Below are 115,000 nucleotides of genomic sequence, written 5' to 3' on the forward strand. Positions count from 1 at the left end.
CAGAGAGAGGGAGTGCGGCAGAGAGAGAGGTAGAGAGAAAGAACCCTCTCTTCAGTGAGGTCAGATGAAGTCCAGCCAGACTGTCTTTCTCTAGATCTCCACTTCATCCCCCTCTTTTACCTCTACCCTGCTTCTATCTTCCTGTTTCAGCTCCCATTTATCATCCACGTAGGAACCACACAGATAATATCTCACAATTGTTTCTGCCAGATATCTTATATAATTTCCTCAAGTTTAGAAAGTCAACTGAATGCCGTAGCCTAGCCCTGCCTCAGGTGTGTATGTTGTTAAAGGCCTCTCACTCTCTTTCATCTCTCTGTCTGTAATCCAGCAACAGTAACAAGACCCCAATCACTAGCCTGTACATCTCCAACCTGCCTGTGTCTATGGACGAGCAGATTTAACCCTGTACCTCCCTCCCTCTCTCTCTCCCTCTCCCCACAGCAACAGGAGCAGGACCCCACTAACCTGTACATCTCCAACCTGCCTGTGTCTATGGACGAGCAGATTTAACCCTGTACCTCCCTCCCTCTCTCTCTCCCTCTCCCCACAGCAACAGGAGCAGGACCCCACTAACCTGTACATCTCCAACCTGCCTGTGTCTTTGGATGAGCAGGAGCTGGAGAATATGCTGAAGCCCTTCAGTCAGGTCATCTCTACACGCATCCTCAGAGACGCCAACGGCACCAGCAGAGGAGTGGGCTTTGCCAGGTAAACCATTTCTACACCTCTCACCTGAAAACAAAGTCTAAGTTCACAGCTATGTAGGAGAAGCATAAACAGACTCCCTCATGCTGAGTAATGCGTACCTCGATATTTAAACAGTGACAAATGCAATGTTATGGGTACATATATCTTTGTCAACGCGTGGCCACCATCAGCAGGGTCGTCCGCAACCGGAAGTACCCGGTTTAGGGCAAACATAGAGGAAGAGGCGGAGCCTGAAAACCTAATGCTTCCGGTTTCTGTAGTCCTCGCTCAGATGTTTCTTTACGCCTGCTACGTCAGGTTAAGGCATAGCTGGCTTGCCAGGTGAACTCAACTATCTGCCTAACCCTCTGCTGGTCATTGGCGATAGTACATCACATCCTCCTTTAAATCACACTTTCTTTTCAGGATGGAGTCAACAGAGAAATGTGAGACTATCATTCAACATTTCAACGGCAAATATATCAAGACTCCACCTGGAGTTCCAGGTGAGACATGTCTATCTGAACAGGTGTTATTTGTATCAGACAGTTCTGTATGAAGCGAAGGATCAGGTCAGGAGTAACAGAAAGGCTCGTCCACAGTACCTGGAGTCACTGTCCTATTTTAATAAACAATATACACACAGAATACGCCCCTTCAGTGTTCCACAGTCACTCAACCCTCTTCCTCTCCTCCCCTCCACAGTGCCCTCGGAACCCCTGTTATGTAAGTTTGCAGACGGAGGACAGAAGAAGAGACAGAGCCAGGGAAAGTACCTGCAGCATGGCCGTCCCTGGACAAGAGATGGAGAAACGGTGAGTTCTCATTGAGACAGTAAACAGTCTGCTATCGTCCCCGTAGCCTCTCATTTTATCAAGGCTGTTCAGGTCATTTTATCAAGGCTGTTCAGGTCTTTTTATCAAGGCTGTTCAGGTCATTTTTATCAAGGCTGTTCAGGTCATTTTATCAAGGCTGTTCAGGTCATTTTATCAAGGCTGTTCAGGTCATTTTATCAAGGCTGTTCAGGTCTTTTTATCAAGGCTGTTCAGGTCATTTTTATCAAGGCTGTTCAGGTCATTTTATCAAGGCTGTTCAGGTCATTTTATCAAGGCTGTTCAGGTCATTTTATCAAGGCTGTTCAGATCATTTTATCAAGGCTGTTCAGGTCATTTTATCAAGGCTGTTCAGGTCATTTTATCAAGGCTGTTCAGGTCATTTTATCAAGGCTGTTCAGGTCATTTTATCAAGGCTGTTCAGGTCATTTTTATCAAGGCTGTTCAGGTCATTTTTATCAAGGCTGTTCAGGTCATTTTATCAAGGCTGTTCAGGTCATTTTATCAAGGCTATTCAGGTCATTTTATCAAGGCTGTTCAGGTCATTTTATCAAGGCTGTTCAGGTCATTTTATCAAGGCTGTTCAGGTCATTTTATCAAGGCTGTTCAGGTCATTTTATCAAGGCTGTTCAGGTCATTTTATCAAGGCTGTTCAGGTCATTTTATCAAGGCTGTTCAGGTCATTTTCTACTCTATCAAGTACAATAATGTTAAAGCTAATATGTCTGTCTTGTTCCAACTTCTATCTGGTGAGGTATTTCTCAGTCAAATGCAGGGGCTCCCAAGTGGCACAGCAGTCTAAGGCACTGCATTGCAGTGCTAGAAGTGTCACTACAGACCCTGATTTGATCCCGAGTCCCATAGGGTGGCGCACAATTGGACCATCGTCGTCCGGGTTAGGGGAGGGTTTGGCCTGGGTAGGCTATCATTGTAATTAAGAATTTGTTCTTAACTAACTTGCCTAGTTAAATAAAGGTTAAAGAAAATAAAAAATCGAATGTAATACTGTATGTGTGCTTACTGCATGTATCTGTTTGACCACAGGGAGGAATGACACTGACCTATGACCCCACCACAGCCTTACAGAACGGGTGAGTTCAGATACTCCACTAAACCTCACAGAGATAATCCTAGACATATGTACTGCAGGGGAAGCAGTATGTGTTGGATACTGATGGGTTTCTTCTCTCTGTCTGTCTCTGTCTCTCTCTGTGTGTGTGTCTCCAGGTTCTACTCAGCTCCCTACAGTATGGCCCCTAACAGAATGATCGCTCAGACCTCCCTCTCCCCCTACATGCATTCTCCTGTTAATACCTACCAGGTCAGGACAGTCTGTTGTATCTCTCCTGTTAATACCTACCAGGTCAGGACAGTCTGTTGTATCTCTCCTGTTAATACCTACCAGGTCAGGACAGTCTGTTGTATCTCTCCTGTTAATACCTACCAGGTCAGGACAGTCTGTTGTATCTCTCCTGTTAATACCTACCAGGTCAGGACAGTCTGTTGTATCTCTCCTGTAAATACTGTACCTACCAGATCAGGACAGTCTGTTGTATCTCTCCTGTAAATACTGTACCTACCAGGTCAGGACAGTCTGTTGTATCTCTCCTGTTAATACCTACCAGGTCAGGACAGTCTGTTGTATCTCTCCTGTTAATACCTACCAGGTCAGGACAGTCTGTTGTATCTCTCCTGTTAATACCTACCAGGTCAGGACAGTCTGTTGTATCTCTCCTGTTAATACCTACCAGGTCAGGACAGTCTGTTGTATCTCTCCTGTTAATACCTACCAGGTCAGGACAGTCTGTTGTATCTCTCCTGTTAATACCTACCAGGTCAGGACAGTCTGTTGTATCTCTCCTGTTAATACCTACCAGGTCAGGACAGTCTGTTGTATCTCTCCTGTTAATACCTACCAGGTCAGGACAGTCTGTTGTATCTCTCCTGTAAATACCTACCAGGCCAGTACACTGTCAGTTGTCCCATGTGTCTCAGTTGGTAGAGCATGGTGCTTTCAATGCCAGGGTAGTGGCTTTAATTCCCACAGGGGACCAGTACAAAAAAGTATGAAAATGTATGCACTCACTACTGTAAGTTGCTCTGGATAAGAGTGCCTGCTAAATTAATAAAAATGTGTATGTATTTCTCCTACAAATACCTAAAAGCTCAGTACACCGTCTGTTTTGGGGGAGGGAAGCAGCTAACTTCATGTAATCTTACACATTTGTCCATGGGTCTGGGTCAAAGAGAAAAATGTGCTGTTTTATAGCAAATCTCATGCTATTCTACACTTTTTGCAATGAGGCAGAGAGAAAATGTAATTTTAAGCTAATTTCCTGCTATTCTACACATTTTTACATGAGACTGAGAGAAAATGTTGCATTTTTAAAGCTAATTAAAGCTTAAATATAGGTATGTTGACTGTGATAAAGGCACTGGATCATGAGCTGTCTTGTTTGCTAAATGAACAAATAACGTAGGCGGTGGCATGGTGCATATAGCCATAGAAGCACAGTGACATATGCCTCAATGTGGTCATATTGGTGGCTTATTGGGGGTGTGGCTTTCAGTTAGTTATTTTTGGCAACCAATTCCGTGAGCGTGAATGTCATTCCAGTTCAACTGTTCTGTTATATTTAATCATATCTGACCAACCCAGTGCCCTGCTTGCTAGGAATCGGTCTGATGGTGTTTGCATGTTTAGGTAAAACACTGACAAATAAAAAGCATAAAAAATGCTCAATCTGATTGGGTGGGCCTGGCTCCGCCCCTGACAGTCTATTGTATTTCTCCTGTAAATACCCACCTGGTCAGTACATGGTCTATTGTATTTATCCTGTAAATACCTACCTGGTCAGTACATGGTCTATTGTATTTATCCTGTAAATACCTACCTGGTCAGTACATGGTCTATTGTATTTATCCTGTAAATACCTACCTGGTCAGTACATGGTCTATTGTATTTATCCTGTAAATACCTACCTGGTCAGTACATGATCTATTGTATTTCTCCTGTAAATACCTACCTGGTCAGTACATGGTCTATTGTATTTCTCCTGTAAATACCTACTTGGTCAGTACACAGTCTGTTGTATTGCTATGGATGTATTACTCTGTAAAGAGGATGTATTTCTTATTTTGAAAATCTGCAAAAATCAATCTTATGTTGTGTCTTCCCTCTGCTGCAGATCCACAGTCCACAGTCCTGGATGCATCATCAGTCGTACCTCATGTCGACCTCAGTAAGTTGTACCCACCAAAACTGTTATTCTGTGTCTGTTACTGCCTATTAGTGAATCAGTGTGATCCGTCTCCGTGTATCTCTCTCTGTTTGTGAGAGACACACCTGCTAAGGATAAACAAATACTCTCTGTGATGTTTGAGCTGAGACACCTGTGTGTATGTGCATACATGCATTTCTGTTTGTCTGTGTGTATGATAACTATCTGTGTGTGTCCTTAGGGCCAACTCCTGACGCCGGGCATGGACCACACCATGTCCATCCAGCCCACCTCTATGATGGGGCCTCCCACACAGCAGCTCAGCCACCTCTCTATGGGCAGCAGTGGCACGGTCAGTCCCCACAGAACACAACTATAGACACCTAGATACATACATTGGACAAAGACATTGTGTTCGCAGTGCAATTCCTAATGCCACTTTCCATCCCCCCATAAAGACAGTTTTATTCAGACACATGAATAGATTCTAAAATGATTCCTTTCTAATATGTTTCTCCTCTCTATTTTAGTACATGCCGGCAAACACATCAATGCAAGGGACCTACATCCCTCAGTACACCCAAGTGCCCCAAACCAACGTTTCAGTCGAGGTAAGAAACGTCCTCCTACACAGTCACTTCACTGACGGTTCAATGATCAGTTGATCCTCCTCACCTCTTCAATATGTTAACAGAAACTTCCCGTCCTACAACAGGTTGCCCTGGAGACGCCCACAGAACACCCAGACTACTCCTACCAGCACAGCAAGTGAAGAGGAGACACTGGTGGGTTTACTAGAGTCTGTCTCCTGGGCAACCTGCCGTCCGTACAGCTCAGCTCATAGTGACTCTGGGCAGTACACACCAGACAGACGGAGGAATACGGACCAGACTGTCACACTAAAGACAAAAGGATATTTTCAAATCAGAGGTTATGGTAAACTGTTGGACACGTGGAACATCTATTTTGATAACAGAACATGACTCTATAGTCGAAGAAAGAGAAAAACACACCACACACACATTATTTTCTGTGCACGTATTAACAAATTATTTTTCACATTAGTCTGGGGAGAATGAAAACCAGCAATATAAGTTACACCACCATGTGTCATTTTAGAGTCGTCCTTTAGTTTTACTTTTACATTTTTTATATGCAGATTTTTTTGGGTCATGTTATTTTTAAGCTTTTCGTCAGTTAGTTTTTGTTGCACAGATTCAAAAAGTAAATGATCATTGATTTGTTTCTTAATTTCACAATGCCATTGTTGTTTTTGTTCACTTCACGCTGCTTGTTTTAATTGTGTAATTGTTTGAAGAGAGAAGGCTGAACAAACTGCTCAAGTTACTTAGATGTGTGTCATCTGGTGGTATCAACTGTTTTCTCTCTAAAGGGACAAGTATTGCAGGAGAATGAAACATTATTGGAAGTGGTCTTACTGTTTCAGCACTTGGGTCCCTAGTTCAAATTGTCACAATTTAAATAGATATTTAGAAAGAACGCTTAAGACAATAAAATATATTGAAATTAATATTTCCAGATTCTGGCCAATTATAATACAACTATACAGGGAAAATGAAAAATATACACACAATAAAATTTGACAGAGTAAATGACTTTTTGGTTATATTTTGTGAATGTATTGCTAAATTGCTCCAATGCTACCCAACAACATAAATAAGTCTTTCAATTTGGTTTTAGTGGGTTAAGCTGCTACCGTTTAAACAGACCCAAAGTTGTTCTTATGAGTTCATATCATTGAGTGTTGAGCTAGTAGTTTAAAGAAGTAAATTAGAGATCCAAAAAGTATGTCTTTTTGATTCCAGCTTTCTTTCTGTCTGTTTGTTGATTCCTCTGTTTTTGTTTGTTTGTTTTGATTATGAGTGAAAATGTTGTTTATTTAAAGAAAGTTTTCTTGATTTAAAAAAAAATTCAGTTTAGTACTTTTAAGATTGATCAATGTTATTTTTGGTAGTATGCATTGAGTAGGTATATGTTTCCTTGGACAGTAGATTCAAGTGAAAAAATGTGTTGGCTTTTTCTTTTGAAATAGTGTCTGCCATTATTGTCATTTGTGTTTTGGGTTGTGACTACAAGGAATACAGCTACGACCGGAAGTTAATTTTCGTAGCAACTTAGAACATTTTAGCTAACCCTAACCCTTTTCCTAACCTTAACCTAAGTCTCCTAACCTGCCACGATAATTCTCCTAACTTGCTTCGTAAATTCTCCTAACCTGATAGGAAGAAGGCACTTCCAGTCATAGCAGTATTCCTGCTAGTGAGAACTGTGTTTTTGTTTTTCTCCATCTCTGCTTTTATTTTCAATCACATGGAAAAGGCTTTAAATGTTTGAGATTTCCAATACGTCTGTGTCAACAGGTTTTGGCACTTTCACACTGATGTGCTTACTGCTCATCAGTCCAAGATAATTATGTGTTATACCTCTTACAAATCATTTCTGAAATGTGTCCCAAATTGTAAATCAGTCAGTCAGCGGTTAGGGAATAGTGTCTGAAAAGTTATATTACCTCCTTGAGCAATGTAGAACCTTGCACAATGTTAATGTGCAAGCTTCTGAGATGTTTGAGGTCACAACTTCCATGGTTCTCAAGGCGGCTCTCACAGTCACAGCAGGTACTGTGTCCATATCCTCACTCTTCTGTCCTATGTTCAGAAACTAGGCCACCATCCGAGGTCAAACCTCTAATCCGACTGTTATTTCTCAAAATGGCCAGTGATCTATGCAATTAATTTATTGTCTACAATAATGCAATACTTATATTTCAGGTGACAACAATGGACTGTTTGTCAATAGTGACTTTTGAAACACAAATGTATCATTCTGCTATCAGTGGCTTTCATTTGAGTTTAACTTAATCCAAAACCTCTAGTTGTAAGACTATCATTGTTGTCATAGTGACAGTGAGATGGCTGCATAAAAGGGAATGCTTCATGAGATTGGAGCAAATCCCTCAGCTATCTTGCAAAAGGCCTCACACCATCTCCTAACAATGGTATACAGACTACCTTGTCCATCCAGATAGGGTCCTTATAGTTTGTTAACCAAATATTGGTAGATTTTTTTGTTTGTTACCAAAGACAACTTCCGGTAGGCATTTGAACATTTCTTCTAAGTGATCAATGCTGTAGAATAAATCTGTAATTTGTTTTTCCTTGTTCCTTTCCATTGATTTGTTGACACTAGTAATAATCTCTATGAATTATGCCATTAATTCATTTGTGGTAGGAAGTAAGAATCACAGAAATGCCTTAGATTTCATCAAGAGGGGATTTAAAGGGAGCTACACACTACATTGCTATCTGGAAACATTCATCCATTGTCTGCAAATGTTTGATAAACAGGAATACTTCTCTTAGATATGTAGTATGTCTTAGGAAACCACAAGTCAATGTTTGATACTACATATCTAAAAGAAGTATTCCTGTGTATCAGTCTTAGGAAACCACAAGTCAATGTTTGATACACAGGAATACTTCTCTTAGATATGTAGTATCAGTCTTAGGAAACCACAAGTCAATGTTTGATACACAGGAATACTTCTCTTAGATATGTAGTATCAAACATTGTGGTTTCCTATCTAAGAGAAGTATTCCTGTGTATCAAACATTGACTTGTGGTTTCCTAAGACTGATACTACATATCTAAGAGAAGTATTCCTGTGTATCAAACATTGACTTGTGGTTTCCTAAGACTGATACACAGGAATACTTCTTTTAGATATGTAGTATCAAACATTGACTTGTGGTTTCCTAAGACTGATACTACATATCTAAAAGAAGTATTCCTGTGTATCAGTCTTAGGAAACCACAAGTCAATGTTTGATACACAGGAATACTTCTCTTAGATATGTAGTATCAAACATTGTGGTTTCCTATCTAAGAGAAGTATTCCTGTGTATCAAACATTGACTTGTGGTGTCCTAAGACTGATACACAGGAATAATTCTCTTAGATATGTAGTATCAGTCTTAGGAAACCACAATTCAATGTTTGATACACAGGAATACTTCTCTTAGATTTGTAGTAGTCTTTGGAAACCACAATGTTTGATACACTATCCGTCATCATTCCAGATTGTTGTTTCACTCAAATAAAATGTTCCGCCTTAGTTTGAAATGTCAAAATGCTCTTGTCCTTTTCCATAGTTCAGATATTAATTCAGGGGTGTCATTCCATGGAGGGCCTAGTAGTGTCTGCTGGTTTTCCCTTTCAATTAAGACCTACAGTGCATTTGGAAAGTATTCAGACCGCTTCACTTTTCAACATTGTTACATTACAGCCTTATTATAAAATGGATAAATACAATGTTTTCCTTATCTACACACAATACCCCATAATGAAAGTGAAAACAGATTTGTATTAGAAATGTATTTACATAAGTATTCAGACACTTTGCTATGAGACTCAAAATTGGGCTCAGGTGCATTGTTTCCATTGATTATCCTTGACGTTTCTACAACTGGATTGGAGTCCACCTGTGGTAAATTCAATTGATTAGACATGATTTGGAAAGGCACATACCTGTCTATATAAGTCCAACAGTTGACAGTGCATGATAGAGCAATAACCAAGACATGAGGTCGAAAGAATTGTCTGTAGAGCTCCAAGACAGGATTATGTCGAGGCACAGATCTGGGGAAGGGTACCAAAACATTTCAGTAGCATTGAAGGTCCCAAAGAACACAGTGGCCTCCATCATTCTTAAAATGGAAGAAGTTTGAAAACCTCAACTCTTCCTAGAGATGGCCGCCCGGCAAAACTGAACAATTGAGGGAGAAGGGCCTTGGTCAGGGAGGTGACCAAGAACCCGATGGTGACTCGGACAGAGCTCCAGAGTTGCTCTGTGGAGATGGGAGAACCTTCCAGAAGGACAACCATGTCTGCAGCACTCCACCAATCAGGCCTTTATGGTAGAATGGCCAGACGGAAGCCACTCCTCATTAAAAGGTACATGACAGCCCGCTTGAAGTTTGCCAAAAGGCACCTAAAGGACTCTAACCATGAGAAACAAGATTCTCTGGTCTGATGAAACCAAGATTGCATACAGGCCAAAGAGATCAAAGGCTCACGACTGGAGCAAACCTGACACCATCTCTATGGTGAAGCGTGGTGGAGGCAGCATCATGCTTTGGGGATGTTTTTCAGCACCAGGGACTGGGAGACTAGTCAGGTTCGAGGGAAAGATGAACGGAGCAAAGTACAGAGAGATCCTTGACAAAAACATGCTCCTGAGCGCTCAGGACCTCAGACTGGGGCAAATGTTCACCTTCCTAGAGGACAACGACCCTAAGCACACAGCCAAGACAACGCAGGAGTGGCTTTGGGACAAGTCTCTGAATGTCCTTGAGTGGCCCAGCCAGAGCCTGGACTTGAACACAATTGAACATCTGGAGACCTGAAAATAGCTGTGCAGCAATGCTCCCCATCCAACCCTACAGAGCTTGAGAGGATCTGCAAAGAATGGGAAAAACTCACCACATACAGGTATGCCAAGCTTGTAGCGTCATACCCAAGAAGACGAGGCTGTAATCGCTGCCAAAGGTGCTTTAACAAAGTAAAGGGTTTGAATACTTTTGTAAATACATTTTCAAAAATGTCAAAAAATCTGTCATTATGGGGTATTGTGTGTAGATTAACAAGGAAAACATATATTTCAGAATAAGGCTGAAACATAAAATGTGGAAGAGTAGGGGTCTGAATACTTCCCAAATGACAACCAGGTGAGGGGAGTTACTTACTAATCAGTGACCTTAATTCATCAATCAAGTTGGAAGAGCGAAAAACCAGCAGATTCTCTGCCCTCTGTGGAATGAGTGACATGTGATGTACATGAAGAGTCCACTTGAAAAATCTTGCTGCAATTTAGGATTTGAAGGTTTGCAGAGAAGTGGGTTCTAGTGATTGTACTTTTATTCACTTCTCATGTGCCACACTAGCAGGTCTTAATTCTCCTGTTCTAGACAAACACAGCTTTAAGAGGTTTTTTGGTTTGAGGTTTTTGAACTTGGTGCTTTTTTTTTAATAAAAAAATGTTTTTGTCCATGTGCTTTTTATTACTTTGTGTATGTACAATACACCTTCCCAAACAGAGGCATATACACAATACTTGATTTATTTCTAAAAAAGATTGATCAAGGAACAAAAGGTACAAAATGTATATTAAATACATTATCCAAGAAACTGTATGTACAATGTTGAAAATATCCTGACAAAAGCCCTAAACTGTTTTTTTTTGCTTTGCATATTTAAACAAAATAGACTAAACGTCAAGTTACAATTTAGTCTTGGAACTATAGGACTCTTGATCAAGGAAGCATCACTGCAGCTTATCTGTTTTGGGGTCCAATTACCAATGAAGATATTAGTGTCACCTCAAGTATGGGGCTCCCGAGTGGCACAAGGCACTACATCTCAGTGCTAGAGTCGTCACTAGACACCCTGGTTCGAATCCAGGCTGTATCACATCCAGCCGTGATCGAGAGTCCCATAGGGCGGCGCACAATTTGGCCCAGCATCGTAAATACGAATTTATTCTTAAATAAAGGTAAAATAAAAAAGTACAATACAATAGCAACTTTATAAATTATACTCTGAGGTAATGGTACACATACCGTAATCAGTTGCATATTTTCAATTTAGCTCAAAACAATCAAATGTGTGTGTCCAGATATAAATAAAAAATTGCCACTGCGTCAGATCAGAACACCAAACTTTCTTTAAGCTGTACTTAAGTAGTTTACAAAATACTGGTTGGTCCATCTTCACTAGACAGAAGTTCTGATGAGTATGATTTGTTATTGAAAAGACCAATTCAAACTTTGCTGGATGATAGAAAATGACCCCAGACTTCCCAACTTGTGACAGTGGACCACAACATAAAACACTGAGATGAGGTAGTGCTTTGCTTTTCTATTCCATTCCTCCTTTCAAGCTCAAGACCAAATAAGCAAACCCTTAGAGATGGCAGAGTCAGATCCTCCACTGGATTGGACTTGTGTGGGGGGGGCCTCAGAGCTCCACCTGACTAAGGTCATAGGTCCCTGTTCTGAGTCTCTTTCCCATCCAGGAGCCGACCAGCTGAATCCTCCTCCAGTTTAACAGCCACAGCGTCTTAGGCACCATCATCATTGCAGGCACCTCCCCTTGAGCGAACTGTAGCTATCAGTTCAAATCTCTCCACGATTTCATCACAACAGTTTCCGATTCAATACCTCCCAGATCATGCGTCTCCTGAAGTAGGGCATGTGTTTCTGTCAATTGGAGGGAAGGGAAATATTGAGTTAGTTACTCATAGTCAAGTCATTTGATTGTAGGACATTTCCTGTACTGGCAGGACTGCTCATGCTTACCGTAACACTTCCATTACACCCAGAGTCTACAACAAGTCTCATATAGTGACCGGCCATCGCTTCACATTTGAGCAAATAAACGTCAGTCTCTTACAAGTGCCGGGTGTAAAATGATGCGTGCCCGCTTTACGCCAGTCTGCTCCAGTAGAATCTACCTCACGCTAAATTATTGATCCGTGCTTGTCAAAACGCAAGTCTGTTCATGTAACCAGTGAAAAATACTAATCAATTGATCCCGTTTGAAACAGATGCAGTGCATTCCATATGCAACCAGTGTTCTGAATATCAAACAGGGCTATTGGTGATAGAACATTAAATGAGTCAGAAAACTGAATCATAACAGGGTGACCCGGGCTTTGCACACAGACTGTATTAAACACTGGCCTCCAATACAAGCCTGTCTCCAACAGACACAGGGGCAGCTTGGCGGTTGAATCAGAAACTCCCAGGATATTTATTGAAGTTTTACAGTACTTACTTGTGTGAATGTGATTGGCTTGTCTTTGGTGACGTACTCTGCATATTTACATGTGAACATTCCACAGTCATTTCCGTTCATCTGCTGAGGAATCTCCTAATGGGAGAAATATTTTGGAGATAAATGTTAAAAGATGGCAACATCAGTCAGTGATGTGTTAATGAATGTTGAGTTGACAGCGATCCCTGTTCGATATATAACACTCACATGGCGTTTCTTGCTCTGCACAGTCCATTCTGCGGTATCCAGGTCTTTGCCCTTCTTGTCCTTGCTTTCCTGCTGCAGGTATTGCAGCAGTATCCTGCAGGCTTCGTCATTGTTCCCTCCCATTGAATCAAAGTATGTGATACTCTTCTTACGGAGATCCACCACCTGAGAAGAAGGATGTTAGTGTGATTCATACTACAGGGCCGAACTGAACCGCACTGTCCTGGCTCTGATATTTTGTTTTGACACAGTCCTTTCCTGAAAGGTTCCAGGCCAGCCCAGTACAGCTCGGCTCTTTAGATGGAATCAGGCATTGCTGAATGGAGGAGAGTTGCAGTATAATAGTTAGTTATAACAGGGCTGCTGTTCAGTACTCACAGAGAGGCACCAATGCACCCCCAGGTGGACAGGCACCAGTATGACGTCCATTGAGAAGATGTCCATCTTTTTGGTCCAGCGGCGTACGGCAGAGTAGCCTGCACTGCGTAGCTTGGGGAAGAAGAAGGTGTTGAAGGTGTGGACCGTCGGCAGGCTGGGGTCCTTACTGCGCTCCACCAGCAGGTTCATGTAGAAGTTGATCACCTGCAGAGTAAAAGGAGAGGCAACGGATGAAGAAAATACAACATAGGTAGACCACTACTGCGTACACATCCCGTCCAGTACACTACTGCGTACACATCCCGTCCAGTACACTACTGCGTACACATCCCGTCCAGTACACTACTGCGTACACATCCCGTCCAGTACACTACTGCGTACACATCCCGTCCAGTACACTACTGCGTACACATCCCGTCCAGTACACTACTGCGTACACATCCCGTCCAGTACACTACTGCGTACACATCCTGTCCAGTACACTACTGCGTACACATCCTGTCCAGTACACGACTGTAAATATCCTGTCCAGTACACGACTGTGTACACTACTGTAAATATCCTGTCCAGTACACTACTGTAAATATCCTGTCCAGTACACTACTGTGTACACTACTGTAAATATCCTGTCCAGTACACTACTGTGTACACTACTGTAAATATCCTGTCCAGTACACTACTGCAGTGGTTCTCAACTGTTTTTTTCTCGGGACCCAAATTGAACCAGGGCCTCTCAGTCACGACCCAACTCACATTTCGAAAAAGAATCACCAAAATACAATCTGGAAAACAATTTAATGCTTTATTGATAGTAAATGTATAAATGATATGACAAGGGAACTTTTTCATTGTCAATAATACAATTTTGCCCATATACTTGATGAAGTATGTTAAACTCACTGGCTTGAGACCACAAAATCACCATACATAGTGCTGCTAATCTCTCTATATTGAAAATATTAAATACATCAGGAGGTTCAAATATTTTAAATGTAAGTTCATTATCATTTCTACACACTTTCTACCTGGTTTAAGTCGTTTTCATAAAAACAAAAAACAACATTTTTTACGCAGACACTTGTGACCCACTGGTTGAGATTGGCTGCTCTACACACTATAGACTAGACCGATTAATCAGGGCCGATTTCAAGTTTTCATAACAAATCGGTAATCGGCATTTTTGGAGGCCGATTACATTGCATTCCACGAGGAGACTGCGTGGCAGGCTGACTACCTGTTACGCGAGTGCAGCAAGGAGTCAATGTAAGTTGCTAGCTAGCATTAAATGTATCTTATAAAAAACTATCAATCTTCACATAATCATTAGTTAACCTAGTAATATCAACCATATGTAGTTAACTAGCTTGTCCTGCGTTGCATATAATCAATGCGGTGCCTGTTAATTTATCATCGAATCACAGCCTACTTCGCCAAACGGGTGATGATTTAACAAAAGCGCATTTGCAAAAAAAAGCACTGTCGTTGCACCAATGTACCTAACCATAAACATGAATGCCTTTCTTAAAATCAATACACAGAACTATATATTTTTTAACCTGGCTCGTTGCTAACTAATTTGCAGGAATTTTGCATAAATATGACATAACATTGAAGGCTGTGCAATGTAACAGGAATATTTAGACTTATGGTTGCCACCCGTTTGATAAAATACGGAAAGATTCTGTATTTCACTGAAAGAATAAACGTTTTGTTTTCAAAATGATAGTTTCCGGATTTGACCATATTAATGACCAAAGGCTTGTATTTCTGTGTTTATTATATTATAATGAAGTCTATGATTTGACATTTGATAGAGCAGTCTGACTGAGCGGTGGTAGGCAGCAGCAGGCTCGTAAACATTCATTCAAACTTTACTTTGTTTGCCAGCAGCTCTTAGCAATGCTTGATTTACTGCACTGTTTATGACTTCAAGCCTATCAACTCCCAAGATTAGGCTGCCAACACTAAAGTGCCTATTAGAACATCCAACAGTCAAAGGAATACGGAATACAAATGGTAGAGAGAGAAATAGTCGACAAGTCATAATTCCTATAATAACTACAACCTAAAACTTCTTAACTGGGAATATTGAACCACCAGCTTTCATATGTTCTGAGCAAGGATCTTAAACGGTAGCTTTATTACATGGCACATATTGCACTTTTACTTTCTTCTCCAACACTGTGTTTTTACATTATTTAAACCAAATTGAGCATGTTTCATTATTTATTTGAGACTAAATAGATTTTATGTATTATATTAAGTTAAAATAAAGTGTACATTGTTTATTCAGTATTGTTGTAATTGTCATTATTACACATACATACATACATACAGTTGAAGTTGGAAGTTTATATACACTTAGGTTGGAGTCATTAAAACTCGCTTTTCAACCACTCCACAGATTTCTTGTTAACAAACTCTAGTTTTGGCAAGTCGGATAGGACATCTACTTTGTGCATGACAAGTAATTTTTCCAACAATTGTTTACAAATAGATTATTTCACTTATAAAATCACTGTATCACAATTCCAGTGGGTCAGAAGTTTACATACACTAAGTTGACTGTGCCTTTAAACAGCTTGGAAAAAGCTTCTGATAGGCTAATTGACATAATTTGAGTCAATTGGAGGTGTACCTGTGGCTGTATTACAAGGCCTACCTTCAAACTCAGTGCCTCTTTGCTTGACATCATGGGAAAATCAAAAGAAATCAGCCAAGACCTCAGAAATCATTTTGTAGACCTCCACAAGTCTGGTTCATCCTTGGGCGCAATTTCCAAACACCTGAAGGTACCACATTCATCTGTACAAACAATACTGCGCAAGCATAAACACCATGGGACCACGCAGCCATCATACCGCTCAGGAAGGAGACGAGTTCTGTTTCCTAGAGATGAACGTACTTTGGTGCAAAAAGCGCAAATCAATCTCAGAGCAACAGCAAAGGACCTTGTGAAGATGCTGGAGGAAACAGGTACAAAATTATCTATATCCACAGTAAAACAAGTCCTATATCGACATAACCTGAAATGCCGCTCAGCAAGGATGAAGCCACTGCTCCAAAACCAACATAAAAAAGCCAGACTACGGTTTGCAACTGCACATAGGGACAAAGATTGTACTTTTTGGAGAAATGTCCTCTGGTCTGATGAAACAAAAATAGAACTGTTTGGCCATAATGACCATTGTGAGGTTTGGAGGAAAAAGGGAGAGGCTTTCAAGCTGAAAAACACCATCCCAACCGTGGCAGCAGAATGTTGTGGTGGTGCTTTGCTGCAGGAGGAACTGGTGCACTTCACAAAATAGATGGCATCATGAGGGAGAAATTATGCGGATATATTGAAGCAACATCTCAAGACATCAGTCAGGAAGTGAAAGCTTGGTCGCAAATGGGTCTTCCAAATGGACAATTACCCCTAGCATATGTCCAAAGTTGTGGCAAAATGGCTTAAGGACAACAAAGTCAAGGTATTGGAGTGGCCATCACAAAGCCCTGACCTCAATCCCTTAGAAAATTTGTGGGCAGAACTGAAAAAGCGTGTGCGAGTAAGGAGGCCTACAAACCTGACTCAGTTACACCAGCTCTGTCAGGAGGAACGGGCCAAAATTCACCCAAATTATTGTGGGAGGCTTCCGAAACATTTGACCCAAGTTAACCTCTTTGGGCTCAAGGGGCAGTATTGAGTAGCCAGATAAAAGGTGCCCATTTCAAAAAGGCCTCGTACTCAATTCTTGCTCGTACAATATGCATATTATTATTACTATTGGATAGAAAACACTCTCTAGTTTCTAAAACCGTTTGAATGATATCTGTGGGTGAAACAGAACTGGACTTAGAGCAATTTTCCTATGTGTATGTCAGAATGCAGAATTTTGCTGGCTGTTCTGAGACCTGTGTATTAATTTGCCTGTCCTCTATTGGTTGAGATGCACTGCATACGCCTTCCACTGGGTGTCAGCGAATAGGGAGAGTTGAAATGGAGTTTCTACGTAGGTCCCAAAGGTTAGAAATTGCTTGGAACCGAAGTGTCCCATCTTTCCACTCTTCGCTCTGACGCAGGAAGGGTCTTGGCATGTCATTTTAGAAGCTCCCGTATTAGCTCCTAGATATATCCGGCTCTGTTTTTATTCGATATAGGTGTTGAAGACATCGTAATGTTGTTATTTTAAACCGAAATATATCAGTTTATGCCAGTATATTGCGATTTTCGGGTATTTATTTTCGTGACGTTTTAGGAAGTTGGGTATCTCTGGCCCACATGGCTATTGTTTACTGCTAATTGCAACGTTGAAGACGACGTTCTCCAACCTAGTAACGATTCTTTTGGACAAAGGACACATTTCCCAAGATTCTGATGGGAGTTCATCGAAAAGTAAGAACTATTTATGCTGATAATTCATTGTTCTGTTGAAAAATGTCAAATGCATAAGACGCCATTTCCTGCAGTGTAGCCTTGCGTTATCGCAGCCTGTATTGCGCACTAAGGTTAATTTTAAAAATGTAATTCAGCGATTGCATTAAGAACTAATTTGTCTTTCAATTGCTGTCCAACCTGTATTTTTTTAGTCAAGTTTATGAATAGTTTTCGATAAGAAAAGGTGCCTTTACAAGATGGCGCGGGACAGATTGCTTGACGTTATGGACACTATTCTCATTGTATAAGCACGATTTGTGCCGCTAAATATGCACATTTTCGAACAAACTCTATATGCATTGTGTAATATGATGTTACAGGACTGTCATCTGACGAATTCTGAGAAGGTTAGTGAAACAATTAATATATTTTGGTGGTTTATACGTTATAGCTATTTTTGCCTTGAATCAATGCTGTTCTTATGTTTGCTATTGTGCTAAGCTAATATAACGCTATATTGTGTTTTCGCTGTAAAACACTTGATAAATCGGAAATATTGTCTGGAATCACAAGATGCCTGTCTTTCAATTGCTGTACACTATGGATTTTTCAGAAATGTTTTATGATGAGTATTTAGTTATTTGGCGTTGGTGTCTGTAATTTTTCTGTCTGCTTTCGGTGCAATTTCTGACTGTAGCTGCAATGTACACTATGATTTATACCTGAAATATGCACATTTTTTTAACAAAACATATGCTATACAATAAATATGTTATCAGACTGTCATCTGATGAAGTTGTTTCTTGGTTAGTGGCTATTTATATCTTTATTTGGTCGAATTTGTGATAGCTACTGATGTAGTAAAAAACTGATGGAGTAAAAATAGTGGTGTCTTTTGCTAACGTGGTTAGCTAATAGATTTACATAGTGTCTTCTCTGTAAAACATTTTAAAAATCGCACATGTTGGCTTGATTCACAAGATGTGTACCTTTCATCTGGTGTCTTGGACTTGTTAATGTGTTAAAGTTAAATATTTAAAAAAATATATCTTTTGAATTTCGCGCCCTGCACTGAGCTGGCTGTTGTCATACGTGTACCGACGTCGGGCTTGCACGCCAAACAGGTTAATCTCCTGGGTAGGGGGCAGTATTTTCACCTCCGGATGAGGATATGCATATAATTGGTAGATTTGGATAGAAAACACTCTAAAGTTTCTAAAACTGTTAAAATAATGTCTGTGAGGATAACAGAACTGATATGGCAGGCGAAACCCAGAGGACAATCCATCCAGGGGAATTTTTTTCCATTTGTTTCTATGGGATACCCTTATTATTAGGAACCTGGTTCGAGTTCCTATGGCTTCCACTAGATGTCAACAGTCATTAGAAATTGTTCGATGTTTTTCTTTTGAGAAATTAAGAAGTAGTGCTATTCATTGTAAGTGTCACTCCAGGTGGACTCTACTGTTTTGATGCACGTCAACTGGAGCACGCTTCACGCTGTTTTTATCCGATATTGGAAACAGTTGATTGCGTCTTAAATTTTATCGATTATTTACGTTTTAGGGTACCTGAGGTTGGATTAGGAATGTTATTTGAAATGTTTGGACCGAGTTTACAGGTGACTTATTAGATACTTTGTAGGCATGTTGGGTGAGTTGAAACCGGTGTATTTCTGAATCAAACACGCCAAATAAATTGACATTTTGGGTATAAAGAAGGACATTATCGAACTAAAATGACCATTTGTGATGTTTCTGGGACATTTTGGAGTGCCAACAGAAGAAGATCTTCAAAGGTAAGGCATGAATTATATTGCTATTTCTGACTTTTGTGGCGCACCTGCCTGGTTGAAATATGATTTTCATGTGTTTGTATGTGGGCGCTGTCCTCAGATAATCGCATGGTTTGCTTTCTCCATAAAGCCTTTTTGAAATCTGACACAGCGGCTGGAATAACAAGAAGTTAAGCTTTATTTTGATGTATAACACATATTTTCAAGAATGTTAAATATTTGAATTTGGTATTTTGAATTTCCTGCTCTGCAATTTCACCGGATGTTGGCCAGGTGGCCTTCACTCAGCACCTCGTCCTGGCTGCCCATCGCTACCGTCCCACCTGCCCATAAGAAGTTAAACAATTTAAAAGACAATGCTACCAAATACTAATTGAGTGTATGTAAACTTCTGACCCACTGGGGATGTGATGAAAGAAATAAAAGCTGAAATAAACCATTCTCTGCTATTATTCTGACATTTCACATTCTTAAAATAAAGTGGTGATCCTAACTGACCTAAGACAGGGAATTTTTACCAGGATTAAATGTCAGGAATTGTGAAAAACTAAACCTCCGACTTCAACTGTATGCATACATACACAAAAAACTAAAAAATTGGCAGATTAATCGGTATTGGCTTTTTTTTGTCTTTCAAAAATCGGTATCGGAGTTGAAAAATCCGAAATCGGTCGATCCTCTACTATAGACACCTGTCCAGTACACTCAGTTGTCACTCACACCCACACTAAATAAAAACAACTCAGATTAGGCACAGAAAAATGAGCAGGCAGCAGCATGACAAACAGAAACAGTGTGATGAGCTCTCACCTCATCGTTGAGCCAGTTGAGGTGGCTGAGGGTCTGGAGGTCTTTGCGTGTGATGGTGAGTCTGAAGCCTTCACTCAGCACCTCGTCCTGGCTGCCTACCGTCAGCGCCCGGCCCACCTCCCCCTCCATATCCTGGATGGCACGGACACACAAACAAGACGGCCCAGCTAAAGGCTAAATGGCATATATCACTCCTCACTTCTCCACCTGATAGCTGGTGTGGTGAGCGTTCTGGCACAGAAATGGTCACTGTGGTGGATGAGGTGAGTTTTCCCCTGCTATGTAAAGAGCTTTGAGTACCAGTATCCAGGCTGTATCAATTGGCCCAGTGTCGTCCGTGTTTGAACATCATTGTAAATAAGAATTTGTTCTTAACTGACTTGCCTAGTTAAATTAAATAAAAAGTGCTATATAAATCCAATCTATTATTATTATTATTATTATTATTATATACATTCCTGATGCGCACAGTGATCAAATCAATTTGATTTATTTAAACTGCATTTAAAACACCTCAATGTACTTAACAATAATGCATTTTACTGGCAATCCTTTTTCTCACAATAGACAAAACTAAAAGACAGTGAATGTACCTCAGTGAGCTCGGGGAACTCTGGTTTCTCCTCTGTGGATTTGGGTTCCTCTATGAAGGGAGCCAGAGGAACCTCCTTCTCCAGAGGGACTCTAACATGCAGCTCCACAGCCCTGTGGCCCAGCTGGCTGTCATCTGTTATACGCTGGACCACCAGACCACAGCAGAAGAGGGTTAGGTTAAGAGCTACCGCCTCAGAGGGGAATGTTTATTTCAGAGTGGTAAAAAAGCATCTCATTTCATATTTTTATGCAATGATGAATAAAGCCTAGAGGAAGAACTTATTTATGTGGACCTGTGGTATGTGTAGGACTATGTATTGAAATGACAGCTGACATCACACCAATGAGGAGGACAGAGAAAGTACCTGTCGCAGCAGCTGAGCAGCTAGGGCCTCCTGCCCCTCTATCTGCCTCCGTCTCTCCCGGGCACGGAAGTCGTACATGCTAGTCCTGGGAAACAGACACACAAATTGACTCGAGGAAAGGACTTCTGTAATGTGTAAGAAGGCTTCATTTTTATTTCTGCGTAGCATCTAGTATGCACATGGCGATATACAGCTAACTATGAATCTACCAAGAAACAAAAACAGTACCAATCATTAATGTAAGGAATCAGGGGACTTACAATTCTTTGATCCAGAGCTCAGCTTGGAAGCATGGTACACTGCAGAGACAAAGATAGAAAGTAACCAGGTTAGATGGGGACAACAAAGAACATAACAAAACACCCACAACAGAACCAAAAACAACCTATTCAAAATGCTTACCTTGAACTGTTCGGCTTTTTGCCCTTCTGCTCTTTCACAATGATTACGGAGTCCCCATCATGAGCTGTACAGAAGAAGACAAGAGGTGACCACAACTGCATGATGGTGAGGAGAGACAAACAGGTAGGCTTTAATGGAAACATGACGCATAACACTAATTGGTTCTACAGCATCCAGCCATCAATTCAATAAACGTTATTCATTCCCTACGAGCAATTGAAAGGAATGAATTAAGTTTATATCAATTGAATTGAATCACCTTGGAGGAATTGAAAAATTGTTGTCTCATGCATTACCTGATGATTGTGAGTCCTGAGAAGAGGTGTCCAGTATGGTAACTGGGGAAGGGGCAGATTGTACTGGCTCTGGTCCCCTGGGGCTAAGATCTGAGTCAGAGGCCCATGGCTGGTTCCCTGCCCCACTGGAAGAGCCCTCCCCTGGGCTGGGGACGTTGCTGTACCCCTGGCTGGACTCTGGACGGGGGCTTGGGGGTCCATTGGGGCCTCGTGAGGCATCTCCTGACCCGGCAGGGGACGAACACTGGAGCAGACGTCTGTTGGTATTCAGGAAGCTGGTGCTGAGAGTGAGTGAGGGCGAGAGACGGACGCAGGTCAGAACTAAGGGAAAGGGGAGGAGAATACTAGAATGGAGCACCGGTACGCAAAAATGTATGGACTAAATGTAGGATTATAAACCCCAAGGAGAAGTAGAAAACATGTGCACTTGCATCAACTTGCCAGTACATGTCATTGAGCATGACTAAAGAAACTCAAACAGGAAAAAACCATGCTAAGGTCTATTCAACGCTGGTCTGACCAATCGGAAGCCATGCTTCAAGATTGTTTTGATCACGCGGACTGGGATACGTTCCGGGTAGCCTCGGATAATAACATTGATGTATACACGGACACGGTGACTGAGTTCATCAGGAAGTTGATCCCACTGGGACTATTAAAACCTGCCCAAACCAGAAACAGTCGATAGATGGCAGCATTTGCGCAAAACTGGAAGCTCGAACCACCTCATTTAACCTTGGCAAGTTGACTGGGAATATGGTTGAATACAAACAATGGCAAACAAAGAGGCAAAACTTCAGTACAGAGACAAAGTGGAGTCGCAATTCAACAGTTCAGTCACAAGACATGTGGCAGGGTCTATAGACAATCACAGACTACAAAGGGAAAACCAGCCATGTCACGGACACCAATGTCTTGCTCCCAGACAAGCTAAACACCTTCCTCACCCACTTTGAGCATAACACAACACCATTGACGCGGCCCGGAGAACAAGAGCCCCAGAGGACTGTGGACGCTTGTTCTCCGTGGCTGACGTGAGTAAGACAGTTTAGCGTTTTAACCCTCGCAAGGTTGCCGGCCCAGACGGTATTGCTAGCCGGGTCCTCAGAGCATGCGCAGACCAGCAGGCTGGTGTGTTTACGGACCTATTCAATCTCTCCCTATACCAGTCTGCTGTCCCCACTTGCTTCAAGATGTCCACCATTGTTCCTGTACCCAAGAAAGCCAATATAACTGAACTAAATGACTATCGCCCCATAGCACTCACTTCTGTCATCATGAAGTGCTTTGAGAGGCTTGTTAAGGATCAAATCACCTTTACCCTACCTTACACCCTAGACCCACTTAAATTTGCTAGCTAAAAGAAATCCAGGTTAGCAGACAATATTAACCAGGTGAAATTGTGTCATTTCTCTTGCGTTCATTGCACGCAGAGTCAGGGTATATGCAACAGTTTGGGCCGCCTGGCTCTTTGCAAACTAATTTGCCAGAACTTTACGTAATTATGACAACATTGAAGGTTGTGCAATGTAACAGGAATATTTAGACTCATGGATGCCACCCGTTAGATAAAATACGGAACGGAATAAACGTTTTGTTTTCGAGGTGATAGTTTCCGGATTAGTCAAAGGTATATGGTTTAGAGAGAAATAGTCAACGCATTATAATTCCTGTAATAACTTGCGGCTGAATTTCAAAAGGGTTCCTTCGTTATTTTACCGTTCATGTCTTCCATAGAGAATGTCTTGATCTACTTCAAATAAGGTCTGTGTTTCGTGCAGGCTTAAACCGCCTCGACGTTTTGATACCCGTGTAAATCTCACTAGGATAAGGTAACGTTTGTCAACATATTTTCATAAATCCACTCTACAATTTTTTTTTTTATCTTCGCTTATATTTAGCCAATATTGATCAGAGTTACCTTGTCCTATGGATATTTACGCAGTTATAAAATTGGCACGGTGATGTAAGCCTACACGAAACACAGACCTCATTTTAAGTGAATCTAAAAATATCCTATGGAATAAATGAAGGAACCGCTTTTCAGATTTTGCTAAAAGGTGTCATGGGAATTATGACTCGCACTTTGGTTGTCAATTCTTACCATGCCCATTATTAAAATAGGATTTCCTGCATATAGAAATTAAAGTTTTTGTTTTAAACATTCATCACAGGTAACTCTATTTTTATTCAAACAGTTGAGAGTATTTGTCTCCTAAGCAGACTCTTCAGTATCATTGTCACTTCAGAGCCGTGTGTGTATTTATGTATTATATTAAGTTAAAATAAAAGTGTTCATTGTTTATTCAGTATTGTTGCAATTGTCATTATTAAAAAAAATGTGTGTGTGTGTATGATATATATATATTTTACTTTTTTTATTTTATTATAAAAATAGGCCGATTAATCGGTATCGGGGTTTTTGTCCTCCAATAATCGGTATCAGTATCGGCATTGAAAAATCATAATCGGCCGACCTCTACAGTCGAAAAATCATAATCGGCCGACCTACTACAGTGGTAGGCTTGATTACCAACAACGACGAGACGGCCTACAGGGAGGAGGTGAGGGCCCTTGGAGTGTGGTGTCAGGAAAATAATCTCACACTCAGCGTCAACTAAACAAAGGACATGATAGTGAACTTCAGGAAAGAGCAGCGGGAGCACCCCCCTATCCACATCGACAGGACAGTAGTGGAGAAGGTGGAAAGTTAAGTTCCTCGGCGTACACATCACAGACAAACCGAAATGGTCCACCCACACAGACAGCATGGTGAAGAAGGCGCAACAGCACCTCTTCAACCTCAGGAGGCTGAAGAAATTTAGCTCGTCACCAAAAACACTCAAACTTTTACAGATGCACAATCAAGAGCATCCTGTTGGGCTGTATCACCGCCTGGTACGGCAACTGCTCCGCCCACAACCGTAATGGCTCTCCAGAGGGACAACGCATTACCGGGGGCAAACTACCTGCCCTCCAGGACACCTACACCACCCGATGTCACAGAAAGGCCAAAAAGATCATCAAGGACAACAACCACCGGAGCCACTGTCTGTTCACATCGCTACCATCCAGAAGGTAAGGTCAGTACAGGTGTATCCTTCCGTCGTCCAGCTGGCTTAGTACGGAGCGTCACCCCTTCTCTATTGGCGCTGTGATTTTGTCACCTGTCAATCTGGAGATGTCGTTATAGTAACAATCCTATTATACATAGCAGTCCGAATCTGGAAGCAAATTAAAGTCCCCATTGATCTTAGACCAATATCATTCATGCTCCCTGTTGCGAGGAACCCCTCCTTTGCCACCGCTAACCTTGATAACACCTTTGAGCGACGGGGAGAGCTAGGGATGAATACCATAGAGGAACTATATATAGAAGGGACCTTTGCCTCCTTTCAGTTGCTGAAGGAAACTTAGAATCTTACCAGAAGTAACTTATTCAGATACCTACAAATTAGAGACTGTTAGAAAACACCTCCCAACATTTGGGAATGCTAAACCTTCCATGTTTGACGGACGCATAAAAATATGCCCCACCTCAGACAAACTGACATCTCGTCTATATCACGCTCTTCAATCTGTTAGCACACCTTCTACAGATGCCATTAAGGCAAAATGGGAGGAAGAACAAGGGACTTACATTTCTGTGGCAGACTGGGAAGATAGCTTGGAGTATATCCACACCTGTTCCATTAACTCCAGACATCGTCTCATACAATTCAAGCTATTACACAGATTACACTATTACAAAACTGCATAGGATATTTCCTGATACATCCCCTATGTGTGATACATGTCAGGCTGCGCAGGGTACACTACTCCACTGCTTTGCCCAATGCTCAAGCTTGTATGGTTATTGGTGTGGAATTTTTAGGATCCTCTCTGAAGTTCTGGAGACTTCAATTGACCCAGACCCGCTTCTGATAATCCTCGTAGTGTCCGATTCCCTAAACGGAATAACCAACCCCCAAAAACAACTCATTTCTTAGTCTCATTTCGGCAATTTTTTTTCAATCTTGACCTCTACCAAATTATGACTCAGCTAATTGGCAAACACTGTACACTTAGAAAGAATTAGATATATTCTGAACAATAAATGATCAACATTTGATCAAATCTGGCAACCTTTCCTCTATTACTTGGACCAGTCAGCGCTGTGAATTTGTACATTATAACGCACTCTCAATTGTAATATTTTAATCTACCTTTGGGCAGCATGTGCTTGCCCCGGCACCCGAGCAGTTGGGGGGGGGGGGGTGACATCTAGCCTCTTTCTTTCTACCTGTCCTTGTTCTGTATGTCTTGTATTATTTGTTTTGTACCCAGGACTCTGGGTCTTGTTGTTTCTGCCCACTCTTTCATGTTGAGATAAGAATTGCATACTTGTCTTTTATACCTATACACCATTCTTGTGTGTGTTCAATAACAAAATATTTGAACAAAGTACATGTGCATCAAAGCTGGGACTGAGAGACTGAAAAACAGCATCTATCTCAAGGCCTCAGATTGTTAAATAGCCATCACTAGCTGGCTACCACCCAGTTACTCAACCCTGCACCTTAGAGGCTGGTGCCACATATACATGGAATCACTGGCCACTTTAATAATGCTTTACTTATCACATACTGCTTTACTCATCTCGTATGTATATACTGTATTCTATTTCTACTGTATTTTAGAATATGCCACTTCGACATTGCTCGTCCAAATATTTATACATTTATTAATTATATTATTTTACTTTTAGATTTGTATATCGTTGTGAGTTGTTAGATATTACTGCACCGTTGGAGCTAGGAACACAAGCATTTCACTACACCCACAACATCTGTTAAAAAATTGTATAGGTGACCAATAAACATTGGATTTGAATTGTCTGTGTAGACTGGGGAAGTGAGAGGACTGTAGTATTGGCTTTGTGGTTGTTGTACTCACAAGTCTCTGTGTGAGCGCGGAAAGCCATGGGAGCTGCCGTTGTGACACGAGGAGGACTGTCCACCTGAGACCATGGCCAGTAGCTGTCTGTACACCTCCTTTTCCTCCTCACGGACAGACTGGAGACACCCAGAGGACCCAACACTATATTATAAATGAGGCTTTTATATGGAAAAGATGCAACATTACATCTTAACCAAACTTCCCTCTGGGTGAAAGTTATTATATTGTATCTATCCAGGTTTATCTTGGCTGACAAAGCAGAATAATAGTAATATAACAAAGTTCATCCAAAACAGCCCAATATCAAAAGTTCAGCAAACGGTGCAGCGAGTGGGATCCATAAAAATACTGGTAGGTGGTAACTGACCTCTTGTGCAGTGCAGCGAGCCCTTGCTCTGAGGAGGCGGTAAGAGGAGCTGCCGTGTGAAGGACTCTGCACCACGCGGATAGGGAAGGTCTTCTCCTTCATGCTGGTGATCGAGCCACTTCCTGTACCTAACCCTGCTGAGGTAAACCGCCTGCGGACAGACGGAGATACAGAGAATTAAATTAGATTATTGTGAATGGAGCACTATCACACACAGAAAATAAAGCACTTTTTGAAAATCAAACACTTTCAAAACCTTGAAATGGTACGGTTCAAAATCAATCTTATTTGAGGTTTTCAAGCACCTGTACAATGCTTGATTAATTAATAGCAGAATTACTTTTTTCATCAGTGAGAAATGAAGGCCTATATCTATTGACAATATGAGCATACCTATTTGATGTAGGTGTTCTGAAGTGGGTCCTTCCCAGGTGGGGAGAGGGACATGGCTTAGAGGTGCTGCTGGAGGAAGGAGGCTGACTGACAGAGTGCCCATTTGTTTTGGGTGCTTCACGATGTGTAATAGCCATGCAAACTTGCCGTCTGCAGACCGTCGATCCCATCATCGACTTCTCAATTCTAAAGGACTCTGCAGTAAAGGAGGAAAGAGAGTGTCAAACAACTGTTCCATTTCCATAGTGACATTTCCAGCCGGCAAAGACATTCTTAGAATACAGTTTAGAAAATGTACAATAGTCTTGCCTGATTTAGAGCTTTTACAATTCAGAGTTGAGGGAGCAACAACCGTCCCATCCAGAGGAGTAGAGTTCCTCACCTCGAGGACCTGAAAACACCACCATAAAAACACAGGATATTAATGTTCAATAAACTGGAGTAATGAATGCGAAGAATACTACTACTTGGCCCATAATAAAAAAGTATCTTAAGAGAAGGAGTGCTGATCTAGGATCAGGTCCCCCCTCGTAATTATTATGATTTAAAAGTCAAAGCCAATCCAAGATCAGCATCCCCTATTCCGAGATGCTTTGCAAATTATGGGCCCTGAAACAGAACTCCAATACCTCAGTTTCTTCCCAGACATGGGAGGGAGGGGGTGCAAAGGTTGAGGGCTCCAGTTGGGGCTTTTCTGGAGGCTCTTCCCCTGGGTGTTCTTCTAGAGGCCCAGGGGAAGCAGGCAGTATGTTCCTCAAGGTAGGGGTCACACTGTTCCTTACCCACAAAGCCACATTGGCGCTATGGCTCTTCACCCCTTCAGCCGTAGTCTTTATAGTATCAACAAGATTCCCTGTAATAGACATAAATGCAGTCTAAGTCAGGGAGCCATGGTTTGTTAATAGATTACAGTATACACAGTGCCAAGAACAGGTTAGACAACACAATATATATGCCTATGACTGCATGGCCAAGGCTGAAGCAAAACTTACCCATCCGGAATTTCTTCACTGCTAGGGCTTGGTCATCATGGTCAACGGCTTCTCCGTCCTCCAAACTTTGAGAAAAAGGGGAAAACACTCAAAATGAGAATAAGCCAGAGACCTAGTCAGTGATGGCGGGTATTGTCATTAGAACTCTCATAGCTAGTTAACTACATTCACTTTAGACAGCGACCTGTTACAATCCACTCCATAGATAGGGGTTGTTGAGTATGCAAGTTAGATTGTTCAACAACCCACTTAAACATGTGAGACAATGTGTGCCATACCTGCTAGCATCTCACCACAATTTCTAATGAACTAGACAGCAAATGTACAACTCACACATAACTAACAGACAACTAGTTATGTCAAAAAACAAACTGACTGGTCATCCCTTGTCACCGCCAACTGAAACTAAGCTAAATTATCTAACTTACTACACAACAAATATAATAACAGATAGTTAGCTATTGTAGCTAATATTAACCTTAACTTACCAGTTGATAGGTCTTTTTCTCCTGATCGGACGCCGTTGTTGTATTCCGTGTGTATCAACGTTATCCTGTTGGTCGGGAGCTGGCACTCCGTAGCGGAGATTAGCGAAACCCGTTCCAATCCATTCGTAAAATTTATTGAACATGTTTACCTAGAGAAGTTAAAAACCTCCCGCCCGCGAAAAAAGGTATCGCTATGGTTGCTTCCAACCTGCCTGCCAGCGCAGCCAAAAGTACATAAAGCCACCCAACGTCATTCGGCCGGGGAAAGTAAATCGTAGGTAGTTAGCTAGCTGACCAACACTACTAATCAGGTTACCTTCCCCCTTCCTTCCCTTGAAATTAGTTAGTTATTTAGCTCGCACAGCTAACAAGCTTGAAAGCTGGTTAGCTAAACTAGCTAGCTAACAAGCTGGTTGTATGTGGCTTTAGCTACTAGGATTTTAATCAGCACTTGACTGAGTTTAATCACTAGTACCACATTCTACAATGCAATTGATGTTTCTTAAATAACCCAATGTAATACTTCAAATACAAAAATACGGTGTATACACTCACTAAATGATAACCTCTCCCGCTTCTTCCTCATTCAAAACCACAACATGGCTGAGCTCGAAGTTCAACCATGAAACCTTTTCATTGGATGAGTAACTCGAGTAGATTAAAGTATTCTGAAACGTGATTGGCTGATTGGAGTGCTTTTTTTCTGGCGCTACTTTGATGATGTTCACAGATTTCGACACGCATATTATATTCTACACGGATTTTTCTGTTGTGTTCTATTTAGTGTCTGAGATACAACAAAAAAACTAGAAGATCGGTGAGTCCATTTTTTAAATTTTATTTTAGAGGTAAATGCAATAAACATTCACATTCCCGTTCTAATAAATAAATATGTATTATGTACAGCAAGAATTGTAAATACAAATTATTTTCCTAACACATTCATATTGAATAACACTCAATGCATTTAGCCAAGAGGCGCATATTTACACCTGCAAATTCATTACAATTTGTTCAGATAATACTATTCCAAGGCCACAAATTTCATACACATATGAACCATTCAGGGTGTTATGTAAGAAAATACAGTACCTGTCAAAGTTTGGACACACCTACTAATTCCAGGGTTTTTCTTAATTTTTTACTATTTTCTATATTGTAGCATAATAGTGAAGACATCAAAACTATGAAATAACACATATGGAATCATGTAGTAACCAAAAAAGTGTTAAACAAATCAAAATATATGTTATATTTGAGATTCTTCAAAGTAGCCACCCTTCACCTTGATGACAGCTTTGCACACGCTTGGCATTCTCTCAACCAGCTTCATGAGGTAGTCACCTCATACATTTCAATTAACAGGTGTGCCTTGTAAAAAGTTAATTTGTGGAATTTCTTTCCTTCTTAATGCGTTTGAGCCAATCAGTTGTGTTGTGACAAGGTAGGGGTGGTATACAAAAGATAGCCCTATTTGGTAAAAGTTAACTGCACCTCAGATTGCAGCTCAAATAAATGCTTAACAGAGTTCAAGTAACAGACACATCTCAACATCGACTGTTCAGAGGAGACTGCGTGAATCAGGCCTTCATGGTCGAATTGCTGCAAAACCAACCATTCTGCAGCGATACACCATCCCATCTGGTTTGCCCTTAGGGGGTATATAATTTGTTTTTTAACAGGACAATGACCCAACACAGCTCCAGGCTGTGTAAGGGCTATTTTAACAAGAAGGAGAGTGATGGAGTACTGCATCAGATGACCTGGCCTCCACAATCACCCGACCTCAACCCAATTGAGATGGTTTGGAATGAGTTGGACCGCAGTGGAGGAAAAGCAGCCAACAAGTGCTCAGCACATGTGGGAACTCCTTCTATAATGTTGAAAAATCATTCCAGGTGAAGCTGGTTGAGATAATGCCAAGAGTGTGCAAAGTTGTCATCAAGGCAAAGGGTGGCTACTTTGAAGAATCTAAAATCAAAAATATATTTTGATTTGTTGAACACTTTTTTGGGTTCTACATGATTCCATATGTGTTATTTCAGAGTTTTGATGTCTTCACAATTATTCTACAGTGTAGAAAAGAGTAAAATAAAGAACAACTCTTGAATGTGTAGGTGTGTCCAAACTTTTGACTGGTACTGTATGTTTCCTATTTTTCAGGTCGAATAGAATGTGCTATTATTTTTGTCATGTACACATCAGGCATGTTGCAAGCATGATTAACTATTTTTAGTTACAATATTCAAAACTATTAACTTTTACAATAATTAACATTTTTTGATTTTACAAAATATATCAACTCTTTTGGTCTCTATAAAAACAGTAACAACCACAAAGTTCAGTCATGAACTTATAACATCTGGAGCAAATACATTTACCACAACCCTACATTTTAAAAGTTGTCCAGATTGACCCCCAAAACATGCTCAGCAAAGAATGGGTATGAAGTCATTGGTTTAGACCATGTATAAATAAATTAGAACTTCATAGCAGCCAACCAGGGTTGAGTGGTGAAACCCCTACTGACATCATTGGACATCATTGGACTATGGCTCATCATATAGACAGGATTGCATCTCCAGTTTAAGTGCAACTTGATTTAAAGCAGCCATGGAAAGCCAAGCAATTAGCCCACATGCACATTTATTCAGAATTGGATTCAATTGCCTGCATACTCTGGATCTTATGTTCGTTTGAGATTTCAACCAGTAGGCTCAGAGCTGACAGACCGGAGGACAGGCATTAGAGAAACAACAAACCACAGACACACTGTGCACAGGTGCCATTTATAGATGTAGGATCTTAATTTGAGCCAGTTTGCTGCAGCAGGAAAAGAATCCTGCAGCAACAGGAAATGTGAATTATTATGTGGATTATAATTAATGGACATTTCTGTAGGGGTTGATCCATTTTCAAAGGACAAACTCCCAAATACATTTTAAAACTCAAACACACTACAAGTTTTACATTTTCTGCATTGCCGGAAAGTTCTCCTGCAACAAGGTGATCAAATTAAGATCCTACATCTGTACTCGAGGGGCTCCCAACTGGCGCACAGGTATAAGGCAATGGATCTCAGTGTAAGAGGTGTCACGACAGTCCCTGGTTCCTCTCTACTATGTAAAGAGCTTTGAGTACCAGTATCCAGGCTGTATGACATCTGGCCGTGATTGGGAGTCCCATTGGGCGGCGCACAATTGGCTCAGCGTTGTCTGGGTTTGGCCAGGGTATGCCGTCATTGTAAATAAGAATTTCTTCTTAACTAACTTGCTTAGTTAAATAAAGGTTAAATGTAAATTTAAAAACACGGATGTAGGGTGCGTTTGTAAATTCACTCTGGAGTATGGAACGCCGTTTGGGTCTTTATGTGTCAAAAAATATACACGTTCAAATAAGCTTTTAATTTGATACGTCAAATAACACAATTCCATTATGGAATGTTGTGTGTGCTGAATTTGCACGTGCAAGCCAAGCACCACCATTACGATCACTGTCAAAGCTGTACAATACTGTGTTGGTAATAAGTCATTATTTGTTCGACCGAATGGGAAAACGTCTCTGTGAGCATTTGAAATTAGATCAGGATCAAAAGAGCAGGATCAAAAATGTTTGCAAATATCTTTGATGCAGCTGTTATTAGCAACTTCTGGGGTAGCTAGCTAGCTTTAGCTTGGTACCTAGCTAACACCAATGCAATAGTATTATTTGACACATCAAATAGTGTTATTTGACGTGTATCTTTTTTGACACACAAAGACTCAAACTGCTTTCCATCCTGGAGTGCCAGAGAACGCTCAAACCATTAGTACTAGTTATTATGAAAATCAAATAAAAAAATAGCAATACTGTTTTCATTTCGACTTTTGCTTTAAAAAGCAGCTCAAACAAAACATGTAAAATGAAATATAGCCATTGAATTCTACCATGCAAATATACTGAGCATTATCGGGAAATAATGCACACTCCAGAATGCCCTTCAAGCCAATCGGAAAGGAGCCTTTTCACCACCATTTTACTGAATCAAATCCCGGGTGTAGTTAAATGTAGTTGGCGAAATAAAGGTGATTCTGATATTCATGTGTTCAGGAGTGGTAAGAGGGGATCTCCTTTAGAGCAGTGTCATAGATGACTGTTGTTGTTAAAAGATAGGAGAACACAAGGACTTCACATCTGCATGACACAAACACCTATGGTCAGATATAGATTTTAGACTCAGTATTTTTGCGTGTTATTTTTTCTTTCACATCTGTCTACTGTGAACAATGTAAATCTATTGATATGTGACCCTATGGGTGAAAACTGCTGTACATTAGTGCTGAGATCAACAGCTTAACAGACAAGCTAAAAAACTCAATACTGGTACAGTACTATAGGTCCATATAATGCTAGAGGTTCAGAGACTGTGGGAGGAGGTGGTGGATCAAGGATCAATGGGTTGTGTACAGTACATAATGATGGTGAGATCAGAGCCTGCATTTATAGCTGATAGTGCTGATCTAGGATCAGATCCCCCTGTATATAATACTATGATCTAAATGGCAAATCCTAGATCAACACTACTACTCTGAGGCTGCAGCCCAATTAAGATATTTTCTCCACTAATTGGTATTTTGACCAATCACATCTAATCTTTTCACATCAGACATTTTTTTAGAGCTGATCTGATTGGTCAAAATAGCAATTAGTGAAAAAATTCTCTGAATTTGTCTACATGTGTAAATGCAGTTTGAGACTATGAATACAGATCCTGTGTAGATGGTGATCTGCGATGCTGGCCTGGATGTGGATTCAGTTTGTCCTCTCTGTTCCGAACAGGGACAGGAAGAAGGAGAAGATGTAGATAATATCTAGGTAGATGTTGAGAGTGGCAAAGACGTATTCCTCTGGACTTATTGTGTAGCGCTTGTTCCCCATCAGTAGCTGTGTGTCAAACGCCAAAAACTAAACAGAGAAGCAAACAATTGAAGCGTTAGTACAGTCGTGGCCAAAAGTTTTGAGAATGAAATAAATATTAATTTCCACAAAGTTTGCTGCTTCAGTGTCTTTAGATATTTTTGTCAGATGTTACTATAGAATACTGAAGTATAATTACAAGCATGTCTTAAGTGTCAAAGGCTTTTATTGACAATTACATGAAGTTGATGCAAAGAGTCAATATTTGCAGTGTTGACCCTTCTTTTTCAAGACCTCTGCAATCCGCCCTGGCATGCTGTCAAATTAACTTCTGGGTCACAACCTGACTGATGGCAGCCCATTCTTGCATAATCAATGCTTGGAGTTTTTCAGAATTTGTGGGGTTTTGTTTGTCCACCCGCCTCTTGAGGACTGACCTCAAGTTCTCAATGGGATTAAGGTCTGGGGAGTTTCCTGGCCATGAACCCAAAATATCAATGTTTTGTTCCCCGAGCCACTTAGTTATCACTTTTGCCTTATGGTAAGGTGCTCCAACATGCTGGAAAAGGCCTTGTTCATCACCAAACTGTTCCTGGATGGTTGGGAGAAGTTGCTCTCGGAGGATGTGTTGTTACCATTCTTTATTCATGGCTGTGTTCTTAGGCAAAATTATGAGTGAGCCCACTCCCTTGGCTGAGAAGCAACCCCACACATGAATGGTCTCAGGATGCTTTACTGTTGGCATGGCACAGGACTGATTGTAGCGCTCACCTTGTCTTCGCCGGACAAGCTTTTTTCCGGATGCCCCAAACAATCGGAAAAATGGGATTCATCAGAGAAAATGACTTTACCTCAGTCCTCAGCAGTCCAATCCCTGTACCTTTTGCAGAATATCAGTCTGTCCCTGATGTTTTTCCTGGAGAGAAGTGGCTTCTTTGCTGACCTTCTTGACACCAGGCCATCCTCCAAAAGTCTTCGCCTCACTGTGCGTGCAGAAGCACTCACACCTGCCTGCTGCCATTCCTGAGCAAGCTCTGTACTGGTGGTGCCCCGATCCCGCAGCTGAATCAACTTTAGGAGACGGTCCTGGCGCTTGCTGGACTTTCTTGGGCGCCTTGAAGCCTTCTTCACAACAATTGAACCGCTCTCCTTGAAGTTCTTGATGATCCGATAAATGGTTGATTTAGGTGCAATCTTACTGGCAGCAATATCCTTGCCTGTGAAGCCCTTTTTTGTGCAAAGCAACGATGACGGCTTGTGTTTCCTTGCAGGTAACCATGGTTGACAGAGGAAGAACAATGATTCCAAGCACCACCCTCCTTTTGAAACTTCCAGTCTGTTATTGGAACTCAATCAGAATGACAGAGTGATCTCCAGCTTTGTCCTCGTCAACACTCACACCCGTGTTAATGAGAGAATCACTGACATGATGTCAGCTGGTCCTTTTGTGGCAGGGCTGAAATACAGTGGAAATGTTTTTGGGGGATTCAGTTCATTTGCATGGCAAAGAGGGACTTTGCAATTAATTGCAATTCATCTGATCACTCTTCATAACATTCTGGAGTATATGCAAATTGCCATCATACAAACTGAGGCAGCAGACTTTGTGAAAATTAATATTTGTGTCATTCTCAAAACGTTTGGCCACGACTGTACATCTCTCTTTGATAGTTGTCATTGATAGACTGTGTAGTAAATCAGACTATATCGGTTTTACACTTACCATGGTAAACAGTAACGCTCCCAAGGCGCCATAGACACCATGCACCCAGGGCACCTGCAGCACATGACATGTGATATTATATCTATGAAATATAATTTCCAACACATTTAATTAGATCTGACCCAGCTATAGGCTTGGTAGAGACCTCTGTCTAGTTCTTCATGTGAGTCTCCATCTGCATTAACTTATTCATCTAATTAATTATATAGGTTCTGATTAGGGTAGTTTAACTTCTTACTATGTATAGCACTTTGATTAGCAGTCTTCCTGTATGACAATGTGCTCTACAAATAAAGTGTATTATTATCTTACATATCCGTAGGGCAGGGCGATGGCCAAGACCAGTCCAGACACCATCATGACCATGCAGAAGGTAAACAATACGCCTTGGCATGAGGTCACGTCAAACTGAATAGGACAGAAGGGAAGATAGGAGAGAAAAGAGAAGGTAACTTGATCACGAGTTAAAAATAAGAACTTAGAACAATTTGTCATTCATAGTAGCTTTCTTTTAAATTGTAGCAGTTCCTTTTTCACTGGAGGAACGTTCAGGCAGACTGACCTTAGTTTGGAAGCTGACGAGAGTGACGGTCAGACAGACCATAGCAGTAATGCCCAGGCACATCACCACTGACTTGGTGTTGTAATAACTATTAAAGGGGAAATATATGTTTGAGAAATGATTTGACAAGTATTTCGTTTCTAAGAAATGACATACTAAAATGGTTATCATACAGTAATAACATTTGAATGACTTATTTTGGTAAATACACAGTAACAAAGCAAAGATAAAATCTACAACAGTGCAGCTGTGATATGGTGACGTATCGTAAGTCCCTGTTAGTAAGACCATGTAGACCTTTGGCATAACTGATTGACACTGACACAGTTTCATGCATGGCTGCCCAACCCTCTTCCTGGAGATCTACATTCCTTTCAGTACAACCCTCATTTAGCATACCTGATTAGCTCACCAAGACCTTAACTAGCTTTAATATTACATTAGCAGTTTACCTGGCTGCAAAAAAACATCATACTAGCCATATCAGTCTGAAGAAGCAGGCATTCAAAGCATAGTGGATGAGACAGACACAGTGTGAAGTAAGACAACAGAGGCAAACCAACTGTAGGCACAGCTGTGAAAGACTGTACCTGGATAGCATCCCTGTCATATAGGAGAGAGAGAGGGTCTGCAACAGGAGAGATTACAAAGTAAAGAGACATTACTGAGAAAACCTATTGTAGGTTACACTCAAAGGAAAAGTATGTGAGTCTGAATTATGTGAGGTATTGTCTTCAGACAATGTGTATAAATGTGTATAAATGTTATTGTTTCAAACACTACATGATACTTACAAAGACGGCGAGCAGGATCAGATTCCATGGAAACTGTCTCCTATCGGAAATACAAATAAAATATAGAAGTACTGTCGTTACATTCTGCTAAAATGATACATTCTCTATTCTCGTAATAACTGAAGTTGCGTTAACCACACACATTAAAGTGTTAAAGCCACCTTGGTCCAGGACAGCAGACGAGTGTAATGTATGTGACAAAGAATACAGCACTGTGTAAAGAAATAAAACATATATTTTAGTACTTTCAGAATGAAATCAACATAGTAATGATGTATGCAAGATCAAAGCTGTGACTTACTAAGAAGCCCAGTACCATCCAGGGTTGGACTGAATGTAGTTCTTCACTGGTTCACTGATGAAGGAAGCACAAAGAATTGTAAGTATGCGATGTTTGTCCATTTCCCTTAAAGTATTTGGTATATGTGTTTTCTTCATTTTATGTTAAACGTTCCATATGAGTCATCTCAAAACTTGCAGCTTCCTATCTAGTTCCTGTGAATGGTTCATCTCTGGTTCACAGACTGATGGAGTATTACTGAATGGTTCATGTCTGGTTCACAGACTGATTGAGTATTACTGAATGGTTCATCTCTGGTTCACAGACTGATGGAGTATTACTGAATGGTTCATCTCTGGTTCACAGACTGATGGAGTATTACTGAATGGTTCATCTCTGGTTCACAGACTGATGGAGTATTACTGAATGGTTCATGTCTGGTTCACAGAGTGATGGAGCATTACTGAATGGTTAATGTCTGGTTCACAGAGTGATGGAGCATTACTGAATGGTTCATGTCTGGTTCACAGACTGGTGGAGCATTACTGAATGGTTCATGTCTGGTTCACAGACTGATGTAGCATTACTGAATGGTTCATGTCTGGTTCACAGAGTGATGGAGCATTACTGAATGGTTCATGTCTGGTTCAGAGAGTGATGGAGCATTACTGAATGGTTCATGTCTGGTTCACAGACTGATGTAGCATTACTGAATGGTTCATCTCTTGTTCACAGAGTGATGGAGCATTACTGAATGGTTCATGTCTGGTTCACAGAGTGATGGAGTATTACTGAATGGTTCATCTCTGGTTCACAGAGTGATGGAGCATTACTGAATGGTTCATGTCTGGTTCACAGAGTGATGTAGCATTACTGAATGGTTCATGTCTGGTTCACAGAGTGATGGAGCATTACTGAATGGTTCATGTCTGGTTCACAGAGTGATGGAGCATTACTGAATGGTTCATGTCTGGTTCACAGAGTGATGGAGCATTACTGAATGGTTCATGTCTGGTTCACAGAGTGATGTAGCATTACTGAATGGTTCATGTCTGGTTCACAGAGTGATGGAGCATTACTGAATGGTTCATGTCTGGTTCACAGAGTGATGGAGCATTACTGAATGGTTCATGTCTGGTTCACAGAGTGATGGAGCATTACTGAATGGTTCATGTCTGGTTCACAGAGTGATGGAGAATTACTGAATGGTTCATGTCTGGTTCACAGAGTGATGTAGCATTACTGAATGGTTCATGTCTGGTTCACAGAGTGATGTAGCATTACTGAATGGTTCATGTCTGGTTCACAGAGTGATGGAGCATTACTGAATGGTTCATGTCTGGTTCACAGAGTGATGTAGCATTACTGAATGGTTCATGTCTGGTTCAGAGAGTGATGGAGCATTACTGAATGGTTCATGTCTGGTTCACAGAGTGATGGAGCATTACTGAATGGTTCATGTCTGGTTCACAGAGTGATGGAGCATTACTGAATGGTTCATGTCTGGTTCACAGAGTGATGGAGCATTACTGAATGGTTCATGTCTGGTTCACAGAGTGATGTAGCATTACTGAATGGTTCATGTCTGGTTCACAGAGTGATGTAGCATTACTGAATGGTTCATGTCTGGTTCACAGAGTGATGGAGCATTACTGAATGGTTCATGTCTGGTTCAGAGAGTGATGGAGCATTACTGAATGGTTCATGTCTGGTTCACAGAGTGATGGAGCATTACTGAATGGTTCATGTCTGGTTCACAGAGTGATGGAGCATTACTGAATGGTTCATGTCTGGTTCACAGAGTGATGGAGCATTACTGAATGGTTCATGTCTGGTTCACAGTGTGATGGAGCATTACTGAATGGTTCATGTCTGGTTCACAGAGTGATGGAGCATTACTGTATCAAAATGTAGGACTTCTGACCAGGCCTGACCAGATAGAACTATTGAAGGGTGAAAAGTAGCATCCATATTCAGAGGTATTAGAAGACTTACCAGAATGTGAAGAGAGCCACTATAGAAAGAGTGACAAGAAGTTGGATCATCAAGATGGAGTAAACCTAAAAGGAGGTCCCGAAAAAACACAACTGTGGTAAAAGCTGAAGGATGGGTCTGGAGAAGTGGAACCACTATGACAGTCATAGACAGAGCTATGGATGCAAGGACTGACCATGCAATATATCAAAAGGATAGTTTTAAGCATATTTTTATAGTAGTTGTTTACATTTACAATGCTTACAAATGTTGGAGTAAAACAAGCTTATATTTTGGGGTCTGATGGGGTGTTAAACAGTTAAACTAAGCTCATGAGGCATTGATAAGTTATATTCTTGAAGAGTCAATAGGTAGACAATACGAGTCAAATGTTTAGATACACCTACTCATTCAAGGGTTTTTCTTTATTTTTACTATTTTCTACATTGTAGAATAATAGTGAAGACATCAAAACAATGAAATAACACATATGGAATCATGTAATAACCAAAAAAGTGTTAAACAAATCAAAATATATTTCATATCTTAGATTCTTCAAAGTAACCACCATTTGCCTTGGTGACAGCTTTGCACATTCTTGGCATTCTCTCAACAAGATTAACATGGAATGCTTTTTCAACAGTCTTGAAGGAGTTCCCACATATGCTGAGCACTTGTTGGCTGCTTTTCCTTCACACTGGGGTCCAACTCATCCCAAACCATCTCAATTGGGTTGAGGTCAGGTGATTGTGGAGGCCAGATCATCTGAGGCAGTACTCCATTACTCTCCTTCTTGTTAAAATAGCCCTTACACAGCCTGGAGGTGTGTTGGGTCATTGTGCAGTTGAAAAACAAATGATTGTCACACTAAGTGCAAACCAGATGGGATGGCGTATCGCTGCAGAATAGTGTGGTAGCCATGCTGGTTAAGTGTAAGTTTAATTCTAAATAAATCACTGGCACTGTCATCAGTAAAGCACCCCCACACCATCACACCTTCTCTTCCATGCTTCATGGTGGGATCCACACATGCGGAGATAATCCGTTCACCTACTCTGCATCTCACAAAGACACGGCGGTTGGAACCAACTATCTAAAATTTGGACTCATCAGACCAAAGGACCGATTTCCACCGGTCTAATGTCCATTGCTCGTGTTTCTTGCCCCAAGCAATTCTCCTCTTCTTATTGCTGTCCTTTAGTAGTGGTTTCTTTGCAGCATTTCGACCAAGAAGGCCTGATTTACACAGTCTCCTCTGAACAGTTGATGTTGAGATGTGTCTGTTACTTGAACTCTGTGAAGCATTTATTTGGGCTGCAATCTGAGGGGCAGTTAACTCTAATGAACTTATCGTCTACAGCAGAGGTAACTCTGGGTCTTACTTTCCTGTGGCGGTCCTCATGAGAGCCAGTTTCATCATAGCGCTTGATGCTTTTTGAGACTGCACTTGATGGAACCTTCAAAGTTCTTGATACTTTCAGGATTGACTGACCTTCATGTCTTAAAGTAATGATGAACTGTCATTTCTCTTTGCATATTTGAGCTATTTTTTCCATAATATGGGCTTGGTCTTTTACCAAACAGGGCAATCTTCTGTATACCACCCCTACCTTGTCACAACATAACTGATTGGCTCAATTGCATTAAGGAAATAAATTCCACAAATTAACTTTTAACAAGGCACACCTGTTAATTGAAATGCATTCCAGGTGACTACCTCATGAAGCTGGTTGAGAGAATGTCAAGAGTGTGCAAAGCTGTCATCAAGGCAAATGGTGGCTATTTGAAGAATCTCAAATTTAAAATATATTTTGATTTGTTTAACACTTTTTTGGTTACTACATGATTCTATGTGTTATTTTATAGTTTTGATGCCTTCACTATTATTCTACAATGTAGAAAATAGTAAAAATTAAGAAAAACTTTTTGGCATCTTGGCACTCCTCAATTGTAAAAAAAGATTTTGGAAGCCATAGAAATGTATTTATTCATGACTACATTTGTTTGTGACACGTTTATTCTATTACAGACACCTTAATGCATACTTTAAATTATATTATGTGAGATAAACATAAAAAAATCTAATGAAAAAATATATACAAACATTTTCCTTAAAGTATTTATTTTAGAGAGTACTAATGCTACTGTCCACATTAGAACAAAACATTACTTAAATACATGTAATTTTGTCCTTCAAACATGTAATTGAAATACTGTAGAATTCTATTCATTCCTATGGAGGACTGCTCCTACTAGGATGTGCCAATATGGCCAACCGGTGGCTAATACATAGCATCAGCAATCCAGGGTTTATATACGTCATTAGTAGTAATGTGGTAGTAATAGCTTTAATTATCGCCTACCTTGCGGATAAAGATCCGCCGGATGTTTTTATCACTCCAGCTGAATTCTGTTAGCATCTCCCCGTCACCAGGATAAGTCCCGCTGTAACAGGGGCTGCCGCTGAGGCCCGCTGACAAGTTCAACACACACACACAGTAAATGGGCAGTTATTTTTCTCACTTTCATTGATAGAGAGTGGTGGAGATATGGCGTTTATTTTTGCGACACTGACATACCTTTCTCACTTGTGCCAGTGGCCTCCTCATAGGTGGGAGGGGCTGGTGGCCCTCCTGCTTCTCCACTTGAAGTGCCATACTGCTTCTCTCCTGCTTCAGCAGCCTTGTTCGCGACTGAAAGCTGGGGGTAAATAACATAAGATCCCCATTCAGGACTAAATAGCTGTCTGTAAATACTTTTTAATAATTGACAGAGAGTTCTTATGAGCCAATCTAACCAACTAAGAAGTGATACTTGATCTGAAATTAGCCCCAACTTGTGAATCTAATTTCATTGTATTTGCTTTGAAAATGTACATTTTTTAAAAACAAAAACAATCCACATTTTAAGCAGAAAACACAAATAACTTGCATTCACAATTTGAGGTGAATTTGAAATGTTATCTGATTCTCTGATTGCTGACTGTAAGATGTGGACTGAGATCAGTTCTTAGACAAGTCCTCTGCTGTAGCATAGCTCCAGAACCCCAGACTGTTCCAGAATCAGTGAATTAGACATTACACAACACTGTCCAGATGGCTTATCTGGCCCTGAGCTAAGTACCAAAGAATATGAATATCCATCTCCTGTATCTCTGTACCTCCATATTTCCTGCATAGAAATATAATTAGCAGTCTTATGAGCTAATTTACAGTAATTCGTATAAGTAGGCTAAATATATTTTTATTATTTCATCAGCCTCCAGTCAATGCATAACAGCAACATTTCAGTTGGCTGTGAGAGAAATAGCAATATGAGACAGATGAGGAGTAGTACATCTCTGGAGTGAAGGTAGTGACGCAGGCTAAACACTACCTTTTCTCTATCGCCATACAATCTAGTTTATAGCTGTCATTTTATTTGCCTCTATTCATTCTCTGATGACAATACTATTATCTGCTGCGGAACAGACTTTGCATCATTACTGAGCAACACAATGAGATGAGCTCCACAATAAAGGCACATGAGAGGATGGCAGAGACAGACACACAGCCTATGTACATGCTGCCACAACGCATTAAAAAGGAAAGAAGCTAAGAAACCTATTTGACTATATTCTTGCAGCAGAATGAGCATGGAATGAATAGAGCATAGAATGATAGAATGAGATCTGTAGGATGTATCTGTAAGGCCCTTACCTTGCCCTGGGTCATAATGGCTGTGTTTGGTGTCTGCAGCAGATACTACAATGGTTTATTTATCTCTCTGCTCCAGTCAAAGAAGCTCTGGTTTCCTTTTGTTATTATATCCTTATACGTATCCTTGTTGCCCAGACGTACTTGCAGTCAAAATAAAAGGACTGACACTAGGTCTCTCGCTGCTGTTGCTTCTCTTAGATTAAACCCTTTCTGATGCTGCAGCTTCTTAATCCAACAGCCACGCAGTTAGGATTCTCACAGACCCCCCCCCCCCCTTACCCAAAAAGGAATATTCTAGCAACATCCAGGTGAAGCAGCAGTGCTGTGGGAAGATTGGACTGTACCAAAACGCTTGGCAAAAAGGGGGGGGTACAGATGTATCATTGTGTGAGTCAAGTAAGGATAGGGCCAGAGAGAACTGGAATATTTGGTCTGCAGTAAAAAAATATATATAGGATGACGTAGATGGTATTACATGTTCTGAAAGTTGTGTTTACCCTCTACATCCCTGTCAGAAGCAGTTAGGCTATAAATAAAAACAGGATTCATATTTTTCTGTAGTAACTTAAGAGCAAGAAAAAACAAAGTTTAAAATGGTCTATTTTTAGGTAATGCAATGATTCAGCATTCTACGGTTCATTCCTGAACGACTACTACATTCATGAAAATACTAGAATCTCCTACTTGTAAAACATTAATGTAAGACTGTAGAATATGCATTGATGTTATCTATGACAAATCAGTCTAACAGCGTCATCACTGCAATTCAAAGGACCACAAAATGGCAGAGGATATTAAAATCGTATTTATTAGATATTTACAACATGTCCTGTTGTACTGAAGGTCCTGGAGGACAAGGATTTAAAAATAAGGCAAGTACCAATGCCTCTCCAAGATGTATTCAGGTCTGACAAGTCCCATACAAGTTCTGTTTCTATAACAGCTATTTAAAAAAAAAAAATGAAATTATGATGAAATGATCCACAACAAACCATTCATAATATATTTTCCTTACACTGACAATGTGTAATGTCAATTGATTGCAAAGTTACAGCTGAAACTGAATTGATACACTGAAGTACTTGTTATGTAATATTAGACTGGGTGATATTTCTGCCGGAGCAAGCAGTTGTGCTAGTGATGGAAGCCTTGTTCTGCCCTGGCTGAGAGGTACACCCTGAGCAACGCTAGTGATGGAAGCCTCGTTCTGCCCTGGCTGAGAGGTACACCCTGAACAACCCTAGTGATGGAAGCCTCGTTCTGCCCTGGCTGAGAGGTACACCCTGAACAACGCTAGTGATGGAAGCCTTGTTCTGCCCTGGCTGAGAGGTACACCCTGAACAACGCTAGTGATGGAAGCCTTGTTCTGCCCTGGCTGAGAGGTACACCCTGAGCAACGCTAGTGATGGAAGCCTTGTTCTGCCCTGGCTGAGAGGTACACCCTGAACAACGCTAGTGATGGAAGCCTTGTTCTGCCCTGGCTGAGAGGTACACCCTGAGCAACGCTAGTGATGGAAGCCTTGTTCTGCCCTGGCTGAGAGGTACACCCTGAACAACGCTAGTGATGGAAGCCTTGTTTTGCCCTGGCTGAGAGGTACACCCTGAGCAACGCTAGTGATGGAAGCCTTGTTCTGCCCTGGCTGAGAGGTACACCCTGAACAACCCTAGTGATGGAAGCCTTGTTCTGCCCTGGCTGAGAGGTACACCCTGAACAACGCTAGTGATGGAAGCCTTGTTCTGCCCTGGCTGAGAGGTACACCCTGAACAACACTAGTGATGGAAGCCTTGTTCTGCCCTGGCTGAGAGGTACACCCTGAACAACACTAGTGATGGAAGCCTTGTTCTGCCCTGGCTGAGAGGTACACCCTGAACAACGCTAGTGATGGAAGCCTTGTTCTGCCCTGGCTGAGAGGTACACCCTGAACAACGCTAGTGATGGAAGCCTTGTTCTGCCCTGGCTGAGAGGTACACCCTGAACAACACTAGTGATGGAAGCCTTGTTCTGCCCTGGCTGAGAGGTACACCCTGAACAACACTAGTGATGGAAGCCTTGTTCTGCCCTGGCTGAGAGGTAAACCCTGAACAACCCTAGTGATGGAAGCCTTGTTCTGCCCTGGCTGAGAGGTACACCCTGAACAACGCTAGTGATGGAAGCCTTGTTCTGCCCTGGCTGAGAGGTACACCCTGAACAACGCTAGTGATGGAAGCCTTGTTCTGCCCTGGCTGAGAGGTACACCCTGAACAACGCTAGTGATGGAAGCCTTGTTCTGCCCTGGCTGAGAGGTACACCCTGAACAACGCTAGTGATGGAAGCCTTGTTCTGCCCTGGCTGAGAGGTACACCCTGAGCAACCCTAGTGATGGAAGCCTTGTTCTGCCCTGGCTGAGAGGTACACCCTGCGCAACGCTAGTGATGGAAGCCTTGTTCTGCCCTGGCTGAGAGGTACACCCTGCGCAACGCTAGTGATGGAAGCCTTGTTCTGCCCTGGCTGAGAGGTACACCCTGAACAACGCTAGTGATGGAAGCCTTGTTCTGCCCTGGCTGAGAGGTACACCCTGAGCAACGCTAGTGATGGAAGCCTTGTTCTGCCCTGGCTGAGAGGTACACCCTGAACAACGCTAGTGATGGAAGCCTTGTTCTGCCCTGGCTGAGAGGTACACCCTGAACAACCCTAGTGATGGAAGCCTTGTTCTGCCCTGGCTGAGAGGTACACCCTGAACAACGCTAGTGATGGAAGCCTTGTTCTGCCCTGGCTGAGAGGTACACCCTGAACAACACTAGTGATGGAAGCCTTGTTCTGCCCTGGCTGAGAGGTACACCCTGAACAACACTAGTGATGGAAGCCTTGTTCTGCCCTGGCTGAGAGGTACACCCTGAACAACGCTAGTGATGGAAGCCTTGTTCATCCCTGGCTGAGAGGTACACCCTGAGCAACGCTAGTGATGGAAGCCTTGTTCTGCCCTGGCTGAGAGGTACACCCTGAACAACGCTAGTGATGGAAGCCTTGTTTTGCCCTGGCTGAGAGGTACACCCTGAGCAACGCTAGTGATGGAAGCCTTGTTCTGCCCTGGCTGAGAGGTACACCCTGAACAACCCTAGTGATGGAAGCCTTGTTCTGCCCTGGCTGAGAGGTACACCCTGAACAACGCTAGTGATGGAAGCCTTGTTCTGCCCTGGCTGAGAGGTACACCCTGAACAACACTAGTGATGGAAGCCTTGTTCTGCCCTGGCTGAGAGGTACACCCTGAACAACACTAGTGATGGAAGCCTTGTTCTGCCCTGGCTGAGAGGTACACCCTGAACAACGCTAGTGATGGAAGCCTTGTTCTGCCCTGGCTGAGAGGTACACCCTGAACAACGCTAGTGATGGAAGCCTTGTTCTGCCCTGGCTGAGAGGTACACCCTGAACAACACTAGTGATGGAAGCCTTGTTCTGCCCTGGCTGAGAGGTACACCCTGAACAACACTAGTGATGGAAGCCTTGTTCTGCCCTGGCTGAGAGGTACTACCTGAACAACACTAGTGATGGAAGCCTTGTTCTGCCCTGGCTGAGAGGTACACCCTGAGCAAGGCTAGTGATGGAAGCCTTGTTCTGCCCTGGCTGAGAGTTACACCCTGAACAACGCTAGTGATGGAAGCCTTGTTCTGCCCTGGCTGAGAGGTACACCCTGAGCAACGCTAGTGATGGAAGCCTTGTTCTGCCCTGGCTGAGAGGTACACCCTGAGCAACCCTAGTGATGGAAGCCTTGTTCTGCCCTGGCTGAGAGGTACACCCTGAGCAACCCTAGTGATGGAAGCCTTGTTCTGCCCTGGCTGAGAGTTACACCCTGAACAACGCTAGTGATGGAAGCCTTGTTCTGCCCTGGCTGAGAGGTACACCCTGAGCAACGCTAGTGATGGAAGCCTTGTTCTGCCCTGGCTGAGAGGTACACCCTGAACAACACTAGTGATGGAAGCCTTGTTCTGCCCTGGCTGAGAGGTACACCCTGAGCAACGCTAGTGATGGAAGCCTTGTTCTGCCCTGGCTGAGAGTTACACCCTGAACAACGCTAGTGATGGAAGCCTTGTTCTGCCCTGGCTGAGAGGTACACCCTGAACAACACTAGTGATGGAAGCCTTGTTCTGCCCTGGCTGAGAGGTACACCCTGAGCAACGCTAGTGATGGAAGCCTTGTTCTGCCCTGGCTGAGAGTTACACCCTGAACAACGCTAGTGATGGAAGCCTTGTTCTGCCCTGGCTGAGAGGTACACCCTGAACAACACTAGTGATGGAAGCCTTGTTCTGCCCTGGCTGAGAGGTACACCCTGAACAACGCTAGTGATGGAAGCCTTGTTCTGCCCTGGCTGAGAGGTACACCCTGAACAACACTAGTGATGGAAGCCTTGTTCTGCCCTGGCTGAGAGGTACACCCTGAGCAACGCTAGTGATGGAAGCCTTGTTCTGCCCTGGCTGAGAGTTACACCCTGAACAACGCTAGTGATGGAAGCCTTGTTCTGCCCTGGCTGAGAGGTACACCCTGAACAACACTAGTGATGGAAGCCTTGTTCTGCCCTGGCTGAGAGGTACACCCTGAACAACACTAGTGATGGAAGCCTTGTTCTGCCCTGGCTGAGAGGTACACCCTGAACAACACTAGTGATGGAAGCCTTGTTCTGCCCTGGCTGAGAGGTACACCCTGAACAACACTAGTGATGGAAGCCTTGTTCTGCCCTGGCTGAGAGGTACACCCTGAACAACACTAGTGATGGAAGCCTTGTTCTGCCCTGGCTGAGAGGTAAACCCTGAACAACCCTAGTGATGGAAGCCTTGTTCTGCCCTGGCTGAGAGGTACACCCCGAGCAACGCTAGTGATGGAAGCCTTGTTCTGCCCTGGCTGAGAGTTACACCCTGAACAACGCTAGTGATGGAAGCCTTGTTCTGCCCTGGCTGAGAGGTACACCCTGAACAACACTAGTGATGGAAGCCTTGTTCTGCCCTGGCTGAGAGGTACACCCTGAGCAACGCTAGTGATGGAAGCCTTGTTCTGCCCTGGCTGAGAGTTACACCCTGAACAACGCTAGTGATGGAAGCCTTGTTCTGCCCTGGCTGAGAGGTACACCCTGAACAACCCTAGTGATGGAAGCCTTGTTCTGCCCTGGCTGAGAGGTACACCCTGAACAACGCTAGTGATGGAAGCCTTGTTCTGCCCTGGCTGAGAGGTACACCCTGAACAACACTAGTGATGGAAGCCTTGTTCTGCCCTGGCTGAGAGGTACACCCTGAGCAACGCTAGTGATGGAAGCCTTGTTCTGCCCTGGCTGAGAGTTACACCCTGAACAACGCTAGTGATGGAAGCCTTGTTCTGCCCTGGCTGAGAGGTACACCCTGAACAACACTAGTGATGGAAGCCTTGTTCTGCCCTGGCTGAGAGGTACACCCTGAACAACACTAGTGATGGAAGCCTTGTTCTGCCCTGGCTGAGAGGTACACCCTGAACAACACTAGTGATGGAAGCCTTGTTCTGCCCTGGCTGAGAGGTACACCCTGAACAACACTAGTGATGGAAGCCTTGTTCTGCCCTGGCTGAGAGGTACACCCTGAACAACACTAGTGATGGAAGCCTTGTTCTGCCCTGGCTGAGAGGTACACCCTGAACAACACTAGTGATGGAAGCCTTGTTCTGCCCTGGCTGAGAGCTACACCCTGAACAACGCTAGTGATGGAAGCCTTGTTCTGCCCTGGCTGAGAGGTACACCCTGAACAACGCTAGTGATGGAAGCCTTGTTCTGCCCTGGCTGAGAGGTACACCCTGAACAACACTAGTGATGGAAGCCTTGTTCTGCCCTGGCTGAGAGGTACACCCTGAACAACACTAGTGATGGAAGCCTTGTTCTGCCCTGGCTGAGAGGTACACCCTGAACAACACTAGTGATGGAAGCCTTGTTCTGCCCTGGCTGAGAGGTACACCCTGAACAACACTAGTGATGGAAGCCTTGTTCTGCCCTGGCTGAGAGGTACTACCTGAACAACACTAGTGATGGAAGCCTTGTTCTGCCCTGGCTGAGAGGTACACCCTGAGCAAGGCTAGTGATGGAAGCCTTGTTCTGCCCTGGCTGAGAGTTACACCCTGAACAACGCTAGTGATGGAAGCCTTGTTCTGCCCTGGCTGAGAGGTACACCCTGAGCAACGCTAGTGATGGAAGCCTTGTTCTGCCCTGGCTGAGAGGTACACCCTGAGCAACCCTAGTGATGGAAGCCTTGTTCTGCCCTGGCTGAGAGGTACACCCTGAGCAACCCTAGTGATGGAAGCCTTGTTCTGCCCTGGCTGAGAGTTACACCCTGAACAACGCTAGTGATGGAAGCCTTGTTCTGCCCTGGCTGAGAGGTACACCCTGAGCAACGCTAGTGATGGAAGCCTTGTTCTGCCCTGGCTGAGAGGTACACCCTGAACAACACTAGTGATGGAAGCCTTGTTCTGCCCTGGCTGAGAGGTACACCCTGAGCAACGCTAGTGATGGAAGCCTTGTTCTGCCCTGGCTGAGAGTTACACCCTGAACAACGCTAGTGATGGAAGCCTTGTTCTGCCCTGGCTGAGAGGTACACCCTGAACAACACTAGTGATGGAAGCCTTGTTCTGCCCTGGCTGAGAGGTACACCCTGAGCAACGCTAGTGATGGAAGCCTTGTTCTGCCCTGGCTGAGAGTTACACCCTGAACAACGCTAGTGATGGAAGCCTTGTTCTGCCCTGGCTGAGAGGTACACCCTGAACAACACTAGTGATGGAAGCCTTGTTCTGCCCTGGCTGAGAGGTACACCCTGAACAACGCTAGTGATGGAAGCCTTGTTCTGCCCTGGCTGAGAGGTACACCCTGAACAACACTAGTGATGGAAGCCTTGTTCTGCCCTGGCTGAGAGGTACACCCTGAGCAACGCTAGTGATGGAAGCCTTGTTCTGCCCTGGCTGAGAGTTACACCCTGAACAACGCTAGTGATGGAAGCCTTGTTCTGCCCTGGCTGAGAGGTACACCCTGAACAACACTAGTGATGGAAGCCTTGTTCTGCCCTGGCTGAGAGGTACACCCTGAACAACACTAGTGATGGAAGCCTTGTTCTGCCCTGGCTGAGAGGTACACCCTGAACAACACTAGTGATGGAAGCCTTGTTCTGCCCTGGCTGAGAGGTACACCCTGAACAACACTAGTGATGGAAGCCTTGTTCTGCCCTGGCTGAGAGGTACACCCTGAACAACACTAGTGATGGAAGCCTTGTTCTGCCCTGGCTGAGAGGTAAACCCTGAACAACCCTAGTGATGGAAGCCTTGTTCTGCCCTGGCTGAGAGGTACACCCTGAGCAACGCTAGTGATGGAAGCCTTGTTCTGCCCTGGCTGAGAGTTACACCCTGAACAACGCTAGTGATGGAAGCCTTGTTCTGCCCTGGCTGAGAGGTACACCCTGAACAACACTAGTGATGGAAGCCTTGTTCTGCCCTGGCTGAGAGGTACACCCTGAGCAACGCTAGTGATGGAAGCCTTGTTCTGCCCTGGCTGAGAGTTACACCCTGAACAACGCTAGTGATGGAAGCCTTGTTCTGCCCTGGCTGAGAGGTACACCCTGAACAACACTAGTGATGGAAGCCTTGTTCTGCCCTGGCTGAGAGGTACACCCTGAACAACGCTAGTGATGGAAGCCTTGTTCTGCCCTGGCTGAGAGGTACACCCTGAACAACACTAGTGATGGAAGCCTTGTTCTGCCCTGGCTGAGAGGTACACCCTGAGCAACGCTAGTGATGGAAGCCTTGTTCTGCCCTGGCTGAGAGTTACACCCTGAACAACGCTAGTGATGGAAGCCTTGTTCTGCCCTGGCTGAGAGGTACACCCTGAACAACACTAGTGATGGAAGCCTTGTTCTGCCCTGGCTGAGAGGTACACCCTGAACAACACTAGTGATGGAAGCCTTGTTCTGCCCTGGCTGAGAGGTACACCCTGAACAACACTAGTGATGGAAGCCTTGTTCTGCCCTGGCTGAGAGGTACACCCTGAACAACACTAGTGATGGAAGCCTTGTTCTGCCCTGGCTGAGAGGTACACCCTGAACAACACTAGTGATGGAAGCCTTGTTCTGCCCTGGCTGAGAGTTACACCCTGAACAACACTAGTGATGGAAGCCTTGTTCTGCCCTGGCTGAGAGTTACACCCTGAACAACGCTAGTGATGGAAGCCTTGTTCTGCCCTGGCTGAGAGGTACACCCTGAACAATGCTAGTGATGGAAGCCTTGTTCTGCCCTGGCTGAGAGGTACACCCTGAACAACACTAGTGATGGAAGCCTTGTTCTGCCCTGGCTGAGAGTTACACCCTGAACAACGCTAGTGATGGAAGCCTTGTTCTGCCCTGGCTGAGAGTTACACCCTGAACAACGCTAGTGATGGAAGCCTTGTTCTGCCCTGGCTGAGAGGTACACCCTGAACAACGCTAGTGATGGAAGCCTTGTTCTGCCCTGGCTGAGAGTTACACCCTGAACAACGCTAGTGATGGAAGCCTTGTTCTGCCCTGGCTGAGAGGTACACCCTGAACAATGCAGTTGATAAACCCTACAACGTGGTCGGGGTGAGATATAAATAACATCCTGGAGCTACCAACGGGTGCAACATTAATACACAAGCAAGTGTGTCAGAGTGTGTGTGTGTGTGTGTGTTTAAAGAAATAAGTCAGTTGCACAACTTAATGCATTCAACCAAAGTGTTTCTTCTGCATTTAACCCAACCCCTTGAGAAGATGCAGACTGCCACATAGTAAATCCAAATAAACTCATTTTCTTCATATACTCAACAATCTAATAAGATATTTGCTAGTCTTAACAAAATTAAAACAAATAAATATCAGGAAATCTTGCAACAAAAAATATATACCTTACCAACACCAGATTATTTTAAATCATTGTCTTATATTAGTAACTCCTATGTTGATTAAGCTTCAGTTTTCAGTCATACAAAAGTTGTTCAGTTCCCAAACAAGTCTTCATCGCTGTAAACAAAGCCTTCTCCACCATGGCATTGCCCAATGTTGGGACAGTTCAGTTTTCTGAATCTAAATGTCATATATCTCCCTCTCCTTTGGGCCCATCCAGTCTGAGATCCACATCGTTCCTTCCCAGTGTAAAGAGACTGACCACAGCCAAGAGTGCAGCTAGCATCAAAACAGCACAACCACCTAACATATGCCTGGTTCCACTACCTCCCTCGTCCCCTCCGGTCCCCGACACCTCCCTGTGGAGCGCCAGCAGCCCCAGACAGGCCGTCAGGTGAAGGGGCAGCCTGAACCAGGCCAGCACTCCGGCCCTCTTCTCCTCTGGGATCACCCTCCCCTGGAGGAAGCTGACAGCGGGGAAGTAGAGGCCACTGGCTAGCTCCAGCATCAGGAAGGCCAGCAGGGACTCGCGGGGTCTGGGCTGGCCCGGGGCGGTGGAGAAGATGAGCATGAAGAAGGAGAAAAAGGCGAGCAGTATGGAGAAGCAGAGGAGGTGACCAGGCTGGAGGCGGTAGCGGGTGGAGGTGGCCAGGCGGTAGAGCAGGGACCCCGCCATACTGGCTGCCATCAGACAGGAGAAGACCATGCCCAGTGGAGGGCCGTAGGGGTCCAGGACGGGGGTCCACAGGAAGATGAATATATAGAGTACACTCTCAAATAGAGCCTGGACTCCTCCTAGCAGCATCACCCGTCTGTCTGATAAGAGACAGCGGAGGCTTTCCTGACAGCTGCGCCAGAACCGGGCCCGCGCAGAAGCCCGGGCCAGAGGTGCTGAACTAGAAGGACCGAGCAAGGGCTTCTTGTTGTCCCCTTCCAGGCTTCCATCCTTCTCCTCCAGGCCCCAATCAGTCAGCACCACCCAGCCACAGGCCCCAAGGCAGGGCACGGCCAGGAGGAAGGGCGCCACAGGCCCGAGGTGGAGCCACTCAGCCAGCATGTTAGCCACCAGCCCAGCCCCCACCGCTAGCCCGTGGTTCCAGCTAGCAGCCTTGGTGAAGGTATTGGGGATCCATTCTTTAGGGAAGTCGTGGACGTCAACATGTCGGTGCACGTACCAGGCCTGGAAGGCTGTGGAGAGCAAAGAGGTGGACAGGCCTCCTAGCACGCGACCCAGGATCAGGACAAAGTAGTCACGGGACAGCTTGGTGAAGCAACAGGCTGAGTAGGCCACGCAGAAGAGCAGGCAGGTCCGTCTCCGCCCCAGGACCTGAATTAATTAATGCACATTTTAAATACATAGAGTTACCTCAGTCATAGCAGTTCAACAATATATACATTGTAAAAAATCTAACGCAGTGTTTTCCAATCCTGGTCCTGGGAACCTAAAGGGGTTCACGTTATGGTTTTTGCCCTAGCACTAACAAACTTGATTAAACTAATCATCAAGTCTTCGATTATTTGAATCAGGTGTGTTAGTGCTAGGGCAAAAGCAATACTGCGTACCCCTTTGGGTCCCCAGGACCAGGATTGGGAAACAATGGTTTAAGGACTTATTTTTATTGGCTCTCAGGTTCTCGGACCAACAGGCTCCGAGACAGCTTCTACCACCAGGCCATCAAACTGCTGAACGGCTAACGCTAGCTGTCTACCTGCTCAGACCTGCACCTTAAAGACTATTTACATGGACTCTCCTCACAGCCAACCCTGACACACAAGTGCACACACAGTCAACTCTGCTGTTCTATTTATATACTATTTTACTCAATTGCCCACCCAATACACTATTGACTTCCAATTTGTAAATAGTCACACTTGACATAGCACATTCATAATTTATACTGTATATCAGTTTTATTACTAAAATGCATACCACTTTCTTCTACTACTTGTTATTATTTTTTTAAATTTGGATTATATTGATTCTGCACTGTTGAGGGAGCTTGCAAGTAGACATTACACTATCATTTATACCTGCAGTAAATGGTGTACTTGATGAATAAACTTAGATCATTTTAATTTGATTTATTTACAGTGTGGTCCTGGTTATTGTTACCTGAGGAAGCCAGCTAGCCACGGGGGCAAACAGCACACAGGAGGCCAGGCCAACGACATACAGGATGGCTATCTGGGACTCCAGGAAGCTGTAATGGCGGTAGAGCTTGTAGAGGTATGGCCCCTGCAGCCAGTCAGCCGACAAGGCTAAGAGGTAGCCTCGGAGGAACAAGGTCTGGAACCTACGGAAGGCAGGGTTGGTGCCCATGGCAGAGGGGGTGGGTTGAGGTGGGGTGAGGCGACGTGCCGTTAGCTCCAGACAGACACATAGCACCAGTAGGACCACCATGGCCAGGTAGGCTGTCACCAACATGATGGGTTTGTCCAAGTGTGACTGTTAGGGGCGGGGAGGTCTCTTCACTCCTGTCTTATCCGTTGTGGCTCAGTCAAAGGCTGCGGAGACAGAGACTCTATTACTAACGGCACCATAAAGACAGTTATTGTGAATATCTACCAACATAAATAACTTAAAGCCTAGTTATGTAAACGTGGCGTCCATACTAGCTATCTAAAGAAGATGTTTGCTTGGGGTTGTCATCTCATCTAGATACTGCTGCATGAGATGACTACAAATCAAAGTTTATTGTTTGTTTACACAGATTTGCAGGTGTTATGCCACCTTTACATCATGTCGGAAACTCGGGACCTCTGAGTTAAAATGAATGTAAGTTATTTGCGTCGAGCTTCCCATTGGTTGATTCCGATACCTCCTAAGTGGGAAACTCGGGATCATCCCACTCTCCCGCCAAGGTTAGCAAGTCAGAGATTTCAGAGTTTCCGACATGACGTGAACGAGGCATTATAGCAGGTGCAGCAAAATACTTTTCAAACTAAAGATCTGGCAGGTAGCAACCTCCTTGGATACCAATGTACATTTTGTAAGTTTGCTTCCAAAAGATAGCTAAACAGCTAGCATAAGCTTGGCAAATAACATTAGTAGCTCTGGTCCAGGCCAATATGTACGGATGACTTTCTTCAACAGCCTGCATCTTTCCATTCATCCCACGGAGGATTTTGTTACTAGAGTGCTGACTAAAAGCCGATTTATGCTTGATCTGCGAAATGTGGTCCAGAGGCTCCTTACGGATGGTGTGACGCAATTGCGGAGCCAGGGGCACACTCCAACATAATTTACAAACGAAGCATGCGTGTTAAGTGAGTCCACCAAATCAGAGGCAGTAGGGATGACCAGGGATATTCTCTTGAGAAGTGTGTGAATTGGACACTTTTCCTGTCCTGCTAAGAATTCAAAATGTAACGAGTTCTACTGCCTGAGCAGAGATGATGACTAAGGAATTAAAAATAATAAAGTAATCAAAGAAAAACTAAGTAAGATACACAACTGAAATATTTGATTATTTCGGTACAGTATGAAGCACGGCTCATCATAATGTCTGGAACGGAGCAAATGGAATGGCACCAAACCATGTGTTTGATACCATTCCACTGATTCCGCTGCAGCCATTACCACAAGCATGTCCTCCCCAATTAAGGTGCCACCAACCTCCTGTGGTTTGAAGATAAGCTAAAACTGCTTCTCCAATAGAAATCCCTGATCACACTTGTAGGTGATGCCATGGCGACGTTGGCTAGCTAAGCTCATGTGTAGAAACACGTCATCGGGTCTAACGGTCGTCTCGCGCTGAACTGCACATGTGCAGGCGGTCAAATCAAAGACACTCCTTCAATATAAAGTTGTTTTTGACGAAAATGAAAAGGTGTCAGTTTGTCACCTTCACGAGTTTGAAGCATTAACATGTTCAACTACTGAAGACATTGGCTCAAATCTAGGTTGTGTCTTAGGTTGAGAAAATTAACAACTAAGGAAGAATTTGTCACTTCTCTCACTGACTTCTAAAACCACAAACTCCGGCCTTGTCTGTTTGGTCTGTTTCGCAAGTGTTCCCAGAAGTCTTGCGATGTTGCTCCTCTGGGCTTATAAACTCTGTGCTTATATGTTTTGTTATATGAAATAATATCAGTCAGTTAACATGACCTTTAGGAATTATGAAGCCTTTGTGCTTTTTTAAAATTACATAAATGCTTTGAAATTCACAAAAAGTGATGTTAACTGATTAAGATTATCACATAGAACTAAATGTATAACAAGCCTGTGTTTACCACTGACCTTATTTTCGCTGTTTATCCAAAAACCCTACAGAACGCCATTCATTTCCCCATAGGCTTTGTCCAACAAACCATTGCAAAGTTAGTGCCTACAAAAAGCCGTCATTACTACTTCTCTCAATGGAAAGATGTAGCACAGATAGATATATAGAACAATGGGTCAGATAGATATCTATCTCCAAGAACACTAAGGTAACCTGTCTAAATGACTACTGACTCGTAGCACTCACATCTGTAGCCATGAAGTGCTTTGAAAGGCTGGTCATGGCTCAAATCAACACCATTATCCCAGAAACCCTAGACCCACTCCAATTTGCATACCGCCCCAACAGATGATGCAATCTCTATTGCACTCCACAATGCCCTTTCCCACTTGGACAAAAGGAACACCTATGTCAGAATGCTATTTATTGACCACAGCTCATCGTTCAACACCATAGTACCCCCAAAGCTCATCACTAAGCTAAGGACCCTGGGACTAAACACCTCCCTCTGCAACTCGATCCTGGACTTCCTGACGGGCCGCCCCCAGGTGGTAAGGGTAGGTAACAACAAATCCGCCACGCTAATCCTCAACACAGGGACCCCTCAGGGGTGCATGCTCAGTCCCCTCCTGTACTCCCTGTTCACTCATGACTGCACAGCCAGGCACGACTCCAACACCATCATTAAGTTTGCAGATGACACAATAGTGGTAGGCCTGATCACCGACAACGACGAGACAGCCTATAGGGAGGAGGCCAGAAATCTGGCCGTGTGGTGCCAGGACAACAACCTATCCCTCAACATGATCAGAGGAAGGCCCAAAAAATTGCCAAAGACTCCAGCCACCCTAGTCATAAACTGTTTTCTCTGCTACCACACGGCAAGCGGTATAGGAGCACCAAATCTATGTCCAAGAGGCTTCTAAACAGCTTCTACCCCAAAGCCATAAGACTCCTGAACACCTAATCAAATGGCTACCCAGACTATTCGCATGCCCCCCCCCCCCCCCTACACCACTGCTACTCTCTGTTGTTATCATCTATGCAAAGTCACTTTAATAACTCTACCTACATGTACATATTACCTCAACTAACCGGTGCCCCCACACATTGGCGCTGTACCGGTACCCCCCTGTATATAGTCTCACTATTGTTATTTTACTGCTGCTATTTAATTACTTGTTACTTTTATTTCTTATTGTTATCCATATTTTTTTTTTTGAACTGCATTGTTGGTTAGGGGCTCGTAAGTAAGCATTTCACTAAGGTCTACTACACCTGTTGTATTCGGCGCATGTGACTAATACAATTTGTTTGATATGATATTTCACTGGGAGTTTAAATGTGAAGTATCAGGTGAGAGATGGATTTTGGCTGACATTCTACTAATTTTCTCATAGATTAAACATTTGATCTCAATACAGTTTTCTGTTCCAAAAAGTAAAATCTGTTAAGAACAGAGTGGAGTTTTGTAGATTTACCTTTTGCCCAAGTTAAATAAAATTGCATTGTTTATAAGGAGTATAAAGTGCGAGTTATTGCACATACATACTTCAATAGGCGTTCCCCATCGGAAATTCATGCTAGAATGGGGCAATAGGATCTTGCTAGTTAGTTCTTGGCTGCCCCCCTTGTCCTGCCCACTATGACTCATTTGTGGTGCAAGACTTCAGGATTTTTGGAGTCGACTCCAAATCCGACTCCTGTGATTGGAGTCGACTCCCAAAACACACACACCATCTCATTATTGCAGTCCTAGTAGGAAGACTACATTTGCGTTCTAGAAGACTGATATGAACATGAGGCTGCCCATTTTGTTTGAATATATAAGGTGATGTGTAGAAACTATAATATTTTAGCTGTGTGCAGCCTTGACGGATCCCATGAGATGCGGCGCACTCTATTCTGATAAACCTATTCGTTGCCATGTTACAGCCCTATTCGGACGGATATTACTACTAGAGACGTTGGTTTTGTAATTATTATCCAAGCATGTGCGTTATTCCAGAGGCCAATTCACACAGGATTAGTTTTTCCAAACTGTCCCCTGTAATTATTATTATTTCAAATGTACTCTTATGACGGGAGCCTGGAGGTTTTTATTGTAGACGTGCAGATATTTCATTAATTTCAACGTTATGTCCACACGACAATACCCTACACTGATAGCTTGGCTGCCAAATGTACAGGTCTCCCCATAATATTTAAATGTATAAAGTGTGATCATAAACATGATTTTATCGAACCATCCATGTTAGACGTTATTCCCAATAACAATGCCCACATCCTGCTGATTTGAGCTACTGAATCGTATTTCCACTTAACTGTGTTTACGGATGAGAAAGTGAACTTGCCATTTCCAAAATGTTTAGCGGGGATGCTACTTTGCGATCTACTGCCTAGGACAGGGCTCTCCAACCCTTTTCGTAGAGACCTAGGACATCAACAGCCAGACAGGGTTTCCTTTCTCTCAGCCTGCTCCAATCCTCTCTCCCTCGCCTGCTCCCCTTTCTCTTAGCTATGAAAAACGTTAGTGTGTCTTCGGTCTATTGCGTGTAGAATATCTCATCCTTTTCATTGATAACCCCTACTTTAGTGAACTTACTCGAGACATTACAAAGCCAATAAATTGCGATAGCCTAGCCTACCATACATCTTTTGATTACCGATGCACGGTTCTGCCAGGTGGCGGACATGCCAGGCTGTGTGCATCTCCATCTCTCTCCCTCGCTCTTTTTTTGCTGTGAAAGATTCGAGAGTTTGTGTTCTCGAAGTAGTCTACGGAAAATAGTTTAATCCGTTGCAAAAATACAGAATCTTAGAAGTCGGAATAGAAGCTTGACACCCAGAAATAGAAGTCGATGAATTGATTATTTTGGAGTCGACTCCCCACCACTAGTTCCCATTGGAAACGAAAGGTTGTGGTCTATATTGGGTTAATTGTAAAAAATATTTCGATGTAGGGCGCTGAAGGAAGCTCAAGCCGCACGTAACCCAATGGACCAGAGCTAGATACACAGCTAGCTACCTATCTCGCTCACCATAATCCTTTTTGTATTATGCTAGCTACCGAAACTTGTCAAACAACCTGACTGATATGCTTACCATAGTGTTTAAAATTAAAGTAGGGTTTAAAGTTCTTTAACTACGAGTAAGAAGAGGAGATAGCTCCGACAATCCGTGTTCTACAACGTCCTAATTTCACCACCTATTTCCGGGTTCTGATATCAGTTTCACCACTTGGGGGCAGCCTTTGTTTTTCTATCCCGATTGAGCATGACTTCCATCTCTGCACTTGCAGTAGGGTCGTCATTAGTTACCACAGTCACAAAGTCAGAAACCTTTATTCAATTTATCTTCTTAAAATGTGATTTTTAAACCTAACCTTAACCACACTACTAACCTTATGGCTAACCCTATCCTTAAATTAAGTGCAAAAAGCACATGTTTGTTTTCATGCATTTTTACGAGCCATTTTTTACTTTATGGCTGTGGTAACTACTGGAAACCTTGCAGTTGCCCAATATTGGACTTAAGGAGCCTAACGTTACACCTTCCAAAGACCTTCTTATATGTTCTGTTTAAAGGGTGAATTGGCTCTGGAAGCCAAACCAGCCAAATACTCCATCTAAACGTGAATCGATTATCAATTGCAGTACAGTTATAAAAACATAAATCCCTTTACTTTCATATCAAATCAAAATAATTTCACAAATGCAAAATACACATTTACTGGACACTGATTTTATTGGTTTTACCACAGTTCCAGCCAATGGTATTTTTCAGTGACATCAAGTTTGTGGCATCTGTCAGTGTTCAGAGAAGCAGATAGCTAATTCGAATAGGTAGTCTACTCTGTATTCTGTCTGTTTTCCGTGAACAAGCTCTGTAACATGGACATATGGCTGTGTGGGAACCCTATAAAGTTGTGTATCAATAAAACAAATCAATTATTTCTTGCTGATACGAAATATAAGGTCCTTATGCATAACTGCGGGAAGTAGGGGTGCTGAGGGTGCTGTAGCACCCCCTGAAAAATCAGATAGCAAAAAATATATAAGTAAAACACTGGGCCTTTACTAGTATTAGCAGACCGATATAGACTTCTGTAGCAGGGGGCATTTTTTATGCACCATCTCTGCTTTTGCTAAAAAGGTAGTAGTATAATTAAGAACAGTATCTTGCAGGATTCAATAGTTCAATAGTTTAGATTTGAGTTGTTGCCCTGTCTCTTTCTCTGTGATGTCATTCTAATGGATTCGAGAAAGAACAAAACCCTGTCCTCAAAAATTTACATCAAAAGGTGCAAAGTTATGGGCAAAGACACAAAACAACCACATCAAATTAAATATTTTTCTTGATCAAATAACATAGAAACAACCACTTTTCATGCAGCATTAATTTACCATCCTTACAAACCACTTAATGTACATTACTGTACTGTACATAGGCTGGTAATCTAGGTTTATACCTGTAGACTTTCTAACACCATGAAGAAAAACAATGACCACTACAATAATTGAGTACATTGAGACATCAAGTGGTTTGTGAGGATGTGATGTGATGATGTGCTGTGTTAGAGCATGGTGCTTGCAATGCTAAGGTTGTGGGTTTGATTCCCACGGGGGACCAGTACGAAAAAGTATGAAAATGTATGGACTCACAACTGTAAGTTGCTCTGGATGAGAGTGTCTACTAAATTGGAAAAGGAATGAAAAGACTATTTACATTTTCACATAGAAATAAGTTGCATTTTCAAAGTACTTGAAGAAACTGGTAAACATATACTACCGTTCTAAAGTTTGGGGTCACTTAGAAATGTCCTTGTTTTTGAAAAAAAAAAAAACTCCATTAAAATAACATCAAATTGATGAGAAATACAGTGTAGACATTGTTAATGTTGTTAATGTTGTAAATGACTATTGTAGCTGGAAACGGCAAATTTTTAATGGAATATCTACATAGGCGTACAAAGGCCCATTATCAGCAACCATCACTCCTGTTAGCTAATCCAAGTTTATAATTTTAAAAGGCTAATTGATCATTAGAAAACCCTTTTGCAAATATGTTAGCACAGCTGAAAACTGTTGTTCTGATTAAAGAAGAAATAAGACTGGCCTTCTTTAGACTAGTATTTGGACTATCTGGAGTATCAGCAGGTGTGGGTTCGATTACAGGCTCAAAATGGACAGAAACAAAGTACTTTCTTCTGAAACTCATCAGTCTATTCTTGTTCTGAGAAATGAAGGCTATTCCATGTGAGAAATTGCCAAGAAACTGAAGATCTCGTACAATGCTGTGTACTACTTCCTTCACAGAACAGTGCAAACTGGCTATAACCAGATTAGAAAGAGGAGTGGGAGGCCTTGGTGCACAACTGAGCAAGAGGACAAGTACATTAGAGTGTCTAGTTTGAGGAACAGACGCCTCACAAATCCTCAACTGGCAGCTTCTTTAAATAGTACCCGCAAAACACCAGTCTCAACATCAACAGTGAAGAGGCAACTCCGGGATGCTGGCCTTCTAGGCAGAGTTGCAAGGAAATAGCCATATTTCAGACGGACCAATTAAAAGAAAAGATTAAGGTGGGCAAAAGAACACAGACACCGGACAGAAGAACTCTGCCTAGAAGGCCAGCATCCCAGCCTTTCCACTGTTGACATTGAGACTGGTGTTTGCAGGTACTATTTAATGAAGCTGCCAGTTGAGGACTTGTGAGGCATGTTTTATGTCGGCAAAAAAATCACAGTACCCCTACCCCTAAACTACTTCTTGCGGCTATGTCCTTATGCTTCCAAAACCGTACTGCAAGTGATGCATGTTCATTTTCAGACCGAATGTTGCGCCTCTTAATAAAACTCCCCCCTACAGAAGAGGCCTTCCTTCAATGGCTCTTATGTGTAATATAATGGAACTGAGAGTCAAGACCAAGAGCTACACTTGCAGAACATCCAGAATATATATATTTTTTGCATAATAATCTATTCAGAAATGATTATGCAATGAGGATTCATACATAACATTATTGTTTATTCCAAAGATCTGAAATGCATGCAAGTATGTATAATTGTAGCCTACTACTGAGAATCAGTTTGTCTCTCTTTAACAATTTGAAAGACAGTAAGCGGTATAGGCACTAGTAAGTCTTATTTAGGACTTGATTTTTACTGCAGTATTTTCATAAATTAAGTACTAAATTGGGTCAGTGTGTTGTACGGCATTAGTGAAGCAGGATTTTTGTGGAAACCTGCATATCATGAAATGTAAGGCTGTAGATTTGTTATGTGTTAGATTATTCTGGGACACCAAAGAAGAAACACAAGGCAGAATTCAATAGGTTACATCATTTCATCTTTATATAATTTCTATGGAACAAGAAGAAACAACATTTACAAACAGTAGAATATGTGCTCAGATCTGTAGCAATCAGGTAAGATCCTTATTCACCCCGAGTCTCTTTTTCAGTTTGTATGACAAACCTTGGGGATGGGGATAGGGGAGAATGTGCATATTGTGGGTTGTGGAGTGAGGAGAGCTGGTGAATTCAGGGATTCTGCTGGTTTGATTCAATATGCGATCTGATCTGACACCACTGTGAGTTATGAAAATGCATGCACTCACTACTCTACTCTGGATAAGAGTGTCTGCTAATGGCACATCCCTCTCCCCAATACAATACAGAGCCTTCTCCAACATGACTTTCTCCAGTGCATAGTCTACTTCTTCATTGCCAACCCCCACCCTTTAGAGAGTCAATAACATTTCTATAGGCTCTGATCCATAAACTTGTCTTATGTACTGTGATTTTGCCCAGCAGATCCACCATATATTGGTATTATTTGAATAAGACAATATATTATTTACAACAACAAAATAATCTGAACAAAATGGAGTACAAAACCCAACATGCTTAGAGACACAGTGCTGTCTCTGTCTCCATTAAACCTGATGCAGATGTTACAATACACAGAAAATAGCATTTCTAGATTCAATCCCAGGCTGTTGAATATATATAGACTTAATTGCATATTTAAACCCCAGACCTGTTTATAACTGAAATGGGAGTCATATGATCTTAAGTGTAAAGTTTATGTATTATTATTATATATACAGGATCTCTTTCTCTTATTCACACATTAAACCCCCACACATTCAGTCACCAATAATGGTCCCTGACTCATCATTGTCCACAAACATCTTCTTCTCTGATTCTCTCTCAACTGTGGTTTGGCGATGGTCAGTAGATTAGGAATGAGTTAAACAAGTAAGTGAACAGTCAGTCTTTTGGTCTCTGGGTAAACAGCAATACACATGAATCTGTCCAGGAGGGTAACGGTAAGCGTAAAACACTGATGTACGTTCTAACAGACCATCTTTCACCAAATGGAGATCTTGAAGTTATTTGTGTGTGTGTGTGTGTGTGTGTGTGTGTGTGTGTGTGTGTGTGTGTGTGTGTGTGTGTGTGTGTGTGTGTGTGTGTGTGTGTGTGTGTGTATAAGTGTGCATGAAAACAGGATGACGATCAAAATCTGTTCAATATTGTACTTTTTAAAAACATGCTTCTTGAATATATATTTTTTGATTTGCCCAAGTCATCATTGTTCTTCTCATGGAAAGTCTCCGGGCAGTCCTGCCCTAGAAAGTGGTGGTGGGCAAGTTGTGATAGGCTGTGTGTGTGTGTGTGGATGTGTGTGTTCAGGGCTGTTCAGGGGTCAATGCGGAAGGCCAGCAGCTTGTCTGAGTGCAGGCTGTTGAGGGTGCGCAGGTCGGGCAGGCGCAGGAGCAGCTTGGGGAATATGGCAGCGCTCTCTTCAGGACGACGGCGGTGGATGAGAGAACGCATGGCGCGGATCAACCCTTCCTGGAGCTGTTCTACTGCACCCATGTCAGCGATGCCTGAACGGTCTGAGAAGACGAGAGGAGACAGGGTGACAGTTTGTTTGAGAAACACCAATATCTATTTATGGATGTTGGCACAGCTTTGTGGTTGGTTAGTTTATCGTTATGCTCATGATTAAATACAAAAAAATATTTTAAAAAAAATGACACTATTAACACCTGGCTTACAAATGTAAGCCTATCTCCATACTGGTCAAGGTGCAAATGCAATTCTTTTTTTCTAAACTGGCTATTGTCATGTTGTTCAAACACTCCTCCTCTTGCTTCAGAGATTAACTGAAAAATTAAGGAATTAAACAGCTCTTTGTCTCACCTGCAGAGACCAGCACGACGGCCATGAACAGAGCCATCTCTTCAGGCTCCAGCCTTAGAGTTCCCAGCTTCTCACTGAAGTCAAACATGGAGTTGAGCAGCGCCCCCATCCCCAGCGCCCGCAGGGAGGACAGCGGGTATGTCTGGCCGTTCAGGAAGGTCACTGTCCGCTCCTCAGGGTTGAACAGGGTGCAGTACCTCACCATCAACACCTGACCGAGACAGAAGACACAATGGAAGGTTAGCCAACATGGAGTGGGATTAAATGTATTGGGAGAGAAAATTAAGAGGTGTTTTTTCCTTAATTTCAGCTGCAGTTACAAACAAATATCTTATTTAGGGCCGGTTTCCCGGGCCCAGATAAAGCCTAGTTCTTGACTAACCAAGCAGTTATTACCTGGAAGGTGCCTGATTTGAGCAGCATGACCTGGTCGTGCTGGCTGAGCTCCTGGAAGCCAGGGATGCCCTTGGCGAACTCCACCACTTCCCTCACTGCTGGGGTGAAACAGTGGGAGAAAGACTCCCATACCTGCTGGCCGGAACGACTGGCCGCAGAGACAGGACACGCATTGAGAGGACAAGCCTGAGAAAGTTAAGAGAGGGTTAGATAGAGAGAGAAAGTTGGTAAAGTTGGTAAAGTTATCTACTTCACTTGCTATGGCAATGTTAACATATGTTTCCCATGCCAATAAAGCCCCTTGAATTTAATTAGATAGAGAATTAGATACAGATAGATTATAATCACACTATACTATTCATTTTGCAGCTTAACAAAAGTCAAGTTTAAGACCAACTTTATAAAAACTCTCCATTTACTCACCAGCACTTTGGTGCCCGCTGCTAACTTCCATGGACAGGTAGTCTGAGTTTGGGTCTCTTGGGTCTCTTCCTTAATGGAGAAACAGTTGTGATCGGTCGGGCTGCCCCGTTGAGGCGTGTCGATATTAGACTGTCCATGATTCTGATTGGATGTCGCAGAATAACTATAGCAACTGTTGTCCACAGACGGGAATGTATGGTGGTTGTCATTGGTTACTGAGCAGCAAGGGGCGGGGCCTGCAGGACAGGACTGATACCCCTGGGTAGAGACGGAGAAGCCATGGGAGGTCTCCTGAGATGCGTTACTCTTGAAGGGGCAGGATGTTGGGAGGTTGTTATTTTTGTTATTAATGTTGATGCCCGTCTTGGCTGCCCTGCCTTGGCTGCTGGCGAAGATGTCCTGATAGGACCGTGAGATGGCTCTGATTGCCTCTTTAGAGGGAATCTCTGCTGGGCTGAGAGGGGCCTCGGAGATGGGGGAGGAGTCTACGTCCATGGTGGTGTTAGACTCGTTCAGGCTGTTCATGTAGTTTTGCATCTCCTCCAGAAGCCTCTGCTTCTCCCTCTTAGGGATACGGCCAAAACGCACAGCTGAGGAAGACACAAACAGAAGGGAATGGTTAACACCTATAGTAGCCTACATGATAACACTTGGAGTAATGTGTTTAAATGGTCTGTACAGAAACCAAAATATTCACACATATCCTTAAATACTAAAATGTGTTAATTGTATCTTGCTGTATCTTCAATATGGATGAATCTGAGCAGATTGTGTTAGTCTTGTAGTGGACCGCACAACTCCATCTCCTCCTCCCTATTCCCCTCTCCTCTTCCCTACTCCCTCTCCTCCTTCCTATCCCCTCTCCTCCTCCCTAATTCCCATCTCCTCTTCCCTACTCCCTCTCATCCTTCCTATCCCCTCTCCTCCTCCCTATCCCCTCTCCTCCTCCCTACCCCCGCTCCTCCTCCCTATCCCCTCTCCTCCTCCCTACCCCCTCTCCTCCTCCCTACCCTCCTTCCTATCCCCTCTCCTCCTCCCTACCCTCCTTCCTATCCCCTCTCCTCCTTCCTATCCCCTCTCCTCCTTCATACCCTCCTTCCTATCCCCTCTCCTCCTTCCTATCCCCTCTCCTCCTTCATACCCTCCTTCCTATCCCCTCTCCTCCTCCCTACCCCCGCTCCTCCTCCCTATCCCCTCTCCTCCTTCATACCCTCCTTCCTATCCCCTCTCCTCCTCCCTACCCCCGCTCCTCCTCCCTATCCCCTCTCCTCCTCCCTATCCCCTCTCCTCCTCCCTACCCCCGCTCCTCCTCCCTATCCCCTCTCCTCCTCCCTACCCCCTCTCCTCCTCCCTACCCTCCTTCCTATCCCCTCTCCTCCTTCCTATCCCCTCTCCTCCTCCCTACCCTCCTTCCTATCCCCTCTCCTCCTCCCTACCCTCCTTCCTATCCCCTCTCCTCCTTCCTATCCCCTCTCCCCCTCTCCTCCTTCATACCCTCCTTCCTATCCCCTCTCCTCCTTCCTATCCCCTCTCCTTCTTCATACCCTCCTTCCTATCCCCTCTCCTCCTCCCTACCCCCGCTCCTCCTCCCTATCCCCTCTCCTCCTCCCTATCCCCTCTCCTCCTCCCTACCCCCGCTCCTCCTCCCTATCCCCTCTCCTCCTCCCTACCCCCTCTCCTTCTCCCTACCCTCCTTCCTATCCCCTCTCCTCCTTCCTATCCCCTCTCCTCCTCTCTACCCTCCTTCCTATCCCCTCTCCTCCTCCCTACCCCCTCTCCTTCTCCCTACCCTCCTTCCTATCCCCTCTCTTCCTTCATACCCCCTCTCCTCCTTCATACCCCCTCTCCTCCCTATCCCCTCCTCCCTATCCCCTCTTCAAAAATATCCATCTGCTGGAGATGCTATTGGATAGACCCCCTCTCTCTCCATCTCTCTCTCCGTCTCTCCTTCCTTCCTTCCCTCCTTCCCTCCCTCTCTGCTCTGTAAGTAGGGCAGTGGGTCATCATGAACATGATGTCACTGCTACTGTGTCGGACAGAGAAAAAGAGAGAGGCTCTCCGCACGCAGGAAGGAGAGGTTGCAGAGAACGAGGGATGGAGGAATGAGAGGTTGCAGAGAAGGAGGGAGGCAGGAAGGATAGGTTGCAGTGAAGGAGGGGGTAAGTGACAGTGAAGAGGAGGAGTGAACTAGGAAATTAGAGAGAAAGTGGTGAGTGAGGAGAGTGAGACGCCACAAGGTGGAATGTGAGATAAGAAGTAGACTTCATACGGCAGTCCTGCCTCGTGAAAGTTCTTCAACCAAGCCAGCACAATGCATGAGGCAAAATTTAAATCATGTAAAAGAATGATTAATAAGAGTGCAATCATGAACATATAAATGTATGTTGTAGAAACAAACTAACTTACAGTGTTTGAGGGCAAGACAAGATACTGCACTAAGCTATGACATTGGAGGAGTTATGTGTGTTGCTTTAGTTACAGATGTGAACTGTGAACATCTGTGGTAAAGATCCAATGCAACATCTCAAGACAGTCAGGAAGTGAAAGCTTGGTCGCAAATGGGTCTTCCAAATGGACAATGACCCCTAGCATATGTCCAAAGTTGTGGCAAAATGGCTTAAGGACAACAAAGTCAAGGTATTGGAGTGGCCATCACAAAGCCCTGACCTCAATCCTATACAACATTTGTGGGCAGAACTGAAAAAGCATGTGCGAGAAAGGAGGCCTACAAACCTGACTCGGTTACACCAGCTCTGTCAGGAGGAATGGGCCAAAATTCACCCAACTTATTGTGGGAAGCTTGTGGAAGGCTACCCAACACGTTTGAGCCAAGTTAAACAATTTAAAGGCAATGCCACCAAATACTAATTTAGTGTATGTAAACTTCTGACCCACTGGAAATGTGATGAAATAAATAAATCATTCTCTCTACTATTATTCTGACATTTCACATTCTTAAAGTAAAGTAGTGATCCTAACTGACCTAAGACAGGGAATTTTTACTAGGATTAAATGTCGGGAATTGTGAAAAACTGAGTTTAAATGTATTTGGCTAAGTTGTATGTAAACCTCCGACTTCAACTGTGTATAATAAACACAGGATATTCGTGTTTTTTGCTGCACTGGGCCTTTAACATATCTGGCATCATTACATGATTGGTTGGGTCTCTGCACTGTCCCTAAAGATCATTGACCTAGATCGAGCTAAAGGGCTATACACAGTGGCATGAGGTTAGAGGAGATCTGCTATGTTAGTTTATATGGATTTACTATTATATGGCAAGAAATGAGTCTGTAGCGTCTAGTCATTACAGTATGGACTGTATCTTTAAGAAGATTAACTGGTTTCAGGGAGGGAAAGTATGCCACTACTGTGCCAACTGACTGAAATATTTGCCTTGCCTATACGGTATCACAAGACACAGAATCACACATCATCAGGCTCCTGAGAATTCAGGGCGTATTTTTTCATGTGGACTGTAGGCAGTTGACTGAGGTTTTCCTGTTTTCGCAACGGTTGCAGCAGAAGGAAAGAGGTTTCTAGGTTGCGGTTCTTGACAATTGCGAGAACATATTTTTTAATAGGGTCAATATGAGTGTTTGTTCCCTTAAAAAAACTCTACACTACCCTCGTTTCTTGTACTCAACCTTTGAGCAACCAAACTGTCGACCGCATGCATAAATCACGCTTGGTTCTCTCATAGATTAAGCAATAGAGAAAACTAGAGATAACTACAACAATACTGACAGGAAGAAGAGTAGGAGACAGGCAAACTATTCGAACGAGGTCACGAGGAACCACTATTTTTGCTTTGCTTTTTTAGATAAACCGAAACATATTCTCGTAATCTGCTATGATGGGGCAATTTATCAATATTTAGCTTATTAAGACTAAAAGCGTATGATACGATTGATTAATTGCGTGTCAAGGACAGGCTGTTTTGTTCCTGCATCTCAAGCTTAATTGTTTGCTGTATCCCTAATTAATTCCACAAGATGTTATAAGGGCAAACAGTACACAAGGTAATCAAGTTGCCCCTGTTCCAATTTCCCAAAATAATTCCTGTTTGCTGCAGTTTTCTGGAAGACAGATAGCTTTTGGGACTTCAAGGCTCCTGTTCTCATAAATCACTGTCGGAGAGGAGAGTGGGATGGGGGTGAGGAGAGTGGGATGGAGGAAGAGCACAGGATGAAAGTGGGATGGAGGAGAGGAGAGTGTGATGTAGGCAGAGGAGAGTGTGATGTAGGCAGAGGAGAGTGTGATGTAGGCAGAGGAGTGTGATGTAGGCAGAGGAGTGTGATGTAGGCAGAGGAGAATGGGATGGAGGAGAGTGTGATGGAGGCAAAGGACAGTGTGATGTAGGCAGAGGAGAGTGTGATGTAGGCAGAGGAGAGTGTGATGTAGGCAGAGGAGTGTGATGTAGGCAGAGGAGAGTGTGATGTAGGCAGAGGAGAATGGGATGGAGGAGAGGAGAGTGTGATGTAGGCAGAGGAGAGTGTGATGTAGGCAGAGGAGAATGGGATGGAGGAGAGGAGAGTGTGATATAGGCAGAGGAGAGTGTGATGTAGGCAGAGGAGAGTGTGATGTAGGCAGAGGAGTGTGTGATGTAGGCAGAGGAGAGTGTGATGTAGGTAGAGGAGCGTGATGGAGGAGAGGAGAGTGTGATGTAGGCAGAGGAGAGTGTGATGTAAGCAGAGGAGTGTGTGATGTAGGCAGAGGAGAGTGTGATGTAGGCAGAGGAGAGTGTGATGTAGGCAGAGGAGCGTGTGATGTAGGCAGAGGAGCGTGTGATGTAAGCAGAGGAGTGTGTGATGTAGGCAGAGGAGTGTGATGTAGGCAGAGGAGAGTGTGATGTAGGCAGAGGAGCGTGTGATGTAGGCAGAGGAGTGTGATGTAGGCAGAGGAGAATGGGATGGAGGAGAGGAGAGTGTGATGGAGGCAAAGGAGAGTGTGATGTAGGCAGAGGAGCGTGATGGAGGAGAGGAGAGTGTGATGGAGGCAGAGGAGAGTGTGATGTAGGCAGAGGAGAGTGTGATGTAGGCAGAGGAGCGTGATGGAGGAGAGGAGAGTGTGATGGAGGAGAGGAGAGTGTGATGTAGGCAGAGGAGAGTGTGATGTAGGCAGAGGAGAGTGTGATGTAGGCAGAGGAGCGTGTGATGTAGGCAGAGGAGTGTGATGTAGGCAGAGGAGAGTGTGATGTAGGCAGAGGAGCGTGATGGAGGAGAGGAGAGTGTAATGGAGGCAGAGGAGAATGTAATGGAGGGAGGGGAGAGTGGGATTGGGAAAGGAGAGTGCGATGGAGGAGAGTGGAATGGAGGAGAGGAGAGTGGGATGGAGGGAGAGTGGGATGGAGGGAGAGAAGAGTGGGATGGAGGAGGGGAGAGTGGGATGGAGGAGGGGAGAGTGGGATGGAGGAGGGGAGAGTGGGATGGAGGGAGAAGAGAGTGGGATGGAGGGAGAGGAGAGTGGGTTGGAGGAGAGGAGAGTGGGATGGAGGAGGGGAGAGTGGGATGGAGGAGGGGAGAGTGGGATGGAGGAGGGGAGAGTGGGATGGAGGGAGAGTGGGATGGAGGGAGAAGAGAGTGGGATGGAGGGAGAGGAGAGTGGGATGGAGGGAGAGGAGAGTGGGATGGAGGGAGAGGAGAGTGGGCTGGAGGGAGAGGAGAGTGGGATGGAGGGAGAGGAGAGTGGGATGGAGGAAGAGCACAGGAGGAGAGGTCATGGAACATGGAGGAGAGGAACACGGAGAGGGGCAGGGACAAGAGAGGAGAGAGGAATCTGAACAAGAAAAAGGCTGACTTGGAAACTGACTTGGAAACGTTTGAATGTGCAAGAGGCTGTGTGGATATTGGGTATTTTCCTACGTCTGACCTTCAACAGTAGGCCCTTCAACAGTAGGCCAGTGCAATGTCTCAGGTGAAAGATGCATTTTTTTATTTTACCTTTATTTAACTAGGCAAGTCAGTTAAGAACAAATTCACCCCTCAGTGCCTGGTTCCTCTCTAGGTTTCTTCCTAGGTTTTGTCCTTTCTAGGGAGTTTTTCCTAGCCACCGTGCTTCTACACCTGCATTGCTTGCTGTTTGGGGTTTTAGGCTGGGTTTCTGTACAGCACTTTGAGATATCAGCTGATGTAAGAAGGGCTATATAAATACATTTGATTTGATTTGATTTATTTACTATGACGGCCTAGGAACAGTCGGTTAACTGCCTTGTTCAGGGGCAGAACGACAGACTTTTACCTTGTCAGCTCTGGGATTCGATCTAGCAACCTTTCGGTTACTGGCCCAACGCTCTAATCACTAGACTACCTGCCGATAAAAAGATACGGTCGGTGCAGTGCTGATGGAGCTAGTAACTAATAAACTCTCATAGGATGGCCTCAAAAGACTCTCTGCCCCATTTTGAGCCTGCACTATCATTAAGATTTCACTATAACTCTTACAATCTCTGGACATGCCAACGAAGAGGCATTTCTTGAAGCGACAGTGTTGGCAACGGTTGCGGTTCATTCTCATGATGAGGCAGTTTTCATTTTTCACACACATCTTGTAGTTGATGTTCTGCTGGATGCTGCGACGGAAGAATCCCTAGACAGGAAATACAAGCAGATGTACAGTTAGTTTGCGTCCTGGTTGGTTTTAATGGTAATATAGACTGTGTACTGTAATCATATCATATCATATACAGTTTGTGTTTGTTTGTAATGGTCTTTACCTTGCAACCCTCACAAGCGTGCACTCCGTAGTGGAACCCAGATGCAATGTCTCCACACACTTTGCACAGGAGCACCATCCCACCAGCCTCTGTGGACATAGCAAGAGAGAGGCACAGATAATCAGAAATGTGATCAGATCAGTGAGCCTACGAGGGTGAATACCAACCAATTGTACAAGCAACAAAAGATGTGTACAGTCAACTAAAAGATTCAGGGGAGATGGGTAATGGATAAGGTGGATATTCAGGTTCAGGAAGTCAAGAGGAAAAATAACACATTGCTAAACAACTCACTGGTGAAAGTTCCTGTGAATCCACATGGTCTTGTCCCAGCGATGGGGTGTTGGTAGGTGTGCTGGTGGGTGGATGTTGATGTAGCCACATTGTAGACTTCTGGGAACTGGAACACCAGTTTGGAAGATGGAGGGGTACATCTTCCTCCTCTCTGGCCCTTCAGGGACCCCAGGGGCCCGAGCTCTGTGAAGGTGATCTCCTCTGGGGAGGAGGGCTGGGAGTGGGAGGAGGGGGGGGACTCGGTCTGGTACCCACTGGACGGGCTGCCGGGGCTGGCACTGCCAGAGGAGCCCGCATACAGAATAACACCACCTGTTCGCAAAACAGAGATAGAGCAGGGAGTTAGTCAGGTAGCCGACACTAAAGAGCTGAGAAGTTTGCTCTGAAAAGGAGTTTAAAGTATCAAAGTTCATGCTGTAGTTTAGGATGCCATATTCAACAAGCAAAAACCATCATTTGAAAGGGCTATACTGAATTCATTTTGGTGTTGAAAAATATACAATTTATATAAGCGCATAACATGTTTTGGAACAGCAAGTTTTACTGTGATGTCATGTTGCACATCCCTCTGACCCTGCAAAGGAGATCAGCTCTGAGAATGTGCTGCAAGCGTCCTGCCTCATCATATGATATGAATTGAATAGGTATAATTGTGCATTCAAGCGCATGCAGGGAGAGTGGAGCAAGGTAAAACATGTGGGAAACACAGCGCATGGCTTCTGTGCCAACCAAATTCTAAATTCTACACATTTTCCCAACAGTGGTATGTTTCCAACAAACTGACTCCTTTTCGCTTATGTTTTCATGTAGGCCTACCGAATAAAAGTCGAATATTCAATGTGTTTCAGTCACATTTTCTAATTTTCAAACAAATTTGCGTTAAATATAAAACGTGACTACTTTTGTCTTGGCACGTGCGTGCTGTAGCCAATAGCTCACAGATACAGTGAAGGGTAGGCTGTGTGGGTTGGCTAATCTACTTGATGAGATTATTATAAAAGCGAAAACGTTTGTATTTTAACGACACAAAAACATCCCACCATGTCGAACGAATATAATATCTGTCTGCATTTATACAATTACACAGAAACTTCCTGTTTTCATCACAGCTGTCATTATTTCGTTTTATAAAATATGACGTAAAACTATGTATGGAAATATGACATAAAAACTGTGTATGGAAACGTGGTTATTGAAACATATTTTTTGCGTCAGGCAAACCACAGTATTTATTTTCGGTCGTTATAAATAGGCTAACAGTAAGGAAATTAACGTAGCGTTGTATCTCTGTTTTTCATACGTTTTTAGGCCCCTACGCCTTTCGCTGCCTTCGCATCCTCTCTCGTCGCATCTCTGTTGTTCATGAGCTGTCCACGCGCTGAGACACCACTGCGCGCGCTCACATGTTTGCGCGAGGTATACTGCCTATACTATAGCCCGCTCTGTTGGCACTGTTCCCAAGCCAGCTAGCAGCAAGACACCTGACCGACGACTTACATGGACCCCTGACACCGTTAATGCGCTAACCAAATCCACAGTCTCGTGTAGATAGTTAAAACAATCACCACCCGGTTCTGTGTGGCTCAGTTGGATCCACTGGGGACCAGTACGGGGGAAAATTATGAAAATAAATGCACACACTACTGTAAGTCGCTATTGACAAGACTGTCTGCTAAAATGTAAAAATGGGTCCATGATTTTAGAAATATAGGTCTGGTGGGGGAGCGCCCCGGGAATGGTATAGAGAGGTACTTACTTACCGACTTTATTGTCCCCATGGGGAAATTTTGTTGCAGTGTCATGTACACGTTTAAAGTGGTGTTTAAATACAAAACAAAATTGACAATACAACTTTCATAATAGTTACATACCAATAAAACATTTAAAAAAGACTAGCCTGCTGGCCTTACTGAGTCGATTGGAACATTAGCCTGAGCTATTTTGGAGGGATATCACACATGGCACAAATTATTGTCTAGTTCTGTTTTTCCTGCTGAGGGGTACCCTATACCTGCGCCCAGAGGGGAGTAGTTCAAAGTCCGGGTACAGGGGGTGACTTGGGTTTAAAATTATTTTGTGAGCCTTGTGGAGGGCCCTGACCTTAAAGATCTCATCCAGACCTGTCTGTTTGACTTCAAGTACCTTGCTTGCTGTGGTGATAATCCTCAGCTTATTTCTCTGGTTGACAGTGGCATTGCCAAACCAACAAACAATACAAAAAGTTAAAATACTCTCAATGATAACAGAGTCAGTATAGTTAAAACCTACATTAAAACCTGTTTGGGATAGGGGGCAGCATTTTCACTTTTGGATGAATAGTGTGCCCAGAGTGAACTGCCTCCTATGCTAATATATGCATATTATTATTAGCATTGGATAGAAAACACTCTGATGTTTCTAAAACTGTTTGAATGATGTCAGTGAGTATAACAGAACTCCTATGGCAGGCGAAAACCTGAGAAAAATCCAACCAGGAAGTGGGAAATCTGAGGTTTGTAGTTTTTCAAAGCTTGGCCTACCGAATACACAGTGTCTATGGGGTCAAGTTGCATTTCCTAAGGCTTCCACTAGATGTCAACCGTCTTTAGAAACGTGTTTCAGGGTTCTGCTATAAAGGAGGGGGGAATGGGAGCTGAATGAGTCATGGGTCTGAAAGAGTGTCTCAGGCTCATGACGTGCGGTCCCGACAGTTAGCTCTCGTTCCAGTGCTTTTCTACAGACAATGGAATTCTCCGGTTGGAACATTATTGAAGTTTTACGTTAAAAACATCCTAAAGATTGATTCCATACATCGTTTGACATGTTTCTACGACCTGTAACTGAACTTTTAGAGTTTTTGTCTGGACATAGTGCTCGCGCGTCATGAAGATAGATTACTGGGCTGAACACGCTAACAACAAGTGGCCATTTGGACATAAATTATGGACTTTATGGAACAAATCAGTCATTTATTGAAATCTGACACAGCGGTTGCATTAAGGAGAAGTCTATCTTTAATTCTGTGAATAACATTTGTATCTTTTATCAATGTTTATTATGAGTATTTCTGTGAAATGATGTAGCTATCTGCAAAATCACCGGATGTTTTGTAATCAAAACGTAACGAGCCAATGTAAACTGAGATTTTTGGATATAAATATGCACATTATCGAACAAAACATACATGTATTGTGTAACATGATGTCCTATGAGTGTCATCTAATGAAGATCATCAAAGGTTAGTGATTAATTTTATCTATATTTCTGCTTTTTGTGACTCCTATCTTTGGCTGGAAAAATGGCTGTGTGTTTTTTTGACTTGGCTCTGACCTAACATAATCATATGTTGTGCTTTCACTGTAAAGCCTTTTTGAAATCGGACACGATGGGTAGATTAACAAGAATTTTATCTTTCATTTGCTGTATTGGACTTGTTAATGCGTGAAAGTTACATATTTCAAAAAATATTTTAGAATTTCGGGCGCTGCCTTTTCAGTGGAATGTTGTCGAGGGGTTCTGGAGTCCCCGGCGACAACCCACGGTCCGGTTTCTCCGGCGACGACCCACGGTCTGGTTCCTCCGGCGCCGACCCACTGTCCGTTTCCTCTGGCGACGACCCGCGGTCCGGGGCCTCCGGCGACGATCCCCGCACCAGAGCCGCCATTGAAGATGACGTATACGCGAGCAGAATGGGTACTTCGCCCCGCACCGGAGCAGCCCCCGACGGTAGATGCCCACCCGGACCCTCCCCTATTGAGTCAGGTTTTGCGGTCGGAGTCCGCACCTTTGTACTGTCACGCCCTGATCATAGAAAGCTGTTTATTCTCTCTATGTTGGTTAGTTCGGGGTGTGACTAGGGTGGGTCATCTAGGTGATTTATATTTATATGTTGGCCTGGTATGGTTCCCAATCAGAGGCAGCTGTTTATGGTTGTCTCTGATTGGGGATCATATTTAGGCAGCCATTTCCCCTTTGTGTTTTGTGGGATCTTGACTATGGATAGTTGCCTGTTAGCACTATTGTTTAGCTTCACGTTTCATTTGAGATTTATTGTTTTGTTTTGTTTTGCTGTGAGTTTCACTTAGTAATAAAAAGATGTGGATCCCAGATCACGCTGCGCTTTGGTCCACTTATTATAACGATCGTGACAGGGAAACATGACCATCTGTCATTTTTCTTTCCTCTTGTTGTCTTCCCTGTTTTTCCCTTGATTGTTAACACAGCAGAGCTAGTGCTAGTCTTTTGACAGGGACCTCCTGGTCCTGCCCTGGCCTGCCACTTCCTGAGACTGGAAACAGACAGCCTGCTGCTGACCCAGCCAGGACTTGCCCCACCTTCACCCACACACAAATATTTTGGCATGTCCACCTGAACACTCACGTGAGCTACTTTTATGTTAGTTTGTGTGCGTGAGGGGCCCTCAACTGGTGCCATAAATGTGATAAATTAATTATTAGCTTTTACAGTCTCCCCAAGGCAAAGCTTGACTATACTGCTATATACTGCACTGCAATAATATGTCATCTACTTGACCAGTGGCTAAGTAGAGTATATGGCCTTTGTGTCAAGTCAACTAACTCAAATTCAGAGAACATGGCCCTCATGAGAGTATAGAAAACCATAGGGGGCCATAGGACTTTAGGAATGTAAATTGGCTTTGATGTTCAGCCAGAAGGATAGCACATAGCCTATAGCACGCACCAGAGGATACCCAATGTAACCCTTGGAATAGACAGAATAGGAGCCATACACTCACTAGCACAAGCTAGTTAAAATGCACGTTAGTGCAGACAGACACTACTGTTAATTGTGAAATCAGCAGCAGGTTGGGAAGTGAGGAGAGCAGTTTCCCATCGTGACCTTAACCAACCCGTTCTGCCACTAATCTATCTGCCTGGGTGGAGGTGTAGAGCCAGGCAGGCTGTCTGCAGGCTGTCAGGCAGGCTGTCTGCAGGCTGTCAGGCAGGCTGAGGCTGTCAGGCGGGGAAACGTGAGCGCTGAGCACTTAACAGGCACAACAATCCTTGCCCCCCCCCCCCCCCCCCATTATAGCCTTCCCCTGGTTTGTTCTCTGTGCTACACTATGCTACAGCTGTAAGCCTGGCAAGGCTGCTAGTGTTTTCCTAGCTTGTTTTGCCTTTGCAATGACTTGTCATGAAGGATAGGGTTGAGGTAGAGAATAGGGTGGAGGTAGAGAGTAGGTTTGAGGTAGGGTGGAGGTAGAGGGTAGGGTTGAGGTAGAGGGTAGGGTGGAGGTAGAGGATAGGGTTGAGGTAGAGGGTAGGGTTGAGGTAGAGGGAATGGTTGCGGGTAGGGTTGAGGTAGAGGGTAGGGTGGAGGTAGAGGTTAGGGTGGAGGTAGAGATAGAGGGTAGAAAGTAGGATTGAGGTAGAGGTTAGGGTTGAGGGCAGAGGGTAGAGTGGAGGTAGAGGGTAGGGTGGAAGAAGAGGGTAGGGTTGAGGTAGAGGGTAGGGTGGAGGAAGAGGGTAGGTGGAGGAAGAGGGTAGGGTGGAGGTAGAGAGTAGAGAGTAGGGTGGAGGAAGAGGGTAGGGTGGAGGAAGAGGGTAGGGTGGAGGTAGAGAGTAGAGAGTAGGATTGAGGTAGAGGTTAGGGTTGAGGGTAGGGTGGAGGTAGAGGTTAGGGTGGAGGTAGAGGGTAGAAAGTAGGGTTGAGGTAGAGGTTAGGCTTGAGGTAGAGGGTAGGGTGGAGGTAGAGGGTAGAAAGTAGGGTTGAGGTAGAGGTTAGGGTTGAGGGCAGAGGGTAGGGTGGAGGTAGAGGTTAGGGTGGAGGTAGAGGGTAGAAAGTAGGGTTGAGGTAGAGGTTAGGGTTGAGGTAGAGGTTAGGGTGGAGGTAGAGGGTAGGGTGGAGGTAGAGGATAGGGTGGATGTAGAGGGTAGGGTGGAGGTAGAGGATAGAGTTGAGGTAGAGGGTAGGGTGGAGAAAGAGGGTAGGGTGGAGGAAGACAGTAGAAAGTAGGGTGGAGGGAGAGGGTAGGGTGGAGGTAGAGGATAGGGTGGAAGAAGAGGGTAGGTTTGAGGTAGAGGGTAGGGTGGAGGTAGAGAGTAGGGTGGAAAAAGAGGGTAGGGTGGAGGAAGAGGGTAGGCTGGAGGTAGAAAGTAGGGTGGAGGAAGAGGGTAGGGTTGAGGTAGAGAGTAGGGTGGAGGAAGAGGGTAGGGTGGAAAAAGAGGGTAGGGTGGAGGAAGAGGGTAGGCTGGAGGTAGAGAGTAGGGTGGAGGAAGAGGGTAGGGTTGAGGTAGAGAGTAGGGTGGAGGAAGAGGGTAGGGTTGAGGTAAAGGAGTTCACCCATTTGGCTCCAAACACTATAATTTATAGGTAGATCATAAAAGTTTGTGAATTAATGATGTACAGTATGTGGCTGAAGCCAGGATCCAAACTGACAGCTGCCAAAGCATCCTAAGTAAATACATTACAGTAAACAATGAGGAGCATGTTACTATGTCTCTAAAAGACTGCATTAATCCAGCTAGGAGAAGAGTAGGCCAATGTCTCAGTAACAATGTGCAATGGTATTTGGATGTGCGCTCCGTGGCTGACATAGATGCTGCAGCGGGCCTATAACCACACACACACAACACGTGCACACACGCATACTGATGCCACAAAAACACTCACACACTTTAACACTCACCACATACACTGCTACTACTGTCTATTATCTATCCTGTTGCCTAGTCACCTCTACGTACATATGTATATGTACATAGTTATTACCTCAATAGTTACCTCAATTATCTCGTACCCCAGCACATCGACTCGGTACTGGTACTTCCTGTATACAGCCATGTTATTATCTCGTACCCCTGCACATCGACTCGGTACTGGTACTTCCTGTATACAGCCATGTTATTATCTCGTACCCCAGCACATCGACTCGGTACTGGTACTTCCTGTATACAGCCATGTTATTATCTCGTACCCCAGCACATCGACTCGGTACTGGTACCTGTATACAGCCATGTTATTATCTCGTACCCCTGCACATCGACTCGGTACTGGTACTCCCTGTATACAGCCATGTTATTATCTCGTACCCCAGCACATCGACTCGGTACTGGTACTCCCTGTATACAGCCATGTTATTATCTCGTACCCCAGCACATCGACTCGGTACTGGTACTTCCTGTATACAGCCATGTTATTATCTCGTACCCCAGCACATCGACTCGGTACTGGTACCTGTATACAGCCATGCTATTATCTCGTACCCCTGCACATTGACTCGGTACTGGTACTCCCTGTATACAGCCATGTTATTATCTCGTACCCCAGCACATCGACTCGGTACTGGTACTCCCTGTATACAGCCATGTTATTATCTCGTACCCCAGCACATCGACTTGGTACTGGTACTCCCTGTATACAGCCATGTTATTATCTCGTACCCCTGCACATCGACTCGGTACTGGTACTCCCTGTATACAGCCATGTTATTATCTCGTACCCCAGCACATCGACTCGGTACTGGTACCTGTATACAGCCATGCTATTATCTCGTACCCCTGCACATCGACCCGGTACTGGTACTCCCTGTATACAGCCATGTTATTATCTCGTACCCCAGCACATCGACTCGGTACTGGTACTCCCTGTATACAGCCATGTTATTATCTCGTACCCCAGCACATCGACTCGGTACTGGTACTCCCTGTATACAGCCATGTTATTATCTCGTACCCCTGCACATCGACTCGGTACTGGTACTCCCTGTATACAGCCATGTTATTATCTCGTACCCCTGCACATCGACTCGGTACTGGTAGTCCCTGTATACAGCCATGTTATTATCTCGTACCCCAGCACATCGACTCGGTACTGGTACTCCCTGTATACAGCCATGTTATTATCTCGTACCCTAGCACATCGACTCTGTACTGGTACTCCCTGTATACAGCCATGTTATTATCTCGTACCCCTGCACATCGACTCGGTACTGGTAGTCCCTGTATACAGCCATGTTATTATCTCGTACCCCAGCACATCGACTCGGTACTGGTACTCCCTGTATACAGCCATGTTATTATCTCGTACCCCTGCACATCGACTCGGTACTGGTACTCCCTGTATACAGCCATGTTATTACCTCGTACCCCAGCACATCGACTCGGTACTGGTACTCCCTGTATACAGCCATGTTATTATCTCGTACCCCAGCACATCGACTCGGTACTGGTACTCCCTGTATACAGCCATGTTATTATCTCGTACCCCTGCACATTGACTCGGTACTGGTACCTGTATACAGCCATGTTATTATCTCGTACCCCAGCACATTGACTCGGTACTGGTACTCCCTGTATACAGCCATGTTATTATCTCGTACCCCAGCACATCGACTCGGTACTGGTACTCCCTGTATACAGCCATGTTATTATCTCGTACCCCAGCACATCGACTCGGTACTGGTACTTCCTGTATACAGCCATGCTATTATCTCGAACTCCAGCACATCGACTCGGTACTGGTACTTCCTGTATTTAGCCATTTTATTTTTACTCGTTATTGTTATTCGTTACTCACAGTGTATTTACTTCTCATCACTATTTCAACTTTTTTTTTTTTATCTTTAACTATGCATTGTTGGAAAATGACCTGTAAGTAACCTTTTTACTGTTAGTCTACACCTCTTGTTCATGAAGCATGTGACAAATTCCATCTTATTGGATTCATTGGAGGGGCCTGAATAGACGGAGTTGAATTTATATTATGGATTGCATTTATCTATATTTATATTGCAAGTATATTCAAAAGTCTATTCTATTCAGGTATTTAGGTTGCATTATGAAGAAGAATGACACCAAAGGGACTATTTGGCAGCCACCAAATATCCATGTAGACTAAATGCATGATGCATCAGTTGGGGATTATAATAGATTATCTCCATCACACTGCATTACCAAGAATGCAGGATGTCACGGATTGCCCTATAGCAGTTTTAGCATCACTCTGAGGACTACAGCGGATCAAATGACTTTGCAGGCTACAAATAGCCTACTGACAGGAAGGGCTGTCACGTTCCAACTGTACATAGCACACTTTAGTCTAGCCTAGCGGATGTGTGCGCTGAACCTTCAGTTTGGGAGAGATGGGAGAGATGTTGATCAGCGGCGTTAGTTGGGTATCGCCATACCCTAGCTCAAGACCAAAAATGGTAAGTAGGCAAAAACAAAGTAGACTAAAATCATTCCAATCCCGATTATAATTAAACGGTGATGATTGGCTGGTTTTAGGACCATGCGGAGAGCAGCTGCCAGCCTGCAACCCTTTCTTTCACTTTTAGAGAGCAGAGCGCAGACAGTGCCAGTTTGCTTTGGCAGTCAGCCGTTTAGGCAGTGCGCCAATTTCTTTGAATTTGACGTCGACATTTGAACTCGGCCTTCTAAGCCTTGTTGTTATCTGATAGATATATATTTGTTATCAATTAGTTCAATTCGGAATTGGGAGGTGACCATTCGAAACCAAAAGCTATTTTATTGCTATTAAAATACAGGCTGTGATAGCTGTAGGCCTGATTGATATTTCAATTAATTTGACCAGTAGACTAGTGTAATTTTGGTTTCATATAGTGGTATGAAAGTAAACACAACTGAACGTGCTATTTAGAGCATTTCCCCCAAATGGATGTCATGATTTTGACTTCAAAGACAATAACAATTGTAGGCAATAACAAATGTACAGAATGATAATTGAGATAATGCAAATCATGAATTGTTACTTAGTTAGGATAACTTTTTTTAACTTCTTGCTGTAGGCCTACTTTTTCATCATCCCATTCCTGCATCCCAAATCCTACCTGTTGCCTACTTCCGTCTGTTATAATGCATTTCCACGCTATCAGTCTTGCTTGTCCATCTTCCTCAATTAAAATGAGATATTCTTACAGATCAATCTTGTTGCTAAAAATGTATGTAACTATAGTGTGGATGTAGGGCTGTTTAAAAAAAATATATATATATAATAATCACCCAAATGCGTAAACAACACAATAATATCAGACAGACAAGCTGTCACGTGGGTGGGAAATGCGCGAGGCGCCCGTTGGCTACTATGCTGCAATCACTATTCTCGTAGCTGCCTTGTTGATACAACATGTTTCAATATTCTCCAGGTTGAGTAGTGGTTGACATTGTCCACGGCGTTCCACACACCTTTAAACACAATATTGCGGTGATAATTAATGCCTGAGGTCAATCACATCTTCACATCAATCACATCACACTTTGCCATACCCTGGGTTTAGATGAACTGACGCCACTGATGTTGATGCAGGGGACTTGGGATATAGGATCCATGACTAATGCATTTGTTTACAATAAATCGCGCATAATATGGGAAAACGTGACGAGAGATAAAGTTAATGCATGAAATCTCTGACACACTTTCCAACCTAACCTCCCCCCTTTCCACCACCGGAGGCACCATCACTACAGAAGTGCCGGGAGAGAGAGAGCGAAGAGAAAAAATAAATGGGGAGAGAGAGAACTGTATCCGCCTGTGAAATCACGCGCCGCACGCGGCTTAGCAAATGCATCCACGTGAGGACGATTCGAGAATGAGAGGAGTGCATTCAGTGGGAAGACTCGCGCTGCATGAAGCTATCACCAGCAGTCAGAAATTATAATCACCACCTGCGCTTTATAGCCTCTGTTATAATTTTAGAGGAAACGCAAATAGAGCATGGTGTACGGTTGGTTGGGGGATGTTCTGAATGGGCGCTAGAATCATTCGTGCGAACTCCAAGGACCCCCCCACACACCGCACCGATCATTCATAGAGACAGTGGTCATTATTGACCACATAGAAACACTGGATTACCGTTCTGGCAACAGGTTGGATGATCTGATTAGACATCCTGTGGGTTGTGGGTACGTTTAGATGTAGTTCACAGCACCCAGATTGTGCCAACACTTGACCTGACTGGCATGGTTCCAAAGTGTGTGTGTGTGTGTGTGTGTGTGCATCCGGGCTTCTCAGTTAAATGCCATCACCCATTGCATTGCTCTGTGAGGTTTACCTAATTGGGCAGCAGGTGAATATGGGGCTCTGGGTTAAACCAGCAGTAGCCTCACTCTCAATATTATGCAATCAGTTGAATTATCTTGTGTTATTTAGATTAGGATGTATATGGATTACATCTGATTTTGTTTACTTCTGCTTGGTTTGATAAGATAAATCAAGAATGCATGTACTGTATCTCGCCCTCTGAGACCAATACATATTAAGGTCAAACAGGGGCACCAGCTGTAGGTTAACTGAGCCATGCATTCATAGAGTCAAGTTGGATGACCTTCTCAATGAAGAAAAGAGAGAGACACCATTCAAAACCGCCTCCAAGTTGCAGGCAGAAAAATGCTGTGGCATGGGGATCAGATATCCCACATTACTGCACCGGTGACCTTTTAACCTCCGTATTGACATCATGCAAACATCCGCAAATTGTATACAGTATTTAGATTACCCGAATAGCCCATACAAAATATCTAAGGCCAATAAAGTACATGATGAATAAATTAATAAAAACATTTTTTACATAACATTTTGACAAATAAATGACTAAGTAAGTTTAGTGTAGGATGCAGAGGTCTGAACAGCTCCAAGTTTTGTCCTCCAGATAATAACTGACATGGAACCAGCGGAACACATGGAACATGCAGAAGGGCGCCTCTACCCAGGCCGTTTGCCACAGTCGTTTCCATCACCTGGACTGAAACGTGACTGCAGAGTTAGTAAATGAATCACCACTCAACAGCTGGGAGTGGAAGTAGAATATGTAAATAAATATTATGATGCCAGGTGTACTTTGGCTAACCTTGTGGAAACACCACCCAATGTTCCATGCATAACTCTAGTTTCCCATAGCCATAAGCTTTGCGTTATCAACCCATGTCACTGGCCCAGCCTCCAAGGGCGACAGGTAGCCTAGAGGTTAACAGCGTTGGAGCAATAACCGAAAGGATAAGCAAAAAAACACATTTACATTTCACATGTGTATAACACACACTTGTACATGTGTGAAATAGGACAAACATAGGCACCCACCTAATTATTAATGTAGTAATCACAACACTTCTCCTATCTATTCAGTATCTCAATGCACACTGGGTGGTAGAGAATCATTTACTTATAGATACACACGAAAACAAAATCGCCTGCCGTCTGTTGGCAATAAGCATAGAATGCATTGGAACCAGTGACAGCTTGCTCCATGTGAGTTTGTTTTCATGAGGAAAAACAGGAAGTGTCTCCTACCCATATGAAAAAATACTATAGTATACTATGGTATAAATACTACACTCTTAGAAAAACGGTTTCAAAAGGGTTCTTCGGCTGTCCCCATAGGATAACCCTTGTTGGTTCCAGGTAGAGCCCTTTTTGGTTTAAAGTAGAACCCTTTTGGCTTCCATGTTGAACACTATGTGGTTCTACCTGGAACCAAAAAGGGTTCTTCAAAGGGTTCTCCTATGGGGACAGCCAAATAACCATTTTAGGTTCTAGATAGGACCTTTTTTGTAATATCCAACAAGTGGATGTTTTCTTTCAAGCATACAGTGTATAGTATTTACTGTAGTGTTGCGGCCATGACTGTAGTATAGCGTAGTATTTACAGTTTACTATAGTATAAATACTGTAGAAAAAAATGTATGGTATATACTATAGTAATTACGTAGTGTTTTTGCGGGCTTTAGTATACTACTCATTCAAGGGCTTTTCTTTATTTTTTATATTTTCTTCATTGTAGAATAATAGTTTAGACATCAAAACTATTAAATAGCACATATGGAATCATGTAGTAACCAAAAAAATGTTAAATAAATCAAAATATATTGTATATTTTATTTTCTTCAAAGTAGCCATCCTTTGCCTTTATGACAGCTTTGCACACTCTTGGCATTCTCTCAACCAGCTTCATGAGGAATGCTTTTCCAACAGTCTTGAAGGAGTTCCCACATATGCTGATTACTTGATTGTTGGCTGCTTTTCCTTCACTCTGCGGTCTAACTCATCCCAAACCATATCAATTGGGTTGAGGTCGGGTGGTTGTGAAGGTCAGGTCATCTGATCTAGCACTACCATCACTCTCCTTCTTAGTCAAATAGCCCTTACACAGCCTGGAGGTGTGTTTTGGGTCATTGTCCTGTAGAAAAACAAATGATAGTCCCACTAAGCGCAAACCAGATGGGATGGCGTATCGCTGCTGTCACGACCGTCTTGAGGATAATAAGTGGACCAAGGCACAGCGTGAGAGAAATACATCTTCCTTTTATTAGACGAAGACGTAACACGAAAACGAAACACTCTTACAAAACTAACAAAACAATAAACGACCGTGAAGCTATAAAACGAAAGTGCACACACAAGCTACTAACGTTCAACATAGACAATTACCCACGAAAACCTACTGTCTATGGCTGCCTAAAATATGGCTCCCAATCAGAGACAATGAATGACAGCTGTCTCTGATTGAGAACCATTCAGGCAACCATAGACTTGCCTAGACAACTATACTAAGCCCAACCCCATACACTCAACAAAACCCCCTATACAATACAAACACCCTAAACTAGACAAAACACACAAACATCCCCCATGTCACACCCTGACCTAACTAAACTAATAAAGAAAATCAATATAACAGAGGCCAGGGTGTGACAGCTGCCGAATGCTGTGGTAGCCATGCTGGTTAAGTGTGCCTTGAATTTTAAATAAATCACTGACAGTGTCACCAGTAAAGCACCGCCACACCTTCTCCTCCATGCTTCATGGTGGGAACCACACATGCAGAGATAATCCGTTCACCTACTCTGCATCTCACAAAGACACGGCGGTTGGAACCAAATCTCTCAAATTTGGACTCATCAGCCCAAAAGACAGATTTCCTCCGGTCTAATGTCTATTGCTCGTGTTTCTTGGCCAAAGCAAGTCTCTTCTTATTATTGGTGTCCTTTAGAGGTGGTTTCTTTGCATCAATTCGACCAGGAAGGCCTGATTCACTCAGTCTCCTCTGAACAGTTGATGTTGAGATGTGTCTGGTACTTGAACTCTGAGGTGAAGTTAACTCTATTGAATGTATCCTCTGCAGCAGAGGTAACTCTGGGTCTTCCTTTCCTGTGGCGGTCCTCAAGAGAGCCAGTTTCATCATAGCGCAAGGTGGTTTTTGCAACTGCACTTGAAGAAACGTTCCAAGTTCTTGACATTTTCCAGATTGACTGACCTTCATTTCTTAAAGTAATGATGGACTGTCATTTCTCTTTGCTTATTTGAGCTGTTCTTGCCATAATATGAACTTGGGTCTTTTACCAAATAGGGCTATCTTCTGTATACCACCCCTACCATGTCACAACACAACTGATTGTCTCAAATGCATTAAGAAGGAAAGAAATTCCACAAATTAACTTTTAATAAGGCACACCTGTGGCATTCCATGTAACTACCTCATGAAGCTAGTTGAGTGAAGGCCAAGAGTGTGCAAAGCTGTCATCATGGCAAAGAGCGGCAACTTTGAAGAATCTCAAATCTCAAATAAATCTCAAATATATTTTATATTTGTTTATCACTTTTTTGGTTACTACATGATTCCATAGTTTTGATGTCTTCACTATTATTCTACAATGTTGAAAATAGTAAAAATGAAAGAAAAACCCTTGAATGTGTAACGTCTGTCATATTCGTTCTCCTCCTCGTCTGATCGGACCAACACGCAGCGAGGTATGTAGACATAATGATTTATTAAATGAAGACGAAACACGAAGAACACTTGAATAACTACAAAACAACAAAACGACGTAGACAGACCTGAACATGTGAACTTACAATATAACGCAAAGTACGCACGAACAGGAACAGCCTAAACAAACGAAACAGTCCCATGTGGTAATTAAACAGACACGGAAGACAGGAACAGTCACCCAACAAACAAACAGTGAGAACAGCCTACCTTAATATGGTTCTCAATCAGAGGAAACGTCAAACACCTGCCCCTAATTGAGAACCATATCAGGCAACACATTTAACCCAACATAGAAACACATAACATAGAATGCCCACCCCAACTCACGCCCTGACCAACTAAACACATACAAAAACAAGGAAAACAGGTCAGGAACGTGACAGAATGAGTAGGTGTGTCCAAACTTTTGACTGGTACTGTATATATACTTGGCATGTAGGTTTCACACTTATGGGTAGTACAAACTGGGTATGGGGAGGAAAATGGGCAGGGTATATTCAAATAAATACTGTAGTATAATATACTATAGTAATTACGGTAGTGTTTTTGCGGACTGTAGTGTTTTTGCCGACATTACTGTAGTATTTACTGTACAGTATACTACAAAATTATATAGTAAGTACTACATATGATCGAGGGATGCTACAGTGTGTACAATTCTACAATATACTACAGTTTACTACAGAATTCTATAGTAAGTATTGTAGCAGGGTATAGTAAACTGTAGTCATTTTTTATGTGGGAAGTTGCGTGAACTTCAAGCACAGTCACATATCATCGTCAATCTTTTTAGCAGTTTTTCAAGTGCACCTTTGTATGCTTGAAAGAAAACATACACTTGTTGGATATTACACCTGTTTCAGAATTTATATCAGGCAGTATTCATTGCATTTTCCAAGTTCACGCATGGGAGGATAATGCACAAAAAGCACGACGGTCCTGTTATAAAGTTGAATTGTTCTCATCTCCATCTCGCTACTTTCTAAACATATACAATTGGACATACAGTACCAGCCTTATAAAACTGTTTCAAATCGTATTCAGTCGATCCCCTTTCTAATATGCTGATGAAGAGACACCTTAAATGTAAAACCTCATCATGCAGGACATTTGGGAACGTATTTTACACACAAATACGCACGACTGCAAAGAGAAACACAATAAAACATGGTAAATACTCTTGAATATTTTTTTTTTTAAATCATCACCATACTCAACTCAACATGTATAACTCCAATGCCAAATTCAATATTGAGCTACAAAAAAATAGTATTGGTATGCGACTGATATATAAAGTGTATGCAATAACAAAATATAATTTGAAAATTAGCAATCAATGGAAATAACAAAACATATCATCGCAATCATAGCACTTACCACCCGGACTGTCCATGTTTCTTGATGTGTCTTGTTTGCTGTGATGAATGAAGCTCGATTTGTCAATATACAGCTGCTTCTGAATGTCAATATGCAGGATCAATACTAAACTACAGACAGGTGATAGTCGAGAACTACCTGTGCGTAAAATACCTGAGCCATGGAACAAGCGCACGGTTGAAGACAATCGTATTGATCTGTCAACGACAGAACACTCCGTAGTATACTGTAAGCACAGTTATGTCCAGCTGTATTCTATGCAGAAGAGTAATGTCCAACTGTCTCAGGTGTGCAGGATATATTATTATGGCATGCTACCTGGATCCGTTCTGCACTGTGCTAGTGAGTTGCTTGGTTCAGCGGAAGGGAGTGTCGCGAGCAGAGAACAAGTGATTTTAATAAAAAATCCCAATAATTCACAGCTCCATCAGCATCTCCGAGGATGAACTGAACTGTAAACTAGACAAAATAATACACACACTCACTTCCACATCAATCACGTTTTCAGGTGGCTTAAAAAATGTGACTCGTCCTCTCTCAATTTCTGTTGTGTCTGTTTGGATGTATCTCATCTCACTATATGTCCCATTTGAACTCTCCTTTCACTCTCTCCTTCCGTCCTTTTACTCTGTAATGCGTTCTCATTGGCCGGTATCTAGAGCTGAGGGGAGATTTGATGCGCTTATGTGACCGTGCTACGCGTTTAGTAAAGCCACGGTGCATGTGCGCTCTGCATGTGCAAGGGGCGTGCGCCGCCCTACTGACATACTGTACATTTTATACATACCATAATACCGAGCGTGCGATAACGAGAAGTGGGCGGATGAGGCACATGCACAATGGGCGGCGCACACCGTGACTGGTCCGGAAGTTGTTAGTAGCGGACTGTGCCGCTTAAAGTTGATGTCCGAACATTCAGACCATGTGTTTTAGGAACAAATAAACAAACAAGTGACACATGTTGTCCTAAATGTGTGTGTGAGTGGGTGTTTGTGTTTGTGGAGGAAATGTAGGCTGTCACTTCAGCATACAGTATTTTACTGTGGCAGGATTATTCGCATCCCCTCAGTAACATTCAATTGCAGTTCATTATTTTGTCACTGGAGAGCGCTACAACGCCAGCAAACCCATCTTTGTAGCTTCAATTCTCCACACATTCAGTTTTCTGAAGTGTGGGTGAGTTGAAGATGATCACTTTTGTCAAGCCTTCCAAAGTGTGTTGCATTATGAGAATCAAAATTGTCTGACTTGCACCTACATGACAACTGCATGACTTTACAAAAACAATGTGATCAAAGATCATGAAGTTTTGACTGTAGTCGACTGCAAGTTTCTGCAGTTGCTCATCATCAACTTCATGTTGCAGACAGCGGCTGCATTGTGGGAGCCTCTATTGTCAGCCAATCATTAGGGTGTTTTTGTTTGACCAACGCATGCGTGACCAAATTCATGACTGGAACAGGTCATTTGTACTTTGATAGACTCCAATGTACAAATTATTGTGAAATTTCAGTCTCTCTCACCAATTGAATTGATAGTACAATGTACACACATATAGCACCAGTCAAAAGTTTCGACACACCTACTCATTCAGGGTTTTTCTTTATTTTTACTATTTTCTACATTGTAGAATAATAGTGAAGACTTCAAAAGTATGAAATGACACATGGAATCATGTAGTAACCAAAAAAGTGTTAAACAAATCAAAATATATTTTATATTTGAATAGCTTCAAAGTAGCCACCCTTTGCCTTGATGACAGGTCATTTGTACATTGATAGACTTCAATGTTCATGTTACATCTGCTCCTGCCACGCCCTCTAGTGCTCATCCTGTGTCTCCTTGATCTGCCGCCACTCCCCCAGTGCCCTCTCCCTCTCCCTCTCCCTCTCCCTCTCCCTCTCCCTCTGTGTGTGTGTGTGTATGATTGTGTGGGCGGAGACAGGAGTGCTGGAGTCAGAGCAGATCCCCACCAGCTGCAACCTGTTCCATAATCAAAACCTCTACATATACTCAGTCCTGCCTCTTTCACTCTGCCAGATTGTAATCTCTGCTCAGTCAGTCCATGTTTCTAGCCATTTGTTCCTGTTTAGATCCTGTTGGCCTGTTTTCCCTTGCCTGACGCAGTTTTCCTCACCGCTACAGTTCTGCCCGCTCTGACTGTGGTCCCTGTCTCCAGTCCAACTTTTCGTCAGTCCTGCTACTCTTTCCTGGATTCCCCACACTACGGCTCCCTTGGATTCCCCTCCGGACCTGCTTACCATGTCCCAACACCTCTCGCTCCAGCCTCTGCCTCCGCACCTGGTTTCCGGCAACCCGTCTGAGCTTCCCCTGTCCTGCACTCAGTCTTCCCACACGTGTTTCAATAAATACCTTGATTACTTCATTCCAGTCTCCTTGTCTGAGTCTGCTCTTGGGTTCCTCTGTTCCGCTCCACGTGACAGTACAAATTATTGTGATACTTTAGTCTCTCTCACCAATTGAATTGATTGGACAATATACACACATACATTAACAGTTTGTAAGTGCGTAATATGGGGGTTGGAGCCATGTGTATTTCATTACTAATAAAAACTTTTATAAACAATGGCAATCCTGCCTTGTTGCGTTGAATCTTGCTGTTGGAAAACCACATTGGTGTCCGACTTGGCTGTTGCAGATGCACCTCCCCCGACTTCATTCCTCAACTTTCATCTGCAGTGGATTGCTTCAGCCTTACCACTCAAACGAGCCCCTTCTCTTCGGGACGATGGTTCGAGATGGCCCATTGCGCAGATAACTGATTTATCATAACTTTGGATGCATTTACATTTATACAGGCTGCCCAATTCTTCACAAATGTTTCACAAATGTGTATTTTGGCTAATCAGATAAATTCTAAAAAGATCTGATGTGAATAGTCAAAAGACCAATTAGTGGGGGAAAAAAGATCCGAATTGAACTGCATGTGTAAACACAGCCTTTGAGTTCTTTAGATTAATCTGTATTGATTTGTACTATTAGGATTGAGCAGTAGGTTACCATGATATTACACCTAGGTCTATTAGGCCTACTTGATGATGAAGATGTTGCGTAAACACATTGTTCATTTGTTTGTCTTTCTCAAGCAATTTTGCGTTAAGACTTGTTGTAACTGTGTTTATTTTTTATCTGAAACTACCTAAACCTGCTTAATCTGCGCTACTATCCTACCTACCGTTTAACCATCCATTTGTAAATTAGGTGTGCAGGCCTACAGGTGTACTGCCAGGAAATATAGCACTCTCCGCTCTTATGTAAATCATTCCCTGACAGAATTAATTTGGTGTCAGATTCAAAGTGCATCAAATTATGAAGTGTGTGTTGGCTGACTCATGCACATGTCCTGATGAGAACATATTATGGCAAGGCACGCAAATAATTACAGGGTGCTCTCGCTGTTTGGGCACTGAACGGAATAGAACAGAACAGAAGTCGCTGCCAACACAGACACCTGCAAAACACCTTGTGCCTCGGGGCTAAAGAGACAGTCATCACTGTCTGTCTCGCTCTCACGCTGTCTCACTGTCTCTCTCTCACACACCATTTAATTTGGCTGAAAGAGTTCATTGTTGTGTGAAGTGATGCCAGTTTAGCTGTGGGTGACGAGAGCTTATAGTTTATACCATGCTGAGCCTGCCTCACAGTTAATTTAGATTGCTTATAGAATGGCTGATTAAACTTCAGAAAGCACACTTTATGAGTAAAGAATGCAGAAAACTATTTCAAGTGTGGTATTATTCCTGATTTCAACATGGCTTTACAACTGCATGGGAGACAGTAACTCATCTGCATCTTTCTAGAGTTGTGTTAATCACTCTTTAATCACACTATGGGTCATTGATTCACAGTTTTATGTGCAGGGAGAGATGGGGGAAGGATGGAATACCTTTCCTTTAGAGCAGGAGGGAAGGAGAGAAGGAGGGATGGAAAAAAGGACCTTTCCTTTAGAGAACAGATTTGCTGTAATTACTGAATCACTTCCATATGTGTCTGACTGCTTTCTAGTCTCTCTCTCACTCTCTCAATCTCTCACTCTCTTACTCGCTCGCTCTTTGCCTTCACAGAAGTCTTCTATCTCTCTCCACAGCACTCGGAGCAATTTTTCAAAACTACTGCTTAAACAAAGTCTATCTTAATCAGAACATCTTGGCACATTGGGCTCTACACCGCAACTTGTGGTGATTCAATTAGAACGAGCCAGCCAGGGAGAGAGAGAGGAGAGAGGGAGGGTGAAAGAGAGAGGAGAAAGAGGGGGGAGAGAGGGAGAGAAAGAGGGGGGTTTAAGGGCGAGCGAGATAGAGGGAGAGAAAGTTGGGGAGGGGGTGAAAGATGGGGAAGGGGTGGAAGATGGGGAGGGGGTGGAAGTGAGTGGAAGAATACGAGAAAGAATAAAAAAGTGGAAGGAAAGAAAAATAATTTTGGGGTGGTTTTGGGTGAAAGAAATCAGGAAGAGCGAGAAGAGAGGGAAGCAGAACGTAGATAGAGAGAAAGGGAGAGAGAGAGAGGGAAAGTGCGGAGAAAGAGGGAGAGAGAGCGAGGGAAAGAGAGCGGAGAAAGAGGGAGCGGTGGAAAGAAAGAAAGAGAAAATGAAGCAGAAAGAGGGAGCGCTGTAGTAATGTTTTTTGACAGAGGTGGGTTCGCAGAGGGTTCATGGTGACATCATGGCTGATTTTGAGGAAAGTATAGACACGAGAGCCATTCACCTTTCATTGGTCACACATGTTAGGGAATAGGTCTATGTGCTCATGAACTGGCACACATGCCTGCCACTAACTGTGTGGACAACCCTTCATTGCACCCCAAAAATACACTCTCGCGCACATACGCACACACACTCACAGGCTCCTTTGGTGTATAAACTCATGCTTATTGTTTTTCTAAGCATAGTAGTAGTGGTGGTAGTAGTAGTGGTGGTGGTAATGATAGTGGTAGTGGTAGTAGTACTGGTGGTATTAGTAGTAGTGGTGGTGGTAGTAGTGGTGGTGATGGAGGTGGTGGTAGTAGTAGTGGTGGTGGTAGTGGTGGTGGTGATGGAGGTGGTGGTAGTAGTAGTGGTGGTGGTAGTGGTGGTAGTGGAGGTGGTGGTGGTAGTGGTGGTGATGAAGGTGGCGGTAGTAGTGGTGGTGGTGGAGGTAGTAGTAGTGGTGGTGGTAGTGATTGTTGTAGTGGTATTTATGGTGTTGGTAGTGGTGGTGGTAGTGGTGGTGGTGGTGGTGGTGGTGGTGGTGGTGGTAGTACTAGTAGGGGTGGTAGTAGTAATAGTGGTGGTTGTAGTAGTGGTGGTAGTAGTAGTAGTGGTGGTAGTGGTGGATTTAGTGGTGGTAGTAGTAATAGTGGTGGTATTGGTTGTTGTAGTGGTGGTGGTTGTAGTGGTGGAGGTGATGGTGGAGGTGGTAGTAGTAGTGGTGGTAGTAGTGGTGGTGGTGGTGGAAGTACTAGTAGTGGTGGTAGTAGTAATAGTGGTGGTGGTGGTTGTAGTAGTAGTGGTGGTAATGGTGGTTGTAGTGGTGGTAGTGGTGGTTGTAGTGGTGGTAGTAGTAATAGTGGTGGTGGTGGTTGTAGTGGTGGTGGTGGTGGTGGTGGTAGTAGTAGTAGTAGTAGTAGTGGTGGTAGTAGTAGTAGTAGTGGTGGTGGTGGTGGTGGTGGTGGTGGTAGTAGTAGTGGTGGTATTGGTTGTTGTGGTGGTGGTGGTTGTAGTGGTGGTTGTAGTGGTGGAGGTGATGGTGGAGGTGGTAGTAGTAGTGGTGGTAGTAGTGCTGCTGGTGGTGGTAGTACTAGTAGTGGTGGTGGTGGTTGTCGTAGTGGTTGTAGTAGTAGTAGTAGTGGTGGTAGTGGTGGTTGTAGTAGTGGTGGTATTGGTTGTTGTAGTGGTGGTTGTAGTGGTGGAGGTGATGGTGGAGGTGGCAGTAGTAGTGGTGGTAGTAGTGGTGCTGGTCGTGGTAGTGGTAGTGGTGGTGGTAGTAGTGGTGGTAGTAGTGGTAGTAGTGGTGGTGGTAGTGGTTGTGGTAGTGGTGGTTGTGGTGTTGGTAGTTGTACTGGTGGTGGTGGTGGTGGTAGTTGTGGTTGTGTTAGTAGTAGTGGTGGTAGTAGTTGTGGTAGTAGTAGTACTGGTGGTAGTAGTAGTAGTAGTGGCGGTGCTGGTAGTGAGGGTAGTAGTAGTAGTGGTGGTGGTGGAGGTAGTGGTGGTAATAGTGGTGGTAGTTGTGGTGGTAATAGTAGTACTGGTGGTGGTAGGGGTGGTAGTAGTAGTGGTGGTAGTGGTGGTGGTGGTGGTAGTAGTAGTGGTGGAGGTGGTGGTAGTGGTGGTAGTAGTGGTGGTGGTAGTGGTGGTAGTAGTGTAGGTAGTGGTGGTAGTAGTAGTACTGGCTGTAGTAGTAGTAGTGGTGGCAGTGGTGGTAGTTGTGGTAGTATTGGTGGTGGTAACAGCGGTATTAGTGTTGGTTGTGGTAGTAGTGGTGGTGGTGGTGGAGGTGGTGGTAGTAGTGGTGGTGGTGGTAGTGATCGTTGTAGTAGTATTTATGGTGTTGGTAGTGGTGGTGGTAGTAGTAGTGGTGGTGGTGGTGGTAGTAATAGTAGTGGTGGTAGTAGTAATAGTGGTGGTGGTGGTTGTAGTGGTGGTAGTAGTAGTAGTGGTGGTAGTGGTGATTGTAGTGGTGGTAGTGGTGGTGGTGGTAGTAGTAGTGGTGGAGGTGGTGGTAGTGGTGGTAGTAGTGGTGGTGGTAGGGGTGGCAGTAGAGTTGGTAGTGGTGGTAGTAGTAGTACTGGTTGTAGTAGTAGTAGTGGTAGTAGTGGTGGTAGTTGTAGTGGTAGTAGTTGTTGTAGTAGTAGTGGTAGTGGTGGTAGTAGTGGTGGTGGTGGTGTTTGTAGTGGTGGTGGTAGTAGTAGTGGTGGAGGTGGTAGTACTAGTAGTGGTGGTAGTAGTAATAGTGGTGGTGGTAGTAGTAATAGTGGTGGTGGTAGTAGTAATAGTGGTGGTGGTAGTAGTAGTGGTGGTGGTGGTAGTACTAGTAGTGGTGGTAGTAGTAGTGGTGGTTGTAGTAATGGTGGTAGTAGTAATAGTGGTGGTTGTGGTAATGGTGGTAGTAGTAGTGGTGGTGGTAGTGGTGGTGGTAGTAATAGTAGTGGTGGTAGTAGTAATAGTGGTGGTGGTGGTTGTAGTGGTGGTAGTGGTAGTGGTGGTAGTAGTAGTAGTGGTGGTAGTGGTGATTGTAGTGGTGGTAGTGGTAGTGGTGGTGGTGGTAGTAGTAGTGGTGGAGGTGGTGGTAGTGGTGGTAGTAGTGGTGGTGGTAGGGGTGGTAGTGGTGGTAGTAGTAGTACTGGTTGTAGTAGTAGTAGTAGTAGTAGTGGTAGTAGTGGTTGTAGTTGTAGTGGTAGTAGTAGTTGTAGTAGTAGTGGTAGTGGTGGTGGTAGTGGTGGTAGTAGTGGTGGTGGTGGTGTTTGTAGTGGTGGTAGTAGTAGTGGGGGTGGTAGTGGTGGTAGTGGAGGTGGTGGTGGTAGTGGTGGTGATGAAGGTGGTGGTAGTAGTGGTGGTGGTGGAGGTAATAGTAGTGTTGGTGGTAGTGATCGTTGTAGTTGTATTTATGTTGTTGGGAGTGGTAGTGGTAGTGGTGGTGGTGGTAGTACTAGTAGTGGTGGTAGTAGTAGTAGTGGTGGTGGTGGTGGTAGTAGTAGTAGTGGTGGTATTGGTTGTTGTAGTGGTGGTGTTTGTAGTGGTGGTTGTAGTGGTGGAGGTGATGGTGGAGGTGGTAGTAGTAGTGGTGGTAGTAGTGGTGCTGGTGTTGGTAGTACTAGTAGTAGTAGTGGTGATGGTGGTGGTGGTGGTAGTAGTAGTGGTGGTATTGGTTGTTGTAGTGGTGGTTGTAGTGGTGGTGGTGGTGATGGTGGTGATAGTGGTTGTGGTCGTGGTAGTGGTCGTGGTGGTGGTAGTAGTGGTGGTAGTAGTGGTAGTAGTGGTGGTGGTAGTGGTGGTTGTGGTGGTTGTGGTGTTGGTGGTTGTACTGGTGGTGGTGGTGGTGGTAGTTGTGGTTGTATTAGCAATAGTGGTGGTAGTAGTTGTGGTAGTAGTAGTACTGGTGGTAATAGTAGTAGTGGTGGTTGTAGTAATAGTGATAGTAGTAATAGTGGTGGTTGTAGTAATGGTGGTAGTAGTAGTGGTGGTAGTAGTGGTGGTGGTGGTGGTGGTAGTAATAGTAGTGGTGGTAGTAGTAATAGTGGTGGTGGTGGTTGTAGTGTTGGTAGTGGTAGTGGTGGTAGTAGTAGTAGTGGTGGTAGTGGTGATTGTAGTGGTGGTAGTGGTTGTAGTGGTGGTAGTGGTAGTGGTGGTAGTAGTAGTAGTGGTGGTAGTGGTGATTGTAGTGGTGGTAGTGGTGGTGGTGGTAGTAGTAGTGGTGGAGGTGGTGGTAGTGGTGGTAGTAGTGGTGGTGGTAGGGGTGGTAGTAGAGTTGGTAGTGGTGGTAGTAGTAGGACTGGTTGTAGTAGTAGTAGTGGTAGTAGTGGTGGTAGTTGTAGTGTTAGTAGTAGTGGTAGTGGTGGTGGTAGTGGTGATAGTAGTGGTGTTTGTAGTGGTGGTGGTAGTTGTAGTGGTGGTGGTGGTAGTGGAGGTGGTGGTGGTTGTGGTGGTGATGAAGGTGGTGGTAGTAGTGATGGTGGTGGAGGTAGTAGTAGTGGTGGTGGTAGTGATCGTTGTAGTGGTATTTATGGTGTTGGTAGTGGTGGTGGTAGTAGTAGTGGTGGTGGTGGTAGTACTAGTAGTGGTGGTAGTAGTAATAGTGGTGGTTGTAGTAATGGTGGTAGTAGTAATAGTGGTGGTTGTAGTAATGGTGGTGGTAGCAGTGGTGGTTGTGGTAGTGGTGGTGGTGGTAGTAGTTGTAGTGGTGGTATTGGTGGTTTTAGTGGCTGAGGTGGAGGTGGTGGTGGAGGCGGTTTCGGTGGTAGTAGTGGTGGTGTTCGTGGTGGTCGTGGTCATAGTAGTTGTGGTGTTGGTTGTGGTGGTAGTAGTAGTAGTGGTGGTGATGGAGGTGGTGGTGGTAGTAGTGGTGGAGGTGGAGGTAGTAGTAGTGGTGGTGGTAGTAGTAGTAGTGGTGGTAGTACTAGTAGTTGTGGTAGTAGTAGTAGTGGGGGTATTGGTGGTTGTAGTGGTGGTGGTAGTAGTAGTAGTAGTAGTAGTAGTAGTAGGGGTGGTGGTAGTAGTAGTAGTGGTGGTAGTGGAGGTGGTGGTGGTAGTGCTGGTGATGGAGGTGGTGGTAGTAGTAGTGGTGGTGGGGGAGATGGTGTTAGTTGTGGTAGTAGTGGTAGTGGTGGTAGTAGTAGTAGTAGTGGTTGTAGTAGTAGTAGTGGTGGTAGTGGTAGCCTCTGTGTCTAACACACATTATACTGTTCTCCTAGCATCTTATTTTCCTTTGAGTTGTATTCCTCTGTGTGTGTATGTTTTTCCTTCATGGCATTTGGAGTGTAGACTTGTGTTTTGCCAGCATGCTGAATGAATGATCTCCTTCATTTCACAGGATGTGTATTTAACTCGCTAACTAAAAACGGACTATATGTAAGTGAGTGAGTAGGTAAGTGTATATTTATGTGTGTGTGTGTGTGTGTGTGTGTGTGTGTTTGTGTGTGTGTGTGTGTTTGTGTGTGTGTGTGTTTGTGTGTGTGTGTTCGAGTGTGTGTCTGCATGCCTGACTGCGTCTTTGTGTCTGCATGTATGTGTGTGTGTGTGTGCACATGGCTGCCTTGCATCCCCAAGGGACCAAACTTCACATGACATCAATCTGAATGCAGGGAAATAGTGATCTCATTATAGGCCTCTTGTAGCTGATTAAAACCTGCCACCAGCTCACTCTCTACCTCTCCCTCTCTTTCTCTCTGTCTTTCTCCCTTTCTCTCTTTCTCTCTCTCTCCCTCTCTTTCTCCCTCCCTCTCTCTCTCTCGTCCTTCTCTCCCCCTCCACTCTCTGCACCAGCCCACCCTCTCCCTCCCTCGAACCCCCTCCACTACTCATCCCCTCCATCTCCTTCCCTCTCACTCTCTATTCCTCCTGCTCTGTCACTCTATCTCTCTAAACCACTCTCTCTGTCTCTCCCTCCCTTCCTCCCTCACTATCTTTCTCCCTCCGTCTCTCTCGCTCCCTGTCCCTTCCTCTTTCTCTCCCTCCATCTCTCTCTCCCACTCAACCCCTCCCTCTCTACACCAAATTGAGAATCTGCATGCGGAATTCTGCAAAAATATCCTATGTGTACAACGTAAAACACCAAATAATGCATGCAGAGCAGAATTAGGCCGATACCGGCTAATTATCAAAACCCATAAAAAATCCTTTAAATTCTAAAATGAAGTGATTCCCAAACCTTCCATAACAAAGCCATCATTTACAGAGAAATTAACCTGGAGAAGAGCCCCCTTAGCAAGCTGTCCTGGGGCTTTTTTCACAAACACAAACAGACCCACAGAGCCCCAGGACAGCAACACAATTAGCCCCAACTAAATCATGACACATTGGAAAGAACTTACAAAAAATCAGAGCAAACTAGAATGCTATTTGGCCCTAAACGGGAGAGTACACAGTGGCAGAATACCTGACCACTGTGACTGACCCAAACTTAAGGGCATTTTTGACTACGTACTGACTCAGTGAGCATATCCTTGCTATTGAGAAATGCTGCCAAGGGAAGACAGGCTATGTGCACACTTCCCACAAAATGAGGTGGAAACTGAGCTGCACTTCCTAACCTCCTGCCAAATGTATGACCATATTAGAGACACATATTTCCCTCAGATTACACAGACCCACAAAGAATTAAAAAACAAATCAAATTTTGATAAACTCCCATATCACAGTAGCAAGATTTGTGACCTGTTGCCACAAGAAAAGGCCAACCAGTGAAGAACAAACACCATTGTAAGCACATCCTATATTTATGTTTATTTATTTTCCCTTTTGTACTTTAACTATTTGCACATCATTACAACACTGTATAACACTGACATTTGAAATGTCTTTACTATTTTGGAACTTTTGTAAGTGTAATGTTTACTGTTTATTTTTTATCGTTTATTTCACTTTTGTTTATTATCTATTTCACTTGCTTTTGCAATGTAAACATATGTTTCCCATGCCAATAACGCCCCATAAATTGAATTTAAATTGAATTGAGCGAAAGAGAGAGAGGGGCTGGGGTGAGAGAGAGAGAGGTTGGCGTGAGAGAGAGAGAGGCTGAGGGGCAAGAGACAGAGAGAAGTGGGGGGAGAGAGAGAGAAGGAGGGAGAAAGAGGTAGAGAAGAGAGAGAGATAGGAATCTGATCTATCTTCATTATCCTCTACTCTGCAGTCTCCCAGACAGTCACATCATAAATCTCCCCCTGCAGCACACTTCACTGACACTGAAACACAAACACTGCTGACCCCTGACCTCCCCTGCGGCTCCTATTACTGACACACACACACACACACACACACAGTTCAATACACTGTTGCACACAGCTCACACACACACAGTTCAATACACTGTTGCATACAGCTCACACACACACAGTTCAATACACTGTTGCTCACACACACATAGTTCAATAGATTGTTGCACACAGCTCACACACACACAGTTCAATAGATTGTTGCACACAGCTCATACACACACAGTTCAATACACTGTTGCACACAGCTCACACACACACAGTTCAATAGATTGTTGCACACAGCTCACACACACACAGTTCAATACACAGTTGCACACAGATCACACACATAAAAGAAGCAATACATGGTCAATACACACAAGTATGTTAACAGAGCCCACACCCACAAGCATGGTTGAAAATGCACATGTATACACACACATGCACACACCCACACACATCCATGAAAATACACACACAACATTTAATTGTGTGATACACTCATTCTAGGATCATTATGGGGAGCGGATCATATTATCTAGCATTATGTAATGACTTCTGTTGCTTGAGTCATTTCGATGTTATTAAGAAATCAGATCAGTTGTGACAAATGGATTCTGGGATTATGTCGACATTTGTGATACACATTAGTACTATGTTCATTACAGAGAAAATGTCATTATTGTTAGCGTTTTGAAATTACTTTCTCTTTGACTTCTGTTCCAACAGATAAAGAAATCTGATGATTTGTGTAGAATGTATACAGGGATTATGCTACTGTCATGGCAAATATAGGACCAGTTTATGTCCATCTGCTATGTCAATATTGACATCCATATGAATGCTGTATTATTTCTAGACTTTGCTGCACCATATCAACAGCTCCTGCTTCTGAATCTTCACCTCATTAATCGTTATTAAAGAACACCTAACAGTAGGTCAGAACAGCTGAAGATGGATTTGAAAGAACTTATTGGGTCACTACGTGACACCAACAAACACCCCATAATATCTGGCCCTCTGCCCTCCCTAAATCGTGGCAATGAATGGTTCAGCAGACTTTTAGCCCTCCATAACTGTCTACGTGACTATTGCAGATCTGTGGGTGTAACATTTATTGACAATTTTGATACCTTCTGGAAACAAAGCTTGTATTATAAGGAGGATGGGATCCACCCAAATCATTTGGGTTCCTGGATCCTTTCACAGCATTATAAGGCTGCGTTGAGACAATGACTTATCAAGCCCAGTTCATTTAATCCTTACCATTGTGTTGCTGAGTTGTCATAATGCGTCAGCAAATGTACATTATCCCAGGGGTGATGGAAGACACAATGTAAGTAACCTAATTTATGGCCCTCTTACTGCCCTGAATGCCTCTGCTGATCATACGGTTATTGTATGCAGTAATCATGTCAAAATCAAATCAAATGTTATTGGTCACATACACGTTTAGTAGATGTTAATGCGAGTGTAGCGAAATGCTTGTGCTTCTAGTTCCGACATTGCAGCAGTATCTAACATGTAATCTAACAATTCCACAACAACTACCTAATACACACAAATCTAAGAAAAGGAATGTATATAGATATAAATATATGGATGAGCAATGACAGAGCGGCATAGGCAAGATGTAATAGATGGTATAAAATACAATATATTCATTTATCCTTTATTTAACTAGGCAAGTCAGTTAAGAACAAATTCTTACTTACAATGACAGCCTAGGAACAGTGGGTTAACTGCCTTGTTCAGGGGCAGAACGTCAGATTTTTACCTTGTCAGCTCGGGGATTTGATCGAGCAATCTTTTGGTTACTGGCCTAATGCTCTAACCACTAGGTTACCTGCCGCCCCAATATGAGATGAGTAATGCAAGATATGTAATCATTATTAAAGTGACTAGTGATCCATTTATTAAAGTGGCCAATGATTTCAAGTCTGTATGTAGGAAGCAGCTGTCCTGTCTTTGGCATCATTAAAACTGAAGACTTATCTTTATCAAAAATTCTCTGTAATTATTATTACGTGATTAAACTACTTAATTATGTAACTGTAATTAACTAGGAAGTCGGGGCACCAAGGAAAATATTCAGATTACAAAGTTATAATTTTCATAATATAACTTTCAGATATTTTAATTTCTGATCATTTAGTCTTCTGATTAATGAATTATTATTTACCTCACGTTAGTCTCATTCTAAACGTCGTAAATTGTTGGTTATCTGCACGAACCCAGTCTTCACTATGAGTCATCCATACATCAATTGTCTTAAAATAATTTATTTACTAACTAAGTAATTCACAGAAATGCATAACAAACAGTAGATATGTTTACAAGGAAATGATAGGAGAATGTGCCCTAGTGGGCTAAACCGGCATGGCGGCTTGTTAGACCGAGGGATAATTATAACAATTGAAATGCTAATCCTTTGCACATGAACGCTCACTCATTCGGGAACAATTGCAATCAATATATATATTTACGCTCAGTGTGTTGTTGGGATCTCTGTTGAAAAGTTTGTTTCTGTTGGAGAGTCTGTCCGCCCTCTCTCTGTCGTGGTTAGAATGGATAGTTCTGAGTGACATTCATTCATGTCGTTATAGAATAGATGTTTCGGCGGTTGTCGGTCTTCGCGTTCAATGATACCAAAATTCCTAGCTGCACACTTGTAATTAATATCAAAGACTTGTTCTTATTCTGTCGGTATCGAGAGTCTAAGAGTTTAACCACGTGGTATGGTTAAAAGATTCAGCCATCTACTAAAACCTTAGGTTTATGGTCTTTACTCAAACCTTGGCCCTCGCGTGGTAAGCTGGTCTGCAACCTTTAGCCATCTCGTAATTGAGGTAAGCTCGGTCTGGTGATTGAAAACCCGGGTGGGGGTTTTATTCGGAAGAGCAGAAAAGGGCCTGTCCCAGGACGCCAGACCACAACTGTGCTCATGGGCGGTCCTCTGATTTAGTTAAACTCCAAAGGGAATTTGAGTTTCCTTCATTAAACAGTCCAAAATCACATTACACAATTTCACAAACAGTATCATCCTCATTCATCTTATACAACAATTAGATGTAAGCCTCATAGCTGAGGCTATTGTATAAACAGCGTTATGGTAATGTGGCCGTATTGTCTCCCATGAGTTTCACACAACTGTACCAAACGGACCAGTTTGTAGCTGGATTCTTCACTGATCTTTTATACATTCTCCAGAACATAAATGTCTGTGAGGTGGAAGAAATTCATTTGTTCTCTCTACGAAAACTCACTCTCTCTCTATACTGTGGCCATGAGGAGATAATCTCCTCCAGGAATTTACGACCTGCCTGACCACAGCAGCCTGGGTGTAGGAGACAGGGAGGTAGGGGGATTGTGCATAGAAAAGGGCTGGTGCAGAGGGAAGGGGGGGTAGTGCTCGCTGTACCCAAAGAGGGCAACGTCATGACACAGCCTATCTGTGTTAAACAGCCTGATGGCCTTGAGATAGAAGCTGTTTTTCAGTCTCTGTCCCAGCTTTGATGCACTTGTACTGACCTCGCCTAATCATGTGCCTATGAACCAGACTTATACTGTTAGCACTGAGGCGGTGTGTCCAAGCAGGAAGTCCACTGTGTGCAGCTCACCCTGCACTAACATAAATAACCTGAGCATGTCTACCTCTGCTAAGCTTCCCAGTAAAGCAATAATAACAATCAAGCATCCCAGAAAAGTGCTAAAAATAGCCCACTTTCACATATGTAGCTTAAGAAACGAGTAGTTTCTAGTTTCTACTAGTAGTTGCTAGTAACAGATGACATTCATATTCTGACCATCTCTGAAACTCACTTTGATAATACCTTTGATGATACTGTGGTAGCAATTCGGTTATAAGATCTACAGAAAAGACAGACATTACAAAGGTTTATATTCAGAAACACATTCCTGTAAAGCTTAGAGAGGATCTCATGTTAAATACTGTTGAAGTAATATGGCTGCAGGTTCATCTGCAGCTGCTATAGACCACCATGTGCTAACAGTCAGTATCTGGATAACATGTGTTTGTTTTTAAAATGTTTTATTTCACCTTTATTTATCCAGGTAGGCCAGTTGAGAACAAGTTCTCATTTAGAACTGCGACCTGGCCAAGATAAAGCAAAGCAGTGCTACACAAACAACAACAGAGTTACACATGGAATAAACAAGCATACAGTCAATAACACAATAGACAAAGTATATATACAGTGTGTGCAAATGGCATAAGGATGTAAGGCAAATAATAGGCCATTGTAGCGAATAATTACAATTTAGCAAATGAACACTGGAGTGACAGATGTGCAAGTAGAAAAACTGGTGTGCAAAAGAACAAAAAAGTAAATAAAAACAATATGGGGATGAGGTAGGTAGATTGGATGGGCTATTTACAGATGGGCTGTGTACAGCTGCAGTGACCGGTAAGCTGCTCAGATAGCTGATGCTTAAAGTTAGTGAGAGAGATATAAGTCTCCAACTTCAGCGATTTTTGCAATTCGTTCCAGTCATTGGCAGCAGAGAACTGGAAGGAAAGGCGGCCAAAGGAAGTGTTTGGTTTGGGGATGACCAGTGAGATATACCTGCTGGAGTGCGTGCTATGGGTGGGTGTTGCTATGGTGACCAGTGGACTGAGATAAGGCAGAGCTTTACCTAGCAAAGACTTATAGATGACCTGGAGCCAGTGGGTCTGGCGACGAATATTAGAATATTCTAGATTTAATTTTGGATTGGAGATGTTTAATATGAGTCTGGAAGAAGAGTTTACAGTCTAGCCAGACACCTAGGTATTTGTAGTTGTCCGAATATTCTAAGTCAGAACCGTCCAGAGTAGTGATGCTAGACGGGCGGGTGTGGGCATTGATCGGTTGAAAAGCATGCATTTAGTTTTCTAGCGTTTAAGAGCAGTTGGAGGCCACGGAACGATTGTTGTATGGCATTGAAGCTCGTTTGGAGGTTTTGTTAACACAGTGTCCAAAGAAGGGCCAGATGTATACAGAATTGTGTCGTCTGCGTAGAGGTGGATCAGGGAATCACCCGCAGCAAGAGCGACATCGTTGATATATACAGAGAAAAGAGTCGGCATGGACCCTCCCCTGGACTTTGTCGGACCCTCCCCTGGACTTTGTGCTGGTGCGCCCGGTGTTCGCACCTTGAGGGGGGGGTACTGTAACAGTCCTGACCTGTTTTATGTTGTTTTTATGTGTTTATGGTCAGGGCGTTAGTTTTGGGTGGGCAGTCTATGTTATTTGTTTCTATGTTGGTTTTGGTTTGCCTGGTATGGCTCTTGATTAGAGGCAGGTGGTTTGCGTTTTCCTCTAATCAAGAGTCATATTTAGGTAGGGCATTCTCACTGTTTGTTTGTGGGTGATTGTCTCCTGTGATGTCTTCGTTGTGTTCGATGTTATTCACTATCGGGGCTGTTTGGCTGTTCGTACGTTTCAATGTAACGTTCCTGTTCGTGAGTTTACGTTTGTCGATGTAAGTTTATGTTCAGGTTCCGTTCGTTACGTTTTGTTATTTTGTAAGTTTTGAAAGTGTTTTGTTTTGTTTAGTCGACGTCGTATTTGTAATAAAGATGGCTTATTTCCCTGACTCCGCATTTTGGTCAGAAGATCCTTCTCTCCTCACCTCATCTGAGGATGAGGAGAGCGACAGTCGTAACAAATATGTCCCATAAACATCACAAATGGTCCTTTTGTTCGATTAATTCCGTCCATATATGTCCAAAATGTCCATTTATTTGGCGCGTTTGATCCAGAAAAAAACAGCTTCCAATTTGCGCAACGTCACTACAAAATATCTCAACAATTACCTCTAAACTTTGCCAAAACATTTCAAACTACTTTTGTAATACAACTTAAGGTATTTGTAAATGTTAATAATCGATCAAATTGAAGACGGGTCTATCTGTTTTCAATACAGGATGACAACAAACTAACGATACTTTTCTAGTCTTGCGCAACTCTCAAACAGTACACATAACGTTACCCTGATTCCAGATGGCCGTTCTTCTTCATTGCACAAAGGAATAACCTCAACCTATTTCCAAAGACTGGTGACATCCAGTGGAAGCGGTAGGAACTGCAAACAGGTTGATTAGAAATCTAGTATCCCAATGAAAACTCATTGAACAGACGGTGACCTCAAAAAAAAAAGATCTGAATGGTTAGTCCTCTGGGTTTCGCCTGCTACATAAGTTCTGTTATACTGACATACATGATTCAAACAGTTTTAGAAACGTCAGAGTGTTTTCTGTCCAAATCCAAAACTAATAATATGCATATCTTATATTCTGGGGATGAGTAGAAGGAAGTTGAAATTGGGCACGCTATTTATCCAAAAGTGAAAATGCTGCCCCCTATCCAAGAGAAGTTAACCCGGAAGTCAGCCTCACCAATGTGTCGGAGGAAACACTGTACAGCTGGCGACCTGAAGTCAGCGCGCATGCGCCCGGCCACCACAAGTAGTCGCTAGAGCGCGATGAGACAAGGACATCCCAGCCGGACAAAGCCTCCCGTAACCTGGACGATGCTGGGCCAATTGTGCACCGCCTCATGGGTCTCCCATGACACAGCCTGGGATCGGACCCGGATCTGTATTGACACCTCTAGCACTGCACTGCTGTGCCTTAGACCGCTGCGCGACTCGGGAGGCCATAAACCTTAGTAAACTTTTGGACAAAATTGTATTTGACCAGGCACAATGCTATTTTACAGTATACAAATTGACAACAGACTTTCAGCACGCTTATAGGGAAGGACATTCAACAAGCACAGCACTTACGTAAATGACTGATGATTGGCTGAGAGAAATTGATAATAAAATAATTATGGGGGCTCTTTTGTTTGACTTCAGTGCGGCTTTTGACATTACCGATCATAGTCTACTGTTGGAAAAACTTGTGTGTTTTGGCTTTACACCTCCTGCTATGTTGTGGATAAAGAGTTACCTGTCTAACAGAACACAGAGGGTGTTCTTTAATGGAAGCCTATGCAACATAACCCAGTTAGAATTAGGAATTCCCCAGGGCAGCTCTCTAGGCCCCTTAATTTAAACAAATCTTTACTAATGACAAGCATTGAGTAAAGCCAGTGTGTCTATGTATGCGGATGACTCAACACTATACAAGTCAGCTACTACAGCGACTGAAATGACTGCAACACTTAACAAAGAGTTGCAGTTCGTTTCAGAATGGGTGGGAAGGAATAAGTTAGTTCTAAATATTTCTAAAACTAAAAGCATTTATATTCACTAAACCCTAAACCGCATTGTATTCACTAAACCCTAAACCGCAACTGAATCTTGTAATTTATCATGTGGAAAGTTGAGGTGACTAAACTGCTTGGAGTAACCCTAGATTGTTAACTGTCATGGTCAAAACATATTGATACAACAGTAGTGTCACGATCGTGTGGAGGATTGACGGACCAAAACGCAGCATTAGGAAAATAAGCCATCTCTTTTATTTTAGAAGAAGGCAAAACGAAACAAAAACACTTACGAACTAACCAAAACAATAAACGACCGTGAAGCTAATAAAACGTAGTGCACACACAGGCTACAAACGTATAACATAGACAATTACCCACATCAAATGAAAGCCTATGGCTACCCTAAATATGGCTCCCAATCAGAGACAACAGAAATCAGCTGTCTCTAATTGGGAACCCATTCAGGCAACCATAGACTCTCCTAGACAACTACACCAACATAGACACAGCTAGACACATACACTCAACACAAACCCATACACTACACCCAACACCCCCTTTACATTATAATCACCCAAAACCGACAAAACACAAACATTACCCATGTCACACCCTGACCTAACTAAAAATAATAAAGAAAACAAAGAATACTAAGGCCAGGGCGTGACAAGTAGCTAAGATGGGGAGAAGTCTGTCCATAATAAAGCTCTGCTCTGCCTTCTTAACAGCACTATCAACAAGGCAGATCCTACAGGCCCTAGTTTTGTTGCACCTGGAATACTGTTCAGTTGTCTTGGTCAGGTGCCACAAAGAGGGACTTAGGAAAATTTTAATTGGCTCAGAAAAGGGCAGCACTGTTGGCCCTTAGATGGACACAGAGAGCTAAAATGTATAATATGCATGTCAATCTCTCCTGACTCAAAGTGGAGGAGAGATTGACTTCATCACTACTTTGTTTGTGAGAGGTATTGACATGTTTAATGCAACAAGCTGTCTGTTTGAACTACTGGCACACAGCTCAGACACCCATTCATACCCCACAAGCCATGCCATCAGAGGTCTCTTCACAGTCCCCAAGTCCAGAACAGACTATGGGAGGCGCACAGTACTACATAGAGCCATAACTACAAGGAACTCTATTCCACATCAAGTAGCTCATGCAAGCAGTAAAAATAGGATTACAATACAGAAAAAAATACAGATAAAAAACAGCGGGGACTGTGAAGCAACACAAACATAGGCACAGACATATGCATACAGACACATGATATCATACGCAATTTACAAACATGTACACATGGATTTTGTGTTGTAGATATGTGGTAGTAGAGTAGGGGGATGAGGGCACACTTAATGTGTTGTGAAATCTGTTGTGAATGTACTGTAATGTTTTTAAAATTGTATAAACTGCCTTAATGTTGCTGGACTCCAGGAAGAGTAGCTGCTGCTTTGGCAGGAACTAATGGGGATCCATAATAAATACAAATACCTGAAAGTATACTAGCTTATGATAAGGATCGGTTAAAGAGGTCTGTGCTGTGTGGCTTAGTAAAACCACTTCCTCTAGGGTTGGGTTGGGTTGGGTGCGTATGTAAGGATCAGTTTCTCTCTCACTGCCTGTCTATTAGTGTAAACATAAACAACACAAGCTCCACACAGGAGTACTTTCTGCATGATATGCTGCATTTGGCCACATACTGTATCTGTAAAGCACGTTTTGACAACTGTTGATGTAAAAAGGGCTCAGATTTGATTGAATTTTATGAAGAAAAACATTTCCACAGAGGACTATGTATGGGAATCCGGGAGATAGTGCTATAGACGTAAAGGGAACACAGGGACACAGAGGTTGTAGGAAAGACAACGTGCTTTTATGTGGGTCTAATTGCTTGATTTGATTAAAGAGACATATTTAGGTCAGCGTAAATTGGGATGCAGGCATCAGATTTCTATCAATGGGCCTGTAGAGGACACTCAGGAGGAAGGAACTAGCTTTATTGGGCTGCGTTCCAAATAACACCCTATTCCCTATATAGTCCATCACTCTATGGGCCCTGGTCAAAAGTAGTGCACTGCATAGTGAAAAGGCTGCCATTTCACACGCAACCTTGCAGTTTAGGAGGAGTACTTGGACAGGAGATGTGATGATGTGTCAGTTAGGAGAAGCCAGGTGAAGGTGTGATGGATGGTATAGAATTGTGTTGAATGTTACGGCAGTGACTCCCTGTCATAGTAAAGCTATAGAGATGACACATGATGAGGTGGGTTGTATTTGTCTATTCTAGAGACGAGTTAGATATATATGTTTGGTGTTTAGAGAACATTTTGAAGAATAGAGAAGTGTATTTATATTATGAAGAACTAGTGAGCTTGTGCTAAATTCTAGTAGCCCTTGAGAACCCTGCCCTTTGTTCTAGAATAGGTCAGAGACCAAACGGGTAAAGGAAGGTGCCCGTTGAGCTGTGTTTAAGGGTGTGTTTAAAAGCTGAGGTTTTCTAACCAAAACAATCTGAGATCAGAACATGACCTTGAGAAACCGACAGCACCAGGCTAAGACACAGCAGGCATACACCCAGAACCACAAACGAACTCCTCGACAAACACAAACACAGATCTGAAACATATGAGCTCATGTGAAGACAGAGCTAGAGAGTGAGAGAAGGGGAGAAAGAGAGAGAGCAGGACATGGGGACATGGAGACATAGAGAGAGAGACATGGGGAGAGAGAGACAGAGAGGGAGAGAGAGACAGAGAGAGAGAGAGACAGACACAGAGAAAGACATAGAGAGAGAGAGACAAAGAGATAGACCTGGAGAGAGACATAGAGAGAGAGAGACAGAGAGAGAGACCTGGAGAGAGAGAGAGACACACACACAGAGAGAGAGACATAGAGAGAGAGAGACACAGAGAGAGAGAGACACAGAGAGAGAGAGAGAGAGAGAGAGAGACAGACAGACAGACAGACAGACAGACAGACAGACAGACAGACAGACAGACAGATTTAGAGGCACCACACCCAAACTGCTGCTCTGCCATTTTACTGGGGACTTCCCAATTGCCTACTACCACTTTGTTTGGTTTGTAACTTTGATTTTTTTTTTTGGGGGGGGGGGGGGTAGACAGATTATTTGGTAACACTTTATAATTACTTTCGTTAGTACGCATTTATAAATGGATAGTAAACCTTTAAGTATTTATAATGGATTATTCATGAAAGCTATATAAAGTCTAACTGATACACTTATGGGTTGAGAAAGTCGCTGAACGGGTCAGACATCTTGTAATCCATGTGTCGGTATACATTATGTTTAAAAAGCTTTGGATTTCAGCTCATAGATTAACCTACTGTATTACATACCTACTACATACAACTCAACCCCCTTGGAACTTGGAACTTTCAAGAGCCACTGAACACTCTGATTGGCAAGTGTGTTTTTCTGTTTGCTCATTCGAAAAATTAGATTTCAGTCTTGGAGGTGTGTTTCCCGACCAATTCCGCATTTCGTTAATTATGTTTGTATCCCATGAGACACTGTAGACAAGGAAGCTTATTTCACGTTCTCAAAATCCCCGAAATGAATCGTTTTTGTCACGGATGTTTTAGTTGAGCAATTTTACATCTACCTAAGTTGTTTGGTGCTGTATTTCTCAAGTAAAAAAATGTGCCACGTGTTGTCTTATGTAAACAACGTCAGAGCTGCTGGGCAGGTCTGTCTCACTGTCTATGCTATTGGATAGAGAGCAATCACTGCAGCTCTTCACCCCATGTTAGTGGGAAAATAGACTTGTCAAATCAAAACCTAAACTTAATTTACCTGTTGTGACACATGGCTGTTCCAAACTCTGTTTTAGATGAGACTTACTTTATGACCAAAATTATCCTGTTTACACTTTGTAGACAATTTTAACACTAGAATAAAATGTTTCTGACTTGAATTGATGCCACAAAGGCCGATTTCAAAGAGATTTGTAGCTTTTTAATGGCAGTCGCTCTGTAAATGAAGCATACTTAGTAGACTGGTTGAAGTCTGTGTAGATATTTAGTCAAATATATTTAGTATGTCTGCTACCGGTTTTGTGTTTTTATAATAGAAATACGTTTTGTTTCTTGTGTCTTTGACTCTGTTAAGCTTAGTAACTATGTTTTCGACACAGTACAGACAGAATGGAAAGTGTGTGTTCTATAAAGAGAGGATAGAAAATGAGGAGGGGGGGGGGGGGTCCCGGTGCCGGGGACCTTTAGATGAGTCTTTGGGGGGGAGAATAAGGGAGAGGGAAAGAATTAAAAACAGAAGCATAAGCTTTCTAGGCCTTTTTTCTTCCCTCTAGGCATTTTGTGGCTGGTGAAAAAATGTGCTGTATATTTGAAGTTTGGATCACGTGACAAAGGTTGGCTTTATGAATCAGAGAGCATGATTATTTCTTAGTGAGAGAGAAAGAGAGGGGGTGTTGAAAAAGACAGAGTTGGAAAGAGAGAAAAAAGAGAGGGGAGAGAGTGTGCCTGTGTTGATAGAGAAAGAGAGTAAGAGGAGGGAGAGAGAGAAGGGAGGGAGAGAGAGAAGGGAGGGAGAGAGAAGCTTGCTGCTGCCCTGTTTTTACTGTCAAAGGGGCTCTGATGAATGTACACAAATCTTTCCTAATTTTCATTCTGCTCATCTGTCTCTTTGGACCAGCAGCACCCCAGCTAGCGATCTATTAGTCTGTCTGCCAGCACAACATCGGAGTGGGTGAGTACTGTTTTATAGAAACAATATGATCTGTTGTTCTCCTCTTTTTCCATCTATTTTTCTGTTCTTTCTGCTCTTAGAGTTTGAAGTTAAAGCTAGAGACTCTGGGAGAGACTGCAGTTTTGGGAGCGGAAGCTTGAATATGAAAGACAGAGACCTTGAGACAGAGAGTGTAAAGGGAATACATAGAGCGTGTATAGAGAAAGTTGTTCAGGCTTATTCAGGCTTATTAAACTGGACCAGGTTTCCTCCTAGTTGTATTTATTTGTTTCAGAGTGCGTCAGTTCTGTCGGGGTGCATTTGCACAAGTGTATATATCTGTCTCTCTGGATTTGTATGTAGAGTAGCCTATATGAATGTGTGCATGTATTTTTACAGTGTGTGTGTGTCTGTTTTACAGTGTGTGTGTGTGGGTGTGTTTTACAGTGTGTGTGGGTGTGTTTCACAGTTTACAGTGTGTGTGGGTGTGTTTCACAGTTTACAGTGTGTGTGGGTGTGTTTCACTGTTTACAGTGTACGTGGGTGTGTTTCACAGTTTACAGTGTGTGTGGGTGTGTTTCACAGTTTACAGTGTGTGTGTGTGTGTGTTTCACAGTTTACAGTGTGTGGGTGTTTTCACAGTTTACAGTGTGTGGGTGTCTGTTTCACAGTTTACAGTGTGTGGGTGTTTTCACAATTTACAGTGTGTGTGGGTGTGTTTCACTGTTTACAGTGTACGTGGGTGTGTTTCACAGTTTACAGTGTGTGTGGGTGTGTTTCACAGTTTACAGTGTGTGTGTGTGTTTCACAGTTTACAGTGTGTGGGTGTTTTCACAATTTACAGTGTGTGTGGGTGTGTTTCACAGTTTACAGTGTGTGGGTGTTTTCACAGTTTACAGTGTGTGTGTTTTCACAGTTTACAGTGTGTGTGGGTGTTTTCACAGTTTACAGTGTGGGTGGGTGTGTTTCACAGTTTACAGTGTGTGTGGGTGTGTTTCACAGTTTACAGTGTGTGTGTGTGTTTTCACAGTTTACAGTGTGTGTGTGTGGGTGTTTTCACAGTTTACAGTGTGTGTGTGTTTTCACAGTTTACAGTGTGTGTGGGAGTTTTCACAGTTTACAGTGTGTGTGTGTGTGTTTTCACAGTTTACAGTGTGTGGGTGTGTTTTCACAGTTTACAGTGTGTGTGTGGGTGTTTTCACAGTTTACAGTGTGTGTGTGTTTTCACAGTTTACATTGTGTGTGGGTGTTTTCACAGTTTACAGTGTGTGTGGGTGTGTTTCACAGTTTACAGTGTGTGTGTGTGTTTTCACAGTTTACAGTGTGTGTGTGTGTGTGTGTTTCACAGTTTACAGTGTGTGTGGGTGTTTTCACAGTTTACAGTGTGTGTGTGTGTGTGTGTTTCACAGTTTACAGTGTATGTGGGTGTTTTCACAGTTTACAGTGTGTGTGGGTGTGTTTCACAGTTTACAGTGTGTGTGTGTGTGTGTGTGTGTGTGTTTCACAGTTTACAGTGTGTGTGTGTGTTTCACAGTTTACAGTGTGTGTGGGAGTTTTCACAGTTTACAGTGTGTGTCGGTGTTTTCACAGTTTACAGTGTGTGTGTGTGTGTGTGTTTCACAGTTTACAGTGTGTGTGGGTGTTTTCACAGTTTACAGTGTGTGTGTGTGTTTTCACAGTTTACAGTGTGTGTGGGTGTTTGTGTGTGTGTGTGTTTCACAGTTTACAGTGTGTGGGGGTGTTTTCACAGTTTACAGTGTGTGTGTGTGTGGGTGTGTTTCACAGTTTACAGTGTGTGTGGGTGTTTTCACAGTTTACAGTGTGTGTGGGTGTTTCACAGTTTACAGTGTGTGTGTGTGTTTGTGTGTGTGTGTGTTTCACAGTTTACAGTGTGTGGGGGTGTTTTCACAGTTTACAGTGTGTGTGTGTGTGTGGGTGTGTTTCACTGTTTACAGTGTGTGTGGGTGTTTTCACAGTTTACAGTATGTGTGGGTGTGTTTCACAGTTTACAGTGTGTGTGGGTGTGTTTTCATAGTTTACAGTGTGTGTGTGGGTGTTTTCACAGTTTACAGTATGTGTGGGTGTGTTTCACAGTTTACAGTGTGTGTGGGTGTGTTTCACAGTTTACAGTGTGTGTGGGTGTGTTTCACAGTTTACAGTGTGTGTGGGTGTGTTTCACAGTTTACAGTGTGTGTGGGTGTGTTTCACAGTTTACAGTATGTGTGGGTGTTTTCACAGTTTACAGTATGTGTGGGTGTTTTCACAGTTTACAGTATGTGTGGGTGTTTTCACAGTTTACAGTGTGTGTGGGTGTGTTTCACAGTTTACAGTGTGTGTGGGTGTGTTTCACAGTTTACAGTATGTGTGGGTGTGTTTCACAGTTTACAGTATGTGTGGGTGTGTTTCACAGTTTACAGTATGTGTGGGTGTGTTTCACAGTTTACAGTATGTGTGGGTGTGTTTCACAGTTTACAGTATGTGTGGGTGTGTTTCACAGTTTACAGTATGTGTGGGTGTGTTTCACAGTTTACAGTATGTGTGGGTGTGTTCATGTGTGTCAGTTAGTGAACGTTAAGAGTGTCATCCCAGAGTGTTTTTATTAGCGTGTGTGCCTACCTGGGTCTGCTTGATCTACACTGTGCATGAGTGGAATAGAGAGAGAGTGTGTGTGTGACTGACCCATCCGTGACCTAATCTTCCCTACTTATTATTGTGACCACATGGACACAGCACAACAGTGTGAGCAGTCAGCCAGGGACTCGGGGACAGACCATTGTTTTCCTCCTTCAAAACAGCAGAACCCAATGTTTCTGGACCGAGGTGTGCCTCTGCTCTCCTTGGCTTAGTTTACTTGTCAGTTTATTGTAGTAATGTCATTCCTAGCTGGGGGTGGTTGTTTTTTGTTTTGTTATTTGTTGTTGATTTAGATCCCCGTTAGCTTTTGCTGAAGCATCATCTATTCTTCCTGGAGTCATCAAAAACACTAAACATGACAAGTAACAAAACACTGATAGATGATAGACAAGAATAGTTGGGGAAGGTTATCCACTTTTCTCACCAGATAGACATGCATTCCTGGTTAACTGGTTCAGTTTGGGTGTGTGGGGGGGTGATCTGCTTTAACATTGCAGATAGATTGTAGTTTTCATTAATGTAATTGTCTGCATCACTTCCAATCCACCATATACAGTGTATAAATAATATTTTACTTATATTATTTCCCACTAACCCTCCCACCCCTCCCATCTATTTCTGAAGACCATCCAGTTTTGATTTCAATTTGCCATATATTTTTAGTTCTGAACGTAGCTTGTTACCGTGGCAGCAGGCAGGCAGGCAGCACCACGTTAATGAACAGGTACGATGCTACAGCGACAGTACATTTAGTGCTACATGACGTGAACATTTCAGAGAGGGATCAAACTGTTTAGATAGAGTCCATGTTGTCTTTTCAACCCATCACGTTCTTCTGAAATGTGTGTCTGTTCTGAACGATGTGTCTGTTCTGAACGGTGTGT

At 43.3% G+C, this 115,000-nt stretch overlaps 5 protein-coding genes, 3 long non-coding RNA genes and 1 pseudogene across 10 annotated transcripts in view; 5 read left to right on the plus strand and 4 right to left on the minus strand.

The window, feature by feature from the left end:
* LOC129829695 (RNA-binding motif, single-stranded-interacting protein 2-like) overlaps nt 1-7,915 on the plus strand; it is an 88,290-nt pseudogene extending 80,375 nt beyond the window's left edge.
* A 2,947-nt stretch (nt 7,916-10,862) lies between these two features.
* LOC129829694 (sentrin-specific protease 1-like) lies at nt 10,863-29,605 on the minus strand. Of its 2 annotated transcripts, none has more exons than XM_055891556.1 (17): nt 28,978-29,605; nt 28,490-28,554; nt 28,280-28,350; nt 27,807-27,888; nt 27,498-27,693; nt 27,105-27,255; nt 26,735-26,853; nt 21,800-22,080; nt 21,504-21,567; nt 21,362-21,400; nt 21,102-21,186; nt 20,736-20,879; nt 20,143-20,274; nt 13,181-13,384; nt 12,803-12,967; nt 12,596-12,691; nt 10,863-12,018 (listed from the first exon to the last, which is right to left on the minus strand). In XM_055891556.1, the coding sequence occupies exons 1-17, from the start codon at nt 29,118-29,120 to the stop codon at nt 11,956-11,958; spliced, it is 2,100 nt and encodes a 699-aa protein (XP_055747531.1). In that variant the 5' UTR covers nt 29,121-29,605; the 3' UTR covers nt 10,863-11,955. The 2 variants fall into 2 exon arrangements, with proteins under 2 accessions (XP_055747531.1, XP_055747530.1); XM_055891555.1 differs by having other exon boundaries at nt 28,127-28,350.
* Nucleotides 29,606-29,799: 194 nt separating this feature from the next.
* Nucleotides 29,800-43,183, minus strand: LOC129829696 (protein lifeguard 2-like). Of its 2 annotated transcripts, XM_055891558.1 has the most exons (13): nt 42,905-43,183; nt 41,786-41,906; nt 41,570-41,679; nt 39,228-39,292; nt 37,254-37,307; nt 37,114-37,164; nt 36,953-36,992; nt 36,749-36,786; nt 36,159-36,246; nt 35,909-36,004; nt 35,597-35,650; nt 35,273-35,329; nt 33,839-33,921 (listed from the first exon to the last, which is right to left on the minus strand). In XM_055891558.1, the coding sequence occupies exons 1-12, from the start codon at nt 42,917-42,919 to the stop codon at nt 35,306-35,308; spliced, it is 756 nt and encodes a 251-aa protein (XP_055747533.1). In that variant the 5' UTR covers nt 42,920-43,183; the 3' UTR covers nt 33,839-33,921; nt 35,273-35,305. The 2 variants fall into 2 exon arrangements, with proteins under 2 accessions (XP_055747532.1, XP_055747533.1); XM_055891557.1 differs by lacking the exon at nt 35,273-35,329 and having other exon boundaries at nt 29,800-33,921; nt 42,905-43,180.
* Nucleotides 43,184-45,378: 2,195 nt separating this feature from the next.
* LOC129829699 (uncharacterized) lies at nt 45,379-45,870 on the plus strand. Its single transcript, XR_008755436.1, has 3 exons — nt 45,379-45,452; nt 45,506-45,664; nt 45,824-45,870. It is a non-coding gene; the product is annotated as an uncharacterized LOC129829699 (long non-coding RNA).
* Nucleotides 45,871-45,996: 126 nt separating this feature from the next.
* LOC129829700 (uncharacterized) lies at nt 45,997-46,605 on the plus strand. The gene is made up of 3 exons (XR_008755437.1): nt 45,997-46,088; nt 46,195-46,300; nt 46,566-46,605. It is a non-coding gene; the product is annotated as an uncharacterized LOC129829700 (long non-coding RNA).
* Nucleotides 46,606-48,002: 1,397 nt separating this feature from the next.
* Nucleotides 48,003-49,096, plus strand: LOC129829698 (uncharacterized). The gene is made up of 3 exons (XR_008755435.1): nt 48,003-48,102; nt 48,156-48,685; nt 49,057-49,096. It is a non-coding gene; the product is annotated as an uncharacterized LOC129829698 (long non-coding RNA).
* A 1,084-nt stretch (nt 49,097-50,180) lies between these two features.
* On the minus strand, nt 50,181-59,212 carry LOC129829697 (molybdate-anion transporter-like). The gene is made up of 3 exons (XM_055891559.1): nt 59,116-59,212; nt 53,901-54,292; nt 50,181-53,114 (listed from the first exon to the last, which is right to left on the minus strand). Exons 2-3 carry the CDS (start codon nt 54,210-54,212, stop codon nt 51,975-51,977), a joined length of 1,452 nt encoding a protein of 483 aa, XP_055747534.1. The 5' UTR covers nt 54,213-54,292; nt 59,116-59,212; the 3' UTR covers nt 50,181-51,974.
* Nucleotides 59,213-62,339: 3,127 nt separating this feature from the next.
* LOC129829701 (nuclear receptor subfamily 1 group D member 1-like) lies at nt 62,340-88,900 on the minus strand. Its single transcript, XM_055891561.1, has 8 exons — nt 88,154-88,900; nt 72,052-72,363; nt 71,758-71,846; nt 71,486-71,630; nt 65,042-65,631; nt 64,619-64,804; nt 64,223-64,433; nt 62,340-63,915 (listed from the first exon to the last, which is right to left on the minus strand). Exons 1-8 carry the CDS (start codon nt 88,167-88,169, stop codon nt 63,716-63,718), a joined length of 1,749 nt encoding a protein of 582 aa, XP_055747536.1. The 5' UTR covers nt 88,170-88,900; the 3' UTR covers nt 62,340-63,715.
* Nucleotides 88,901-111,375: 22,475 nt separating this feature from the next.
* Nucleotides 111,376-115,000, plus strand: part of LOC129829702 (retinoic acid receptor gamma-A-like) — a 116,373-nt gene continuing 112,748 nt past the window's right edge. Inside the window, exon 1 of the mRNA XM_055891562.1 lies at nt 111,376-111,503. The gene's annotated coding sequence lies outside the window, so the exon portion shown is untranslated. The remainder of the gene's footprint in view (nt 111,504-115,000) is intronic.

Source organism: Salvelinus fontinalis, chromosome 31 (genome assembly GCF_029448725.1).
Source record: "Salvelinus fontinalis isolate EN_2023a chromosome 31, ASM2944872v1, whole genome shotgun sequence".
Lineage (NCBI taxonomy): Eukaryota > Metazoa > Chordata > Actinopteri > Salmoniformes > Salmonidae > Salvelinus > Salvelinus fontinalis.

Coding starts and splice junctions, on each gene's coding strand:
- LOC129829694 (XM_055891555.1), bottom strand. CDS start 29,120: ATGTTCAATAAATTTTACGAATGGATTGGAACGGGTTTCGCTAATCTC. Junction 27,889..28,126: donor ATGTCTGGGAAGAAACTGAG/GTATTGGAGTTC, acceptor TGGTGTTTTCAG/GTCCTCGAGGTGAGGAACTC. Junction 12,019..12,595: donor AGCCAATCACATTCACACAA/GTAAGTACTGTA, acceptor TCCAATTGACAG/AAACACATGCCCTACTTCAG.
- LOC129829697 (XM_055891559.1), bottom strand. CDS start 54,212: ATGTTGGTGACAGCCTACCTGGCCATGGTGGTCCTACTGGTGCTATGT. Junction 53,115..53,900: donor TGGCTAGCTGGCTTCCTCAG/GTAACAATAACC, acceptor TAATTAATTCAG/GTCCTGGGGCGGAGACGGAC.
- LOC129829701 (XM_055891561.1), bottom strand. Junction 65,632..71,485: donor CGTTGGCATGTCCAGAGATT/GTAAGAGTTATA, acceptor TGTCTTCCTCAG/CTGTGCGTTTTGGCCGTATC. Junction 64,805..65,041: donor CAGCGGGCACCAAAGTGCTG/GTGAGTAAATGG, acceptor TAACTTTCTCAG/GCTTGTCCTCTCAATGCGTG.
- LOC129829696 (XM_055891557.1), bottom strand. Junction 36,247..36,748: donor ATGACAGGGATGCTATCCAG/GTACAGTCTTTC, acceptor CCCCTTTAATAG/TTATTACAACACCAAGTCAG. Junction 35,651..35,908: donor TCGCCCTGCCCTACGGATAT/GTAAGATAATAA, acceptor CATGTGCTGCAG/GTGCCCTGGGTGCATGGTGT.